We start from the raw sequence: 144,179 nt of genomic DNA on the forward strand, positions 1-144,179 counted from the left end.
CACTAATTTTGACAGCACTAGTGTTGAACTTTTTTTAAGTCTATACTGTGAACTGTTTTGGGTGCACTGATCGCAGTTTGGAGTAAAGTGTAAAATCATCATTAAAGGGGAACATTCTTTTTAAAGTTGCAGATGTTAACAAGCTTCTGGAGAAATATGTACTCTGATATGTATTGTAGAATCAAATAAATTGATTCACATTCATTTTAGTCGTTTTTTCGCTTACAGTCGTGGCCTAATGGATAGAGAGTTGGACTTGTAACCCGAAGGTCGTGGGTTCAAGTCTCAGGTCGGCAGGGATTATAGGTGGGGGAGTGAATAACCAACACTCTCTCCACCCTCAATACCACGACTGAGGTGAGACCCTTGAGCAAGGCACCGAACCCCCAACTGCTCCCCAGGTGCCGCAGCATTGGCTTCCCACTGCTCCGGGTGTATGTTCACTACTGTGTGTACACTTGGATGGGTTAAATGCGGAGCACAAATTCCGAGTATGGGTCACCATACTTGGCCACACACCACTTCCCCTTTCCTCCCCTTTTTTTATAATGCGGCAATTACTGAGATACATATTTATAAATTATGACCTTTAATTTTTAACTGTCAGTGTTGAACAGCTCTACAAATCTATTGAAACGATTTTTAGTTAAATAAAAGGACAAAAGTAGGTCAATGAGCTGTCAACAGCAAGCAGGAGATCTGGTCATCCTGTACACATAAATAATGAGTAAGAAGACAAGGAAGAGGATGATGGAAGAAGACAGAGAGTGAAGACAGCTGACTAATATCCTAATGCCGTTGTTCAGCTCACTTAGTCTTGGCAAACAACCTATTAATTTCCCGAGTGAGTGGTCTTTCTGCATGGCTGATCAGCACTGATGGCCCTAACAGATGCTGAGACTATTCGCCTCATTAATTGTCAGCTCATTTAATTAGGTCATCAAAGATGCTGTTAGCACTGCTAATACAGCGACCGGTTAAAAGTAACGCCCACCATCCACTAAAGATATTATCAGCGCTAACAAATGTGGAATTCATACCACTGAGAATCTTCTCAGCACTGGTAACGTTTAATCCCTTTCAACTACAACACCTTATGAAAGAGATTTCAGCATTAATATCAGCTAGGAAATAAGATTGTGAGATGTAGACATGGAGTGATTCACCTTAAAGAGCTGGACCCATCGTTTCTGCTGAGCTTGAATGTGCTGTTGAACCTGGCTGTTAGTTTTCACCCCGACACTGCGAAACGCTGCTACATACTCCTCTTTGTGCTCCGTCTTAGTCTCAGGATAGGCCAACTTAATGATTCCCAGACACGCGTCCCGCAAACACCGAGACAATGTCACCAACTCCACCAGAGAGAAGGGCATCATTGACGTCTGGCTCTGACCTGCCCGAGCAATGAGAAACATTTGTAACATAAAATTTTCAAAAAAAAGTTTGCAACTAGAAACAAAAATTTCAGGAGTGCTGTAGAATTAACAAGACAACAATCAAAAGAAGGTAGACAAAAATCTTGTGTGTCTTAATGTGTTCTATTAAGTACTTCAATATATTGTGATACAGTAATTTGTACATTTTTGCAGAATAGATGTTAATACCATCTGCTGAGCCAAAGAACTCGCTGTCATGCACAGAGATGAGTGAATGACCGAAGAGTGAACTGAAGAGATAGAAGAGAGGGATGATCCTGTTGGTGTCCTCCAGAGACATTGGAGAACCTCGAGACATCACCTGCAACAAGGGAACCATCGAGCTACACAAAAGAGAGGGATAACAAAGAGAGGGCCAAAGAAAAATATGTTTAATATCATTAATATTATATTCAAGAAGTACACATAAAACTTTTTTTAAAATTAGAAATCTCACCCTGTGATCATTTTAGTCTTCATAGATGTGATTAAATGCCATAGGTGTCTAAGAAAGCGAGCGTTGAAGGCTAAACTGTACAAAAGCCTGAAAAAGAGAGATAGAAAGAATAAAGCTATACCACCAAACATTATGTAGATTAATAAACACACAATACCCTTACTGAACATAACTCACCAACACTTTTAGTCAAAGCTACAACAGGACCTATGCTCATCTCTAAATGTTCAAATAACCACATCTCCTGCCCATAAAACCTAAACATCCCAAATTCCCAGCAGAACTCATAAAATAGAAAAAAATAGAAACAACCCAGTGAGCTGGAATTTCTAGTCTTTGTATGTGACCACAGGAAAGATTAAATGAGCCATTAAGCTTTATTTAGGTGAGGCACCTTCCATTAGTAAACTAGCAGTCTGCTTCAGGGTCGTAAACAGACCAGTGGTTCCTGTGGGGGCTCCATTTACGTTAATGACAGCCAGAGAGACAATGTAGCATGCCAACAATTGCCTGACCGTAGAAGCAGTGTTGCTATCACAAATTAGATACTGTGTTTAGGTCGCCCAAATCATTAAACCTAACAGCCGTCACACCGGGGTGTGAGAAATCGCTCTGGTGGTTACTTGTTTTGTGTCAAGGGGTGAAAGAATAAATAAAGCATAATTGGAAGTAATTAAAAGAGAAAATAAGATTAAAGCTGAGGTTAAGGTAAGAATGTGTACATCCACTTTACACAAAGCACTTCTGTTTAAAACTGTATAGACCTTTACCCCCAATATGCTATAAGCCAGACAGCACTTTAACGATAAAATAACAAAACAACTGCAGAACTCTCACTGAGAATTGGATGAAAAGCTGAAATAAGTAGACCAAATATTCAAAAATAAAAAATAAAAAAGACAAAGCAAAATGCTATCAGGCTCTAATCTTCTCAAAATGATTAAAAAAAAATGTACATGTGTTTGACTGAAATCTAATCAAAGCTATATGCCTACATCAAAGTCAATTTCACTGCTGTAATAACTCCATTATCTTTTATTAACAAATAATGTGAAAATGTTTTTTTTCTTTTAACTTCCTGTTCTTCGCATCTAATCACAATTTAAAATCATCTTCGTGGTGTCTTTAAATAGCCAAAACAAATACAGCAGGCTTAACATTAATGAGACCTTTCCATGGACAAGAACCAAGTGCGCTATTTACACTAACAGTTTTGATACTATAATGACCTTGTTTAGTGTGAAATACAGTCATACTCTTCACTTTAAAATATGATAATGTTTAAAAGGCAACCAAGTTTGCACGCTCACTGGGCGCTTCTTTAAAGGTTGTAAATCAGGGCCAGCTGTTATACCTCTTGTAAAACTATCCCATCCACTCCTGCAGGAATTAATCTTCCTAGGCCAGCTAATTATTTTGTACATATATCCGATAATGATAAAGTAGTGAAGGCAGGATTTATGATAAAAGCCTTCTCTTCTGGACGGAGCTGTAAAATAGAAAAAATACCTCCAAATAAAAATTTAAAAAATGGAGAAAATACAGCACGAGGATAGGATATGCAGGAAAAGATAATTGAAATTCAAGTGGTTTAATATATGAATGAAAGCAGAGCATGCAAAACATTATAAAGGAAGTCTAAGGTGTCTTACAGAAACAATTTTGAGTTACATCGACTTTGAAACATGCTTTATAGGATGTTATACTTTTCATTTATTTCAGAATACTCTATATTTTCATAGAACTATTAAAAAATATAAACATTTTATAAGTAGTGTAATAGTACAACCTGAATTCCAGAAATGTTTTTTAAATTTGAATAAAATGAAAAAACTAATAGAATTTCATATCACATAAGCCAATATTTTATTCACAATAGAACATAGATAACAAATTTTTAAACTTTATGCACAAAATGAGCTCATTTCAAATTTGATGCCTGCTACAGGTCTCAAAATAGTTGGGACAGGGGCATGTTTACCATGGTGTAGCATCTCTTCTTTTCAAAAAGATGTGTGGGCATAGAGGTTATGAGTTTCTGGACTTTTGGTGTTGGAATTTGGTCCCATTCTTGCCTGATATAGGTTTCCAGCTGCTGAAGAGTTTGTGGTTGTCTTTGACGTATTTTTCGTTTAATGATGTGCCAAATGTTCTCTATAGGTGAAAGATCTGGACTGCAGGCAGACCAATTCAGCACCCGGACTCTTCTACTACGAAGCCATGCTGTTGTAATAGCTGCAGTATGTGGTTCTGCATTGTCCTGCTGAAATATACAAGGCCTTCCCTGAAATAGATGTCTTCTGGAGGGGAGAATGTATTGATCTAAAACCTTTATATACCTTTCAACATTCATATGAAAGCTGTCCATACCGTATGCACTTATGCATCCCCATACCATCAGAGATGCTGGCTTTTGAACTGAACGCTAATAACATGCTGGAAGGTCTCCTTCCTCTTTACCCTGGAGGACACGGCGTCCGTGATTTCCAACAAGAATGTAAAATTTGGACTCGTCTGACCATAGAACACTTTTCCACTTTGAAACCTTGGCCCACAGGACACAACGGTACTTCTGGACCATGTTCACATATGGCTTAAGTTTTTGCATGATAGAGCTTTAGTTGGCATCTGCAGATGGCACGGCAGATTGTGTTTACCGACAGTGGTTTCTGGAAGTATTCCTGGGCCCATTTAGTAATGTCAATGACAGAATCATGCCGATGAGCGATGCAGTGTCGTCTGAGGGCCCGAAGACCATGGGCATCCAACAAAGGTCTTCGGCCTTGTCCCTTACGCAAGATTTCTCCAGTTTCTCTGAATCGTTTGATGATGTTATGCACTGTAGATGATGAGATTTGCAAAGCCTTTAAAATTTTACGTTGAGCAAAGTATTCCACAATCTTTTTACGCACTTTCACAGATTGGAGAGCCTCTGCCCATCTTTACTTCTGAGAGACTCTGCCTCTCTAAGACATCCCTTTTATAGCTAATAATGTTACAGACCTGATGTCAATTAGCTTAATTAGTTGCTAGATGTTCTCCCAGCTGAATATTTTCAAACTTTCTTGCTTTTTCAGCCCTTTGTTGCCCCCGTGCCAACTTTTTTGAGACCTGTAGCAGGCATCAAATTTGAAATGAGCTAATTTAGTGGATAAAACTATAAGATTTCTCCGTTTAAACATTTGTTATGTTCTCTATGTCCTATTGTGAATAAAATATTGGCTCATGTCATTTGAAAGTCTTTTTCATTTTAAAAACGTCCCAACATTTCCGGAATTCGGGTTGTACACTACAATTTATAAGTAGTATAATGAAACATTAGCTAACAGGATTTTTTGGGAAAAACTCTCTTTTAATAAATTTTCTAAATAAATTCTCCTACTAAAAAAGAAAATGTGAAAAAGTTTACCTTTTTCCAGAATATATTTTTAAAAAAAGTGGATAATTTTTTCAAAATAATATGTTTTTACTAAGATTTAAGGGGCTTGTGAATGTTACCTCCTCTACCGTGAAGACTGCTTTCTGATAAGATTTTAATACACAATACAACATTCTTAATTATCTCATATTAAGAACGTAAAAGGTATCGACTAGGGTGCACACTGCATGAGTGGAAACATTAAACTAGTTCTGATTAGTTGATTGACACCATCTTTTAGAGCTCAGTGGCTTTATGTGAGATCACTCTCTCTCCCTCATTAAACCAGACTTTCTCCTCTTCCCGGTCTTTCATACCATCTCTCTCCATCACTTTCCTCCTTTCATTCTTTCTGCTGAAATCCTGTTCTCATTTTGTCAACATTGCAGAACCAGAAGTAGATAAGCAAAGGTGATTGAGAGTAGAGCTCATTACACTAATTGATGAGTGACAGCATCTAAAAGTGATCTGGTAGTAAAAATAAAAAAAACACACAGTAAGATGAGACTTAACCGCCTCACCGCTTCATTAGCAATGTTGCTTTTTTTGTTGTTAAAAAAAAAAGAGGAAAAACAGAAGCAAAGATAAAAAAAATAAATTAAAAAAAACAATCTGCTCATAGACTTGACAGTCTGATGTTGGGGAATCTTTTTTATACACATAAAAGTGCATCCAATTCTCATCTGATTGCAGCTCTCTCTTGACCATCTTTTTAAGTTACCAACTTGTGTAATAGAGCGCAAGTGTTAACTGTGCAGTTAATCTAGTTACATTAGTTATCCTGGGTGATTCATTTTTTGGATGGGTTGATTGCATATATGATCTTACCTAACTCTGGGCACCATCATACGATGCTGCACCATCAGCGTGTGACAAATGGAGGCCATCATGGTGAAGATGTCTTCACTTGCTGAGTCTCTCCACACTAATGTTAGCAGAGCATTAGTCTGCTGCTTGGTGTCCAACTTCTGTACACACTCCTCTGTTATATAATGCACAGATATCCAACTACCATCCTTTAAAAAAAAAAAAAGACAGAATTATATTCATCAGTTTAAGATCAAAATCGCTTACTATGGAGCTCTCTGAATATTTTTGCTCAAAGACGTGGATAAGAGAGAATTTGTATGTGCCTGCGCAGCAGGATGCTGTACGGTCATTTCTTCCTCATCTTCTGAATCACTATTGATGTTAGCTCTACTGCTGCACTCCGTCACTGGCAACAATGGCAACAGAGTCTGTAGTGCGTTCAAGTACAACAGCAACCCTTCTTCGGAAAGTGAACCTATACAAACATAATGGACAAAATAATTTTATTCACTAGTCAGGCACCTCGTATTAGTGATACTGTAAAGTGCTATTAAGCACAATACTTACCCAATCCCGATTCTCCAACTGATAGCACAAAGTAAAAGAGCCAGGGAGCCTGAGCTCTGGCCTGGGCAGAGGAGGCTATGGTGGCCTGAAGAGACCAAAGGAAGTTCTGAAATGGGAAAGCTAGTTTTGGGTCTGACAAAGCTGGCATGAAGAAATGATAGATTTGTTCGGTGAAAGGCGCTGAAATGAACTCCTCAGTGAAGGCCGAAAAAACAAACTGTCTGTGAATGAAAGAACAAAAAAAAAAAGGGTTGAGAACCTATGAATTTATTATTATTTATTGTAACTGTACTGTATGTTTCAGTCTGCAGTAAGGACATTACCTAATAAATTTGTCTAAATAAATACTTCCATTTTAATACTAATAAACTTCCCAATATATACACACACATTTATACACACACTGTTATTTGTGCATCTATGAGACAACAAAATCCACAACCGTATTTTGCCAACAGGAGAGCTTTGACCTAGAAGAACCTTGTTAGTTGCCATAAAGCATACATATTTAAAATATATATATTTAAGACTTAAAAAATATTTTAAAGTCTATATACAGTGGGGGAAAAAATTATTTGATCCCCTGCTGATTTTGCCCACTGACAAAGAAATTATCAGTGAGAGACAGAATAACAACAAAAAAATCCAGAAAAACGCATTTCAAAAAAAGTTATAAATTGATTTGCATTTATGAGTCAAATAAGTAGTTGATCCCTTATCAATCAGCCAGATTTCTGGCTCTTTTATACAGGTAAGGGAGTGCTCCTAATCTCAGCTCCTTACCTGTATAAAAGACCATCTTGCTGATTGCGCGCACCCTTGCTTGTGCAGCTCAACAGTCCAGCCATGTTCAAAGACAGAAAACCTTTTTGCCTTTGCCATCAGGAGGTCATGACAGTGTGACTGCCTGAAGGACAATGACATGAAATCCATATTTTTGCGCAGATTTTAACTTTTAAGGCTATGGTCTTAACCTTTTGATGAGCTGATGAACAGCCTGTTTTAACTGTTTTAATACAGTTTTCAATAAATTGTCTATTCTCAATTTTTTTGTCTCTTGCTCCTGTTTCTTTTTTTGGCATTTTGAAGCAGTACTTACAACCTGGTTACAATCCACCAGCACGAAACACGAATACTTGTAATGTTTCCCCCGGTCTTAAGATTTTGTTCAGGTGTGTACGATCACGAGTGAAAACAATAGAAAAAGAAAAGCTTACAGCGGCATGAGTCGTGACTGTCATGTTAGCCTGTTGGGAACAAACCTCCTCTGCAAGTGATTTTCAAATGTAAGACAGTAGCCTACACAGATTTGAAGGCTACAATAAGATTTCACTTCTACTAATAACGAAATTTTGCTAAGCTGAGATGAGGTATGAGACGAAAGACAAAAAGTGTATATTTTAAATGTGATTGTTGATACATTTTACCAGTATTTACCATACATTTAAAAAAAAATAATAATTAAAATATGAAAAAAATATGCATTATGAAAATAAATTTAAGAAAAAAAATTCTTAATAAAACACAAGATTTGGTTTTCAAAAAGCTTTTTCCAAAAAGTACATCTTGAAAAAGGGGGGTCGACTTATAATCAGGGTCGTCTTATATTCGAGTCAATACGGTAACTGTCAATCTCCCTCAGATTGGGGCTCCATGCAAGATCTCCCCTCGTGGAGTTTCAATGATCATGAGAACGGTGAGGAATCAGCCCAGAACTACACGGGAGGATCTTGTCAATGATCTCAAGGCAGCTGGGACCATACTCACCAAGAAAACAATTGGTAGTACACTACGCCGTGAAGGACTGAAATCCTGCAGCGCCCGCAAGGTCCCCCTGCTCCAGAAAGAACATGTACAGGCCCATCTGAAGTTTGCCAATGATTCAGAGGAGAACTGGATGAAAGCATTGTGGTCAGATGAGACCAAAATCAAAGGGACGATGGATGGGGCCATGTTCCGTCAGGGCCAGGACATTGAAGTCAGCCAGGGCATTGAAAATGGGTCGTGGATGGTTATTCCAGCATGAAAATGACCCAAAACACACAGCCAAGGCAACAAAGGAGTGGCTCAAGAAGAAGCACATTAAGGTCTTGGAGTGGTCTAGCCAGTCTCCAGACCATAATCCCATAGAAAATCTGTGGAGGGAGCTGAAGGTTCGAGTTGCCAAACGTAACCCCCTTAATGACTTGGAGAGGATCTGCAAAGAGGAGTGGGACAAAATCCCTCCCTAGATGTGTGCAGACCTGGTGGCTAAGAAACGTCTGACCTCTGTGATTGCCACCAAGTACTAAGTCATGTTTTGCAAAGGGATCAAATAATTATTTGACTCATTAAAATTCAAATCAATTTATAACTTTTTTGAAATGCGTTTTTTTTTTTTGTTATTCTGTCTCTCACTGTTAAAATAAACCTACCATTAAAATGATAGACCGATAATTTCTTTGTCAGTGGGCAAACGTATAAAACAAGCAGAGGACCAAATAATTTTTTTCCCCACTGTATGTAGAACAGTTTTCATGTTTTAATAACTGACTAGGACTTGTATTACTTTTAGAAAATTGCGTTGTATGTTTGTTCATCATGTGGTGATGTGTATTTCTTTGTAACTTTGTCCTTTGCTGCCTATCTTGACCAGGACTCCCTGGTAGAAGAGATATTGTACCTCAACGGGACATTCCTGGTTAAATAAGTAAATAAATAAATAAATAGTTTCCCAAAATGACATCACAGTTATTCAATCATTCTAAAGTATGTATTCTACCATTGCTTTATTGACACAAAGTTAAAATAGAAGTGACACCACCACAATTTGATTTATCCATACTGGAATTAAACCTTACCAATTAACCCCTAAATCTTCTGAAGATTAATGCACATTATTAATCTAAAAAAAATGTTTAAATGTTCATTTAAATCAAAAGGTTTTGGGAGGAAAGAAGAAAAGAAAGAAAGGGCAAACAGGAGACTATGTGCACAAGCTTCTCTCTCGCGCTCCTGTCGTTCTTAAGAGAGAAAAGAAAACGGCAGTGTTCATCACTCAAAGTGTTAGAATGGAGGGTAAATGTTGTGTAAACATTACATGTTGAGTCAATGAGTCTGTCTGGATTTTACTACTCTCTGTAAATACAGCAGTGAGAAAACTACTGTCCATTGGTCCCCTAGAACGATAAAGCTAACGGTCTGCAATAAGGGGTCAGTGTGCAGCCTTTTACTGGGTGGGACCCTTGCAACACACACACACACCAAAACAAAGACATTCCTCTAACAGCTTAAACTAAATGCTCTTCTCAGCATGTGTAGCATAAAAGGCTATGAATCATTTGAATTAATTAAGACTTTTTTCCCCCAGTATGCACCTATGTGAATATGTACCTGGTATCTGGGAGGCAGGAGCTGTATGTAAAGTGCAGAGGCTTGAGTGTGTGTTCCAGCAGCGTTTGTGCCAGTGGAATGGAAGGGGCATTACTATACTCTAGACTCGACGGCAACTTGTGATTCACTAAAACATACAGAGATCTGTAGTATCCTAAAAGAGAGAAAGAAATATGATTACGATAGAAAACAGATGCAAACTTAAGCTGAATTAAAATTAGAATTTTACGTACTTTCTGAATATACTCATCTATTGCCTTAATGTACGATGAAGATAAATCTATCACATGGCAAAACTGTGTACCTTTCTCTACCATATAGTGCAATATTTGTTCAATAAGTGCAGTGACATAGTTTTCATCCTGTAGAAAGGGCAAGTAGGTTCTCTCAGACGAAAACACCTCCAGCATCCGCATCGGGACGGCCACATTCAGACCATCATCTTCACATGCTTGCAATAACCTTAAATCAACAGAGAAAATGCTTAGCAACCAACCAACAAAAAGATTTAAAGGTTTACATGTGTCTGTGACAGAAGGATGTATTTTAGGTATGCTACTACACAAAGTAGCATCTGAGGAACATCTAATTTTACCTGCAACAGTGCCCTAGTATCCTCTTGATCTGAAACAGGCAGTTCGGTCTTTCTGGCCCCGTCAGCATCTTCACGAACTGAGCATGATGCTTCACCAAACTCTGACACATCCAGATCTACACAGTTAAGACATTACATTCATAAATGCACATAAATACAATGAAGGTTCTTGGACACTGATAAAGACATTGACACCATAATAATACCAGTCAGTCCAACTTCTTTTTATTCAATCCACATTAAAATGGCAAATAATGAAACTTCACTGAGCCTCATATGGCAAAAACAGCTTTTTAAACAGGCAGTCTTTACCATTCTGTGTCTGTCTTCACTTAGTCTGTAAAAAAAGAGAAGCTGGCGAACAAGTTGGCTGAGTATGGCACTGTCTGTAAGTTGAGGGCCAGAGCCTGACTGGCACTGACACACACAGCTATCAAAGCAGCCCCTCTGAATGGCATACTAAATGAAAAAGAGAGAATAATTAGGAATTTAACAAATAGTTTATCATCTACAAGAATACACACAGGCTCTCTGTTTAAAGAAACCCTTCAAAACATGCAGAGTTTAAACCGCTGCCACATACTTGCTGTTTCCTGTCTTGGTATCCCCTTATGTATGACTGAATGATGATTGCATTTTTTAGTCTTTTCCTCTCATCCTGTGGAAAAAAACAAAGATGAGTAAAACCATATCTGAAGGACAAGACCATCATCTCCTATTTGCTCGTAACTTTAAGTTTCATATTCTCATTTTGGGCTCTAAAATAACTATGCAGAAATACTGTACTGTACACATCATGGGTACAATGGCAGCAAAAAGTATTTTTACTCTCAAGACACACTTGAAAATGTATGAATGTCACTGCATTAGATCAATTAGTCAACCCAAGCTTTTTTAGATCAAACATCACTTTTACATTTATTCATTTAGCAGACGCTTTTATCCAAGCTACTTACACATGAGGAATACAACAAGTGATTCATCATTAAGAAGCAAATAAACACAAGAAGTGTTCATAATACAAAGTTTCAGACATTATAACTTTTCTGTCCTATTTTTACAATAAAACACAGCGCTTTAAAACACCATAATGGACGATTCTCACCTCCCTTTTCCTTCTTTCTTCTTGTGTTCGATGAAGAAGTGACGCTTTTTCCTCCTGTACAAAACATATGTGAGACATGTCAAAACAGATCCAATATCAAAATGATGCAGTAATTTTTGCCAGATATGTGAAAATCCTTCACACCAAACACTCACAAATATACCGTATCATCATTTTCCAAATAATAATCATTGTAGACAAATGTAGTGACGCACAAAACTAGACACAATTGTGTGAACAAAGTAATCTGAATTTAGACACTTTGACAATTCCACCATCATCATATCATATGGAAAACTTACTTTTCTGCTAGCACCCCCAAGGGACACCTTGGGCGTTCTCCTGAAATCTCCCTCAAAACTGAACATGGTTACACTTTTTCCATTGAGCAGCTATCAATGCAAGTACCCTGTGTGCAGAGCAACAAAGTGCTGTCTGTGCCTACAAGACAGAGAAAACACAAAGCTCATGAGACTGATGTAAATCCAGTGAACTAATCATAATAAAACCACTCTCTCTCATTACAGAATTTATGTTTGGTACTAATAATAAACACTGGCCAAGAAGATGAAAATATGTGCAAGACAAGCTTAAATACATACTACTGTGAATAAAGCAAGCAGTTATAATGAAGATATTTAAAGCAACTTTATCCTTGTGGTAGATAACTGAAGAGGTGCAGTGGGACTGATTATAGCAGAAACTAACCTGGCACTCAGCAGGTCTGATCAACACGAAATGGAGACCAGATGTGTCAAAAACATTACCGATGAAATATTACTTCAACTTTAAGTCAGGAAACAAACGTTTGATTCACACAAATATCTGTGTGTATAAAAACTGCCTTGCCATGCGACCTCGTCTGAGCGAGACATGTTCTAGAAAAGGGTTGTTTCATCAGAGACAAATACATTACTTGTGTCTCCAGCCAGGCTAGTTAGCTTGCTAACCTACAGAACAAGCAAAGAACCACAATACCAGAAGTTCATCATCATTTATAAACGTGTTCTTTGATGTTTTATGTTTAAAGGAGCACTCCCGCTGTAGAAGACACCGAGCTCGGGTGTTTTTTCTTCAGTCAGATCCACTGAACTTCTCTGTTAGCCTTTTGGCTAAAGCTTCTTTGACTAGCTAGCTAATGACTCAGCAGCAGGTCAATTGTGTTTCGCCTCGACAATTCCCGATTTCCCAGTAATTTACAAGTAAACGTATATGTTATTGGGGTCTGTCAACATTTAGCAAGAATTAATGCAGTAATTTTGACCATCAATGTAGTACTCTGTTCTGACATGATAGTTCAGCTTGATACAAACTTCAGTCATATGTCGCTTCTAGAATCATCTAGTGATTTCAGTGATGTTTTACGGCTTTTTCTACTGATGAGTCGTATTAATAGATTAAATGCGAATTGTTTACCTGGTTTTATTGAATGATCAGCCGAACGATACAGTTCAGCGACTGGAAATCAGAGAAAACAAAACCGAAATCGTTGCTCTTGCTCTACCAAACAAACCCAACACAGAGAACAGCCCGCCCACCCAGCAGAACGGTGGAATGTGATTGGACAACATAACATTCTCTTCCAAACGATTGGTTTAATACGGCGTCAATAACAACTGTCACAATTACTTCCTGGATGAATCCCAGCAATGAAAGGAAAGCAGTTGCAAGGGGTGCAAGGGGTCTAATCTCCGGAAAATGTAACTAAATCATATTCTCTAGATCTTCTTAAAAAATGTGTTATAAAACGCCTTTCTTTACTGGTTTGTTTGTAAGTGATGTAAATAATTAGCAGTCTATCCAATAGGCCTGCAGTTTTTTTTTAAAACAATCTATGGCTCTGAAAAACGTATTTATTTCAAGATACTCTGTCAGAATGTAAATAATAATAATAATTATAATTATAATTATATTTTCAAAAAAAGTTTAAAATCCCTTAAGGATATTTTTATTATTATTCTAAATATATATTAGGCCTAATAAATATATATATATATATACATATATATATATATTTTTATTATTTATAGACTAAATAAAAAGAAACTTAATTTTTATTCAAAAGAATTATTCTATTGAATAAATTTTATCATAATGCAGCATATCACGAAATGTCAAACACATAGCAAAACAAAAAACAAACACTCATCCTGTAGGGGCTCTCTCTGGCAGTGGTTTTTCTCGTCATTTCTGCTGTTTGCTCGCTAAAAACTAGCTGTTCTCAGTGGCGAGCGATGGTGTTTTAAAATATTAAGGCAAAGTTCCCACAGTTGTGTTATTTATTATTATTGTTATTATTATTATTTTACATTTTTAATGTATCAGCTGTCAGAGTTTGTGCCTTTTCTGCTGTAATATATAGGTACTTTAGTTTTGGGTCCAATTCTCACTATTACCTTACTATTGACTTTTGCCTCAGTAAACTCCTTACTGTAAAGGTATAGGGTAAGATGTAGAATATGGTCATGCATAATAAGGCATTAGTATGTGCTTTATGAGTACTAAACAGCTAATATAGTAATATGCAAGCAACTAGCTAATAACTAAAGTGTTACATTAAATGCATAAAAAATTTATGTTTGTGTGCGCGCGCGCGTGTGTGTAGGCTATACAGTATTGACTAGCGGCAGCTGGGCACTCCTTATCTGTGTGTATGTTCTTTATGGGAAAATACTTATGCAATTTAGCTTATTGGGTTCATATTCTGGTCGCATCTGCTTGCTGGTATATAATATGCATCACCAAATCTTTTATTTAAAAATAAAACTTTAGTTTACAGCAGAAACAGCGACAAACGATCATGACTCCAGGCACGAACTCTGACAGCGGATACATAAATAATAATAATAATAATAATAGTAATACAATTGTGGGAACTTTGCATCGTCATTTAAAAAACACCACCGCACGCCACTGACAACAGTGCAGTTTTAACCGAGCAAACAGAAAAAACAGTGAGAAAACCGTGGCAGCTGCCGTGGCATCTGGGGACCTGCCGCTACTGTACATAAAGTTTTAAAAAGAGATAGTTCACCTTCGTTGTTGTTTTTGTTGTTGTTTTTAGGGCTGTCAGTTTAACGAGTTAACTTGATTAATTGGTTATGAAAAAATAATGCGATTAAAATATTTTAAGGCTGCATGTTAACGCACTGGCCCATAACATTTCATATAGTTGACTGTTGACAAATACGATGCAGGGCTATCTAGCTACATAAATGCAGTTATGCCCTAAAATTCAAGATATTGGGGCAAAAATGCCCCTGTATGTCTCATATCTCATATCTTTTTGTCTCATATCATAGCGATATCACACGAGCAGCAAGATCAATCGAGTGGCGCTTTTGTCCTGATTTGCACCAGTGCAAATGTGATTTTATACAACAGTTCAGTAAATAATAAGTTGATATTGTGTTATATTTTAAACAAGATATGATGTGTTTTTGCTCAATTTTGCAGAAAACAAAACTACCTTTAATAGCAGAACTGGTGTGCATCTCCAGCAACACAGCGGTGTTTAGTTATGAATGAATCCGCCTTCGATGATTCAAAGAAGTTTCATAAAAGAGCTGTTTAGCCTAATTTACTTCATTCCTGAATGAATCAGCCTTCGAATTAATGACTCATAAAGACATTTACCGCCACCTGCTGGCAGATTTCTTATTTAGAGTATCATTATAATTAAAATGTAATCATTTAATAAAAAATAAATAATAATAATAATAATAATAAAACATTAAAGGGATAGTTCACCCCCCAAAATTAAATTGTCATCATTTACTCAAACCTCAATGACTTACTTTCTTTTGTGGAACATAAAAGAAGGTATTTTGAAGACTGTTCTGGCTGTTTTGGTTACCAATGGCTTTCATTGTATGCACAAAAAATACTAAGATGTTTCCCAAATTACCTTCTTTTATGTTCCATAGTCTATACTCTATACGCCGTTGTAGCCTAAAAGTTTATATGTAATAAATTTTATGTTGAATAAAATAAAATATTTCTAAAGCTACAATGTGTAATGTCTACTTGATACTTTCTCATTTAACACAAAAATAGCTGTTTAAATAGTCTTTTGTAGGTATTTTCAGTCAAATTTATTTTGCGATTAATTGCGATTAATTAGATTAATTAATCAAATCATCATGTAATTGATTAGATTAAAAAAAATAATCGACTGACAGCCCTAGTTTTTTTGTTTGTTGCTTTTTTGCTTTTAAAAGAACATTCTGAAAACAGTGCTGTAAATATAAAGCAAGTCTGACAATAAACAAATAGATTAAGCCAAAACAAAAGCACAAACAATAAAGTTAAATTTTCATGTAATTATGTGAAGTATTGGTGTAAGATTATTATGTATATGAGTTGTACATCTCTATATCTTCGATCTCTGATTTTTAACGGCTCTGGTTGTTCCAAATCTGTATGTTTTTTTTCATCCGTGGAACAAAAGATCATTTGAGAAATGTCTGAGTGTTTTGTTTTGTTTTTGTCATATTGTCCATACAAGTCAATTAACAAAATGGTTTGGTTACCAACATTCTTGAAAGTTAAGAAAGAAAGTCATACAAGTTTAGACTTTGGAACAACATGTGGGTGAGAATTTGAGAATTTCCAATTTTGGTAGAACTATACCTTTAACTTTGAAGCCAATTGACTTTCAAATAAGTCTGCCTACACATCAGCACATCACACACACAGGCATCTTCCTAAATATTATAGAATAGCTCTCACACTCATGGCTTGGCATCTGATTCTTGTTGGACAGCAGTAGCAAGACTAGAAACCACTCTGTTTCTCATATATGTTATGGAGGGATTTATGAGTTATTGATTGATCATATCCTGCCTTTTAGACCTGAAAAGAGGATAACGAGCCACTACAGCAAGTCTTCTGGAGCTGCTTCAGAATACAAAATGGGGGTCTCATCATCTCAAAAGGTCTCTAATTTTGAAAGATGTCAAAAAGGTCACACATTTACATCAACTCCATGAGTTATATGTCTCCATAACTCCTTGCTGAGGCTGGTTAATTGCTAAACTGTTCAAGAGTCCTCTCCTCCCGTATTTTTAGGTAAACAAGTGTAGTTAGGCTACTTCTTGAATCCATACAACTATACATGATTCAAAAGAACCACTTTCCATCCTAAAGACACTTTTGCAAAATGGAAAAGTTCCATGGATGTTAAAGGTCTTAACATGTCAATAAAGATTTCTAAGGTTTTGTTTGTTTTTTGCATATAGCTTAAATTTGTTAAGGATCAATTGTTATATTTAACCATTTATTACAGAATCATGCAGCCATACATTTTTCTCAAACATAAAAAACATTCAAATATGGATTAACAAATGTGGGTTATAACAAACACTGATCACAGAGGACATCTTGCTCCAAAGAGCATTTGTCAAATTTCACAAACCAATTAAAAAATTGTATACCTAAACTTTAAATATTACGCAACCAGTCCATTAGGTGCTGGGCTTTGTGCTTTACATTTGCAGTCAGGCTATGCCATTGTTTAAATTTTAAAACTCCTTAGATACACAAACAAGTCTTACATTTTGATCTATGATCACTCATCAGTCAGTGAGTAAAATGTAAAAGCTAAGCTTGAGAAACATTAATTAGAAACAGACAACTGTTTTCATTGACTAAAAGCTGTTTAGCACTAGTAGCCTATATTGGTTGATAAATTGAAAAAGCTAGGGCCAAATACACCTCCACTCCCCTTTTTTTCTGAAAAAGTAATGAAAAGGATAGGAAGAAAATGGGAATAAGGAAAACTGACACCATCCAATTAATATGAGGTGGCCAAATGTGCTTTTCTGAAATACAATACAGCCATCATGTGTCACATTTGCCTTAAATTTAAACATGTTTGGATAGGTTAAAAAGCCATGCATTATCAGCTGACAGCTTTCTGCTTTCAAATAGAGGACTAAATGAAGATAAGTACAAAAAAAAAAAAAAAAAAAAGGAAGGCAATATTGTGGCTTTCTTTATTATTGTTTCTAAATCATGTTAAATGTGCAGATTCAAATCATTACAGGGCAAAGAAATAGCCTAATAATAATTTAAAAAACAAAAGTTAAAAGTGTTCAGAAAAGTTATCATAGTTTTAGTGACAATGACATAAATTATAAACCAAGTATGAAATGTCCAGAGTTTTCATGTTATCAGATTTTTAACAAAAATGAAATTGGTGGGGTAAAATGCCCCCCAATCTGACAAAGCAATTTGCTTTAAACATTTAGGCATACAGAAAATCAGAGTACATGCAGTTTTATCTTAAAATGTGAAAAAAAGAGAATATAATCAGTAATTATGAATTACAAAATTATAATTTGAAAAGAAAAAAAAAAAAAAAGTTAGCTGATGATAACTGCATGGCTAGCTAACTAGCTACATGATGTGGAGTTAACTTGAGGTAATTTTTCAATATAAAGTCCAAATATTTTTATTCAACCAACCAGTTAGAATTAATTTGATGGAAAAACAAAGGATTTGATGTTCAGAACAGAATAACTACAGTAACTGGCCATTGCCCCTAGGGGCATTTTACCCCACCTGGCGGGGGGCGTTTTACCCCACACACTGTTTGAGAAAAAAATGATGTCATTCTGAAAATATAATTATATTTTTATTAAATAACACGTACTCTCTATCTACAGGCCCTACTGATCTCATATCATATATAACTGTGATGTTCTACAAAACAACAAGCTTTAAAACACTTTTTTTCTTACTGTTGAAAAATAGATCATTTACTGTGAAATTCGTTTTCTCTTAAGTACCTCTACATCAGTCTTGTCAACGTAGTCCATAGTTACAATAAAAATTTATGCTGATTTTATCTCGTGGTTATTTTGGAAAAAACAGTGGGGGGAGGCGTTTCCCCCCCACGCTACCCTATTTTTCGCGTTGGGGTGCAGGTTTTTAAGTCTGCTTGTAAATGTTAAATCATAGGCTAATGGGTTGTTGTTGATTTAATTAATATATTTGTTAGAAAAGAGATGTTGCATTTAAAATATTTATTTGGTCCTCAGTCTTTCGTGGGGCACTCATTTCAATAAACAGAGAGGTCTTTGCAGGTAGCCTATATATGAAATGAATTTATTTGAATTAGCCCTGACATCTGGTGACATCGTCAATCACGGGCTCGTGTCACGGAGAGAGGGGACTTGTGGGTCATCTCGTTTAAAGCACATTTTAAATTACACCACTGACTGAATTGTGTGTATTCATCACATTAGTGTAGTCTACCAGTGCGCTCGGTTAAGTGACACCTGCTTTCAGGCTAGTTCACTGGTTTGTTTGGTCCAGTGAATCACTTAAGAGATCATCAGGCTTCTCAAAGCAAACAGATGAAAACCCTTATAGCAAAGAAGGAATTGTTCAAATATGCAGTACGTTTAAAAGGAATTATCATCACGTTCAGAGTCCCTGGGGGAAGAAATCATGCAGCTTTAAGCACTGAAATCGGATTTCTTGTAGGACTTTTGATACTGTGACCATTCATCGTAAGTAACCGTTCTCCACAAATTAAATTGATAAAAAGATTATGAGTCCCAAATGTGTTTAAAAGCAGTGCAATATACATTTCAACACACTGCCCATTTGTGCCATTACGATCGAAAATATTTATTGCAATAAAAGAGACAGTAGAGGTCCCGTTAAATTGTGTTTTCATAATGAACACATTTACCATGGATAATTAATATATAAACTATTTCGATTTGTCACTGTGATATGTGTTCCACTTAATTGTGAAAGTAATTACCGAGCGAATGAACAGCATTGAGGAGAGTCCCTGTTTCAGGCCCTTCTATCTCAGGGTGCAATAATAATTTTACTCTCTCCTGATGTGATGAAAAAGAGCTATAAATCTCTTTGATCGCTGCAGGTCCACGGCTTCATAATTCACTGCTGCTTTAATAGAAATATTCATGCAATCCCTTAATGAAATTAAAACTGAGAAGCCAAAGCGGCCTTAATGTGTAGCGGTTAAAGACACAAGAGCATTTGATTGGGAAGAATGTTGCAGACTTCAAACTAAAGAAGAATTCCATAGATTTAAATGTAACACAGACGCGCGGTAAATCAAATCACATAAAAGCATTTTCGTATTTTAGCACATCGTCAAACGTCTGGGTCACACTTTACAGGCTACCGTGCACTGTACATATGTTGTTAGCAATAACATTTGAGGCTTGGTGCTTTCTATTACAGAATTGGTCACTGTATTATTACTGCACCCTGTTATTCTTCTTATTTCGGCCCGTGACTTGTTGATTTCCCCTGAGCAAATAAAAGCATGCGACCGGTCTCTGGAGGGTGGTTAGCTGATGAATTGAAGAAAACTAATCCGCTTTATTGGTAGACAGGTTAAGGGCAACAGAGTGTCAATAATTCTCTCTCTGACCTCTTCCTCCATTAGCTTAAAGAGGCTTATAAGAGGACCAGACCCCACAACTAGACACAGATCTTCCACATCCCCATCCCTCCATGCATGTGCAGCTAAATTTCGCTCTGAAGTGCGCGAGATCCAACATTTACTGAAGACACTTGAAAGCCCTTAAGGCAGCCTGATCCTATCATTTTATCATAAGGTAGCCTAGACCTATGTCAGTATGATTATGTCAAATAAATAGGCTACTATAGGCTACATATTCGTTCTAACGGACCAACATCGTGAATTTGAAGCTGTTTTGATAATGCGATAGACTGATCGCCTGTTTTCACACTATAACATAGCCAGTATTTATTTTGGTAATATAGCCTAATGTTACAATCAAATTACGGATACAATGTTGTTAAAATATGTCAGCATCTAATAGCCCACAGATTAATTTAGTTGTTAATAGCGTAATTAAGATTGTTTTTTTGCTGTTGTTTTTTTTTTAAATAGTTCTTCCCCGCTTAATAGTTAAGCTATAAATACTGGCGCGGAAAAGTTGTCACTTGGTCTATCTCAGTATAGGCAAAGTCAAAAATTAGATAGTGAAATGTATGTTATCTGTATGTTTCAATCTCCTCTCAAATTACAATAGGCTACTTTCTGTGAATTTTATCCTCCAGAGTGAAATTTTAATATCATCATATTTGTAAAGTAAAGAAATTGCACAATAAAGTCAAATATATTCAGGCAGGGGTAAACTGGATATTTTTCATTTCATTTCAGGTCGGTGCATTTTTGGCGGTGGAGGGGGGCAAGTTGTCACATAAGTTTAGGCTATTATAAATGTATAGGCCACAATTTATTAAATGTAGGCCTATTTGTTGATCAAAACACGTTTGATAATTTTGATAAGCTATTTCACGTATTTTCATTAGGCTAATTGTTTTGTTTCATCATTATTTTACTGCTTACATTTTTTGCTGAAAAAAAAATAAGTTGTTCATAAATATTCACTGCAGTAAAATGAGGCAATTAAAGTCTCCCCTATAGGTGTCCAAGTGAGAACTATCTTTCCACAAATTTGTTTTGAATTCAAAATATTTTTAATATCAAATGCGTGCATGCCACTTATTAATTCATATTAATTAATCGCAATATAGACTAATCATCAAATAGAAAAAATGCCCATAAGCCTATAGTCTCTATTGCCAGTAAACAGTTCTTGGCGGATAATTGACTTTCTCTCAAACGAATAGCCGTTATCTTTACATGGATAAAAATATAGCCTGGTTTGGCTAAATATTCTACTACATCCGAGCGAACAGGATACTTACCAACTTTAGCCAATCAGTTAGTCGTCTTTGTTTATCTTAGTTCTATAGTTTTGCCTCGACATGTCGAAAACATTCACAAAATTATATGATTCTTATTAAGGAATTCGATCAAAATGATTCAGTCTGTTCTAGAGGACGATGCAAATCAAAGGAAGAATCTTTTTAATACACTTTTCTTCATACAATGCAGAATATCTAGGCTATAATTAGGCTATGCTTTACTTCAAATACGGACTTCTATCTGCCTAGTGTGTGTGTGTGTGTGTGTGTGTGTTGAGAGTTAACTACATTGTAACATTTATTTTATTTTTTTACTTTTATCTGTTTTTCACACACACTTATCTTCCACGAACGATACAAATCTTTATTTTTTGAGGACTATAGAAGTTGTAGCTAAGCGCAATGAACTCTGAAATCACTGTCCAATCGGATTTCCACGAGGATGACGCGAGTGGCCAATCCACACCCTCTCCAGCAGCTGTTGACAAGTGGACTTGTGGTTTGCACACCTTGGCCAAGATCATAACTTTAAGGAGAGGAACAGTGACACTCGTGACAGTCTTTTAAAACGAACTACGCGTTAATCTGTTTGTGGGGTGGGCAAGATGGAGAAATCCAAAAACTTTCGCATCGACGCGCTTCTGGCCGTCGATCCACCAAAAGTGCAGACCTCGCCGCTGGCGCTGGTCACCTCCCTGCCCACCTCTTCAATATCATCCTCCTCCGAAAGTGTCCAGGCGTCGGAGCTGAACACGAACTCCGAAGCTCTTCGAACCGAGACTCCGTCGCCCCCCAGGATATCGTCTAGCGGCTTGATTCCCAAACCGGGTTTCTTGAACTCTCCTCATTCAGGCATGCTCGGACTACACCCTCAGAACAGCTCTGGGATCCCCCCTCAGGCTCTCTACGGCCATCCAATGTACACTTATTCAGCAGCAGCAGCGCTGGGCCAGCACCCGGCTCTGTCCTACTCATATCCGCACGGCTTGCACCATCATCATCCCAGTGACCCCCTCAAACTCACCGCCAGCTCCTTCCAGCTCGATCACTGGCTGAGGGTCTCCACTGCGGGAATGATGCTGCCTAAAATGGCAGATTTCAATGGTGAGTTACATTTGAAATGCACGTGGCTAAATAAAGTACATTGTTATTAGGCTTATTATTATTATTGTCAAAATTAAGTTTATTCATTCTCATTTTTGTAGCCATGCTGCCCTGTTATAATCAACTGATTATTTAGATTATAATGCATTCTTTAATCATGAGCATTTTTGAGACTTATATTGCAGAATAACGCTGTTTATTTTCAACATGTAGCCTATAGGCTACTACTATACTGTTTTATTAATACAAAAATAATCTAATCAAATCAAATCAAATGTGTTCAGAGCAACGGATCAGAGTAGCCAGATATAACAAGCGCGTGCAGGGTCAGTAAAGCTGTTCTTTGAACGAGACTGAACGAGCACTGTCTTTCAAAGAGGGGCTAAAATGGACAGATAATGGACAGAGGGAAAGTGGCGGATGAGTGTGAAAACCACAGCCTGCCAACTGTGTACACTGCAGACACTGACTCTCTGTTCCGCTGCTCGTCTGCAGATTTTCCCAAACTAATCAGATAGGATGGAAATGTTAGCAGATGTTCTGACAATGCCGTGGCACATTGAGGCTAGGTGTGATTGGGAATTGCTTTTGAGTTTTTTTTAGAACGAGAGCTTTTATTATTTCTTGCCGTGCCATTTACACAGTGTGCGTTACATTGTGCGTACAGTGCATATATTGTAACGCAATAGGCTACTAAACAAGATCAACAATTCCGCTGTCCGTGCCACTCTCCGTTCTGTAAGCTACATTCATCAAATAACACTAAAGTTTTCTGCTTTTGTGATGGTGCTTTGGAGATTTAGAAAATGCTTGATAAATAGCCTAATGATTAAATTAGCCTGGGTTATTTAAGCATCAGTTTGTAGTTTTGGAGAAAAGGGAGAATATTTGTAGAAATGGAGAATAAAAAAATCTTTGTAGAATGTAAAAACGCATTTTGGTTCCAACTATAATTTTTATTTATTTTGGAACCTTTATTTGTATATTGTTAACATTCAGTCCTAAAAAAATAACTTTATAATTTAGACTATTTATGATGAATATCAACGCTGCGTTTTTTGTTCTGCAGGCCAGGCGCAGTCAAACTTACTCGGGAAGTGCAGAAGACCAAGAACCGCGTTCACAAGCCAGCAGCTCCTTGAACTTGAGCACCAGTTTAAGCTGAATAAATATCTATCGAGACCAAAACGGTTTGAAGTGGCCACATCGTTAATGCTAACAGAGACACAGGTAAACCATCGGCTTTTTAACATTTAAAAATGTCTATATTAAGTTGTTGAAACTCTATAATACATAATAATAATAATAATAATAATACGAATAAAATATTTTTAATAAAATCAGTAAGGTCAAATAATATTCGATTACTCGGAATTATTATAAATGAGACACACGTCATGTTCATATTTCCAGGTGAAAATCTGGTTTCAGAACAGACGCATGAAATGGAAGCGCAGTAAAAAGGCTAAAGAACAAGCCGCTCAGGAGGCCGAGAAGCAGAAGGGTAAAGGAAACCAGGACAAAATGGACGGACTGGAGAAGGACTACCAGAAGGCAGATTCAGTGAAAAGTAACAGAATACGGGACTTTAGGGACAGTGATGACGAAGAAGGAGATAATTACATGCTGAATTCATCTGATTGTTCCTCCGATGATGAACGAGCCAATGCCAGTGATATCAGTCCACAACCATGAGACTTCGTTTCCAAAAAGACACTTATGTGTGATTTGCATGTGTTATCATCTTGCAGTCATGATGGAAATGCTGAGATGGACGCCCACATGAGCTGTTTGTATAGGCTACTTACAAACACTGACTGATGCTTCTGAAGGTGAAGCCTGATGTTATGGCTGCAGAGCATGTGGTAAAAATGCATTACATCAAGCAAAATAGATTAGTAGGCCTATCAGTAGGCTAATTATTCGCATCATCAAAATGTTCCTATTCGATAACCACTGTGTTAGTTTCTGAAGTCAAGTGGGATGAAAACAAATCTGGCGTTGCTTCATATAGGCTAGGCTACACCCAGAACCATATGTGATCTGTTTATTTTTATACAATGTATTTATAACGAAATCGCTTTTAAAATGCATGTAAATTATTGTTTAGGTTTATCAGTTACACTCTGTGAATAAAATTAATTTTTTCGAATTTCGGGCTGTTTATAGCGCTCTCATATCCATGCATACTCGAATATGGAGAAACATTTCTCACCACTGCAGCAATGGGCAGCCCATAATGAACCTTCGAGACGAAGCCCATCCATCATCAGAGCACATCACAGAAGCTATTTTAGGTGTCTTTTATGTTTATGTTAAGACTTTAAGTGAGGTGAAATTAGATGACCTTTTCGCTGATTTTAGACACTTCATGTTATATCTAGTCGGAAGTCTGTTTCTGTCATGTTCACAGAGTAATGATGAAAATGAGCCTTTGGTATTAGCTAAACCAGAGAAACTTGTACTTGAGAAGGACATGAAACGAAAATGATAAAGAAAGGAGAGTATGCTGGATTACTCTACAGCGAGACTATTTTAATGGTCTTTTCTGCAATCTAATTGAGGTCTATTTCGCATAAGTGCATTTCCTCCTTTATTAATAACGACATGCTTTATTGGGTAATAAACCCAGAGATCCATCTGGTCTTTGCCAAGGAGCTTCTTCGAATCAATTAGAGGACATTTAAATATAATCACTATCCACTCCTATCAGTCCAGGGCCATGACAACTATCTACTGGGACACTGAATGTGATCTGAAATGTTCCTTGTTTTTCATTTACTAAGCCACTTTAGTCATATTCTCAGTGGAAAATAATCATTTTTATATAGTCCGAACACATTTAACATAAGATGTGGATTTTGGTGAATTAATTCTCTACAAAAAAACCTCCCCTTTTATTACTCTAAAACAGAATTTACCAGTGAAGCATGCAGAAACTAAAAACCATGGCTAATGTATTAACCTTCACTTTACTCTTGGGTTCTAAAAGACTAGTGGGGTAGCATTTTACATAGAAACAGGAATTTCCTAGAGGGGTAAAGTAACAAGATACTGTTCAAATGTTGAAATGGGTTCATAATATATAATATGATTAATGTTATGATAAATATAAACAAAAGCATCAATAATGTTGGGCAACAATAAACAATGATTTAATTCCAGAATTAATCTGGCCTTAAACAGGTAGTAGTCAAATTAGGAAACATTAGTTACTGATTTAACTAATGCCTAATTTACCCTATACCTGTACGTTTACCCAGCTGCATAAGTACAAAGAACTCAACCTTATCAGTGCTACTATCATCCTCTAACGATCCGGGAAAGAAATCACACACAAGTGAGCAGGGTGGGACACTTATGTGAAGGCCTGGATGAGACAGTGAAAGGCAAGACAAAACAAAAATTCATAAATGCATAATAAACCACACAATACAGATTTATCAATAGGGGCACCGTAAGTGATTCGTTTGACCTTCTGGCTGAGATTCCTGCACATGAAAAGTTTGAAAACGTAAAAGAACAAGCCAACAATGGTGAATTTTTAAAAAACGAACACTAAGTCCCATGGCCTTTGCACAGGAACATGCAATATCCTCACAAACAGTATTTTAACTGTGGTCTTATCAGTTCGAAGACTACTTTGCTTCCTATTACCAGTTCAAACTAGGGTCAGTATCAACCTTCCTCTGGTCTCACACAGACAGACAATAGCACACACTCTTTACAATCACCTGTGTTTATCTTAGTGGGCTGGACCCCCATTATACGCTTCTCTTCACATATGGTGACAATGTTGTCTTTGTCAAAGGGTGGAAAAGTGGGGCATTTGCAGGTAACCCTCCTTTTTCCAGCTTTGAAACTGTGAGAAAAAAACAGCCAGACTGTTGTGTCATTATTACAGGTTCTAATGTGACAGTCTGTTGCTATAAAGTTTGCAATAAAGGATGCAATAAAGTTTAATTAATCAAATATAATTAATTAAACAGTTAGCTCTTTTGTTGTAGAGCTGCGAGGGTGATGTTTCCGCTGCCTGACCCCAGATGATGGTGGCTCATGCTCTGGTCACTCCATGCTGTGGATTGATGTCAGTAATGCCGATGTTGCTAATGAATTAACAAAGGGCATCAAATGTAACGGTAACCCTCTGCTATGTTATGCTAGTCAGTCACGTGACTCATGTCCGAAGCACTGCTGCATGTGCAGTTGCTCCAGATGACTGCAATCAACCTACATTTCATGACGATTAGAGCAATGCATACTTGTGCTCTTTTCTTTTTATTGTTTATATGGAGTAAGATACTCAATTCTAAAAGTCAGAGGATGAATCTGTTACCAGAACAGACACTGAACATATGTGCATGGGAAATTAATGAGCAGCAAAAGAACGAATTATGTTATTCTTTTTCTTCTTGAGACATGTTTCTGCCTTACAAAAAAACACTAAGAATTAATATGAAGCAGGTCATTGTGATTTCCTATTTTGTATCTATACTCAAATATAGATTTTTTGTTTTTTTGCATTTTCTGCTCTTATATTTTTCAAATGAAAGATTAGTTTGTCCTTTCATTACAGCGACTCTGACTTGCCATTAAAAAAAGACACATTATAATAAAACCAAACATTTAAGCATAACACTCTTATATTTTTCTTTCTCATAAGTAGGTCTTTAAGTGAATAAAAAGTACAAAATGTCAGATATCCAAATTCCAAATCTGAAATCTGTTGACATCTTACCATAAAAATATAGAGCAGAAAAACTGACCATTGAGCATTTGTAGTATGAAATTCTTTAAAACACACTAAAATTTATTTATATACTTTACATATTTTACGTTTTATTTTTGTACAGAATGCCAGAATTAGTACAAAAATGCAGTAAAATGTCAGTGATCTGCATGTGTCGTAAGATCTGCATACAGGTTCGCATACTGTCCTCTGTAGTAATTCTCACTTTTTGAGTCTGATGCATTATACACATATTTCTGTGTGCAAGAGCTCTATAACTTAATTTTGGCATCCCGGGCCTCCATGGCTTTGGTGGCGACCTCAGCTCTATCCTTGAGTACCTTGGCTTGCTCAGTTTCTTCAGTCTGGATGTTCCGGAGCAGAAAGTGACTGATGAAAAGCTTCAAGCCTTCCCGAAGCATTCCCAGCTTGGGGATTCCAGAGATCCTGGCATACAATGGTAGACACACAGGCAGATATTGACACACCAGGCCACACACAAGCAATTTTTCCTCAGGTGTCCCACACCTGGTCTTTTTAAAAACTTGCAAATTCTTGACAAATTCAATAATGTAATATTTGTTATAACTAACAAAGTCTAATATTTCTTTATTTTTTCATTGCCATTATGAAATTTGCCTCTGAAACAACACTAATTTTGAATTAGCGTTCACACTTTTGCAAAATCGCAAACCACTGAACATTATGAGCATTTATATATATACATAATATGTACTATTATTAATTTTTGTAGTACTAAGAATACTCACCTGCCAAATATATTCACAAGATCTTCTGGCTCGGTTTCCTTAAGGAGTTTTGAGAGAACCTGCTTCAAGAATTTGACTTTGGGCTTATCCAGCTCTCCAAACTCAATAGCCTTATGAAAAGAAGAGAACATGCAGAAAATTAAGCTGCCATTCATTAACTCATCTGTAAGCGATTCATAAAGAAGATGAAGAACATTACACATATATACTACAACATATCATACAAACCACAAATGCATTATAGAATGGCTTCTTGTAGAGGGGTGGACTTTATCAAATATTACCTTAAGAATGGAAAGAGAGAGACACTTCCTGTGTAGAAGATGAGTGACCAGCTGGACCAGGTTACTGAAGCACCGACTGGAAAGGTTTGCCAGGTCTTTGAACTTGTCCCACAGACTAAACTGAAAAGTCATCTAAAATCCAGAAGAAAAGCAGAGAGGGTTAACATTTACTAAATGGATTATTATTCACCAATAGTAAACAGCTATAAGCTACTAGGGTTTAAATGCTGCAGTATTCGATGTAAATTAACTGATATACATTATCAATATTCACAGATTTGCTTATTAAAAAGCTTATAGCTGATTACAAAGTAATATTAAATCATAATATCTTATAATAAAATATAGCTAATTTAACCACTGGACCAAAGTACTGAAAAACATCTGAATGTTCTTAGCCTGGACAACAGTTTTGTGTTAACAAGTTAAACATCCAAAACACACACAGAGCAACTCCTAATGCAGTGAAACCAGTGACACAAGCACACAGTGAGAGCTAGAAGCACTGCTGTTCCACTCTACCTGGAACCGTCGGTCATGCGAGCAAAATTTCTCTGCCACAACCGCATAGAATCTATTGAACATTTTCTCTTGCAGGCAGCAGTCCATCAGAACATGAACAATTTCCCGCTCTTGCTGGTCTTTCAATCCTAACCTGAGAAGACATGAATCCACTGAACTGGGTAAATAATGGTTTATGACAAATATCACAAACATAGTACATGATGTTTGCAATACACAGAAATACACGTCTGTTAGACAGAAGAAAATTAAAGAACATTTTGCGTAATAACCTTACCTAAAATATTTGGCATCATCACACTACAATGCTTTCATTTCAGAAGATCTGAAATATTGGTTTTGCTAAAAGAAACTTTGTCCTGCTAATAAGGCAGATCTGTTAATCTGTTAATTTTTCAAATCATTTTATACAATTCTTTCACACAAGTCAGTTTCAGATTGATTCTGGCATTACATGACACTAATCAAAACCATTTACAATCAAATTTGTCAACTGCTAAGAATCCCAAAAGGGCAACACGGCAACTATCACTGAAAATCAATGAGAATAAGAAACAGAAACTGTGCTGACAAACCTTAAAATTTTCTCAAAGGCATCTAAATAGTCTTCACTTGACATAAGCACACAGAAAATGTTCCTCCTGATGTCAGTGTTCATTGTTTGTGTGCAAGCTCCAACATCTTTGCACTTTACTGCAAATTCATAAAGAGAAACAAAAAAAAAATTCAATGACAATTTCTGAATGGACCTTGACTGTCATAAAGGTCCATAAAACATGGCTAAATGGAGAGATTTCTTAAACAGAAACTACAGAACTATTTTTTTTTTTGCTTTTTCTCAGCTGAAAATAATTGTTCATCTGAGCATTTAAATTACTGATGAAAAAAAACACATTTTTTTTCTTTTTTCACTTACTTGTTCCCCTTTGGTGGATGGGGTAGTTGTCTTGTTTCCATGGTCATCGATCATGGGTGCTCCACTCCAGGAAGATCCTACAATCCACCAACGGCCAACACGCTCAGCTTCCAGAAGATTGTCTAGTGAGACTCTCAACTTCTTGTCACTTCCACCGGCACTGCTGTGAATCTGTTAAGAATATGTTTAGTGCATAAGAAACAAGGTAACTGTCTTCAAACACATTCCACCTTCCTGTAAAAATACTGTACAAAAGTCAGATCAATGAGACTACACTGAACTATGGCGTTAGTCTGACCCCTAGTGGACACGGCGAGAAGTATATGTAGCATAAAAATATCAAATATTCATTTTACTTATTACTTAGTGTTGATAATACAGATTAATATGATCTAGTTAACTGCTCTAAGCATTTTTGCATTGCAAGTCCACCTTATAATTTAACAGCGTAAATAGCATAAGTAATGCAAATTAACATTATTAATTCTCACCAAAGTCCTCTGCAGTTTCCTTAACTTCTCCAGAGGTTCAGGGTCATAATCTGGTATCTTCCTCATGTCATTGTTCTTCAGTGCCAGCATATTCTCCAACATAAACCGAATCTGACAAGCAAGCCAACAGAACAAACGTCTGCACTTGAGACCAGCTGCAGACCTCATTTATGATTCACCTCAGTTGTCCTCATTTGTAACTTGCTTTGGATTAATAAGTAAATGATAAAAAGCAAATATAACATAATAATATAATTCACCAGAAGACAGCTTCTTCACATGACAAAGGTGTCTTACCCTTGTTTGGTCTTGAAAACGCTCTCCCTCAGCGTTGGCTTTCTGCTGAGCCTCAGATATCAGCTCCTTAAGAGCTAGTGGATCATCCTTTCTCAGAGCAAACCCAATATTCTTCAGTATCAACAAAACCAGTTCTACATCCTTCGCGCTGAAACGTGTCACCAGCTTCTTCAGAATGTCAAACACCAGGAGAGCATGGACCACATGGAAGTTGTAGATGTGGGCAATTATGGACACCAAGTTGTCACATTCTTTGTCTGTAGCATCAAGCTGACTGTAGGTTTTATCAAACTGACGGACTACAATCTCCAGAAAATGAGCTCCAACCTCAGGGAAAACAAGTGAGAAAGTGAGAAATTAGACAAAAATACACACTACGACAGAGATTCTTATAACAGTATGCCACTGAATGCAACATATTGCCATGATGACAAGTTTAATGTGAGGTAAAATATTAGATACCTCCAGGCCAACACTATAATGAAGGACACTGACAAGAAGGATGTGCTCCATTAAAAGCCTGGAAGAGAGAGTGAGTGTTAATTATAATAATTTACAAGTATTTATTAGTGTGTTGTTTTTAAGGTCATATTTAATTTCTTGAGTGAGAATTTAAGTGAGCCAGGAAAAAGTAATGTTGTCAAAACAAACTTTGATGTTGACTTAAAGGGGTGGTGATTAGGATTTCACTTTTTTTAAACTTTAGTTAATGTGTGATGTTGCTGATGGAGCATAAACAACGTCTGCATAGTTACGACACTCAAAGTTCAATGCAAAGTGAGATATGTTTTGCCAAAAAAACAAAACGCTGTTTAAGGACTACAAAAAAACAAGCTCCTTACCTGGGGGCTGTTCCATAAAAGACGCTAAGAAAAGCGGGGATTAAAGTCCAAAACCTGACTTGAAATAACCTAACAAATTAATCGGGACTAAAGCGGTTTCATAAAGGACAATTCAAGTTCACGCAATCTGACTAATGCTATCCAGTAGGGGTGGGCGTATCGATCCTAATATCGATAGTATCGATACCAACGTTGGTATTGGTATCGGATCGATACTAACCTGATAAGATCGATACTTTAGGTTAATTTTTTCTCCTATACACGTTATAACATTGCTTAATACATACAACAAAGTGTGGACATGTCGGCGTTCATATGCCGCTATTTTCACATCTCTTATGCAAACATTGCTGCTCCTCCCCTGCTACGCTGTGGTTGTCATGCCATCACGTGACTCAGCGGCTCCGAGCGTGAGCGGATAGAGTGAGAAATGGAACGGAACTCCGAGCTACAAACGAAATTAAAAGGGGAGGAAGGAAATCCTTCACATAGTGCATATTATACCTGTATACCGAATTTGTCCTTTTTATACAGTATCACTGTAAGGTGTGGACTGAGTTTAGCTTTTTAAAATTATTTCTTAATGCATTAAGACACTTTAAATTTTCATTATAATGGTTTTCTATGGGAGTAAAATGCTTAACATGTTGTTTAGCATGTTTGCATATATATTCTGGTCTCAGCTGCTTGCAACATATTATATTTTATTAACAAGCTGTATACCGAATTTAGTTTTTATTTATTTATTTGGTCTTTATCACTGTCTTCCTCCATTCATTAATTGCACCATATTAAATGTTTTTATATTGCAATTAGAGAAAATCAAAATCAGCGTGTTGCATTCATGTTCTGGGTTCATCTGCTTACCTGTACATGCATGCCTATATATTTTTATAAACTATACCGAATTTGGCCTTTTCATATCACAGTTTTGTTTTATTGCGATAATAACAAACAAATATTACAGTATATGTATAAAACAAACAGAAAATACAGTACATATATAACATACTAAAATCCTTTCAATAATTAACGAGTTATGGTTTAATAGTTCTTTTTCATATCAATGTCTTCATTCAATAAGCCACTTATGTTAAACTTTTCTTTATAATGTTTTTTTATGGGAGGACAATACATAATGTGAAAACTTTGAGCGTTGCTTTCATATTCTGGGCACATCTGCTTACTTGTATATCTAGTTTGAAACATTAATAAGGTGTATACTGAGTTTTGTCTTTTAATATTACGTTTTTAATTTATTAAGCCACATTAATTATTTTTATAACTCTTTTCTTTGGGAGGAAAAGACTTAACATGAAACTGTTTATTGCTTTCATGTTCTGGGCTCCTCTGCCTGCAAAGTCCTTTTACAAAGGCAAATAATATCCACGTAGCTTTAAGGTGAATATAATATTTGTCATATCAACATTAGTATATTGTTAATTTTTTTTAATTGTTGTTGGTCATTTATATTTATGTTTTTTTACATGACAAGTATCGGAATCGGTATCGGCGATACTGGCCCTGTATTTACTTGGTATCGGATCGATACCAAAATGTGCAGTATCGCACACCCCTACTATCCAGGTTCAGTGAGTCGGGATAATGTGACATACACGCTTATTCTGAAGCAGCCCTTAATGTCGATCATGGATCAAATCGATCCACCATAGCAAACAGCGAATATTTGTGCTGTTTAACGCATTTGAAACATTGTGTTTTCCTCAGTGCATAACTGATACGTCACAGGTATATTTTTTACATCTGTAAATGTCAGAAAGCCATGCAAATATATCCATTTAGGCCCCGTCCACACGAAGACGGGTTTCTCTGTATACGCATAAATTTTTTACCGTATAGGCGTTTCGTCCACACGAAACCGGCGTTTTCGAAGAGTGAAACCGATCATTTTTGAAACCGGGTCCCAGGGTGGATAAATTTGAAAACGCCGGTTTCATGTTTTCGTGTGGACGGCGAATCCGTATATTTTCTGAAACGATGACGTCATCAGCCCACGTCTCGCCCCTAATCGGACACCGCTACGTCACATAACAGCGACAACAACAATGTCAGACTACGGCTGTGTCCAAATTCAGGGTCTGCATCCTCCTTAGGATCCTTCCTACCCGGTTGAAGGAGGAGGGATCCTCCGACGTCCGCAAAACCCGGAAGTCGGTGTTTGTGAATTTGGACAGCCTACCCTTCTTTCAGTTCCCTCCCTTACCCGTTGCTCATATCCTGTCGCCTAGCAACCGTGACAGCGCCAAGCAAGAAGCGGGAAAATGGACAAAGAGTTATTCTCCTCATTTTAATTCTTTTGGAAGAAATAAAGCAATTAATTAAATTAAATACTTTCTTTGCTCATTGTCGGAGAGTTTTTTATATCAGACTACAAGACAGTCACATCCAGGTAAGCCATTATAGCCTATTTTTATTTGTTTTTAAGTATTCTACTAATTTCTCCTACAAATTCATTGAGCCGAAGCATAAACTTTAGCTTGTTTTGTCAGAGAAACTCCTCTCCCACTCCGCTACCGCTCGCTTCGTCCGCCATTACGCTCTGCCGAAAAGAATTATGGGATAGGTAGGACGGGAAAGGATCCACCACACCCATCCTTCCAATTCGGGGAAAAGGAGGACGTATTTGTGGGCCGCATTTGAAGGATCCTACGAATTTGGACAGCCTTCGTCGCGGCGCTGTGACGTAACATCCTTCAAATGAGTACTCCGAAGGATGCAGACCCTGAATTTGGACAAAGCCTACGTGCCTGTGTTCGTGCTGCAGAACCTACTGAGCTCATTAGTTTTATTAAAGCAAAATCTTCTGCTTTGTGTGTTAGTTTATATTCAGCGCGCAAGGTTTACGCACATGGTCCAAGTCTTCTTCTCTGTTTTCTTGTGTATCTCTGTGGCAGAATTACAGCGCCACATATTGGTCTGGCATGTGTACTACATCGTTTTCAGTCGGTTTCAGTGATTCCGTGTGGACGCAGATATTTCCTGAGACGACTCCGTTTACGGAATTTGAGGCAAAAAAAAAAGTTCGGATACGGACAAACCCGTCTTCGTGTGGACGTAGCCTTAGCTGTCAGGAGTGGGCGAGGCTTATGCGAGAGAACGAGCGCTGCGGCGCGCATGCGCGCTACACAGACAGAGCAGAATAGAATACTAGCGCAAGAATTCTGAATAAAATATACATTCTACTAAAATATTTGTTGTTGGACATTAAATGTGACACATAGAATTTTAATTTACTACATATAAGTGTATTTTTATGATAGCAGCAACTGTTAATCACTAGCTCAAATGAGTTAAATGTGTGTTCCTCTTATCAGTTAAAATGTACTCTGATTTCTATTATAAATTTACATTTTTAATTCAGTGATTTTAACTTTTGATTGTGTTTTTATGCTTTAATGCTTTAAAGAGCCATTTTAGATTGCAATGTTTTAATGTTCTAATAACCATAAAAGGTACAGCTGTCATAAATTCAGAGAGAAAGGCTGCATGGCTAGAAACTGCTGATCAACTGAATGCACAAGTAGCAACTATGTTAAAATGTCATTCGCCTACATTTTGGGCACAATACATTAAATACAGTTGGTTGTAGCCTATTTTTTATTTATTTGATTATTTAAGGTGTATTTTCTGTATACTTTTATTTTTGGACCGATAATAAATTCAACTGACTGTATGTGAGAGAGTCAGTGGTAATATCGATGCGTTCCCATTGGTCAGTGTTAGAGGAGCTCAGCTTAGCCTGACAGTTAGCCTGCTCCTGACCAGGTTAGTTTGCCAGCATAAGTTGCCACAGTGACTGAGCTTGAGCTATGGTAATTTTGCTTTCAGAAACCAAATCAAGTGAAAATAAGTCAGAATTACTGAAATAAGCCTGGCTTATTTGGTAAACTTGCTTTATGGAACAGGCCCCTGGTTTGTGTCATGACTAATCTCAATGTTTACATAAATGTTTTCATATTTCTGAGGGAGGGGCTTCATAGAACCAGGTAGTCAACAGACCGTTTTGACGAGAATGGAAATAGCAGTGCAGAATAAAGGTAAAATATGTTTTTAAAACGAAGCATGAACATGTTACACTGCACTCCATAAACACAATCAAGCCTTTGAAAAAAGATGATCAACCACCCTTTTAAGAAAGCCCATCTAGAATGTTTAAAGTAGTTTAAATAGCTTGAAGTAGTAAGTAGCTTAAAACTGGGCATCACACACTAAATAAACTAAGATGACAAAATACCAAACTTTCAAGTCATTCAGAACACAACAAACTCATGCAAAAACATGTGGCTTGTTGCTAGGAGATACGTAACAAATAAAAACAATACCTATTCTAAAATTGGCTCAAAATATCAAACATGTTTGATGTTGTCTGACTAGATGCAATCATAGTCTGAAGGTAAAAAATCTGAATCTGAGCCCATCACAAACAATACTCTGTGAAACCTGTAAACTCAGACTGGCCAAACCCTGCAGACTGGCTCTGACTTTCAGCAACTAGTGTTTACGTGTCCATCGTCCAGAATGCAGATCTGGGCAAAATTTGTTCTCAACGGTTTGAAGGTCTGAGCCTAATTTGGTGGATGTGGCTTGAATGCTCTAGGGTCTTACAGCTCAGAAGAAGAATATTAAGTTAAAATAGAATATCAGCAAGTTAATTTTCTCAAATCGATATGCATTTAATACTAAAGTGATTATCAAAGAGTCAGTTATTAAATGAAGTCATTATTGAAAGGGTAACCTTTCAGGCATGAGAGCAGGTGTGACGCAGGCAGCCAGCAGAACGCCAGTGAGTGTTTCGTTCATGTCCTTCCTGCTGGTGCTCATGTACAGCTCTTCCAACTGACTGCTGATGGATGCCATGTTGGGCTGACTCAACCTGTCGAACAGAGGACAGGGTCATCAAACTGGCTGAATTTCACTTGGTTTGCCAAAGACTGTATTTATTTTTAAAAACAAAGCTTCTTCAAATTGAGCATTTATGTAGCCTATGCCTTCCATGGTACCTTACCTGTTTATCAGACCTTTCACAGTGCGCTTCAGTTTCTCCAGCTCGGCTTTGCGTTTGCGGTCCACGGCTTCTCGTAAGTGAGGGGGAACATACTTGCCTGCTGTGGCAGGATTCTATAAAAAGAAAACAAAAACAAAACACAAATATTAGTGTTTTGGAGCTGATCTAGGATTGTATTCTAAGGTGGTTCTGATTTCTCTAGCCTTCCTCTTAGTGTGTCGATTAGAACACAGGAGTGGATCAAGCGGTTAACTTCAATCAAAGGAGTTTATTGAACACTGAAGATGGATTTGGGGGGTGTATGTGGATGTGTGTATGGTGTGGTTCTACAATAAAACAGAAATATAGAAATAATCAGCATAACAATATTTGACTTCTGTATCAAAGCAAATCACATTAATGTATAGAAGGTAGTAGTGTGTAAATACAATATACAGTATCGACTTTCAGTGGTAATATACACACAATCTTGCGTTGTGCTCTTTTATGCAAACATAATTGGCACGTTAAACTGACAGTGCCCAAATACTTGCAATAAACCTCACAAGTCAGAACAATTAAGTACTCTTATATAAACTTCACCGTAATAATTACCAATGTAGCAGCATGAAACCGGATAATACTAATAGTGATAGCGTATTTGTAAACACAACTCGTGCGTGCGCTGAATGCGCTAGCATAGCCTTACATTCATTTCACACGTTCAATCGCGAACAGTGGACAAATACCAAAATGTCTCAGATATGATTATTAGAATAAACTAGAACAGTCCCTAGAGCTGAGCAGATACTCACAATTAGTCACCGACGCACACAATAACACACAAAAGGAGATTATTTCTCTCGCTCTCGCTCTATTCTGCTGCGTCCTGGCGATGATTGACAGGTGCACTAAGCCCCGCCTTTCCAACACTGCCGCCCCCAAATTTAGTTGTAAATTTGCTCCGTGGGAAAGTGATTCAGGTTTCCTGTTGTTTGTCTTTACTTCCAGGGAGCTCATCCTCCTCAGGGATTTCAGGAAGCACAATCAGCCGAGCAATAGGCCGGGTATACGTCTTGTCCTTTATCTGGATCTCCACTGTTCTGACATGTCCATCTGCTCCCGGGTAGACTTTTGTTACTCTTCCAATCTGCCACAAGGACCGAGGTAGTTGTGGGTCAACTAACATGGCGACAGTGCCAGGTTCAATGTCAGGTGAGGATCTTTGCCACTTGCCTCTTGTCTGCATTGTTGGTAGGTATTGCCTTATGAACGCAGTCCAGAATCTGTCGGCTAATACCTGGGAGTGCCTCCATCTCCGCTTTGTGAGGAGTTCAGACTCTGGGAACACCACTTGAGGTAAGGAACCATCTGGCCGCCCCATCAGTTCCTGTGCGACTGCCTCCACCAAATCTTTCCAGCTACTGTATTTCTTTCCATCGGGAATCACTGGCATGGTGATAGTTATCCCACAGAATGTTCCTCCTTTAAGTTCAGTGGTGTCTTCAGTCTCAGAAATGCGTGAGGTGGGATGAGAGGGCCACTTCTCCTGAGGTTGTAGTAGGAACTCTGGACCCTGAAGCCATCTGTTGGGGGCAATAAGATCTTGCAGGTGCTTGCCACGAGTCAGATCGTCGGCAGGGTTTCTTTCCGAATTTATGTAACGCCATTTTGCCTGGTTGGTCAACTCCTGAATCTCCGCTACCCGGGTGCCTACAAAGACCTTGTATCGGCAGGACTCGGAATGGAGCCAGTGCAGCACAATGGTGGAGTCAGTCCAAAAGGTGATTTTGTTCAAATTTAAAGTGAGCTCATTTGCAAGCTGCTTTGCCAACTGTGCACCTATCAGAGCGGCGCAGAGCTCAAGCCTCGGTATTGACTGTTGCTTTTGCGGGGCCACTCTGGATCGCGCTAGAAGAAAGGCAAGGTGGGGTTCCCCTTGGTGACCTTCTGAAAGCAGGTAAGCCACAGCCCCATATGCCTTCTCAGAGGCGTCACTGAAGATGTGGATTTCCCGTCCTATGTCAGGCTGATCCATGTATGAGGGGTTATAGCATCTGGGGAGCGTTACTTGGGGAAGATATTTAAGCTCCTCCTCCCAGGTTATCCATGCTTGCCGGAGCTCACCAGGGAGTTGTGGATCATCCCAGTCCCGGTGGGTGGCCCAAAGCTGCTGCACGATCACCTTGGCTCGGGTGGTATATGGAAGGATGACTCCAAGGGGATCGTACTGACTCGCCATCACCCGGTAAATGCTCCGCATTGTATGTGATAGGTCTTTGTTTGAACCCTAGCTGGTCTGACTCACAGTGCCAGCTCAGGCCCAAGGTTGACTCTCTGGGGTCAGCTTTATCTTGAGAGACCCACAACTCCAGCTTAGTGGACCTGGCTTCAGGAGGTAGGTGACTGACAACTTCCACGACATTACTGGCCCATTGGCGGATGTCGAAACCACCAGAGGATAAGAGGGCCCGTAACTTATCCACTAGCTGACGTGCTTCTCCTGCAGAAGGTAAAATTTGTAGACAGTTGTCCACATAGAAGCATTTATCGACTGAGAATCTCACATCCTCTTCAGGAGTACTGTGCTGAGCCACGTGTCGCTGGAGGGCGAAGGTTGCACAGCAGGGGCTGGATGTAGTCCCGAAGTGAAGGAATCGCCACTCATAGGTATCTGGTGGCTCATTTCGTCGCAGGTCACGCCATAGGAAACGTAACAGTGGTCTGTCCTCAGGTAGTAGTAGGACCTGATGAAACATCCCCCGTATATCTCCACTTATGGCTACACAATGCTCCCTGAACCGCAGGAGGATGCCCAGGAGAGAGGGGCTTAAAACTGGACCAGGTAGCAAGAAGTCATTAAGGCTCAGCCCCTCGTATTCAAAGGAACAGTTGAACACTAGGCGGTTTTTACCGTTGTGAGTGATCAAATGGTGTGGAATATACCAGTTCTCTCCTGCAGGTCCCTGTCCCTCCTCTCGCAGTTTAACGGTAGCACCAGTCAACTCCAGCTTCTTTATCTCAGACCTATACACCTCTGCCTTCGCTGGTGTCCGAGCGAGCTGACGCTCCATTCCTCTGAGATTAGGCATGACTGCTTCCTTTGGAGCACAAAAGAAGGGAAAATCCCTCCTGCGCAATAACGGTGTTGCGTAGCGGAAGATTCCGTTGACGTCGACCCGCGTAGTCTTGGCCTCCAAGAGACTGATAGCCTCTCGATCCTCCTTGGATCGGGTAGCTTGCTTCTCACAGCGGTATGGCAAGACATCGATCTGCCAAAGCCTTTCGACATCCCTCTTCAACTGTAGTTCGGAGGGGGTAAGGGACAAGAAGAGACACTGTTGTCTTGATAACTGATCTTTCAAGAGTCTTACAGGTCCCTGCAATGTCCATCCGAGCCTTGTCTGAATAGCTGCAGGTCCTCCAGCAGGGCCTAGATGAACAGGTGATATAGGGGTAATGAGGTGAGTATTGTCAGCTCCGATTAGCAGCAGTGGGCGTACTCCCTCGAAATCCTGTAGGGGTAGGTTCTTCAGGTGCTGATACTTCTCCAGGATACTCAAAGAGTAGGAATGCTCTGCAAGTCCGAGGCGTTCAGCGGTGAAGGCAGACGAAATTCCGTATAGCTTCTGTGGTTGAGTCACTGGAGAAATCTGGAAGGAGACTGAGGCTCCAGTCACAGTTTGTACATCCTGCCGGATAGTCCGCAGAGCTAGGCTTTCTTCAGGACCATCGATTCCGAGTTTAGTTGCTGCAGGGGAAAGGAGAATTGTCCTCTCCGAACCAACAATCAAGGACGGCATAGGTATCCAGGGTTTTGTCTCCGTGACGAAGCAGAATTCTAACAACCTTTAGGAGAACTTTCCTACATCCCATAGGTCTATCTAAATACTGAGTCTCGGTCGCTGAATTAACCAGACAAGAACCTTCAGTCACGGGTTTGGATAGGGATGGGTACCGAAACTCGGCATTAAATCGGTCTCGGGGCTAAATTATGAAAGACCGGAGTATCGATAAGCTCTGACGTTATCGGTACTTCTGTCGGTATTGGAGAAGTTAAGAAAACACACATACATTTATTGTTGCTCTCTCTCTCTCTCTCTCTCCATATATATATATATATATATATATAATGTCGCCAGCTGTTTTTATGTGCAATAATGTTCAAACATTTGTCTATGATGCATTTTTGCTATGCGCAATTCAGAAGCCAGATCGCGCTCACGCGGAGGAGCTTCAACACACGCAACATGAAAGTCCTGTTTAATTATGATAGAAGAGAGAACCAACTATTCAAACATCTGCTCACACTTTCCTATGGCTGTTATATTAAGCTAAGTATTTTTTTTTTTTCGATTTTGGCTTCCAAGGATTATAGCCGGATTTCTTCACAACTCCCTTCCCTTCATAGCGGCACGGATTCGTTCCTCCGAACCAAAACTTAACATCTGAATCAGCTCAATCAGTGATTGTTATAAAATGCCGTCTGTACTGTTGCTACATTGCAGGACATATTTGATAGTAAAACGTTGAAAGTACAATCTGCTGTTCCCCAGGCTGAAATGTGTGTGCGCGCGTGTGCCTGCGTGGCAGCGTGCTCCAAAACGAACAAGCAAAGTACACTTTGAGCTTCGGGCGCGTCGAAATAACACACACAAATATGCCAAAAAATACACACACAATGTGTCAAAATGGCCGGTTATGAGAGTCTTCACTTTTATGTTTTAAGTGGACGAGAACAGTTGGGAGAAAATCCGATGAGTGTCAGTATATTGTCTTAAAGTGTCAGACTGGAGCTTGAGCCATCAATGTTAATCAAAGAACAAAATGCAAAGAGAAAATCACCCACAGCTCTTAATCTGAACAACGTTATAGCTTTAATAAACATAAATCTATCAGTACATACAGTGAAAACTATGCAGTGCTCATTTACATTTGATTACTTTTGTAACTATTACTTACCTGAACATTAATATTAGTAGACCTTCATGGAAAAATGAAAGCACTGTTTATTTCATTTCGTTTGTGTGTTTGTTTTATTGTATTTGTCAGTTTGTTTTACTTTGTTTCTTTGTTCATATTCTTACAGTATCTTATCTTATGTATATACAACACTAAAAATACCTGCACACTGGTGCATTTACAAATTGATGAAGTGCAGGCATTTTTAGTGTTTTATATACATAAGATAAGATACTGTAAGAATATGAACAAAGAAACAAAGTAAAACAAAAAGTACCGATAAGAATACCGTTAAAGTTCCGGATCGATAAGCAGTATCGATAAGAGTAGTAATACCGTTAAAACCTTAACGATACCCATCCCTAGGTTTGGAGTTGACTTCATGAAGGATCTACAAATGCCGGCCTTTACAGATACTACATGGCTTCTTGAGGGTACACTTGGCTGCTTGGTGTGCACGCCCACAACGCCAGCAGCGGTGATTCGTTTGAATCCAATCTGTGATTTGCTGTTTATTGAAGGTCTTGAAAGTAGGGCATTGACTGAGGTAATGATCGGTCTTGTCACAATACGGACAGAAAGATTTGGCCTGTACTTTGAGGACCCCTGAACTGGTTAATGGGATCGGAGCTGGTCCAGATGGTGGTTTAGCAGGGCCCTCGTCTGATCCATGGAGTACAGTAGTGGAACGGCCAGCAGGGTTCCCGGCTCTACCCCAGACTGTCTTCTGCTCTACCCTCCGTTTGCGGTCTGATATCTGACTCTCAATGCTCTGACACCAGGCCTCATATTGTAACCATTCTGAGAAGTCCAGGAGGTTATACACCGCACCGGGACGACGAAACATATGTCTTCTGAACTCCGACCTCATTTCAGGAGGAAGTTTGCTTAGCAGCCTCTCCACATGCGAACCACACCTCAATTCAGCCTGACCTTCATGGCCCAAAGTCTCCAGCATACCAACCAAGGATCTGATTTGCAAGGCGAACTTGTCAAAGCCTGTTGTGTCACCTCGTCGAATGTCAGGCGCATCCATCACTTTCGCTATCCTTCTGAGGGCTAGCTTGTACGGTTGTCCAAACCGCTCAGTCAGAGCTGCCATAGTATCCCTCTAAGGGAAAGGTGAGTTAAGATAGGAGTCAGCTACTAGACGAGCTTCATCTAATCTCAAATGATCCATCAAGATCTGATAGCGGAAGAGCTCAGTAGCATCAGGAGGTAGAAGGTTCTCAAGAGCAATCTTTAGTCTGGTAAACTCACTAGGGTCCCCTGTGGTGAAGTCTGGAATGGTTGGAGTAGGTCCGCGATAAGTGCTCTCTCTCTCACCTGGATGTAAGGTAGAAGCTCTGTGCCTAGGCGTCTGATACCCAGGTCTCCTTCGCTCATCGCTTTCATGAAGGGGAGGCAGGTGGGCAGCTCTAACAGGCTCAAACTTCTGCTCCGGATACCAGCTTGGATCATGAGTATAGTTACTGTAGTCGGTAGGTGGCGGCGCTAATCGGCGGGTAGTTGGTCGGACAGAGTCATCGAGATAGTTAGCAGGAATGGAATCAGGATAATTAGGAGTAGTGCGCTTCAACGATGAAACGCGCTACAGAGAGGAAGTGGCACAGCTGGCTGAATGGTGTGGCACAAACAATCTGTCCCTCAATGTGGAGAAGACAAAGGAGGTTGTGATGGACTTCAGGAGAAACTCCGTTGACCACCCCCCACTGACCATCGACAGCTCGACTGTGGAGAGAGTCAGCAGCACTAAATTCCTGGGGGTGCACATCACAGAGGATCTCACCTGGACCACCAACACCATGCCACTCTCCAAAAAGGCACAACAGCGCCTACACTTTCTCCGCCGGCTGAAAAGAGCAAGTCTCCCTCCACCCATCCTCACCACATTCTACAGAGGCACCATTGAGAGTGTGCTGACCAGCTGCATCACTGTCTGGTACGGGAACTGCAGTGCTGCTGACCGCAAGACCCTCCAGCGGACAGTGAACACAGCTGCAAAGATCATCGGTGCCCCTCTCCCCTCCATCCTGGACATCTTCCTTACACGATGCTCCAGCAAAACCAACAGCATCGTGAAGGACTCCACCCATCCCTCCCACAGTCTCTTCCAGCTCCTACCATCAGGAAGACGATACCGGAGCATCAGAGCCCGCTCCGCCAGACTGCTCAACAGCATTTTCCCCCAGGCTGTGAGAGCCCTGAACTCAAACCACCCCGCCCCCCTCTGAAACCCCATGCAAACCCCTACCTCCTGAACATGGACCTCCCCCCACCCCAAACCTTACCACACCAAAGAAAAACTGTATGGAACTTTAATTATTTTTTTATTTATTTTATTCTTATTTTTCTTTACACTATGGACACTCTCCTCTATGTGCACTATGGACACTTACACTTTACACTATGTGCACTATGGACACTTACACTTTACACTATGTGCACTATGGACACTTACACACACTGCTGCGTGTGCACAAAAGACTCAGCAATATATGTATGTTTACATGCTCATTTACTACAAATCATCCTGCACTGTTCACCAACCAGCTGCTGACTCAAATGTCTCTCTTTGCACATGTACAGTATTTGTGAAGCATTCGTATAGTTTGTATTTTTTAGTTTGTATAGGGTAATATTTATGTGAAGCATTCGTATAGTTGTATTTTTTATCCTTTATTCTTTTAGTTTGTATAGGGTAAATACTTATATATAGTATACTTATAGTTAAATCTGTTAGTAGTGTATAGGTTTATAGTGTTTTTTTACTTCATTGTTGTATGACTGTATCTATGTAGCACCGTGGTCCTGCGAGACACGACATTTCGTTCCACTGTATGTCCCCACATGTAGCGGAATGACAATAAAGCTCAACTTGAACTTGAGGAGGCTGAACTGACTGTGTGACTTCCCGTTTGGCTGGCAGTTCCGTCTGTATGTGGTCTCTCATCACTTGCAGCTCACTGAGCATCTTACCCAGGAAATCTACCAGCACATGCTCTCTCTGCGACTCCTCAGCATTCTCCTCTGGTCGTCGGGGCAAAACAGAATGATCTCTATAGCTCACAATCTGCTTGGGGTTAGGTAATGAGCTACAATCATCTTCATGGGATGAAAGAACTGAGGTTACTGGTGCAGCGATTGTACTCAGTGGTGTAGTGGAGGGTATACGCAGGTATACGGCGTATACCCACTTCTTTATCAGTTGGCTTTGCGTATACCCACTTCTAAATCCCTTCTGATGCGCAACATTCAGTATAGTGTCCTGACTCCTGCATTAACCAAAATCATGACAGTCCACCACATGAATAGCTAATCCAGTCGCATTTGAATAAATGCTAATATGCTCTAAAAACGCCTAGTAAAGACGGTCAGGACCGTGGCGCCACGGTTTGCTTTGAAATATGGTTGCGCCCGCCCCCCGCACCCGCTCCCGAGAGAACGCCGACAGAGACAGAAATGCTGCCTGTTCATGCGCGAGAGGTCCGCAGAGTGGTAAAATAATAATTAATTATTGACTAATTTTAATCAGTACATTATAACGAAAACAATATCTTAAAATGAAAAGAAGGTTTTAACGATCAGAAATTTCTTAAACTGATGATCTCCTGTTAACGTTTCAGTCAAGGATCCAGTATACGAATGCATTCAAACAGTAAGTTCAAAACAGCTCTAATACAGAGAAAATCTACTGAAAGTAGCCTAAAACAACGCGCCAGGTGAGGCTCGCGCAGCCGGTAGGAGAGAATATTGTTGAGAAATCAAAACAAATTAACATAACTGCACAAACATGAAACATACTGCGGTAAAAAGACAGGTTTTTTTTATGTATAACATATGATGCCTAGTTAAGCAACACGAGAGTTAATTTTTCCCCCTGAAAACCAATACAATTGCAAATTTGGCATTGATTTTATGCAAGAGTTCAAATGAGTAGTTAACGTTAAGTGCTGTATAATTTAGACCAGGGTTCCTCAAATCTTACCCTGGAGGTCCAATCTGCTGCAGAGTTTAGCTCCAACCCTGATCAAACTCACCTACATTAGGAGGCCCTAGGCAAAATTCATGTTGGAGGCCCCCCACCCCCAATAAAAAGCACTTGAAACAAATGTGATTCCTAACCTTTTTATTTATACAACATTTCATTTTAAATTAGTATATTTTTACTTAGTAACAAAGTTTGAACACATTACTATTTTTAATGTTTTTGAAAGTCACTTATGATCATCAAGTCTTCATTTATTTGATCAGAAATACAGAAAGAACGATAATATTGTGAAACTTTAAATAATGGTGTTCTATTTTTGCCATTCTTTAAAATATTTATTTCTATGAGTCATAGCTGAATTTTCAGCATCATTCGTGGCCTAATGTTTAGAGAGTCTGACTCGTAACCAAAAGCTTGCGAGTTTGAGTCTTAGGTCCGGCAGGGATTATAGGTGGGGGGAGTGAATGTCCAGCGCTCTCTCCACCCTCAATACCCCGACTGAGGTGCCCTTGAGCAAGACACCGAACCCCCAACTGCTCCCCGGGCGCTGCAGCATAAATGGCTGCCCACTGCTCTGGGTGTGTGTTCACTACTGTGTGTGCACTTAGGATGGGTTAAATGCAGAGCACAAATTCCGAGTATGGGTAACCGTACTTGGCCACACATCACTTTTTCACTTTCATTTTAACACATCCTTATGAATTTCTTTGAAAAAAAAAAAATAGAAAGAAAATACTGACCCATTGAATTATTTTGATTGGTATTGTTACAACAGATTTCTATTTTAAATAAATGCTCTTATTTTTTACTTTTCTATTGCACAATATTTTATTTTTATTTATTTATTTTTTTGCTGTATTTTTTTTTATCAAATAGGCTTGATGAGCATAAGCTTATTTCAAAAACATGATAAACTGTAATGTGTCCAAACTTTTGACCAGTAGCCTACTGTATGTACATATTAATCAAACTTTATCTAAGGTAATCTTTTTTTTTGTTTGTTGAGGATGTTATTATAGCCATGATAAAATTATGATTATTTTGCAGCAAGTTTTTCTGTAATTTATTCACAGTTCCTGAATACCACTTCAGTAAATGAACATCAGTGCTTTTATATTTTTTTTACTTGCTGGGTATGGACAGGGTTTCTCCCTCCCATTTAACCAATATTAACTATGATATTGTCATATTATTAATATTAATATGATTTTAGCCTATCTATTGCATTGCCACCTTAAATAGCCTGTACATCAGCACAATTTAGAAGTTTCACATCTGAGGTACTTTTTTGAAACATTAAAAAATGTTAGTGTGTTTGCTTTTTGAATTTGAATTAGTGCTGTCAAATAATTAATCGAGATTAATCGCATTCAAAATAAAAGTTTTTGTTTACATAATATATGTGTGTGGACTGTGTATATTTATAGTGTATATATAAATACAAGCAATTATGCGATTAATCGTTTAACAGCACTAATTTGAATACAAAGTTCTTTGTTTTAACTTTTGTAGCCATTTTGCTAGTCAGCTCCCAACACGATGTCATTTACTTGCACAAATTCAAAGCTTTGTGTTTGGTAGCATCAGTGCAGCGGAGCTCACGCTCTTTTAAACTCTAAATAAATTGGTGAATGATCGGTCCAGAAAGACTGAGGCCCTAGGCAATCGCCTGCTCTGCCTATAGCTAGCACCGGCCCTGACTACCTGTGATCTTCTAATGATCTTTAAGACTCTGATTCGCATGCTCAGGTGTGTTTGATAAGAGTTAGAGCTAAACTGCAGGAATGGTCCAGATTTGAGGATCCCTGATTTAGACAGTCAATGTTGACCATTTCTACTCGATTTGGTTAGCCTAACAAAAAAAAAAATAGTTCCAAACAAAGATCACAGCAGAACAGTCGCGCATCTCAGAGCAACACACTTTACTGAATTAATCATTTGAGTCATTGATTCAATAAACCATTCATAGAGGCGCTTGCTTCATTCTTGAATTAATTAGTCATCTGATCAAATCATTTGAATAAATAACTCAATGGCTCACTTGCTGCCACCTACTGGCGGTTTACTTTCATATTTAAAAGTAGCTTACTGTATTTTCCCCAACATACTTGTATATTAAAAAAAATAATTTTAAAACACATGGCATTATTTATGCAGTTGTAATTTTGGAAAAAGCATTCATGTTACATTTCAGTATCATTAAACTGTAAATGCAAATAAATGCTATTGACTTCTGCTTCTTCCATTTTATTCATGTCATATTATATTAACTGGATTTTTTTATGAAACAAAGGTTGATGACACATTTAATAAGGTTAAGAAAAAAAAAACTGCCCTTTTTATAAAACCTTTATATATGTTGCTGATGTTTTTTGGCTAGTAGAAGTTGTTAATGGCCGGTAACTTAATGTATTTGCAAAATTGTATGGTGAGTGAAAAAGTTCATTTCAAACCCTGTTGCAGACCCCTGGTATAGTAGCATGTACAGGCAAGTCAAGGCAACAGGTTTAGTTGGCGTTTCCTTGGGGGATGGGAGAGTATACCCACTTCTTCAGGCACTACACCACTGATTGTACTGGCCAACGGCAATGCCTGACTGATGGCAGATGAATGAGGAAGTGGCATGGGAAGAGACTCGGAGCACACCAGAGATTGATTAGGCCTGTGTGAGGTATTAACGACAGTTTGTGGAGATGACTGACACCCAGTCTCTTCCCAAGGCCGGTGAAATGGTGAAGACTGAGCAGGTTGAGTAGATTGCATGGAAGCTCTAGACCAGGCAAGGCATCCTCAAATCTGGACCATTCCTGCAGAGTTTAGCTCTAACCCTAATCAAACACACCTGAGCTGCTAATCAGAGTCTTCAAGATCATTAGAGAATCACAGGTAGGTGAGTTTGATCAGGGTTGGCGCGAAACTCTGCAGCAGATTGGACCTCCAGGGAAAGATTTGAGGAACACTGCTCTAGACTGTGACGCTTGCTGTCTTTCATAAGAACGCTTGCTGTCTTTCATAAGAACGCTCTCCGTCAAAGGCAGCCAGGGGCCACTCATCGACCACTTGCCATGAATACTGACTCACCGGACTGGAAGCTCTGTCAGATGGGGAGGGAGAAATCCTGGCAGCATTTGAGGTGCCACCTCTCCATGACTCCTCTGCAGCGAGAGGCAGTGTAGGCGTACTGACTGGTCTACGACGTGTGGCTGTGAGAACGTAGTCCTCAAGGTAAACGGGAGGATGAACATGACGTTTAGGTCTGGCACCTTCAGGATTCACCCCTTCTGGTTGCATATTAGGGCTGATATCTGGATCCAAGAGCAATGACTGAGATCCGGCTCGAAGGACCAATTTTGTTTTGGAGCTGATCTAGGATTGTATTCTAAGGTGGTTCTGATTTCTCTAGCCTTCCTCTTAGTGTGTCGATTAGAACACAGGAGTGGATCAAGCGGTTAACTTCAATCAAAGGAGTTTATTGAACACTGAAGATGGATTTGGGGGGTGTATGTGGATGTGTGTATGGTGTGGTTCTACAATAAAACAGAAATATAGAAATAATCAGCATAACAATATTTGACTTCTGTATCAAAGCAAATCACATTAATGCATACAAGGTAGTAGTGTGTAAATACAATATACAGTATCGACTTTCAGTGGTAATATACACACAATCTTGCGTTGTGCTCTTTTATGCAAACATAATTGGCACGTTAAACTGACAGTGCCCAAATACTTGCAATAAACCTCACAAGTCAGAACAATTAAGTACTCTTATATAAACTTCACCGTAATAATTACCAATGTAGCAGCATGAAACCGGATAATACTAATAGTGATAGCGTATTTGTAAACACAACTCGTGCGTGCGCTGAATGCGCTAGCATAGCCTTACATTCATTTCACACGTTCAATCGCGAACAGTGGACAAATACCAAAATGTCTCAGATATGATTATTAGAATAAACAAGAACAGTCCCTAGAGCTGAGCAGATACTCACAATTAGTCACCGACGCACACAATAACACACAAAAGGAGATTATTTTTCTCGCTCTCGGGACAAGTCTCTCTCTCGCTCTATTCTGCTGCGTCCTGGCGATGATTGACAGGTGCACTAAGCCCCGCCTTCTTCTTCTTCTTCTTCTTGTGTCGTTTATTGGCGGTTGACAAGGCAACTTATGGTGTATTACCGCCACCAACTGGACTGGAGTGTGAAGCTTCGACAGGGTTTACAACAAAAAAAAAACAAAACAAAAAAAACCCACTAAATTCTTCCTTCCAATCTTGTAACTTTGAGATAATATAATATTTCTTTTTGCACTCTTGACTGTTCTGAAGCACAACTTAATAGATTTGTTAAACTGAAATTAGTTATACTTAGATCCTTCAATTTCTCAGTCAACTCGCCTCTTTCTCTATTATATGCTGTACAGTGTAGAAGTACATGTTCAATTGTCTCTGCTACACTACAGAATATACACAATCCAGTTTGATGTTTCCCTATTATGTATAATGAATGATTTAAACCAGAATGTCCTATCCGCAGTCGTGTAATAATGATATCTTCTCTTCTGTTGTTGTGGCATACTCTCCCTTTACCAACTTGTTTTTGAATGCTATATAGGTGCCTACCCTTTATTCTCCTGTCCCACATTTCTTGCCACTTTTTATTGATTTGATTTTTGATTATTCCTTTTATTTCTGCTTTACTTAGTGGAATTTGTACTTCAATAGTCATATGTTTCATCGCCTGTTTAGCCAATTTATCAACTGTTTCATTCCCCTGTACTCCTACGTGAGCAGGTACCCATATGAACCTCAGGATTATACCCATATTTTGTATTCTAAGCAGATTTATAAGTATTTCATAAATCAATTCTTGCCTTACTGTTGATGTCCCACCTGACAAACTATTTAGAGATGAAATAGAGTCTGAACAAATAACTGCCCTTGTTGGCTTAACTTCCTCTACCCACTGAATAGCCAACAAAATTGCTATCAGCTCAGTTGTAAAAACAGATGCATAATTGGTTATCCTTTTCTGAATTTTGACTTGATATCTCTGAATGTATACAGCTGCAGCCGTATGCCCAGAAGCTGGATCCTTAGACCCATCAGTGAATATATGAAGCATTGAGGAGTATGCTTGGTCCAAATACTGTTGTACTATGACCTCCTTATGTATAGTTTTTTCATTCTTAAACTTATATTGAAGATGAAAATCAACTTGAGGCATAGGAAGCAACCAAGGAGGAATATTTGGTATTACTACAGAGGGACTAACTGGAATATCAGTAATACCCAGATTCATAGCATCCTTATTTGCTGTCCAACCAAAACTTCTGATGCCATCATTTCCATATTCCCAACATTCTTTTAGTATTTCCTTAACTGGATGTGTCTCTGTATGTCCTTTTATATTAACCCAATAATTCATTGCTAATTTAAATTTACGCAATCTTATTGGCAATTCTCCTACCTCCACCTGTAATGCCGACAAAGGAGAGGATCTAAAAGCCCCACAACAAATTCTTATTGATTGTGCCTGGGCTGTTTCAACTTTCTTAATCCAGGATTCTGATGCAGATCCATAAATAATATACCCGTAATCAATTACTGATCTGATCAGAGCACAGTATATTCTTTGTAAAGATTTTCGACAAGCTCCCCATTCCATCCCTGTTAAACATCTTAATATATTATTACTTCTTTTACATTTTTCTAATACTTTCTCTATATGTGTCTTAAAAGTCAGCCTACTATCCATCCATATTCCTAAATATTTTATAACTTTAACTTGTTCCAGTATTTGTCCATAAAGTTTCACTTTAATTTCAGGGATACTATTTCTCTTTGCAAAACAGACTAGTTGAGTTTTAGCAACTGACAATCGGAAACTCCACTTATTGGCCCACTTTTCCACTTCATTAACCACTGTTTGTATAATTTTGGTTACATGTGAAACATTACGTCCTCTTTTCCATATCGCCCCATCATCAGCATAAAGAGATCTTCCAATATCTATTTTGACATTTTGAAAAATATCATTTATCATTATATTAAACAATATAGGACTGCATACGCTTCCTTGCGGAGTACCATTATCTATTTTATATACTCTAGAATATGATGATCCAACCCTTACCTGAACTGTTCTATTAAGCAAAAAATCTTTTATCCAGTTGAACATTCTACCTACAATCCCTATTTGTTCCAGCTTTATTAACAATCCCTCCTTCCAAATCATATCATACGCTTTTTCAATATCGAAAAATATACCTACTACTACCACTTCTTTATTGACTTGAGCCTTTCTTATATCGGTCTCTAAACTTAATGCAGCATCTATTGTACTGCGTCCTTTGAGAAAGCCACTCTGATGTCTTGAAATAATCCCTTTCCTTTCCAATATATTATTCATTCTGCATACAATCATACGTTCCATTATCGTACATAAATTTGACGTTAGCGCGATGGGTCTATAACTTGTAGCATCATGCTTATTCTTTGCAGGCTTTAAGACAGGGATAATAATCCCATGTTTCCACACAGAAGGAAGTCTTCCTATGCTCCATACTTTATTAAAAAGTCGTAATACACAATTCAGAGAGAAATCAGATAAATTTTTAATCATTGTATAGCAAATCTCATCCTTTCCTGGAGATGTTTGCTTAGCTTCTCCAACAGCTCTCTTTAGTTCTTGCAAAGTAAAATCCATATCTATATGATCATGGGAAGGTCTTTTCTCCATCATAATATTTGGATGTTCTTTTTTACTTTCTTCTCTATTTATTTTCATTTCTTCTGTTATATTATCATTACTATGTACCTTAACAAACACCCCTGCCAACATTTCTGCCTTCCAGGGGCGTAGATTACGCGGGGGACGCGGGGGACGTGTCCCCCCCACTTTTTATAAAAAGTAAATTCGTCCCCCGCACTTTTTCATTGGACAGTTGTGTTCCCGACATGTTGAGGTTTTAATGGAGCAATGTATATAAATGCAGAATGATTTAAAATTCAAAGAGACAAGATATACATGACGTTTACGTTTCCATGGCAATCAGTCACTCAGTTTGTGACGTCACGACATGCCCAGGCTCGCGCCCGCGGTCCCGCGCTGTATCCATCATTCATTAGAGGTCGAGATGAGTTCAAAGCGGCAAGAAACTCTTCAGTCATTTTTTACGAAGAGGTCAAGCAGCGTAAGTTGGCATGTGGGATCCGAATAGTGTTGCACAATGTTGAGTGACTCTGCCTATTGCTCTTGTTGAATAATTAGCAAGTTTGATGTTCATTATATGGAGAAAACAAAAAACTGCCTGGACAAACATGCACTTATTTATTTTCAGTGTATTTTTCCGTAACTCTTTTGCAACGTCTTTTATTTTAACACATATGTATGTTATCAGAACCCTTCAAATAAGAATAAAGATAATGTTGAACTGATTTTACAGCGTTTGCAGCATTGTGACACTCTGCCAATTCTACATGATGTATTTCAATCAAGTATGCAAGCACTGACGATCTGATATAGGACCGATCTTAATTTAGGGCTGCTCTGTCATTATTGCACTAATTTGACGTTTTTATGTGTTGTCAAGAATGAACAAGAAACAGTCAGCCTAGGTTTGTTAGGGCAGAATCAGGACGACACACAAGAAAAACAAACTTCACAGGTGAGAAGAACTGATAGAGTGTCTTTTAACACCTGGCTGTTTTTACATTGTATAAAATCTATTATACACAAGAGTTTGTAGGATTATATATGGACCAATCATAGAAAACACATAATTAGTCAAATATAGAAAAATAACATTAGTATGATGAACAACTTCTCAGCTATCATTTTTAACTACAGTATAATTAGCTTGCATATTGGTTGTTCATTAGTACTTAAGCACATATTAATTCTGTATTCTTCATGATCATATTCTGCATCCCATAATCCTAAACTTCAAAACTACAGCGACTACCTTACAAGCTATTAATAAGCAGTAAATGAAGAGTTTATTGAGGCAAAAGTCATAGTTAATAGGAATATGTGTTCCCCATAAGTGTTAAAAAAATTATTTAGTATACAAATTATTGGTTATTGTCCAGCAGTGTACTTAATGTAATGTCTGTATTTCTTCTGTATGTCACTATTCCCTGTATGTACATGTTTCAAACACTGCTTTATTTGCTATAGACATAGGGAGTGAATGAGGCAGAAGGTTTCAGTGAGGCTTCAGAGGTAAAGATTATTTACAGCATTGTCTATGATAAGATATTTCTTTTAACATAGACTAATCAGACTAATGTATAATAGAACAGAACAGAATAAAGAAGTATGTGAATGTGCAAGTATCCATTACTGTGTGCCATATACTGTACATACAACACACACAAAATACAATCTGAAATATGTAAACAATAGTACCCTTATAAGGACATCTGTGTAACTTATACTCAAAAAGGTGCACATTAGTACCTTAGAGTACCAATATATACCGTAATGTACAACTATGAAACTTTTTGGGGTAAATAAGGTACAACGATGTCCTTTTAATGGTACTGTCCCAGTGACAAGCTGTTGTATTTATTTCTTTTAAGCAAAAAGGTATGATTAAAAATAAAACCTGTCAATTAGACAAGGGTTAACTGAAAAAAACAACAACAAAAAAACAGGTATAACACTAGACATTCCGTCCCCCCCACTTTTGAAATGATGGCTACGCCCCTGCTGCCTTCTCTACATTAGTCACAGCTATTCCTTCCCCACTACTCAGAGTGGGTATACCGGGATTTCTTTTAAATCCACCCATCTTTCTGATCATACCCCATACTTCACTAACATCTACCTTCTCCCCTATAGAATCACAATAATTTCTTCAGTAGCTCTTTTTTGCAGCTCGTATTATCCTTCTCACCTTGGCTTGCTCTTTTTTATATGAAATGAAATTATCAAATATATACGTCCTCCTAACCTTTTTAAAAGCCTTATTTCGATCTTGAATTGCTTTACTACACAATTCAGTCCACCATGGAACTGATTTCTTAGTTTTTATTTCTTTATTTTTGCCAATAATTTCTTCAGCTGTATTATACAATACTTCACATAATTTTTCATTGTACATTTCTACATCCTCTGTTTCATAATTGAGAATAAACTCTTGCAGTTTTACCTCGCTTATATATTTAAATGCCTCCCAATTAGCCATTTTAAATTTCCACCTACCAATTCTATCCTCTGTAATTTCATTAACATCCATACCTATTTTACAACTAATGACATAATGATCGCTCCCTATTGTAGAATCTTCCCAAGTATCCCACATACATATATATCCCTGCTAGACCTTCTGACACCAGTGTTAAATCTACAGAAGAGCATCTACCCCTGGCTACATCAATTCTAGTGGCTCTACCATCATTCATACATATCAGACTCTTCAAATCAATCATTTCTTCTATTATCTTACCATTATGATCAGTATTATTGCTTCCCCATAAAGTATTATACGCATTAAAATCTCCACACCATATCACCTTCTGATTACCCATTCCCATTACCTTTTCTAATGCTTCCATATTTAATCTGTTACAAGGATTGTAATAATTAATTACCTTAATACTCTGTTCTTTTAAAAATACCTCTACTGTAATTGATTCATGCTCTTCACCCAGCTCTATAACCCTATATGTAACTTCATTTTTAATGAATATAGCCACTCCTCCCCCATTACCTGTCTGTCTATCCCTTCTAGTACTTGTATATCCTTGTATCACAAAATCTAAGTGAGGTTTCAACCAGGTCTCTTGTATGCATATAATATGAGGTTTATATTCCTTATCTTCTATTACTTTCTTAAACTCTTGCCCATTCGCGATCAAACTCCTTGCATTCCACTGTAATATTAATAATACCATTAAGAGCCTCCACATGTTGACTGTGAATCTACTACTTGACCTTTAAGTTTTTCATTTACTTGTTCCAGAGTAATTCCCTCAAACTGTAGATGTTTCTCTGCTGCTTTAATTATGATTTTAATCCTCTCTGTTCTGCTTACAGTTTGTGCAGTACAGTTTATTACCTCAGCTAGAAACGTCATAAATTCAACTTTTCTCACTTTGAAGAGATCTTCATTTATTGTACGTTGCGATTGCGACGATCTGTTGTGTTGATTCATTTGTACAGTTAATCCATTTCCTTGACCCTCTTCTGTCTGTTTCACCTTTTTAATTGCCTCAGCATACGAAATCCCCTCATGTATTCTAACATTCTGAATTTTCACAGCGTTTTTATGCACCACGCATCCCCCAAAGCCAGCGCTATGTTCACCTCCACAATTACAACATTTTTGTTTTGTCCCTTGTCCACATTTCCCATATTCATGATTTCCACTACACCTAGCACATCTCTGATTTCCCTTACAAACAACAGCAACATGACCATATTTTTGACACTTAAAGCATCTGACTGGGGGTGGCACATATGCTCTTACCAAATAGCTGACATATCCAATACTCTCTCTGGCATTTTTTCCTCATCAAACTGAAGCACTACAGAGAGGCTATCTACTTTCTCTTTATTTCGTACACATTTCAATCTTTTTGCTTCAGTCACCTTAGCCCCCGATGTATTACTCTTTAGCGTATCAGTTGATACCTCAATTGGAATTCCTGAAATTACCCCCTTTAACCAAGCTCTCTTGTATATTGTGCAACTTACTATCTGACCAAGCATTGATTTAACACTTTGAAGTGCTTTCTGTTGTTTTTCATTTTTACAGAAGATTAGAATATTTCCATTCCTTAAAGTTTTGGCACTTTCTATATCACCTACAGCTTTTTTTAGTGCCCTGGTAAGTTTTACTGGATTGATCCCATTGCTATTCGCAAATTTCATGAGTACCTTATTATCCTCCTTGCCTGTTTTTGCCATCATTCTTTCCTTTCCACTGTCAGTTCCTGATTCATTTATACACGTTTTCTTTATCTTGCGATTTACAATTTTGCTCCAATCATTCTTTCCAGTGTTCCCGTCACTACTTTCTCCCTCCATTTCTAAATCACTTCTGGTACTAACATCACTTCCCTCCATCGAAGACACCAACGTCCTCCCACGCCTCCTCCTAAGCCCCGCCTTTCCAACAATTAGCTTCAAATCATTCTTCTGATGAACATGCAATGTGGGGGGAAAAAAGAAAATAAATCCAATACTGACTTAATGACACTGAATAATGGAATAATGACACTATTGTCTTCTATAGAGCTGCTTTATAGTTGAATTAAGTTTCTTTCATGATGGATGAAATGAATTCCATGAACACTGAGCTAAATTGAGCTGAATAATGACACTGTTGTCTTTGGTTGAGCTGTTTCACAGCTGAAATTGAATTTATTCCATAATTGATTAATTTTGCAACATTAACACAGTTAATTTTGTTTATTACGGTGAAGCTGCTTTGAAACAATTTGTAATCGTATAAAGGGTCACATAAATAAATGTGATTTGAGCATTAGGGAGAGTTAAACTTAAATAATAATAAGATATAATATCCAGATTTAGAATGACATACAGGCTCCTGGCTTTCAGGTGTTTTTTGTTCAGAGTCAACTTCCTCCCCCTCATCATTTTCCTCTGATACATCTGTATCCTCCTCTTCTTCATCTCCTTCCACCTCGTCTTCAATCTGGTTGTCATCTTCTACATCCTCCTCTTCTTCCATCTGTGCATCATCCTCTCCATCTCCTTCCCCTTCATCAGTGTCACCTTCATCCTCGCTGTCATCATCTGTCATTTGCCCGTCGCTGTCCTCGTCCAACTCATCAAAGTCATCTTTAGCTTTGTCAATGTCCATTTCTTCATCACTCTCATACAGTCCTGTTGCAGATGCTCCAGGCTCAAGAATCCCTAAAATGTAATCGAGTCCATCGTCGGTGAACGACTGAGGTAGACTCTTTTTGTTTTTTCTTTTATTCAGCCCAAGGCGTTTCTCTAATCTCTTTATTTCTTTGTCCTCTTCGACATTGGCCTCTAATAGAGTCCGCTTTCTGCTCTCGTTCAGACTAGATTTCTTTCTCTGTTTTGGCAGATCTTCGGAGAAGTGGACTTTCCTTTTTGTCGTCTCTTCTTCATTGTCTTTAGTATTAACAAAGTCTTTATTTGTCTTCTGCTGCTTCTGAGCGGCATTTTTAAGATTTCCAGTCGCCTTCAGGGCTGGTTTCTGTGTCTTTTCCTCCTTCTCAGCAGGAGTATTTGGAGCAGGCTCCTCGCTGGGGTTCTGCAGTGACTGACCCATGCAGTGACTTTTATTTTTGGCTTTCTTTAACTTACGCTTCTCTTTGCGCAGCTCTTTTCTACTTTTCCTCTTTACGAACAATCCTATTTGGCCGCTTTCATTTTCACCGAAGCCGCCTTTGCGCTTCACAAAATGATTAACTGAATCCTTGAATTTCTGAAGTTTATCCCTGTGTGTTTGCTTTCCAGCTTTCCCTTTGCCCCTGCGTTGCACCTTTTGCCTTCATTTTCTAAGTGAAATATATCTGGCTGTGCATATTATCTTTATTTATTGTAAATTGATGCGTGTTTACAGACTGAGTATCGCAAATTATCCTATGAAAGTTCTCAGAAAAGACAACATGTAGAAACTGGAGGTCGCCATTGATGTTGCTTCTTCGTTAGACGTTATGACAGCAGAGAGAAGACAATTGAGTGGCTTTATCGCCATCTACTGAGTTGGAGCGTAAAGTTACTTGTCAAAATATCAAGTATATGTGCGTTTAATTAAACTACATATTAAAGTTTTTGTTTCTAATATATAGGCCTCTTTTCATCTTGGAGACACCAGTAGCCTAGACATTTGCTCATAACTTGATACACGCCTACAGCAGCATTATACAGCTACTTCTAAAAAAAAAAAATAGAATATCATGAAAAAGTTCATTTTTTCTTGTAACTTATTTCAAAAAGTTAAACTTTCATATATTTTATATTCATTACATGTAAAGTAAAACATTTCAAAAGTTTTGTTTGTTTTAATTTTGATGATTAGAGCTTACAGCTCATGAAAGTCAAAAATCAGTATCTCAAAATATTAGAATATTTACATTTGAGTTTCAATTAATGACCATCCCTACAGTATAAATTGTTCTTTGAAACTACAATAATGGGGAACACTGCTGACTTGACAATGATCCAGAAGACGAACACTGACGTCCTCCACAAAGAGGGTAAGTCACAGAGGGTCATTACTGAAAGGGGTGGCTGTTTACAGAGTGCTGTATCAAAGCATATTAAATGCTAAGTTGACTGGAAGGAAGAATTTGGGTAGGAAAAGGTGCACAAGCAACAGGGATGACTGCAAGCTTAAGAATACTGTCAAGCAAAGCTGATTCAAACACTTGGGAGAGCTTCACAAGGAGTGGACTGAAGCTGGAGTCAGTGCATCAAGAGTCACCACGCTCAGACGTCTTCAGGAAAAGGGTTACCAAGCCACTTCTGAACCAGAGACAAATGTCAGAAGAGTCTTACCTGGGCTGTGGAGAAAAAGAACTGGACTGTTGCTCAGTGGTCAAAAGTCCTCTTTTCAGATGAAAGTAAATTTTGCATTTCATTTGGAAATCAAGGCCCCAGAGTCTGGAGGAAGAGTGGAGAGGCACAGAATCCATGTTGCTTGAAGTCCAGTGTGAAGTTTCCACAGTCAGTGATAACTTGGGGTGCCGTGACGTCTGCTGGTGTTGGTCCACTGTGTTTTCTGAAGTCCACAGACAACGAAGCCATCTACCAGGAAATTTTAAAGCACTTCATGCTTCCTTCTGCTGACAAGCTTTATGGAGATGCTGATTTCATTTTCCAGCAGGACTTGGCACCTGCCCACACTGCCAAAGGTACCAAAAGCTGGTTCAATGACCATGGTATTACTGTACTTGATTGGCCAGCAAACTCTCCTGACCTGAACCCCATAGAGAACCTATGGGGTATTGTCAAGAGGAAGATGAGAGACACCAGACCCAACAATGCAGATGACCTGAAGGCCGCTATCACAGCAACCTGGGCCTCCATTACACCTGAGCAGTGCCACAGGCTGATTGCCTCCATGCCACGCCGCATTGATGCAGTAATTCATGCAAAAGGAGGCCCAACCAAGTTTTGAGTGCATAGAAATGAACATACTTTTCAGAAGCCTGACATTTCTGTTTAAAATAAGCTTTTTTTATTGATCTTATGTAATATTCTAATTTTCTGAGACACTGAATTTTGGGTTTTCATTATCTGTAAGCCATAATCATCAAAATTTCAAGAAATAAAGGCTTGAAATATTTCACTCTATATAATATATGGGTTTCACTTTCTGAAATGAGTGACAAAAAATATTGACCTTTTTTCACGATATTCAATTTTTTTTTTAGATGTACCTGTATTATTATTATTAGAAGAAATAGTTTTTTTTCTTTCGATTTGTTGCTTTTTTTAAAATCAATGCTTGAACAGACAGTACAAGAAGAACAGCCAAGGGATCACATACAAATCCATAAAATAATGACCAATAGTTATGAATTAAACAAATTACAAACACAAACGTAAACACATTAATAATAAAATAAAAATTGTTACAAAAAAAACATCAGATTTGAATGACATTACAAAGATATACAAATAATCACACATGAGAAAAGCATCTAAATAAGTGGATTTTCTTTAAATACTTCTGTATAATATTTCAGGAATCTTAGGGGTTTTTTTTATTCTTTATAAGATGAAGAGATTTTAGTAGTGAGTTTAATTCAATTTTAAAAAGGGGATAGGATGGGTAACTATTTGCCAATTTTTGTTTGTGAATGAAAAATTTACCATATAAAATAAAAAAGGGGTTTATTTTTAGTATTATCATAATAAAAAATAATGTCTAAAAGAATGTACAACATTGGCAGAATCAAATATATGAGAACCTAGGTCAGACCAAAATTGCTTGGATATAGGGCATTCAAAAACAGATGTGCTAATATCTCCTCTGCTTGTTTGCAAAAAGAATATGAGCTGTCAATGTCCAAATATTTAGAAACATTAAAATTAACCGGATATATTTTATGTAAAATTGTAAATTGTGTTTCCTTTGCCTTATTAAAAATACAGTATTTTCCAGGTAAAAGCCAGGATCTTTTCCAGTCTATATCATCAACCAAGCACCTCCAGTAGAACTTTCCTCTTGAAGAAATGTTCTTTTTAAACTGAAAAATTCCGCGCACATGCCTATTATTATATTTCTTATCTAACAGATCAACACCTTCCAACAGCAAAGAAGACTGAGTAACAACTGAACTCCTTGGATTAAATAAAGAGTGACATTTAACAAGGTGAATTAATCCAGGTGAAATAGCTTTAACCACTTTATTAAATTCTTTTGGAGGAGTCGAGAAACTATGGTATCTCATAAATTGCTCATAAGAAAGAATATTTCCTGAGTCATCAAATAAGCAAAGGATAGAATTAATATTATTTTGAAACAACCTGGTGAAAAATAATTATTTATTTCTGATGGTAATATCCCTGTTATTCCATAAACATGTTATGGGGTGAAAAACTGTGAACATAGCAAAGCTTCCATGCAAGGAGGTACTGCTGATGTAATTTGGACAAAGCTATAGGTAGCTTAGAGGGTAGATAGTTACATTTCAAAATGAAGGAAAGGCTACCAATTTGATCAAAAATATGGTTGGGGATAAAATACCAAATGGATTTAGGATTAGCTAGACATCTTTTAAGACAATTAATTAAAAAAATATATATATTGTGTCAGAAAAATCAAAAAAATCAATACCCCTATCTGCTCTACTATTGGAAAGCACTTCCTTTTTTAATTTATGAGGTTTATTTTTCCAAACAAATTTTAAGAAAATATTGTTAATTTCTTTGGCCACTTTATTCTCAACAAATAAAAATAGAGATGGATATACAAAATGAGAAAGACCCTCAGCCTTGGACAATAGAACTCTTCCATACAAAGATAGGTCCCGTTGTAGCCAGGAATTAAGAATATTTTTGGACTTGACGATCCTGGACGAAAAATTCAAGTGCTGTCTTGCCAGAAGATTTTTGGTGATATAAATGCCTAAATATAATTGGAATATTTTCTATGGAGTCATTATTCAAATCATGAACAGGCATTATCTCACATTTTGAAATATTCAATTTTAGACCAGAAGCACAAGAAAAATTGTATATTAAGTCTAGAGCCTTTGACCCTTGCGATTCATCCTTTAGAAACAATGTGGTGTCGTCCGCCAATTGTGAAATATTAATTTCCCTCCCTAAAACAGAAATTCCTTCTAATTCTTGATTTTGAACAATACTTAGGGATAATAGCTCTGTAAATAAAAATAAAAAAGGAGAAATTGGGCAGCCCTGCCTAACACCACACAGTATATCAAATCTATTAGAGGTATTAAAATTTATAACAACAGAGCTATTGATTCCATTATAAAACATAGCAATAGTGTCAACAAAGGCATCCCCAAATCCGAACAACTTTAGAGATTTTAAAAGAAACTGGTGCTCAATCGTGTCAAAGGCTTTGTAAAAATCGAGAAAAAGAATAAGACTATTTGAGTGCACAGAATCAGCATAATCAAGCAAATCCAAAACTAATTATTATTGGATATATGACGGCCCTTTAAAAAAACAGATTGAGTTTCAGAAATAATAGAATCAAGATTTGTTTTTAATCTATTGGCATACACCAAAGCCAGGACTTTATAATCTACAAGAGCATAATGGGATGCCAATTATCAATTGAAAGGAGATCTTTATTAGCTTTAGGGATAAGAGAAATTATCCCTTGTTTCATGGTCACTGTCATCTCTCTTTGAATGATGCATTCTTTATACATTTTTACTAAAGGGCTTTTTATAGTATCCCAAAAGTGAGTGTAAAATTCAACAAAGGACGTCGATGCCCGGAGATTTTCCTTTTTCATCGACTGAAGTGCCTTACATACTTCTTCGCATCTTAACTCAGACTCACAATATGATTTATAATCCTCATCAATAGCAAGGATACAACACTGTATTTTATCAAGAAAGCTAGCACAACTATTAATATCAAATTTAGAAGAGTAAAAGTTACTATAAAAATTTGTAATGAAATTAGAAATCTGAACTAGATCTTTACAAACTGCTCCATCAATATTAAGATGAGAGAGATTTTCTCTTTCCATTTCTCTTTTCAAGCGCAAAGAAATAGCTAGAGTTCATTTCGCCTTCTTCTAGCCATTTGGCTCTGGATCTAATAAATGCTCCTTTGGCTAACTCTAAATAAAGTTAATTTATTTGAAAATTGATCTTATCCAACTCTAAGATTAGTAGAAATAGTAGCTGTAGTAGTATTAACTGGATCGATAGTTAGTTACATTTCTGGATGGATTATTGGTAGTGGAAGCAGTAGTACTGTAGAGGATACAGGTCTTTGTGTAAGATGTACAGAGATGGTTAGATTACTTACGAATTGTGATCTGTTACTGATTCCAAATTACATGACAAAAAATTGCAGTTAGTAACATAATTACATTACATTACACATTTTAGGCAATATAGTCAGACTGCTTTTAGATTACTCTTGACCTAACTTGTTCATCACATTGATTTAAATAGGGTAATCTTACCATATTGATATAAAAATACAAAGAGAAAGAAAATATATTCCATTTGTTGTTATCAACAATATGAAGTGCATTAAGCATTATATTACATCAAGGTTTCCCAAACTGGGTTTGTGAGTTTAATGAAAAGTCAATGATGAATTAAATCATAAAAATGTAAATTTTAAAATGAATCAAATATTTATTTTAAAACCTGGGGTACTTCAAATAAAAATATATTAGGTGAAAGAGGATCAGATGACAAACTAGTTGGTGAATTAGTTTGAAAGATAAACAAAAGTAACACATAACAGAATGAGTGATAATTCAAATAAAAATGAACATGTTCATCAGTAGCTGGTGCACTTCTTAAACCTGAAATGATTTTTGTAAATCCAGTGGTCAAATGCTGTGTAGACTGATTGTGACAGTCACAGTGACTAATGTCTGACTAATGTTAGGGAGAATCAATAAATTATGGATAAATTATTCCTATTGTTTAAATATAGCCTAATCATGTAATCCATAAAAAAGTAACTGTAGTCTGATGATTACGAGTATTTTAAAATGTATTTTAATCTAAATTACGTCAATTTAATTTTTTTAGTAATCTTAAATCCCCTCTACTTATTTTTTGAAATGTGATTATTTAATCCAGATTACATGTAATCGGTTATAGGCTATATACATATTGTGGACTATGCAAACATCTTTTATGGAAAATATCTTACTCAGGACAGTACTAAATAAAAAATAACATGCATTTTGTATGACCTCACTTATTTTGTTAAAATTATTCACATTTTCATAAATTCTGCAAGGGGTTCCCAAACTTTCGCATGCAACTGTGCTTACTGTTCATGTTAATTCATACAGTTAATGTTAAAAACTGAAACCTTATTCTAAAGTGTTACTAAAGTTTTATATATTGTTCTGTGTGTGAGTGTGCATAAGCAAAAAACATATTTATAAATGTCTGTTTCTAAATTGTGCTGTTATATGCTTTCTCAGTGTAACGTTTCAGCTACGTCAGTAAACGTCAGACCTGTCCAAAACAACGCTGAACAAGTTTTGAATTGTAAATCTTACATATAATTTGACTTTATTCCCAGTGGCAGCACTCCTGTGTGCCTGAAGCCGTGTGTCGCTGAATGATGACGCAGTATATTTTGACTGTGTTTTGGTGGATTATTTGGCGTTGAGACGCGACCGCTGTCAGTCAGTCGAGCTCTACTCCGGTGGTCTGTTTATCTCACAGAAGTGCTTTCTCTTACAACGAATGGAATCGCCACAAAAATGCGTTGCTAATGAATGTGTTTCTGCAATATGAAGAATGGAAGAAGACGATGTGACGATTAGAGAGCAGAATTTCCACAGCCAAGTGCGCGAGTACATTGTGAGTAATTTACAGAGAGACTGATCAGAGTACGACACACTGACCGTGTTCCTCACTTCAGCTGCCATCTAGCCTCATTTACCTATATTTCTTTAACTGAAAAGATGAATGGGTTTGCTATAATTGATATGTGTCATAATTATTTCTCAGCAGTAGTGTATATGAGTGGGCTTCATTAGGCTAGTTAGCATGTTAGCTTGTCGTTAGTTACAGTATTGAGCTAATTAATCCCTTTCTGTGGCTATTGTGGCACATTTGATTCACTATTGTTGTATATATATTTATGCACGATGCTCTTTGACTGTTATGTTTTTGTGACATATTTTATTGAATCTCTAGTAGAATTAGAGCAGACGCAATATTCACTGACCATTATGTGGCAGTTAGACCAGTTGAGTAATCATAACGGTTCTGCACTGACAGCTTGTTTACTGTTGTTGGTGTACACATGAGCATTGCAGATTTGCAGTGTTTATTTTGGGTGTCAGGAATGTAATGTGTCTCTCCTTGGCAAACTTGTTCTTATGTGGCAGAGATGAATGGATTGCATGATTTGCAAGCGATTAAATATCACGAATTAATCTGATAGTGTTAACTGGCATGTCTGACTGAACAAATTTGGCAGCCTTTGCTTGTAAGAAAAACCAAAAAATCTTTAGTGTTGTTTATAGTGATCCCAGCTGCTGTCTCTGCATCCTAAACGAATATCAGGGTTGAACTGAATGAATTAGTGGTCAACGTTGTTCTTGATCCACATTTTAAATAACCAAGAAAGTGTCTCTGTAGTGTAGAGAGTGAAATAATGAAAAGCATTGACAAAGGAAATTCACTTTCTCTCATTGATGTAGTTTTGAAAATGAAATGTATTTTCTTATTATGATAGCAGTCATTTTAAGCAACACCTGACATTTCAGTTGAAATTTTACCACTAACTTTAGAGTGAATGTAGTGCAGTGTATTTCAGAGAGTTTAAATACTTTTTGTGTGTAGAAGTGAGATAGTTGTTATCAGCTGCATACAATGTAAGTTAGTCTAATGAAAGTCTGTGCCATGCAGAGATATCTGCTTTTCTTGCTCTTTAGCAGTGCTGTGATGGTAATGGACAAGCAGTTTCTAAACTGTCCCATTTCTGGATTATTTTAGATGAAATTGAAAAACAATAATTTTGACAAATTTGGCCCTTTACCAAACAAATAATCTTTAATTTATAACGCTTTTTTGTCTACAGTCAGAATTCAGTCAGTCACTATTCTTTGTTTATTAACCATGGTTTTCAGAGTGGTGACTGATTGTGCTTAGATCTCTGTTGCTGCTGAATAGATTCTGAGTGGTTATTAATGCAGGACGTAATAATAAGAATGGCCTAATGGCTCAGAGCCATCTAGACATTGTGAGAGTTGCAATTGTCTTGGAAAATTATAAACGAATACATAATGCTTTGAATCATTAACATTATTCCTGTGAACTTTCTAGCTGTTCAAGGAAATGGAAAAACATTTATGTATTGTAAATATAATTTATAAAAGAAGCCATGTTTAACGATAAATATAAATGTAAAAAACAAGTTAATTTTAGTATGGTATATATATTTTGGTGTGTATTTTGAGTGCCGTCTTCCAGTGGAGAACACAAAACTCTGCAAAGGGTTAAGCATATTATTTATGCTTTAATAGAAGTAATTTGTCATTTCCAAAGCAACCTGAGGTATGAATTTCTTCTGATCTGATAATCTGAAGTCCTTGTATTGACAGATACTTCACCCTGTTGTAGGTTTATTTTCATGGTGGAGCCCACAGCACAGTTGCATTTATGTAATGCAGAACTCTGTTAGTGCTCTGTAGTTCTGTGAGGTTACAAGCAAGGTGTAATATGAGCAAATGTGCAAGCATGAACGGCATGTTTACATATGCGCATTCATCAGTACGTCCTCTTAAAATACACTCCGGTCTCCTGGACACTCTCTGCGGATTCATGCCATATAGAATTGCTACAGATTACTGATCAGCATATTTTGATGATTAAAACGGAGGTACTTTGTCTTTCAGTAGGACTATTACTGCTTATAAATACAGGCAAGACATACATTTACATTTAGTCAGTTAGCAGACACTTTTGTCCAAAGCAACATACAAATGAGGACAATAGAAGCAATCAAAATCAACAAAAGAGCAATAATATAAAGTAAAATAAAAAATAAATATATAACAAGTCTCAGTTAACCTAACGCAGTACACGTAGCAAGGTTTTTTTTTCTTTAAATTATATAATAAATAAAAAGACTTGCGTTTGGAATCTTACAAAATCTTACTTGGATAAAATTTCTGGTCTACTCAGTTTCAGCTGAAATAAGATGCTGCTTTTAGTTAAAAAGGGTATAAATGAAAAAAAAAAACATTGTAGAACAGACGTGTTTGAAAACTCCATCTCGTTCATGTGTTTCTAGGTCTGTTTCCTCCTGTTTGCAGTGCTGTACATTGTGTCGTACTGCGTCATCTCACGCTACAAGAGAAAAAGCGGTAAGTAGTTCTGTTTCTGATTAAACTGTTGCACTATTTAAATGCAATAGTATTTATAATATTTACTATACTATATTAATGTAACTATATTAATGTTTAATATTGATCTATATTAATATTTACTATTTATAGCTTAATAATTCCTGTGAGCTTCTCAGATTAAGTTTAGATCAAATTCCTAGGTGACAAATGGACACTTTGATTGATAGCAAGTGTGCTTGCTTGCACACTTTTAAGGGGTTTACACCTTTTAGAACTCTAAAGCACCTTATAGTGCACTTCGTTTTGAGCATTTTCCAACTCCATAACATAAGGCACTGCCACCTCCAACCTTCCTTGCACAAACAGTTACGAGGACAAATTTAGTTCCTGATCAGGTCATGTCCTCCCATTTAAAAGTAGCATAACTAACGTCAGCTAACCCCTGTGGAGAGCTTCGATCGCAGGTGAAAGTAGGTTGTTCTTAAGCCTCCTGTCGCTATAAAAGTACAGCTGAGCTGGGCTGCTATTGTGAAGCATGAGTCTGTAAAGCTCTATGGCCTCATGTGGAGGCTTTTTCAAGGGTCTGAATATTCAGTTGCTGCAATTTTGTAATTAGCTTTCTATTCATCTCTCTCGTACCCTTTCTTTTCTTTCTTTTTTCTTTAACCTGCTTTGACTCTTGACAGCCTCCATCTGGCCGGTTGATTGTAAAGGTTTATTCACGCGTTTGTGATTTTATGATTAACCGGTATTGTTTTCCAGTAGCTTTCAGTTAAATGAAGAGAGATCATGCCTTAGACTTATTAAACCATCTGTCATGGTTCTGTGTCCTCTGTAGCTGAGGCTGTTTGTATTACAAATTCACAGTAAAGAACTTTATGCTGAATTAAAATAAAACAGCTGACAACGATTGTCAGAGCATCACAGCACTATAAACACAGAATGACTTTGAATCTCTGTCTGCTTTATTTGTTTGATTTTATATCGTTCTCTTATGCCAACAGATGACCAGGAAGATGAGGATGCCATCGTCAACAGAATATCGTGAGTTGTTTGATACTGACCATATCGGGCATGATAACAAGTACAAGTTCTTTTTAAAGTGCATTTAAAGGGTCCAGTTATATACAACTTAATATCAGAGTGTCTAACGTTTTCTTATAAAATCTTCCACTGTACCTTGAATTGTAGTCACTTTTGTTTTCTTAATGTAACACCATATTATTATATCATTACATCACAATAACTGTGAAAATAAAACTGATTAAAACTCATTAACATAATAATGTATAAAAATGACATACTTTTCACTAACTTTTTACTTTGTTTCTGTTTTTTTTTTTCTCAGTATGTACCTGTGTACATTCACACTGGCAGTGTCTGGGGGGGCTGTCCTTCTCTTACCATTTTCTATAATCAGTAATGAGATCATGCTCTCCTTACCAAAAAACTACTACATACAATGGCTCAATGGATCCCTCATTCATGGTCAGTATCACACCTTTTTATTTTGATTTTATGTTACTTAACAAGTAGTCTTACATAAGGCTTTACACTATTGTCTGTCATGCATTAGGTGACATTCACAGACTGTTGTAGAAATTAACGTTGCTTTTGTTCTGCTAACGGTTTACTTTGTTCTTCCAAATACGCTTTACGTTATTTGTCCTTACCTTGGTAATTTTAATTTAAATTAAAAAGTTTCATTTGAGTGTTTCTTGGAGATTGTTTATTAAAATGATGTACTGCATAATTTATACAGTATTTGATTTTGTTGCTGAGGCCATACTATACCATTTATAATAATTTCAATACAGCTGAAATATTTTTCTCCTTAGCTTCAGTCATGGCCACAAGGTGGTGTCATGTGTTTATTTTTTGTGTCTATGTTTCTCTGTTAAACTAACATTTTGAGAACAGTTTTTGGGTTAGAATGTTGGTTAAAAAATTTAGACTGGAGGTTTGATTCTTTTTTTTAATTTATTGGTTTTGGAGGAAAAATCTATGCAAACGATTTAAACGTGGTAAACCAACTAAAACTATTATTAAATTAGACAAAATGTTTAATGAACAAGGCGATGGGGGGATTGTTTTCCAGTTGCTGTTATTACGTAAAATTATATTAATAAGGTTATTTTTTTTTTAACTTTAAAGTTGAATAAAATGATTTATCTTTCTTCAGGCCTGTGGAACCTTGTGTCCCTTTTTTCAAATCTCTGTCTCTTTGTGCTGATGCCTTTTGCCTACTTCTTCCTGGAGTCCGAGGGCTTTGCCGGTTCGAAAAAGGTATGTGGTTATGTGTGTTTGTGTGTTTTCTGCAAGCTTGAGGCTTTGTGATTATGTTATGTATAGGACACATAAGATGCTAAAAACATTTTTACACATTTGTACAAACCAATACTCCCAGGTATGTGCACTTACTCACCCTTGCTTGGCCAAACACGCACACACACTGTTTTATGTGTGACCCTTTTGATTTCAGACACTCCCCCACCCTAAAAAGATAAAAGTTCAAAAGCAGAGAGTTCTTAATTCTACAGCTCATTCAACCTTATGTCATTAGTCACTCAAACAAGGGTTGTCACCGGTGCTCATAGAGACCGTAAACCAGCAAACACTCACAATAGAGTGTGCAGATGAAAATGAAAGGGTGGGAGGGAATGCATCAAGTTGCCCTCTGTCTTACTCTCATCACAGTTTGAAGTCGCTCCTGGTTTATGTCCCTTCTGGCAAAGCTACATAAAGATTAGTTGCTACTGTAGTTTATGGGGGCTGCACTCATTTGTACGGGAGCGAGGTGTACTGCTTCGTTTTGTCTCGTTTGAACCATGACTGTTTCTGGCCATTGATCAACCAGAAACGCAGGAGAGAGGGAAGCACTGCTTTATGTTGGCCTACACGTCTCAGAATGACCGGCGTAACGTGTGTGTGTGTGTGCGCGTTTAGCGAAAGAGAGGAAACGATCAGAAACTGCCGCTTGTATGAAAGCCCCCTGCTGATACAGGGAAGGGTTAAGTCGTCAACCGTAGAAGCCCATAAAGGCAAGATTTCATGTTTTCTTTTTAAGTATAAAGTCAAATGGCCTGCTTGTGCCAGTCTCCAGGTTAGATGGTTAAATGGGGACGTATATATGGCAAATTACATTCAGTAACTGGAGGAAATGAAACTGGGTAGTTTGTTAAAAGCTTGTGAGAGCTGTAGCTGGTGAGTTTTATGGACCAGTGTTTGTATTAGTACTTCATCAAATGTAATAAACAAAACCAAAACTGGACTGCTTTCTCTCCCTCTTTCTCGCTCTCTCTAGAATTCATTGGAATAATTACAATTTTATTATGTTTTTGAAAAAAGTTTCTTATTCTCACCAAGGCTACATTTATTTGACCAAGAATACAGTAAAACATCAATATTGTGAAATGTTTGCAATTAAAAAAAAAAAAAAAACTTCTATGTTTGAGTATATTTTATATGTTCTTGTGGCAAAGCTACCATTACTCCAGTCTTCAATGTCACAGCATCCTTCAGAAATCATTCTAATATGCTGATTTGGTGCTCAAGAATATTTCTCATTATCAATGTTGAAAGCAGTTGTGCTGCTTAATACTTTTGTGGAAACTGTGATACAGTACCATTTAAAACTTTGAAGTAAAATAAGAAAGAAAAAAAAGAGGCAAGAAATAACACTTTTATTCAAAAGAGATGCATTAAATTTATCAAAAGTGTTAGTAAAGATATTTGCAATGTTATTTTCTTTAATAGTGTATTTAGTTATTTTTAAAGCAATGTTTCTTTTGAACTTTCTATTCATTAAAGAATCCTGAAAAAAAAAAATGTTTCCACAAAAAAATTAAGCACTTTGTAACTACTGAACTGGATGCTTCAGCTTTTTTCAACATTGATAATAAAGCATATCAAATCACAAAATAGCATTAGAATGATTTCTGATGTATCATGTAATCATGTGAAGGATGTGAAAAATTGATCTTTGCCATCACAGGAATGTTTCATTTTAAAATAGATTCAAATAGAAAACTTTTTTATTGTAAAAATATTTCACAACATTACTGTTTTTACTGTATTTTTGATCAAATAAACACAGGCTTGGTGAGCATAAGTGACATTTCTTTAAAAAACATTAAAGATTTATTTATCTCATTTAGATTGCTCTTTGAATGCACACACAAAGCTTGTAAGGGTGCTCTGGATAGACAGATATGTGTGTGCAGCCTGGGCCTGTAGTTCTGATTTTATCCGACAGATGGCAGGATTATGATTTCAGCAAGAAAGAGCCTGATGCCCCAGTCAGTGTAACATTAAAAAAATCCAATGAGAAGGTCCTTATGGCCTCCTAATTCTCTACGATGTACATGGAGATAGCACTACTAAAATCTATTGGTTATTATCACAGAGTGCAAATGGACATCACCTAACTGATTCCTTAGGAATGACATGTACCTTGAACATGCTAAAAATGATCGCATCTTTCTGTGTGTGTTTGTGTGTGTGTGTGTGTGTGTGTTTGACAGTCTCTTCCTTTGTAGTCTGTCCACAATAGGGCTGATATTTATTTTTGAGATGTGATTCTGGCTCCCAGGCTTTACTTGCTAAGGCCGTGACACTGCGTATTTACTTTTCAAGCTCCCCATTCTATACCCGTTTCTATGACAACATATGAGTTTCTCTATTTTGACGGAAAAGGAGCAACACTGGATTGGATAATAGCCTCCATAGTCAAGCCTTAGAAAGCGTGAATGTTTGTTTACTTGAATGCAAATGAATGTGTGTGTGCACCGTTCAATACCATCAGCACTGCGACATACTAGAGGGACTTATTAGATTGACTGTTGCACTGGATGTGTTTTAGTACTTTTAAAAATTATTGCCTGTTTGCCTTTTCTATTTCTTTCGGAATCATTTCTTATTTTTATCACTCTTTTAAACATTTTCTTGACTTTTAACATCCTGCTGTTTGTGTTCTTGACAAACCCCAGATTAGTTCAGAAGCCGTTCTCAAAGGTCTTATTTGTTAGACACCTCATGCTAACAAGAAAAAGATGGTGACACTGTAGGAAGAGGGATAAAAAGAAAATGAAACACACCCACAAACTTCAAAAGTACTGAAGTGCCTTCCTTAAGTCATATATCCTGTGTTCTCGTCATTTTGACGGGCTTCTAATGTATTAGTCAGAATGGCACATCAATGGCTTGTGTGTGTGTGTGTGTTGATACAGAGTGATTCATGTCCCCTGTGTGTTCTGCGCTCTGTTTTGTGTCTCTGACACTGCTTTCAGTGTAGCAGGCTTAAAAAGAAGGTAATGACTACTGTTCATGCTAAGCCTTTATTGATGAGAGTCAGTTCATGGAGAGGAAATCATAGTGGACAAGTCAAATACACTGCATGTTTGTGAACTTTTCAAATTTTCAAAGATTTACATTTTGTTCAAACTCTTCCTGCAGTCAAACTCTTTGGGAAAATCTCTCTTTCTGTTTTCCTTCTTTAGACTGACATGCACTAAACATTAATAACACTTAAAAGATGTGTCTTTATTATAATCTATTTTTGCTTGTTACACAGACATTGATTTGGAGAATGAGAGAGCAGTTTGTGACCCTGACTGAGGCTGTGTAAGGTCAGGGAGAGCCCTCTTAGAGTGAATCAGACTAATAAAACTCGAATAAACGCAAACACTCACTTTTCCAACTATATCTCTCCCCTTGTCTCTCTCACACATACATACATTTCTTCAAAGTCAACATGATATTAGCAGCTGTCCGATTAGAATATACTGCAATGTGTGTGTATGTGAAAGAGTGAGAAAGAGAGAGTGTGTGTGTGTGTGTGTGTGTGAGAATGGACTAGATGCTGAATATTTTAGAGTTGCTATATTAAGCAGTGCTCACATTTAGATGGGCAAGAGAAGAAGAGCTCAAGCCATCTCTGGCTTTTCTGCCACGTCTCTCTCTTCGTCTTGGCTGTATTTGTGTTCTTGCTTCCAAATACATTGAGAGGTCTCTACTAGTTACTTTAGCAAAATACCCTTGTGACACCTTTGCATGCATTGTTTTTTTTTTGCAGATTTTCCCTGTCATTTATGGACACAGATTCTTTAAATGCACTAATTCACAGTCTAAATATCAAAGGTTCAAATCCGTTGAGGGGAGACTGATATGAGGCACATGTTGTTCATCAGGAAGTCACTTGGAGGTGCTCTAGATTCTCTTAATATCAAGAAGAACTATTAATTACTGCACATATACAAAGTGCCTAATGGATTGAGACAGACCTGTTTAAAGGAATCAGGGAATGTAGACGCTTGAAAATGCATGAAAGGGACAGTTGAAGGGAAATTATCTTCATGGTCGTGTATTTTTTTTTGGATTACATATTTATTACTTATAAATGTTGTACATGCTTGTAGTTCAGTTTGTCACTTGTATCTACTGTCATTGTGAATGATGGATATACACTGCCATTCAAATGTATGAGATTGGTAATATTTTTAAAGAAGTTGTCTCTTACGTTCATCAAAGCTGCTTTTATATGCTTAAAATACAAGAAAATATTAATATAACGTATTAGTACAATTAAAAAAACAGTTTTATATTTTAATGTATTTTAAATGTAATTTAAAATGTAATTTCAAGATGGCGCCTCTTTGTTCGGACGCCGTCCAGGTCGCTCCGCTAAGATTGTGTTTTTATCTACTTTTTTACTTAGTTTTACTTTCTGTTTTTACACATCTCACATCGGCACTGATCACCTATAACAAAGAAACACTTTTGGACATTGGAAACCGCTACACCAACCTGTTCCAGGACACTTTATCCAGGAATCCAGCATGGCCTCTGGAGATTCTTCGGAACGAAGAGATGAACAATAACCCACTGAGGCGACGGATCAAGAAGCACCGCAGGAAACGCGCTGGGATTCGAGATAGATTCAGGAAAAGGGCTCACAGTCCTCCTCTTCCGAGCATTCTTCTCGCAAATGTCCAATCCTTGGAGAATAAGATGGACGATTTTAGAGCCAGGATTAATTTCCAACGGGACATAAGGGACTGTAACATCCTTTGTTTGTCAGAAACGTGGCTTTCGTCCATGGCCCCGGACACTGCTGTTATGCCAAGTGATAACTTCTCTGTTTTTCGGACGGACAGAACAGCAGAGGCTGGTAAATCCATGGGTGGAGGAGTGTGTTTCATGATTAACAAGAAATGGTGTGATCCCAGGAATATCTCCATTCTGTCGCGTTCCTGCTCGCCTCATCTGGAACATCTTTCCATTTTATCTGCCCTGGGAGTTTTCATCGATCATTGTTACTGCTGTGTACATTCCACCACAGGCGGACACCGGCTTGGCTTTGTCTAAACTTCACGATGTGCTCAGCGGCTACATTAACAAACATCCTGACGATGCCTTTATCATCGCGGGGGACTTTAATAAAGCTAACCTCAGACGGGTCATGCCGAACTTTCACCAACATGTATCCTGTCCAACTAGAGGACCAAATACACTGGATCATTGCTACACTCAGTTCAAGAATGCCTACAGAGCCCGTTCACTTCCGACTTTTGGGAAATTGGACCATGGACCATTTGTGCTATGCTCTCTGACGTGCAGTAAGAGCCGCTAAACACAGATACAGAGAGAGAGAATTGAGTCTCATTTCCAGCTCAATGACTCTCGACAGATGTGTCAGGGACTGAGGACTATCTGTGCCTTCGGAAACGAATCCTCCGCGGAGGTGAGAGCAGATCCATTGCTGGCCGAACGAGTTAAACACCTTCTTCGGCTGCTTCGATTGCAATGGTGGCGGCGCGTCTCTGCTGTCCAGCGCGTCAGGAAGCAGCAGGCAGAGCAGCGATGATCCTGTAATCACCGTGTCGGAGGATGAGGTTCGGAGGGCGCTAAAGAAAGTGAACGTCAAGAAAGCAGCCGGACCTGATGGGATAACCGGCCGTGTTCTGAGGTCCTGCGCCGATCAGCTCGCTGGTTTGTTCACTTCTATCTTTAATGAGTCCCTTGCTACCTCCGTGGTTCCCACCTCATTTAAAAAATCTGTCATAATCCCTGTGCCTAAGAACAATAAACCCTCTTGCCTGAATGACTATCGCCCAGTTTCCCTCACATCTATAATCATAAAGGTTTTTGAGAGACTTGTAAAGAGCCACATTTGCTCCTCCATACCTGATACTTTGGACCCTCTTCAGTTTGCCTATCGCCCAAACAGATCTACGGACAATGCCATCTCTCACGTCCTCCACTCTTCCCTCACACACTTGGACAGCAACAATGGGAATTATGTAAGGCTGCTATTCATTGACTATAGCTCAGCTTTCAACACTATAGTCCCCATCAAGCTGGCATCTAAACTCACAGACCTCGGCCTAAACTCCTCACTCTGTGACTGGATTCAAGACTTCCTCACCGGCAGACCTCAAGTGGTGAAAGTTGGCCAGTTCACCTCAAACTCCATCACCCTGAAAGTAGGAGCCCCACAGAGCTGTGTCCTGAGTCCCCTGCTCTACTCTCTCTACACGCATGACTGCGTGTCCTCTCACAGCTCCACATCTATTATCAAATTCGCTGATGATACTGCCTCATTTCCAACAATGATGAGACCGCATACTTGGATGAGGTAGAGAGACTCACATCATGGTGCTAGGACAACTGTCTCTCTCTGAATGTGGGCAAAACTAAAGAGCTGATCATGGACTTTACAGGACAGCAGCAGCCCTACTCTCCTCTCAGGATCAGTGGGACCCCTGTGGAGAGGTGAGTAGCTTCAAGTACCTCGGTGTACCTCGGTGTTAAGAAAGCCAGGCAAAGACTGTACCATCTGCGACAGCTGAGGAAATTCAGGGTCTCACCAGCAATCCTGAAAACTTTCTATTCAGGGACCATAGAAAGTGTATTGACCCAGTGCATCTCAGTGTGGTATGGAAACAGCTCCAATCAGGACTGCAAAGCACTACAGAGAGTTGTGCGCTTAGCTGAGCGCATCTCAGGGTCTGCTCTCCCCTCTCTGCAGGACATCTACCTCAAACGCTGCAAAAATAGAGCTGTCAAAATCATTAAGGACTCAAATCACCCTGGTAACCATCTATTCACTTTGCTTCCATCTGGTAAGTGCTTCCGTAGCCTGATGGCAAAAACTGAGAGACTTATGAGGAGCTTCTTCCCCCAGGCCATCAGGCTCCTAAACTCTAACTCTGTGTCATAACATAACTTGACTCCATGTTAACATCACTATATCAATAAGCTATTCATATTTTTTTTCTACCGCATATTGCTGCTATTTAAATACCCTGTACAACTTTTTTGCACATTCTTTTGCACATTCCTGTTATTACTATTTATGTCAACAACATACTGACCTGCACATTTATATTTATATATATTTTTTTTATCTTTTATCTATTTTATTCTTTTTTTTTTTTTTTTCTACTTTTCTTTTTTTGTATTCTGTACAATTGCACTGTCCTTGGAGCGGACCTGACTTACATTTCACTGCTGGTTATACTCTGCATAATTGTGTATGTGACAAATAAAAATCTTGAATTAATTCCTATGATGCTGAAGCTGAATTTTTAGTGTCACATGATCCTTCAGAAATCATTCTAATATGCTGATTTGCTGTGACTTTCTTATTTTCAATATTGAAAACAAATTGTGTTCCTTCCTAATTTCATGGAAACCATGACATATTTAATGCATCATTGCCGAATAAAAGTATTAATTTCTTTCCAAAAAAACTTACTGACCCCAAACTTTGGAACTTTTGGCATTTGTGTGTTTCTTGCAGTTTACAAACACTTGCAGTCACCAACATCAATATGTGGGTTCAGGGGGAACAAGTAAATCAGGAGTGGAGTTAAATGCCACACATATGGCACTTACTGACCCAGAAAAAACTCCTAATAGTTTCCAGATGAGCCACTGGAGTTAATCTCAGACAGTAGCAGTCACCTTTTTCATTTTAGCCACAAACTCTGACCGGACATGGTAATAACTGTTCATGTAAGTGTGTGTGTGTGTCAGTGAATGAGAGAGAGGAAGGTCATTAGTTTCTTTGTGCATCTGGTGACCTATTGTGTGTGTGTTTTGTATTGGGAAGGTGGCTTGACATTGAGTCAGTGTTATAGGGAAGTCCCGGGGCTTCCAGAGCTAAATTTTCAATTAGAGCCTCATTTACACCTGCTGATCTGTGTGTGTGTGTGTTTCTGAATCACTCTTGGCTACAGCCGTAAGTAAACCCGAAAACATTAAAGCGGGTGTTTGTTTGTTTCAGGGCATAAAGGCTCGAGTGCTGGAGACGTTTGTCATGCTCTTTCTGCTGGGTCTCCTCATCCTGGGCATTGTATGGGTGGCGTCCGCTCTCATAGACAATGATGCCGCCAGCATGGAATCGCTCTACGGTTTGTCTCTTAACCCTCCTCCTGCAGATGTGGATGCATGCATGTGATGTAATCCGTTATGTATTGACCTGTGGTTTATTACGCCTGTCACGTTCTCTTGGTCTAGATTTATGGGAGTTTTATCTGCCATACCTCTACTCCTGCATCTCTCTGATGGGAGGCCTGTTGCTGCTTAGTAAGTTCACATGAAACTGTGCTGTCAGTGGACTCTATGCATGATCACTTTTGTATTTAGCTTTCAGTGGATGCTGTAACTTTCAATGCAGTGAAGAGAATGAAAATTAAGCACTGTCTTATGAAGACCTTGAAGTTGGACGGTTTTTAATATGTAACCAAAATACAACGTTAAAGGGGTGGTTGATTGCGATTTTCTCTTTTTTAACGTTAGTGTGTAATGTTGCTGTTTAAGCATAACAATATCTGTAAATTTACGACGCTGAACGTTCAATGCAAATGGAGAAATCGTCTTTTAAAATTTTGGCAGTTTAATGCCTACAAAAACGACTGGTTAGGGACTACAACGAGTTACTTCTTGGGTCCGATACGTCACGGACCCAGATAAACCCACGCCCCCAGGTACACGTAACAAAGGGGGCGAGGCCATGCTGCGCTGCTTTAAAAAAAGAGGAAGAGAAAACTAGGGGTGCACGTAAAAATCTATTCATATATGAATCGCGATTCTGTCTTGTAACGATTCTAATGGATTCACAAGTTTCAAAATCATATGTTTTAAAGCAGTGGTTCTTAATACTGTTACTCGCGTCGCCCTGCTCTGCATCTCTCTCTCTCTCTCACATTCAGATCGTCAGATCAGCTCCAACAAACCGTTCCAATTATACACTTATTTTCACATAGCAATGAGAAGCGTTATACATGGACGTGCGTGCTGTTGCTGTGCTGTATTAAGGCTTTAATTAGGATAAAACCATATATTAAAAGCTAACAGAAGCAGTAGCACTTACAAATAACAGCGTATCTAAAAGTATGAACCAACAAAAACAAAAAAAAACATACCATTAAAAGCCATGCTTGCACAGGTTCTGTCCGATCCTCTTCACTAATATCCTCTGCGTCTCATTCGGGCTCAAATTGATAAGAAATATACATGTACATTTAGAAAATTAGAATATCATGGAAAAATTGAAACTTTCGAAATGAAATTTGAAATGAAACTTTCATATATTTTAGATTCATTACATGTAAAGTAAAACATTTCAAAAGTTTTTTTTTGTTTTAATTTTGATGATTAGAGCTTATAGCTCATGAAAGTCAAAAATCAGTATCTCAAAATATTAGAATATTTACATTTGAGTTTCAATTAATGACCATCCCTACAGTATAAATTCCAGGTATCTCTTGTTCTTTGAAACCACAATAATGAGGAACACTGCTGACTTGGCAATGATCCAGAAGACGAACACTGACGTCCTCCACAAAGAGGGTAAGTCACAGAGGTCATTACTGAAAGGTGTGGCTGTTTACAGAGTGCTGTATCAAAGCATATTAAATGCAAAGTTGACTGGAAGGAAGAATTTGGATAGGAAAAGGTGCACAAGCAACAGGGATGACCGCAAGCTTGAGAATACTGTCAAGCAAAGCTGATTCAAACACTTGGGAGAGCTTCACAAGGAGTGGACTGAAGCTGGAGTCAGTGCATCAAGAGTCACCAGCTCAGACGTCTTCAGGAAAAGGGCTACCAAGCCACTTCTGAACCAGAGACAATGTCAGAAGCATCTTACCTGGGCTGTGGAGAAAAAGAACTGGACTGTTGCTTAGTGGTCCAAAGTCCTCTTTTCAGATTAAAGTAAATTTTGCATTTCATTTGGAAATCAAGGTCCCAAAGTCAGGAGGAAGAGTGGCGAGGCACCGAATCCATGTTGCTTGAAGTCCAGTGTGAAGTTTTCGAAGTCAGTGATAACTTGGGGTGCCGTGACGTCTGCTGGTGTTGGTCCACTGTGTTTTCTGAAGTCCACAGTCTACGCAGCCATCTACCAGGAAATTTTAGAGCACTTCATGCTTCCTTCTGCTGACAAGCTTTATGGAGATGCTGATTTCATTTTCCAGCAGGACTTGGCACCTGCCCACACTGCCAAAGGTACCAAAAGCTGGTTCAATGACCATGGTATTACTGTACTTGATTGGCCAGCAAACTCTCCTGACCTGAACCCCATAGAGAACCTATGGGGTATTGTCAAGAGGAAGATGAGAGACACCAGACCCAACAATGCAGATGACCTGAAGGCCGCTATCACAGCAACCTGGGCCTCCATTACACCTGAGCAGTGCCACAGGCTGATTGCCTCCATGCCACGCCGCATTGATGCAGTAAATCATGCAAAAGGAGGCCCAACCAAGTATTGAGTGCATAGAAATGAACATAATTTTCAGAAGCCTGACATTTCTGTTTAAAATATCCTTTATTTATCGATCTTATGTAATATTCAAATTTTCCGAGACAATGAATTTTGGATTTTCATTATCTGTAAGCATAATCATCAAAATTTCAAGAAATAAAGACTTGAAATATTTCACTTTGTGTAATGAATCTATATAATATATGGGTTTCACTTTCTGAAATGAGTGACAAAAAATATTGACCTTTTTCATGATATTCTAATTTTTTGAGATGTACCTGTAGATGACACCATTGTTTACAATACAACCGGATCACATGCCACGGAGCTGAGGGGTGGGATGTTCAGAAGCGCAGTAGAGGCAGTTTAGCGAATCACTAGTACACACTGGACCAGCTAACCAATCAGAGCCAATCACGTATTTCTTGAGGGAGGGGCTTCATAAAACCAGGAAATAATCGGGGCGTTTATCAGAGAAGGGACAGAGAGGTGTTTAATTAAAGGTAAATTATGTGAAAAATAATGTGTTTTTTAAAAAACTAAGCATGATCACGTTAGACTGCACCCCATAAACACAATCAAGCCTAGAAAAAAAAGTCAACCACCCCTTTAAGTCAACGCCAAATTGGTGTCAAATACTGAAGTCCACCCAATTTTAATTCTCAACCAAAATGCAACAACTATCCAACGGCAACCTGACGTGATGACCTGTGCCTGCTGGGTATAGTTAATATAGTGTAATGTAAAATTATGAAATATAAAGTGTCCATGTGGAATTTTGAAAGTTTTAATAAAAATGGAAAATCAGTTATGCTTATGTATTGTGGTATTGGTGCATGCAATTAAATTGATTAATTCCCTCTTTTGTTCATTTAGTAAAAAACAGTGTGAAAAAACATAACTAGATTGTTACTTTTGAATATTTTAATCAAGCAGGCTTAATCTCATTGGCAGCAGTATAGCTGTTTGGTTGAAATGGTTCCTCTGATTAAAATAGCTTAAATATAATTTCCAGAACAAACAGATACATATTAAGATGTGTTATTAAGACTTGTTTCAGCCACTGTTACAGTGGTTAGATAAATTTGAACTAGCTCAAAGGTTGCATTTATACTTTTGCTTTTGAAAAGCATAAATGAGCATGTGTGTATTTAAAGCAGCTTCTTGTCTCTTCTCATCAGTGTGTACTCCAGTAGGACTGTCACGCATGTTCACAGTGATGGGCCAATTACTAGTCAAACCCACAGTAAGTACTATTACACTCTGTGTGTGTGTGTGTGTGCATTTGTTAAATATCCACTCTCATTCCCCCTCACACCCTGTTCCTCTCTTTCTCTGTCTGTAAAGATTTTAGAGGATCTGGATGAGCAGATTTATTGTATACAGCTGCAGGAAGAGGCCTTGGAGCGTAGACTCAATGGTGAGTGTTTTTGTTTTTATATGATTGGCAAATGCAAGGACTATTGCATATTTGTATTATTTTCTTTATTACCTGAATAACAGTGGATTATTTGCATCTGTAAATTCTAGCAATTATTCTGCTACAAATCTGCCAAATTTCTGGTGATGTTGCAAGAAATGCAGAGTATCCCTTTTATTGGGTGCTTTCTTACTTTTTCGATAAAGCATTAATTCATCACAGTAATAAATGGTAGTGTACAAATAGTTGTGTTTGGTTTATTTTTAGTTTAAAAAAGAAGAAGAAGAGGAATCTAATAGAATTATGTCCCTTTTGAACCACCCTCTCATGTTTTCTCACTTTCTTTAACTCCCTCCCCTAACCCCCCTGTTTTTGAGAAATAATACCCATATGCCCCAGTGTTTCCTACTGGAATTTGTTTGATTTAAATCAGATAAGTAACTAGTGAAACATCATTAAAAGTATACTATAAAGTTTTCTCATACTCATACATCTTCTTTTAGCTGACTTTTATTCCCATACACAAACATCCACACAATGCAGGAAGTGTTCATGTTTAAAGCCAAACTCGACTTTTGCTTCAACTCGAGCACGCAACAGAGTGTACAGATGCCAGTCAACATAGAGCATGTGCTTTTCTATTGAATTCACGGAGGTAAGCTAGATCATCTTAACTGATAGTGCCCAGTTGCTCAAATCCCATGGATGAATTTCAATAGCCTCTCATTTGGTTGTTTGGTTCTGTAGTGTTAGCACCAAAGGCAGATTTGCTTTGAACACCTGATAAAATAATTGTAATCTGTTTTAACGATTTTCGCTTCTTTATGATTGCCGTTTGATGTGAAGCGCATTGGCAATCACTGTGATCAGGTGACAAAAGGCCACTAGGGATGTGGAATGTGATTTTGGCAAAGCTCAAAAACTCTGCGTTACAGGAAGATCTTGCTCAGGCGTTAAGGAGAGAACGATTTTACCTTATCAGGAATTTAGGGAATTTTTATTCTTTTCTTCTTTCACCCCATAAATGCAAAACCTGAGGTGAAGTTGGGGGGAAAAGAGTTCAGGAGGAAACTGTCTACTTTGCTTTACTCTCTTATCTGTGTTCTATCTAATAACAATTATTCAACTGACTGTAACTTCATTTAGATCCTACATGCCTGCACACGCTCTCTTGCAGACCCTTGATATGGGCTAATTCATAAGTGTGTTAGTTATTACATTAATGCACTGCTCTGCATCTCTACTTCATCTCATGTCATCAGTTGAGGCCATTATACAGGATAAAGTATTGAAGTATTACTCTGAATGCATTCATGTAGTTTCATGTGTGTGCATTAAAGCACTTTTTTCTGAACCGTGGCAGAGTCTTGCAACTTTGTGTTTAGGTGCATTTGTCTGAGTGTATGCTTTCATACCAGTCCGGATGCAGGCATTTGTTTGTCCTCTGTTTTGGCACTTGCTATGCTTTTCTCTGTTGCCCAGATGCGCAGTGGCAGGGTGACCTTGCAAAAACTCTCCTCGGTACCGGGTGGCTCTCTGCTTTGCATAATTACCACTGACGTAATGCAGAACTGGCTGAAGTTTCTTTAGAAAACAATGACATCATCTCCTCTTCTTCTGCCAGCATCCCTTGCTACTGAGCATCACCTTTATCACCTTAATTAAAGGGCTGTATGCAAGAATTTATTCAAGAGTTTTCTAATCTTCTTGAAATGGGGACAGCAGCAGTTCTGAAATTATTGGCCGATGCTGATGTTTTTCCCCCAACATTACTTATGTCATCAGGAAGGAGGTTTTTAAGAGAATTTGGGTAGATATTTGTTGATAGTGTCATGAATGCACTGTATAAACAAAACTACAAAAAAACTATATCTGCAAATCTGTAGATATGATAAAATGCAGTAAATGTACCTAATTAATAATAATCATTTTTCTTTAATAACAGTAACTTTTAAGCTTCTGAAAAACAAGTACTTGTAATAATTCTTCGGTTGTTGGTTGGATTTTGTAATGTTGACACGAAAAATTAATGCAAACCTGCAGTCGATTGTGGAGGTAATTACTCTGTATTATGGACACCTTAAAATAAAGTGTTACCTAAAAAACACCTGCATGTAATTACATTCATAATTACACTGTTGACCCATCCCTTACACCTTAACCCACCCTTTAAACCTATCCATAACACCAAACCGGTCCCTAACTTTACCCATATTCCACCGCAAAAGTGTTTTGCAATACAATATGAACATAGTAAGTACATTGTACTTTTTACTGGCAGACTAGATAATTAGAGACCGGTATATAACTTGTTGTTGTTTTTTAAATGAAATGTAGATAAAGTAAAATAATATCTATTTCAATTCATGCCAACTTTAAAGTGTGAAAGCATTGCTATTAATAATCACAGGAAATCAAAAGTTATTCCAGACAACACCTTTGACAAAAAGATCCAGATCCGTTCAGATGTCTTAACTGTTGTTCTTTCTTTCATTTTTCACTCGCATCTTGTTAGCCCCTCAGGGCAGCCCGGAGCCATGTTTGGCAGAACAATCCAGTCCTGATCAGCTAATAGTGACATTTCCTTTTAAATTGTTCTCACAATTTTGGTTGGAGGGTACAGATTTTCCCTAAAAAATCACCGTTACATGATCAGGAACACACCTGCTGTGTTTTTTTTTTCTTTTAATAGATTTCTTTATGAACCTGAACCTCTACCAGACAGGGCGTGGTGCACTCATCATAATAATAATCACGTTTTGATCAAAGTGATTGACTCCTCAGCCTCATGTCGGTGAAAAGATGAAAGATTGTGTTTTTATTGCACGCCAGTAACTGTGTAACACTGAACTAATTGCTGCTGATCTGCCAGTGTGTCCCCCGAGGCTCTGCAAACCAATCCTCTGCTTTGAGGAGCAAACAAACCACTGAAACGGTGAAAAAAAAAATACCAGCATGAAATGGATAAATAAGAGCTAAATGAGACAGAAGTCTGTGGTTTTCCTGGAGAATCCCTCTCTGGTTTTGCCCTCTCACTCTCACCTCCTCACACACACACACACACTCACTCAGTGTTCAGAAGAAACCTCAGTCCCCTCTTCCGTCAGAACCAGTCGCAGCATGCACACTTCTGGCCTAGACTCTGCAGTTAGAGTATACAACTAGTGTTGGGGGTAACACATTCCCAAAGTATACTTCAGTTCTGACGTAAACACTTAGTGTATGCGTGGCATTGTCCATTTGATCCACACTCGCAATCAATGGGCTGCACACATACAGTACATACCTACTGTGCTGTTGACAAAATTTAAGTCATGCCCAGATTTTTCAGTTCAATTCAATTTAAACTTTAAGTAACTCGCTTTTTTTCATATTATTTGAATTTCAACTATGCAACAAGCATTATTTTTCTTTTTAAAATTTTACTCACAAATACCACCAGAAGCCTCTCCTTTCTCTCTTTGCCTTGAGACTCGATCCTGACACACTCAAGTTTATGGCAAAATAATAAAAATAAGACATAAGCTTTTAGGTCTTGGACCAGCATATCAGACATGCACCTGTCAAAGGTGTTAATATTATTGTTCTCAGAGTATGAAGAACATATATAAGCAGTTTGAAAGGTTGCTTGTTCGGCTGAACACATACGCTGAGCTGCTTTAGACAGTGCACTAGTAGCGCTTTAACGGACAAAATCACTCACAATTATGTCAAAATATGCGTTTGGCGAGTTACCTTGTAAACGTAGTCTTAAATGAGTTATAAAGCCTTTAATGACCATAAAGAGTTTGGAGAAAGTAGGGTATGTGATAGATCTGCGTCGTGCATCAGGTTTTAAAGAGACAGCGCTGTTTTTAAAGTAAAACCTGCTGAAGTCTGTCATTGATGTAAATCAAAGAACAAATAAAAGAGAAATCACTCGACTGCTCAAGTTGATTAACTTTTGTAGCTTGAATAAAGATGATTCTGTATAGTTTATGCATATACAATTTATAGTTTATGTGAAGATTGTTTTAAAACCATTTAATATTTCATGCCTATTAAATGTTAAAAATTATGGCTTTCAATTATACTGTAAATGTTGAATGGCTAAAAAATTTAGAGAAAATGCATTTAATAGAGACACCAGTAGCAGTATTGGTATCAATACTTCATTAATAATAGGCTACTTGGTAAATAGATGCCATTAAAAGCATATTTTAAAATATACTATCTTTGCTGTTTCTACATTAATTTGGAGGTTCAATGTGAAATTAATACAATATAAATATGCGATTAATCATTATTAATTACAGAAAAATGTGTGATCAATTATTTTTTTAGTCGATTGAGAGACAGCACTAATGTTAACCTTTTATAGATTTTAGATTTCAATTAAATGTCTAATTTTATAGGTCCCCCCCAAAAAAATATTGGGACGGGGATGGCCCCCTTCAAATTTTCTGTTCGATAATCTTGCCTTCAAATGAAGCTAACCGAATAGCCCTGGTCTAATCTGTTAACATGGGTGTGGGGGAAAAAATACGCACTACATACACACTGCAAATGGAGTTTGTTAAAAAAAAGTAAATCAATAAATGTTTGTTGTTTTTTAGTAAAGTAAAGGAAAAACGTTGTAAATATGTTTAGTCATCGTAGTAGTAATAACTGCCTGTTTTTGCAAAAAGAGTTTATTGGTTTCTTCAAGCTATTTTTGATTGTAAATCTTTATTCTAAGGTGGCCTTGTTACATGTTACATGTTACATGTACTTACTATTGTAATAACAATACATTATGCATAATTACATGCAAGTAACCTTAAGTCAAACCCTAATCCTAACCATATAGTAAGTAATTGATATCATTAATATTACTCAGTACTTAAATGTATAATTAAACTGTAACAACGACACCTTCAAATAAAGTGTATGTTTTTGACAATAAGGAAAAACCTTTAGAGGCAACGCTTACCAAAATGCATCAAACATGTTAATGATTTAATGTAATTAATCCTTAATTACATTATTCATTTTTAATTTAGTTTTAGAATTTTTAGGTCCCACTTTATATTTGGTGGCCTTAACTACTATGTACTTGCATAAAAATAAGTACAATGTACTTACTATGTTCATATTGTATTGCAAAACACTTTTGCGGTGGAATATGGGTAAAGTTAGGGACCAGTTTGGTGTTATGGATAGGTTTAAAGGGTGGGTTAAGGTGTAAGGGATGGGTCAACAGTGTAATTATGAATGTAATTACATGCAGGTGTTTTTTAGGTAACACTTTATTTTAAGGTGTCCATAATACAGAGTAATTACCTAGTTAAGTACTTTGTTGTAGCCGTTGTACTTACATGAAACAAAATGTACAAACTGTACCATGTAACTAAGTTATGGAACAGCCTGTTATTACAGTTTATAATTATGTAGATGTAAATGGCAGCTACTGTTACACACATGTAACAGGCCGAGTCTGTTACACAGCTACTTATGTAACCGAAATATTGTTACATGTGTTGCACACTTTATACAACGGAATTATAAATAGAAGTACACAGACATAAGCTACTTAAAATAATAAAGTGCATCAAGATTGTACTTAAGTGTACTTCATGTGTATCTATACTGTACACCTTATCCAGCTGCACCTTAGTTTGATTTAACCCACCAGTACACAGCTTAAATACATGTAATACCTTTCTAATTACATTACAATTACATAATATTACACAGGCATTAGCTACTTAAAATAAAGTGTATCAAGATTGTACTTAAGTGTACTAGTAGCTGTGTAACAGACTCGCTCTGTTACATATGTGTAACAGTAGCTGCCTATTACATCTATATAATTATAAACTGTAATAACAGGCTGTTCCATAACTTAGTTACATGGTAAGTACATTTTGTTTCATGTAAGAACAACGGCTGCTACTAAGTACTTAATTAGGTAATTACTCTGTATTATGACACCTTAAAATAAAGTGTTACAGTTTTTTAAAATAAAATACAGTGCATGTACACAATAAATGCATTGTATCAACCTTTTTATAATATATTGTTATATAATATTTTTAAAGGACTAATGCAATAGTTTATTTTTCTAAACATTGTTTACCAGTGCTGTTAACCACATTTGACATTGCAGATGTGTGGTGCTCCATGAGATTTTCTTAATTGTTGCAGATGTTGAAAGTTGGAGAATTAGCAAAGCAAAATAGAAGGTTTAATAGAATTGTTCAGATATATAATATGGCTGAACTGTGGTGATAAACCTCCTGCAGGGCATTGAATGCATTGAACGCTTCTCAGGCATTCAGATATTTAACTGTTACCTCCACACTTTGAAAGCTGTTTTTTACTTTCAGTAAATTAATATATTTTTCTTTCTTGACAGATTTTCTGACAAATGGTGTGATTATATTAAGTAGGTACTTGAGTAACAGTTAAGATAACAACGTTCATACCACTGATTTATGTTCACATCCCTGCTGTTTCCTAGTGGTTTGATCTTTTTACAGAAGCTCTTAATAAGCCAAAGTAAACAGAATGATAGTATCTTTCTTTGTTTCAATTCTTTGCTCTCTATCTGTCTTTTTATAAAGCTACTTCTGTCTTTGCCTGTCACTCAGGTACGATGTCAAACTCTTATTTCCATGGAAACTCCCAGCACCATCTCTACAAAGAGCTGGACAACATTCGCAGTCAGAGGAACAAACTCGGTGAGAGATTTTTTTTTTTTAACAACGTTTAATTAAACCAAATTAAACTCTGATTCTGTCAGAGCTGTCAGTTTCAAATATGTGTCGGCTGCAATATCCACTCATAATATTGTTGAATTGCAAAGTGTGTGCATATTTGAATGTGAACAGTCATTTGGACTGAGGCCAAATAGGGTATGGCTGTATCATTTTTGACGTCAACCTGTGTTTTGGGATATTGTAAATGATTCCGGAGAGACGAGCAGTTGGAAGGAGAGGAGGCCACAAAGGCACTTAGGATATTGGAGTGTGATGCAAACTTTATTGTGGCTGTCTCTCCAAGTGCGGTCATTAATTTAGAGGCAGCATGGTGCATATGCAGGGAACCCTGCCAACCTCAGAGCCAGAGCAGAATCAGAGCGAGAGATGTTGAAAAGGAGAGGGTAGAGGACAGAGAGGCACAGGAGTGACAGACACTGGGATCGAGAAAAGATGTTCTAGAATTACTTCATGGGTGTAGCAGGAGAATCCCTAATATTTGTCACTCTTCTGAACTATACTGAAACCTCTGAACTGTGCTCACACAGATGTGGATTTAATTGAGTTAACCCAGAAATAACTGGTAGCTGTTATTTCCACACACTAATAAAATGCAAAGCAATTAATTTACTACAGTAAAGCTATAATTCACTAGTTCTTATTCACTACCATTCAATTTGAGATCAGTAAGATTTTGTAGATGTTTCTGAAAGAAGTCTCTTATGCTCACCAAGGCTGCATTTATTTCATCAAAAATATAGTAAAATTGTGAAATAATTTAAAATTACTGTTTTCTATTTGAATATATTTTAAAATGTTATTTATTCCTGTGATAGCAAAGCTGAATTTTCAGCAGCCATTACTCCAGTCTTCAGTGTCACAAGATCCTTCCGAAATCATTCTAATATGCTGATTTGCCGCTTAACTAATTATCAATGTTAAAAACTTTGATAATTAAAAGAAACTAACTTTTTTTTTTTTTTTTTTTAATTCTCACTTTTTTCCACATCACTTTTTTTCTCACATTTAATGCTTTACTGCTAATTATGTATGTAGGCAAGTATGTTTCTATCCAAATTTTACTGACCTAAACATTAAATCAGAAGTATAGGCCTATGTGTGATGCTTCACAATAAGTTTTATTTTTTTAACATTAGTTAATGCACTTGGTATCATAAACTGACAATGGACAATACTTGTACAGCATTTATTATTCTAGGTAAATGTTCATTTATACATCTACTTTTTATAATTTTAAGCTAATTTTATTTTATGTAATAACTTGGTCATTGCTTGTTCATGAAACTTGTAAAATGTTACACTGATGTAAATAGTGTCTTTATTTGATTGCTTTGCTAGATGAAAGATAATCTTTTCAAAATTGTCCTGAATTAAATAGATTTTTCATCTATAGTTAAGGCCCGTTCACACCAAGAACAATAACTATAAAGATAACTATATTAGCCTCCACACCAGCAGACAATATTTATTCGATGCATGCACACGTCTGCCGTTTTAAATTCGAGCTTGTTATAGTGGGATGGATTCTGATTGGTGTCAATGTTTTTGATCATTCATCAGCTGGAAAAAAAATTTTCTGAAAGTGATTCCTACACAATATCATTTATCTGTGCCTTTATCGTAATAGCTGTGGTGTGGACTCTGCTATTCTTTAATATTGAGAATGATTTTTAGAACTTTATCTTTATCGTTATCTTTATAGTTATTGTCCTTGGTGTGAACAGGCCTTTACTCTTTATCTTGGTGTGAAACTGTTTTTCTGTCAGACACTTGAGAGGAATGGACTAATTAAAGGGATTGGGGGTAATTTGCTCAACGTCAGTTCATGGTAAACATATGCACCGTTAGTCAGAAACTACAATTGTTTCTCTCACCCTCTGTCCTAGAAAGGAGAAAGAAGGCCTCGGCCTGGGAAAAGAACCTCCTTTACCCCATAGTGATGCTGATCTTGCTTGCTGGAACGGTACGTGTTTACTTAGCCTTTGCACCGTTATCACAACGGACCACAAAGCATGTGACTTGATGCAGTTTTTTTTAAGTTGGTTTGACGTTTCTTTCTACGGTTTATAATGCTTTTGTTTGTTTCCATCCGTGCTGCTGGCAGGCGATTTCTGTTCTCCTGGTTGCCCTGAACATTGTGTACTTGCTTGTTGATGAGACGGCTTTGCCAAAGGGTTCAACGGTAAGAAAAATGCAAGTCAACAAACCAGAAAATGTAAACAAATAATCAGCATTTCGTTCACTTGCTCACTGTCTCAATGCCCTGCAAAAAGCACACTTTGCGTCGGGGCACACTGAATACCAGATATGCTCAGGTGTGTGCTGTAAAAGAAAAGACACGTCGAGATGTGTATCATGTCGCTGCTGTTTGATGCTCTTTATCAGAGTTGCTCTCCCATTCGCTCTGCTTGATGTCAATTCAAAGGCACTCACTCATATGTGTGTGAAACTCACAGACCTCTTTCGTCTTAACTGGGTGTTTTGAGTCAAAGCTCTGTAATGAAACCATCATTGCACAATTTTTGACTGTGCGAAGACCGTGTCAGTTTTCTCTTTGACAAGGAAATTACAAGCTTCGGCTGATTGAATATGGGTCCAAGTCAGTTTACCACTGGACAGGTAAATAGTTTAACAGGTCCACAGGAATGGTTACATCATTTCCTGTTTTCTTTTTTTTTCTTTTTTTTTTTAAAGGTGAACATTGTTTTGTTCTCACTCTTTCTTTACCTCCATACAATGATGGTCTTATCTCACTCTACTTCACCACTCCCACCTGCTGTCCCTGCCCCATACCTTTCTTCTTTGTCTTCCCACAACAAAGGAAATTCTACATATCCTTTTGTCTGGCCATGGTTTGATAGTGTTGAGCTGCTCTATAAGAGTGCCCGCTCCCCATTCTAATTATTTTATTAGTGTCGATATTTGCCTTGGCATGACGCTTGACTGAAAATCCCCCAAATTACACTTGTCACAGTTTTCAGAGACGAAGGGCCCTCTTGACAGGCTGCTTAATGGTTTATGCGTTTGATGATCTGGACTGGTGCCATGCTTAAGATCTCATGTAACCACGACAACCCAGCAGAGGTGTCTGCCCGTTTGTTTGATGGTTTTTACGTTGGCTTGGGATGTGGCGGGGGGCAGGCCAGCATTCCGCAACATTCTTAAGAGAGATTGATGCGAGGTAAGGTAACTAGGTTAACGCCAGACCGGCAGATAAGGCAGGGCGTCGTAAATGTGGCTGTGAGGTAAGGAGATCTAATGCAATGGCACTGCTTGCATTAAGCTGTCTGATGCACTGTTGCTAATGACTGCAATAAAAGTCTTGCTGTCACTCCCCATGGATTCAGAATTATTGTCGATGCTAAAAACAGCCTCATTAATGTCCGTTTCTCATCCGAACTCGTATCTCGCGTGTCATACGGAGCAGAAGGAATGATGGAATGAGAAACGAGATGAGAGGGAACGCGAGAGAGATCATATTTCTTTTTGACCTCTGAACCTTTGACGAGAGTCAACAGATGACACTTAACCTGTCAGTAAACATCTTTCTAAAAAAAAAAAAAAGACCCGTCTAATCCACAATTAGTTTTTTGCTGCTTTTTTCCTGTTAATATCCTTCATCAGAGGTAGCTGAGGCACATTAAAACATTCAGTGTAGTTAGGACACACCTGAAGGATGGTACACACACAGATATCCTTAAACTCACTCAATCACAGGTGTTAAGCACCGCCAACAAACACTTGACACAGCTCTGAGCAAAAAAAGGGATTTGAGAGACCTGCGATACATACATACTTACACACACATATATATATATATATATATATATATATATACATATACATATATATATATATATATATATATATATATATATATATACATATACACATATACATATGTATGTATGTATGTATGTATGTATGTATGTATGTATATATATATATATATATATATATATATATGTGTGTGTATATATACATACACACACACACACACACACACACACACACACACACACACACACACACACACACATATATATATATATATATATATATATATATTTGGGTTAAATGGGTTGAGGTATTTATGTTTGATCACATTACCAGTTCTTTTCCCACTGCTACTACAACATCAACTACTGGTAACACTTTAGTATAGGGACCGATTCTCACTATTAACTAGTTGCTTATTAGCATGCCTATTATTAACATATTGGCTGTTTATTATTACTTATAAAGCACATAGTCTATTCTACATGATCATATTCTACATCCCTAATCCTACCTACTACCTGAATTTAACAACTACCTTACTATTAATAAGCAGCAAATTAGGAGTTTACTGAGGCAGAAGTCAAGGTTAATGGTTAGAGAATTGGACCTTAAAATAAAGCGTGAACCAACTACTAGCTAACATTTTTGGATGATTCACTTATATACCAGTTTGAGTGTTTGATATTTTATGAGCAGGTGTTTAGTTGAGCTTCTCTGGTTTTTGAATCGCATGTAAACTTTCTTCAGGCCTGTCATCAATAACATCAAGCAAGACTGACATAAAATCTGGTTCAGATTTGATCTAATCCGGTTAAAAAGATCATCATAAATATTTTTATATGCCCTGTTGATTTTGAATTGGTCTGCTGTCAAATACACATCATTAGAATGAGAGCGGTGATTGATTCTTTTATTTTTTTTGCTTGTCAAGTCCAGACTAAAGTTGTTTTACATTGATAAATTGTCAAATAAATATGGGCTTTTATTGTAATAATTCCAATCCAAACCTTCAGATCACGTCAATGACTTCAAAAGATATTAAAGGCCCGAGAGTGAAAAACTTTGTTTGCCAGCGCATTTGTTTTGGTTTCTTTTTTCTCCCACATTTTTCTCTTCATTTTTTGGCAGCCATTCATGCTATGTAGCCTCTTACTGTAAGAGCACCATTGCATTTTTTTTTTCTTCTTTTTTGTTTGAACACCTGCTCACATATTATGCGTGTGTGAGCGGCGGTGAATTTAAAAAGATTTCTTTCATCTGCTTCCATTCATTACTTCGCCAATTTTACTCTGTCTGTCCTCATTGGTGAGAGGGGAAACTTCGCTAATCTGAGCTTTATATGTTTTATATCTTCATAATAGCGTTCACTCAGAACAGCTCCAAATATTTGTGCCGCTTTTTTCTGCTCTCACTGCCTGAAGCACTGAGGTGTCAACACTGTAGTCTTATTTAGATTACACAGCTTCGGTTGTAACAGGAGCCTGTGCATTGGGCACGTCGCTAAAACACGTCCACTACATGCAGTTACTCCTTATGAGAGCATTGCCTCAGTCCAGAGAGAGAGATACGAAAAATGATCATATTCCGAAAGCCAATTTTATGTGGAGGAAAAAAAAAACAGTTTATGAAAATAACCATTGACAGTAACATTCACTCTTTATTTCTGCAGGAAAGAGATATTAGCAATGCCTCCCTATCCAAATTTGGAGTTGCCCAGGCGGTTATCGAAATCATTCTCATGTTGTATCCTTTGCTGTGTGTGATAATCTAATGCTGCATAAGCTCCAGTCGAGTGTTTGGTCACAGATTGTGTGCGTTTAGTGAAGGGACTCAAATCTGTTTGCTTAGGATTGTTGTGAGTGTGTTTTAGAGGGAAATGTTAGTGAATGGTTTGACAGAAACAACTGTGTTAGTCTTAACTCTTAAACAGTTATCTGATGGTCTCATCTGTGGTTGGCTTCTATAGCCTTCGCATCTTTCAGGAGCTCACACCCAGAAAGGACGACACTACCATGACAACGGTAGGATCTGCAACACTGCTTCAGTTTTAAGGCCTGTTCACTCTAGGTTGGACTAAATGTATAAAACATTGACAATTTGTTGTGGAGTCAAATTGTTTCCTATTCTGAGATGTTGAATACTTGCCATTAATACCTAAATATGTTGTTAAGCATCTAAACAATGAAAAATAAAATATTGCATTATAACATTTTGTACTTAATGTTAAGGAGTTAAAGGATATTCATTGTTTTATTTTACCTTTTTCTTAATCTATTATTTTGCAAAAAAATTGTTCATAGTGCATTCAAAAATTTTTTGCCATCAACTATGGGACCTTTTATCATATATTAAATTTGGAATGGTGGAAATGTTTTTTAGTCTTGTCTTTTCTTGTAGATCATTGGTTGCTGTGTATCCATTCTAGTGCTGAGCTCGGCCTTGCCTGTCATGTCCCGAACACTTGGTAAGGTTCCTCCTAACCTGCATATGTACATACACTCTTGTTCAAAAGTTTAGGATCAGTAAGATTTTTCATGTTTTTTATGCTGAATTTATTTGATCAAAATATAGAAAAAACAGTAATATTGTGAAATTATAATTGCAATTTCTAATATTGGTTTCCTATTTTAATATACTTTAAAATATAATGTATTTCTGTGATGCAGCACTGAATTTTCATCAGCCATTACTCCAGTCTTCAGTGTCACATGATCCTTCAGAAATAATTATAATATGCTGATTTATTATCACTGTTGAAACTGTTGTGCTGCTTAATATATTCTGGAACCTGTGATACATTTTTCTTTGATTCTTTGAGGAATAAAAAGTTAAAAAGAAACAGCATTTATTCAAAATAGAAATGTTTTCTAACAATATAAGTCTTTTACTATCACTTTTTATCCATTTAACTCATCCTTGCTGGATAAAAGTATTAATTTTTCTTTAATCCAAACTTTCTATTCTGAATAAACACTGTTCTTTTGAACTTTTTATTAATGAAAGAATCCTGAAAAAAATATCACAAATCCCAAAAAATATTAAGCAGCACAACTGTTTCCAACATTGATAATAAATCAGCATATTAGAATGATTTCTGAAGAATCATGTGACACTGAACAATGGAGTAATGATGCTGAAAATTAAGCTTTGCTTCACAGGAATATACTTTAAAGTATATTAAAATTGAAAACTGTTATTTTAAATTGCAATAGTATTTCACAAAATTGCATTTTTTTTCAATTGCATTTCATTTTTGATCAAATAGATACAGCCTAGATGAGCATTACAAACATTTTACGGATCCCAAACTTTTGAACAGCAGTGTAAGCATCTCTGTATTTCTTTGGGTTGCCATACACATTGCATTAAACATTTGTTTGTGTTTGGATACTACTGTTTTTATACCATTCTCCAGCTGCATTGATGTATCTAATACAGGCAAACTCATTTCCACTGTTAAGATTTAACAAGTTACATTCCAGCAGGATTTGCCATAGAGATTTTACACAAGAATGGAGCGAGAAAAAGGACAGACGTACAGCAGTCACAATAGCTGCAATAAACAACATGGCAAGCTAAAGACACAGCTGTTCAAATAGTATTGTGTGTATGTGCGAGTGAACTGTACAGTGACTCACTGGGAGCTTCAGAAAAATATCAACATTTCGGCTGTGCTGCACTGAACAGATGAAAGGAGAGGTTGCATGAAGTAGTTTTTATTTGACCAAAGAATTTCACCAACTTTGGTCATGGATTCTCAGACAAATTAAAACACATTTACTACCACATGGACTCACACACATCCCCCGTGTAGAAAGATGAGAGTCCTGCAGAAATACTGTGTGTGTACAAATATGTACAGGTTTGGCTATATCTGAGAGGTCCAAAATATCTTCTCTATTGAAACATGTCCTCACTAATATAGTAAAACACATGTTTGAGTCAGACATCACTAGTTAATATCATGAATAGCTGAATCATGTTTTTGTGGGGGTGATGTTTATGGTTAGGGGTCGAGTTAGGACAAATTATTATCCTTATATAAAACAATGGAGGTCTATAAGATGTCCTCACTAATAATAATGGAACAGGTTTGTGTGTGTGTGTGTGTGTGTGTGTGTGTGTGTGTGTGTGTGTGTGTGCGTGCGCGCATAACAGACTGCAGGAGCCTGTTGAAAATGTGGGAAAGGCAAACTGACTTGTGTGACAGCACAGCACTGACTTTTACACAGACAGTTAACAACTCTCACCCTAACAGTCTCCTTTTTAACGATTGATTTTTCTTTGCTTTCTGAGAAGTAGGTTTCTTTATTTCATTAAACCATTACAAGGGGTCGCCTGAGAAAGAATTAGCTAAATAAGAGATTTGATCAGTGAGAGAGTGCCATTCATCTAAAGTTTTATGCCTTTGTTTTAATTCAATATGGCTGTCAGTGACTAGCTGTTATAGGCATTGTTGTATCTGAAGGACTATAGATGTTAAGATTATATGCAATTCATTTACTTAGAATAATGGTGTAAATTTGACCACAGCCAAAAAATCAGGCATGCAGAAGAGAAACCATTTGACATTAGAATTTTGCTCAGTTTAATTGTGATTCTCTTTACAATTCCTTTTAAACGTTACAGAGTACAGAAACCGGTCATTGCCCTCATCGACTGGTCATGAAGTCTAGAAAAGCTCCTTTAATTAAACTAAATTGTTTAATTTATCCTTCTGCAGTTTTTTCTTCTTTTAGGACTGGCAGAAAAAACTTCAAGAGATTTATCAAGGTGGAAATCCTTGGGAAGAAAAATCCTAAAGTAAAATATAAATAAATAAAAAAGATAAAAAAAAAAAAAAATGATTGGAGTAACTAATGAATACATTTGAGGATTTAGGTTTGCCAGTGTACACTGTTGGTGTTTTGCTATAATTAGTGGATCCTGGACAGACAGTTTTATTTATTTTTTACCTGGCTGGTCAGTCTGAAAACTAAGCACATCTAATTTAGGATGCATTTGTTTGGCCACGGATGAAAACTTGACCCCTTTTTTTACCACTTTCAACAAACTGTATGGTGCTTGAGATTTTGAATGGAAACATTGAAGTTGTTTTAAGTTATCCTCAGGAGTAAGCTTGTTGGACCCAATGTTTTATTTAGAGGTAATGTTATTTAAAGGAGCAACCAAAAAGCATGAGAGGAGGAAAAAAAGAATCATGCCCAATAGGAAAAGCCATGATGCAAAGGGGGAAAAGGAGGCAGATTTCTCCTTTTTGAAGCTAGCTGAACTCTGATTTTACTGTGATTTTAAAAATGCTTAAATTGAAGTCAGTGTTTGAAAAGGATTATTCAAATTTCAGATTTTTATGCTGTACAAAAAACATTTATTTTAAATGTCCGCATGCACCCTATGGCCATGGATCTTTTAGTCATATAAAAATAGCAACTTGTCCGCTTTGTTTCAGAAAGAATGTATTATCTGACGACAATAAACAACCTTCATTCTTACTGAAATATGACAGCAGATGGTACATGTCAGACTTGCTTATCTAGGATGTGGGAAAAGATACTTTATTATGTTGTGTAATCTGATTAAGATGGAGCTGTAGTCCTTGAAGTGTCTTTCAGAATGGCCTTCTTTTTATCGTGTCTTCATCATTAGCCCTCACCAACCATCTCCCCCTTTCTTCCCTCTTTGTTTCTATGTATGCTTGAGACTTTGACAGGGAGTTTAAAATCGCAAATCCTTTTAAGAAACTCTCACCAACTTTACGCTAAAAAATAGTGAATCTGAGAATTGACCATTTTTCTGTCTTACTTTCTGCAGGAATAACAAGGTTTGATCTCCTGGGTGATTTTGGACGGTTTAATTGGCTTGGAAATTTTTACATCGTACTTTCGTACAATCTCCTGTTTGCTGTGGTAACCACATTGTGTCTGGTCCGAAAATTCACATCTGCTGTGCGAGAGGAACTCCTCAAAGCCCTTGGTAATGTATTCTGCCCAATTCCATTCTATTAGCACTTATATCTTAGTTTAATCTCCAAATTTCATTCTGGTCTACTATCTCGTTCTGTACTTTTTTCTCCTTTTTTTTCTTTTATCGCTTTTTATGCTCATGTCTCTGTGTCTATATATTCAGGGCACCAAGTAGTTTAGTTTTGAAATGCTATATTGTTTGTCTATAAATGCTTATCTCTTTGGTTTCAGGTCTGGATAAATTAAATCTGTCCAACAGTCCGACAGATGCAGAGTCAGGGAAACATGCTGTCAACGGCCATCAGAAAACTCTGTGAGAACAAAATCGAGCATTCTCACACAAACTCATGTTATGTGTATGCAGTTGGCTTTTTCATTTTAACAGTACAGTGGTATTTAATCAGAGAGCATCAAAAAAACTAAACAAAACAAAAAAGTTGAAGTGTTTAGACTTTGAGCAGTCATCCTACTATACAGTAGTGTACATACCACTGAACCTCACTGCAGAATGCTTCCAAGCTCTAACCAGGCTGAGATTCACAAAGATTTCATCCGGATTAGCAATGTTTATTGTTCAGCTTGTAAATGCTTTCATTTCAATTCTCTTAAATGAGAAAATGTTATTTTCTTGCTGACCTGCACACCTAAAAGGCCTCCTGACTGCAACCTTCAATGAGGGATTATTATTTTTATTACCTATAATTTTTCTCTAGTTTGATTAGGGGAAATATTAAGCTGTTTTCTAAACTGATAATTTCACATGTAATGAAGCACGCATTAGTCTCAATTAGGGCTTATAATTTTCCTCCTTAATTATTGTTTGATGACATTTTGCGCCCTTGTAGATTAAATTAAATTTAGTTAAATTTGGACCTTGTTAAAAAAAAAAACAGGTTTAGTTCCCATAAAAACAGCACACACATGACATATAAAAATTTTTGATAACGGCAAGAGAGGCACCTTTATTACACATGATATAAGTACTAATATTAGAAACTACATTCTCTGAAGAATTGCAGAGTGGTCAAATTTAACACTGACAAATAAATCATTGCAGAGTCTAACTGAACATAGATAATCTCAAGTTCAATTATAGATGCTTTAATGCCAAATTAACTGGTTCTTATGCAAATGGGGCACAATACAAAATCAGTTAAAAAAAATCTACAAGCAAAATGTGATGGCCAGTCACCAAGACAAATCCTAATTTTCAGCATTGGTCTATAGCTGTCAAATTTATTGCTTGAATTTTGATGTGTAAAGTAAGTTTTGTAATCTGAAAACTTGTTATCCTTTGTCTGCCATTGCAAATGTTTACATTCACTTTCTTTATAATGACGGTCAATTATTATTTATAAGTTGATCAATTCTAAACGAGAAAGCTTTGTGATTTTAGTTTCCTCATGCTTTACTGTGACAATTCAGGTTTGCTGGATGTGACAGAATTAAGTCATGGGAATTGATAAGGAAACTCCCCAAACATGTGCCTTACTCACAATATTGGCATATACTGGGTAGTATTGAAAAATTACAAAGAGTGAAGGAGCCTAGCTGCCAAATTTCTTCTTGCACTGCAACTGCTCGTTGTTTTCATTGGTAGGCAAGGTTCAGATGTAAACATTATGGGTTCGAGTCACTACCAACAACCAGCTTAATATGTTACTGTATTTACTTGAACTGCTTGCGGCAGATTGTGTTTTGGAATGTTGCGACCTGCCAGTCACTCTTGGCAAAATCACCTCAACGATTTAACGCGTTTAATGGAGTGTAGTGTATTGTAGTCTTGAATAAGGGAGGCGACAAAATTGAAAAAACAGCGGCGAAATGCTGCTCTATTGTCGTAGTAGTAAAATGCACCAAATATTTGGGAGAAGGTGAGGCACAATCTTGGGATATGCTTCCTGTTCCTGTACTTAAATCTGCTGCTACTTCCTTCACGACATTTGATACTATACTATGCTACATGTACTATGCAAACTGAGAGTATATAACCAATAACATACATCCTTTGAACTTGGTTATTGCTGCAGAGCTTGCAAGGATCTATATATTTGCCTTATTTCAACATCACTAGCAAAACAGCCTTCAAACATCAAGTCTGTTCCTCTGCAGCTGCTTTGCTTTTTGCAAATGGCAGATTATCCATGAAGATATTTGTATGTTTTTCCACTCACTCTCATGCTGGATTTTAAGCCAGCTCAGTCTGTTCGGTCTAATGAAATACTGGTCTACGCAGATCAAAGGCTAAACTCTTACATTATGTAGGATCTTGTATATAAAGGCTGTGAAAAGAGGACTGCAGAGCCACATCTATTAAAGCTTATTGTGCAGTGAAATGAATGTGAAGTCCGAGCGGAGTCTGTTGTCATTACGCATGTAGAACGCAGCACGACTCATTGAAGGGTCTCCTTTGTAGCTATGAAATACAGTGTCATAGAAGCTTTTTTTTTGCTTTTATTTTGTCTAAATGTTACTGATTACACCGTTAATGTACAATATGTTCAGTATAGTTTACAAACATTCACATTCTGATGACAAAACCAATAGGCTAAAAGAGCATGAAGGAATCTGTTTCGGCCATTCCTGACATTTCTCAAGTTTTTATGTAAAGCTGAACAGACATCCTGTGTTCAGTCTTCACTTTTTGTCTCTTTATCTATGGCAAGCCTCATAATAATGTAAATGATGTATATACATTATATTTCTTCTTTTTATTTTTGTAGAATGTAGATATGAAATGGCCTTTGAGCCTCATTCATACTATGCTATTTGTGGAAAAGGCCAGACAATTAGTTATTCAGCATTTGTTTATTGTACAAAAACTAAAAAATCACCTCTGATGCCTTAAACAGGCTTTCTAGGCTTTTTTCGTTTTTGTCTCCTGTTGTCCTGTATTGAGGAGGCAAGTTATGCATGTGTGAGACGTGCAAATGAGTGAAAGAGTGAGGCAGATTGTTAGTGTGTGTACCTTTTTATTGACTAATTCACTGTGAATCCCTCTTGTGATTATCAATAACATGGCATACCAAAACGACAGGGCGTATCTTTTAACTAGAACTGACCAAAGTCAAAAGAAACTATCAGGGCACTGATATTGAATATTAAAGTTTGGGCAGAAATCATTTTAAGAAACGGATCGAATTTTGTGTCTGCAGAGGTGTAGTATTCACATGAGGGACACTGAATTCAAAGCCTGTGAAAAGGTCATTTAAAAATTGACACCTCAGAGGATTCTGTGGTTCATTTTGATGCATTATTTTGTGGTTTTTATTGTCATGGATTTAAAAAAGTTACATGTAAAATATCTTTTCTTCCTGTTGATTTGCACAAAGAACATTTTGTAAGAATATATCTGGGGAATAATTGTATTATGTCAATGATTGTGTCACTGAAATAAGATTTGTAATGATTTCTTTTTCTTTTTTTTTGTGTGTATGTGTATTAAACTTTAATGTCACTTGTCTGCACAAACTTTGTAATGTGCCAGAGCATCTTATATCATTAACTATATAATACTAAGTACTTTATTAACTATATAATACTAAATTCTACTCTTTGGCTTTAATTTAATTGGTTTTTGAGGAATGTTGCTGTTGCTTTATGCAGGACAATGACTGGTGCGTCAGTTGGTGTGGTGGGTTTCTCAAAATAGAGGCATTTGCAGTGATAAACTAGAAATAACTGTGAAAGAAAAAAGCTGATTCATTCCATATTCTATAATCTGCTTGTCTGTACAACATTGGTACAAGAGCTACAAAAAATGTAGTACACCAAATATGCTGTGATATTTCAGTTTATTAGTTAGTAGTTGAACTGTTGACAGCATTTCACAAGAAAGTGTCTTGTCTACACACCAAAACAGCTTGTTTGTTCATCATAGGCTAAATGTCTGTCGGTCTCAATCGAATTCTCATCTTCAGCTCCAAGGGAAAGCTTAATTCTGTTTCCATGTTTGCCTGTTGCTTCTTTTACATGTGTGAATGTATTTTCAGAATGGTTTCTCTCTCGTATTTGTAGAGTTTAATTGCATATGTTTGTGAAGCAAAATGTTGAGTTAAAATGTCTTTAGCTTACTTTGTATTGCACTTCAGTTTACAATAAAGTTTGTGACTTTTGACAGTTTTTATGGTCCTGTTTGATGATGTAGAATCACAATGTTGGAGAAGTTTAATTAGTCTCATATAAACTAGAACATCAAGATAATCTAATAAATATACTGATCTCTAATTTGAAACCAGCATTTTAGCATAGTGTGACCGGCAGAGAGGGCATGTGGGTTTCACCTCATGGCAGAAAAGCTCAAAGGCTTGCAGACAGGGTTCATGGAAGAGATGGGAACAGGACAATAATAGGACATTCCTGTCTTCCTTAGACGAGCCATTGTGTGAGCTCAAGCGGTTCAGGCAAATGGGGCAGTCCTGAACACCACGCTGGACAGCCTGGTGGAAGCAAGAAAACAAATTTGAGTATGGACAAATAAGTAACAGTAATATCGCTAGTGAGAATTACACAATGCTTAAAATGCATCTATGCCCATCCAGTTGCTTTCAATGAGGTGATAAATGTCACCTACATGATTTATCATACAGTATCCATTTAAAATTTTTACCCATGGCCGGTTACGATCAAATGTTAATTATGCACTATCCGCAAAATGTGCTGTCAGGGACAATTCTTGACTTTTAAGAGACTATAACCATTCAAAATGCGCAATGATTAATGCTGGCAAGACACCACACTGACACCAGCAATCAGTAGTGCCACTCAATCAAATTGCTGCTCTGCGTCTGTTGATTAGACGACCATTTACATTTTTCATTCCTCACTGAAAATTCAAACTGATTATCACCATTAATTCTGTTGATTGAGATTGAACGTAACTGACTGTGCCATGCTTGGTGCTAATATGTGCTAATTTCCTCTATTTAACTGTGGTTTGCTGCTCAATTATTATCAGTTAATACTCAGTTATTAATAATGATTCTTCTTATTATCGTTATTGGAAACTGTTTTTGCGTAATACTTTTTTCTGGATTCTTTGATAAATAGAAAGTGCAACAGAACAACATTTGTAACATTATGGATGTCTTTACTGTCACTTTTGATCAATGTATCCTTGCTGAAAAAATGAATTAAAATGGTTTTCTTCAAAAAAAAAAAAAAAAAAAGAACCAATCAGCATATTAGAATAATTTCTCAAGAAAAATCCTGAAATAATAGCTGCCAAAAATTCAGCATTGCCATTTTAATATTAAAACAGTCATCTTAATTTGTAATAATATTTCACAATATTACGTTTTTACTTTACCTCTGATAAAATAAAAGCAAGTCTGGTTACAACGAAATAAAACTTCTTACAACAACATAAAAAAAATTCAATTATTTAAAAAATGTATTTTGACCGGTTGGTGTAATGTTAATTTGTATTTAATCATCAAGCTATATTATTTTCTTATGTTGATTTTATTAACAAGCATTTGCTTTCCCGGCCTGTGAAATGAAAAAAACAAGCCCGTGAACAGACGCACACCTCGTGTTTTCCTGCTCCATTATCAGGGAAAAATGATTAGCAGATTTATGACCGCTTTGTGCAGCTCGTAACACAGTTGTAGTTCAGTTGAGTCTAACAGAAGGTAGGTGTGCAGCCATAATCATTAACTGACTGTCAAGCTTCCTTTATTCAGCAAAGGTCATTCGTTTCGCACGAGAACATTTCATAATTGTTCGTTCTGTTTGTCTGGGTGGGAACGGGTTGGTTCTGACTTGAACTCTGCTAACTCTAGGTTTGAGAGTCTCAAGTTATCTGCCCGACCTCTCATCCAGAAGATAAAAAAATGAGCGTTTCCTTTTTTTAGTGGATCACTGCCATTGGCTGCCTCAACACAATAACAATGAGGCCCACTGAAATGCCAAATCTCGTCTTCAGCTCGCATGTAATGAAAGGCTAGGTGTGCATTATCCGCGCAGCTTGTGTTTTTTAGTAAACACGGTGGATTATTTCCACTCATTCATTAGCAAGGTAAACAATCATCTCTTGGAGGGTTTGATACTGTTGAATTGGAACATCTGTGCCGCCAGCGCGGCTCGAGTGCTCTGGGACAGGTGGCGGCACGTCGGGCGAAGGGCAGGACCGAGGAGCGACTGCAGAGAGGGATTAGAGGCATTGATGAGCTGCTCTTTTATAAAAGTACACTGGTATTTCAGTCTCTGTCTGCATGTGTAGGTGAAGGAGCAGCGGCATTATCGCAAACCTTCTCTTGAGCTTCCAGCCAGTCCTTATCCTCCATTTCAGAAACGCTCGTGTACTTGTCGTCGAAGCGGCGCAGGATGTCGTGGCTCGAGGCCACGGAGCGATCAATATCGGTCAGGAAGGCTTCCACGTCTATGCTGCATGACTGCACCAAGCTGTCGTTCATCTCCTGAAACTGATTAAGGAAACGAATGACATGAAAATGGGTTTCGGTTAGACATGACAAGGCAAACTGATGTTCCGTCGTAACATAGATCAATTCTGAGTCTTGCGCTGACAATGAAAAGCTGTTAACAGCCAGATCAATAACAATATGAATGGATGTATGAAGGAAAATTTCTGGACTATCCCAGAAATTTAACTGCAAGATTAAGCATGCACAAGTACGCACACACATCCTGTGGCGGCTATTGCAGCGAATGACATCAGTGGTTTCTTTATAGCTGTATTTGATCAGTAATTAAACAGACGTTAAGCGTTCCACAGAGTTCAAACGTAGACCTTCCTAAAGAAGGACAAACAACACTTGGCAGTGTGAACTCTGCCTCCTCACATTCAGGGAAAAGACAGGGCAGGTACAATCAATCTTAATGTCACCAATTAAACTTTCTAATATGTTGACTTAGTGAGGTACCTGAGGGGAAAAACGAGCGACTAGGTGATTGAAAACCTATCTAAGAGCAAAGTGATAAGCATACTGCATTCTTTCTCTCTTTGTTCCATTTTTTTTAGCTGGTTAACTGCTTCCTGGTGTGCCAAAGTTCCAGAGAAACATGCAAAAACCACACATTCAAAATGATAAGAAAAATTATCAAATGTTTACCTTGAAAGCACTGTAAGTTTCTTTAATGATAATAATAAACTTAATTTATATAAGCCCTTTTATATAATGCAAAAAGTTTTACAATAAAAAAAGCATTACAATAAGCACTTCACATGAAAACAAGTAAATACCATAATACCTACCTTACCTACTAAGGTACTAAAAATACCTACTTTAAATTGATAATAGAAGATACATCAAAACATCAATAATACATAGAATGCTTTAAAAAAAGAAATTTGTTAATTAAAACTTAAAGGGATAGTTCACCCAAAAATGAAACTTCTGTCATTAATTACTCACCCTCATGTCGTTCTAAACCCGTTAGACCTTCGTTCATCTTCGGAACACAAATTAAAATATTTTTGATGCATTCTGAGAGCTCTCTGACCCTCCTATAGACAGCAATGTAATTAACACGATCAACGTCCAGAAATGTAGCAAGGAGATCGGTAAAATAATCCACGTGACATCAGGGGTTCAACTATAATTTTGCGGATAGGTTTTCTATGTTTTTTACGCTTTGATTTGAATAAAAACAACGTATCCGCATGGTGCAGCTGACACAGAAGAGCGTACGCTGTTTACGTTCAGTGAATACTCTCTAAAATGGGGCCAGGGTGATGCGGAGGAGACAAATTGTTGAATAAAGTCATTATTTCTGTTTTCTTTGCGTACAAAAAGTATTTTCGTAGCTTCAAAAATAACGGTTGAACCCCTGATGTCACGTGGATTATTTTAACGATCTCCTTGCTACATTTCTGGACGTTGATCGTGTTAATTACATTGCTGTCTATGGGAGGGTCAGAGAGCTCTCAGAATGCATCAAAAATATTTTAATTTGTGTTCCGAAGATGAACGAAGGTCTAACGGGTTTGGAACGACATCAGGGTGAGTAATTAATGACAGAATTTTCATTTTTGGGTGAACTATCCCTTTAAGTAGTTTTTAAAAATGTTTTTATCTTTCCATTAAAATATTTAGTGATCTTTGGATAAGGTGTTTGCTAAATTAATACATTTGATGTAGATGTAGATCATTTGCCCTTTTCATTCCTGCTGCCATTATAAACTAACTTGCCTAGTAAGAGAGCTGTTGGCTATTAGTTGTTTAGCAATCACAATTGAACCATACTCCCTAGTGGCAGACAAATGAAAATAAAAAATATATTTGGCAATGCTCAACAGTGTACAATACTGTCACAGGGATCAATGTATACATCTGTATGCTTTTAAATAAGCTTTTCAAAGCAGTTTGAGAATATGGCTTGGAGTCTGGATTACTGCTATCAGTTCCAGAACAGTAACCAAGATTTGACAGTTGCTGCCTCACTAGATGGCAACCTTTGCTTTCCCTGAGCTAATGCATGGGGACTTCTGTGTGGAATAATGAGGGGGCTGCAGGGACAGACGTCTGTGTCAGCGAGGTCCCTGACCAACAGCTTCTAACCACTTACACCTGCTATCAGTATCCTGCACAATAAAGGGTCAAAGAGTGCATGAAAACTGCTATGAAAAATGACTTTTTAAAACAAACTTATTAGGCCTTCCATTTTAAACTCACAAATCTTGTACAAAATTAATTATTTTTCATTTGGGGCTTTACTCTTTTCATTTTGCAGAATAATCAATGACAAATTCCAAAATTACCAGACAAACCATATTTCTGGCAGAAAAGTTCAAAATATTATAAGTATTCTAAATATATCAAGAATACAATAATCTAATTAATGGATTAAAAATGCTATTGTATAGAAGAGACCGAAGTGTCAATTAACAGACTAAAATTGTCATAATGTCTCAATTAATGTTACCTTTTTTTCAAAGAATACTCGTCTTAATCGTTGGTCTTTCGGCGGAACATACTTCTTTATGTTGCTGTACCATTTGCGAACAAGGTAGCCACGCCAGAAAGCCTGTATTCTGAGATTTGAAAAAGAAAAACCAAACACAAGAAAACAATGACAAGATTGGGAATGGGAGCAATTTAGATGGACGTAGATTGTCCATCTGCATGAACTTCACATCTTTACCTGACAGCACACTTTTCCCGATAGAGACGAGCACCGTCATAAATCACCCTTGTCTCATACTGCTCCGTCCTGCACATCGGGCAGCTCTTCCTGCCTGAGAACTTCTCAAAAGACTTCAGACACACCTGAAATTAGTGGCACAAAGGGACTAAATCACAAACTCTGAGTGATTTTCATAAGGTGTTACCAAAGTCTCCATGCCAATGCCAATTAATGATGTCGGAAGGATCTGTAATGACTTACTTTGTGAAATACATGAGAACAGGAGAGTAGAACCTAACCAAAGACCACAAAAAACATCATTAAAGAAAATCAATAAAAATGCTGTCCTTTAATTAGCTATTCTATAAAAACATTTAGTTCACCAAATACCAAATGTAGCATGAGTGAGTTGCAGTATATTACTCAAAAATATACCATGGTAATGAACTGATCAAGGTGGCCAGTGTGTTTATGTACAAAAAGATGTGATATTCTTGATTAGTCACCAGAAACAGCAGCTGAGAGTACATGTGTACATATACTGTCTGTCTGCTGCCTATAAAACTCAGACTAACCGCCACCAGTTTGTCTGATAATCTACATGCATCCAGTCTTTGCACAAAATCAACAAATACAGGAGCCGTTGAAGCATCTAGCTAACTTCTTAACAAATACAATAGTTCCAAACTTTGTTTTAAATATTTATATTTTATTAATATTTCTCAAATCAATTTGTATTATGTAGTTAATAATATTTCAGACTTTCAATATTCAATATCTACTTGCATGCACTTTATTAATCTTCATCTCTACAAAAATTTAGTTTATGGCAATAATAATTATTTTGAGAATCATACCTCAAACTAATACATATATAAAATATTTAACAAATTATAATATATAATATTTATTAATAGAATATATAAATTAGCATTGCTGTTTAACCACAGTGTTTTACGTCTTTTTTGCCACATCTTAGTAAAATAATGTGAAACCATTACATCTGTTACACTAATATTTACATCATGTGACTAAGGCACAGCTTGCCTGTTGTTCTGAACAGCTGGTCTTTTTCCCAGCATTCTAGAGGAGACTGGCATCTTAAAAGGGAATTGGGAAGCTGTAAAAATAACTGGTTGACCTTCCATACTGACCTTCATCATTCACGATACAGTTGAGTTACAAGACATTATGGTGAATTTGTAGAGTTACAATACAATAAAAAAAGTGTGTTTGTGTAAATCTGGGAAAAAGCAAGGGCATCTGTTGTTGACTGACAGAACATTGGAGGGCACTGCAGGAACTCGTGAAGATAAAAAGAAAGAAAAGGACATATAGTAAGTTAAGTTCTCTCAGGGACAATCAAGAGTGCTTATTTCTTTCTTACTTTTGTAGGCTTTCATCCTCGGTCCCGGACACTGCTGTTATGCCAAGTGATAACTTCTCTGTTTTTCGGACGGACAGAACAGCAGAGGCCGGTAAATCCAGGGGTGGAGGAGTGTGTTTCATGATCAACAAGAAATGGTGTGATCCCAGGAATATCTCCATTCTGTCGCGTTCCTGCTCGCCTCTTCTGGAACATCTTTCCATTATTTGTCGCCCATTTTATCTGCCCCGGGAGTTTTCATCGATCATAGTTACGGCTGTTTCCATTCCACCACAGGCGGACACCGGCTTGGCTTTGTCTAAACTTCACGATGTGCTCAGAGGCTACATTAACAAACATCCTGATGCTGCCTTTATCATCGCGGGAGACTTTAACAAAGCCAACCTCAGGCAGGTCATGCCGAACTTTCATCAACATGTATCCTGTCCAACTAGAGGACCAAATACACTGGATCATTGCTACACTCAGTTCAAGAATGCCTACAAAGCCCGCTCACTCCCGGCTTTTGGCAAATCGGACCATGCCGCCATTTTCCTCACACCGGAATATAAACAAAGGCTCGTTCAGGATCCTCCGGTGCAGAGAGTAGTGATGCGCTGGTCCTCCCACTCAGAGGCTATGCTACAGTCGGCTCTTGATGATGTCGACTGGGACATGTTCCGGGCGAGTTCTTCTGATGTCAGCGAGTTCACGGATGTAGCATTAAGCTTTGCAAACACGCTAATTGAGCAAGCTACAGAAACAATAACGATAAGGACATTCTCCAACCAGAAACCGTGGGTGGACAGTACAATCCGTGCTGCGGTTAACACACGCACTGCCGCTTACAATGAGGCTCTTCTGACCGGGAATATGAGTGAGTACAAAGCATCATGCTATGCTCTCCGACATGCAGTAAGAGCCGCCAAACACAGATACAGAGAGAGAATTGAGTCTCATTTCCAGCTCAATGACTCTCGACGGATGTGGCAGGGACTGAGGGCCATCTGTGCCTTCGGAAACAAATCCTCCGCGGAGGTGAGAGCAGATCCGTTGCTGGCCGACGAGTTAAACTCCTTCTACGGCCGCTTCAATTGCAACGGCGGCGGCACGTCTCTGCCGTCCAGCGCGTCAGGAAGCAGCAGGCAGAGCAGCGATGATCCTGTAATCACCGTGTCGTAGGATGAGGTTCGGAGGGCGCTAAAGAAAGTGAACGTCAAGAAAGCAGCCGGACCTGATGGGATAACCGGCCGTGTTCTGAGGTCCTGCGCCGATCAGCTCGCTGGTTTGTTCACTTCTATCTTTAATGAGTCCCTTGCTACCTCCGTGGTTCCCACCTCATTTAAAAAATCTGTTATAACCCCTGTGCCTAAGAACAATAAACCCTCTTGCCTGAATGACTATCGCCCAGTTGCCCTCACATCTATAGTCATGAAGGTTTTTGAGAGACTTGTAAAGAACCACATTTGCTCCTCCATACTTTGGACCCTCTTCAGTTTGCCTATCGCCCAAACAAATCTACGGATGATGCCATCTCTCACGTCCTCCACTCTTCCCTCACACACTTAGACAGCAACAATGGGAATTATGTAAGGCTGCTATTCACTGACTATAGCTCAGCTTTCAACACTATAGTCCCCTTCAAGCTGGCATCTAAACTCACAGACCTCGGCCTAAACTCCTCACTCTGTGACTGGATTCAAGACTTCCTCACCGGTAGACCTCAAGTGGTGAAAGTTGGCCAGTTCACCTCAAACTCCATCACCCTGAACGTAGGAGCCCCACAGGGCTGTGTCCTGAGTCCCCTGCTCTACTCTCTCTACACGCATGACTGCGTGTCCTCTCACAGCTCCACATCTATTATCAAATTCGCTGATGATACTGTGGTTCTGGCCCTCATCTCCAACAATGATCATGAGACCGCATACTTGGATGAGGTAGAGAGACTCACATCATGGTGCCAGCACAACTGTCTCTCTCTGAATGTGAGCAAAACTAAAGAGCTGATCATGGACTTTAGGAAGAGACAGCAGCAGCCCCACACTCCTCTTATGATCAGTGGGACCCCTGTGGAGAGGACGAGTAGCTTCAAGTACCTCAGTGTAAACATCTCTGAGAACCTGACTTGGACTACACACATCCAAACACAGGTCAAGAAAGCCAGGCAAAGACTGTACCATCTGCGACAGCTGAGGAAATTCAGGGTCTCACCAGCAATCCTGAAAACTTTCTATTCAGGGACCATAGAAAGTGTATTGACTCAGTGCATCTCAGTGTGGTATGGAAACAGCTCCAATCAGGACTGCAAAGCACTACAGAGAGTTGTGCGCTTAGCTGAGCGCATCTCAGGGTCTGCTCTCCCCTCTCTGCAGGACATCTACCTCAAACGCTGCAAAAATAGAGCTGTCAAAATCATCAAGGACTCTAATCACCCTGGTAACCATCTATTCACTTTGCTTCCATCTGGTAAGTGCTTCCGTAGCCTGATGGCAAAAACTGAGAGACTTAGGAGGAGCTTCTTCCCCCAGGCCATCAGGCTCCTAAACTCTAACTCTGTGTCATAACATCACTTGACTCCATGTAAATATCAATATACCTATAAGCTTTTCATAATTTTTTCTACCTCACATTGCTGCTATTTAAATACCCTGTACAACTTTTTTTGCACATTCTTTTGCACATTCCTGTTATTACTATTTATGTCAACAACATACTGACCTGCACATTTATATTTATATTTTTTTATCTTATATTTTTTTCAAAAAAATTTTTCTTAATATTTGTATTCTATACAATTGCACTGTCCTTGGAGCGGACCTGGCTTACATTTCACTGCTGGTTATACTCTGTATAACTGTGTATGTAACGAATAAAAAATCTTGAATCTAAAACTAATAAGAAATATTATATCTTTTAGAACATTTCCATAATAGTCTTCATACTTCATACTCAAAAAAGGGCTTTCCTTCCTTAAAGATATAGTTCACCCAAAAATTGTTGTTCTAAACCTTCAGACATCTTCAAAACACAAATTAAGATATTTTTGGTGAAATCCGAGAGCTTTCTAACCCTCCCTAGACAGCAGTGTAACTACCACATTCAAGGCCCAAAAAGGTAGTAAGGAAGGACATCACTAAAACAGTCCATGTGACATCAGTGGTTCAACCGTAATGTTATGAAGCTATGTGAATACTTTTTTGTAGAAAAAGAAAACAAAAATAACGACTTTATTCACAAGAGTTGTATGACACTTACATGATGCTGCTGATGGGAGGAGCCACCGTTCTGATCTAGAACCCGAATGCGCTTTTGGCATATAAAAAGTATTCTCGTAGCTTAGAGAGTACTTCTCGTAAAAAGTAATCTCTATGCAGGGTCAGAAAGCTCTCGGATTTCATCAAAAATATCTTAGTTTGTGTTCCAAAGATGTACAAAAGTCTTACGGGTTTAGAACGACATGTAATTAATGACAGAATTTTCATTTACTTCACCCAGAAATAAAAATTCTATCATCATTTTCTCATCGTCATGTCATTATAATCCTGTAATGACTTTCTTTTGCAGAACACAAAAGATATATATATATATTTTTTTGTCCATACAATGAAAGTCAACGAGGTGCCATGTTTCTTCAATTGCAAAATAAAGAAATTCATACAGGTTTGGAACAACATGAGGCTGAGTAAATGACTGACTTCCAAAATATTAAGAATACTGATGCTATAAATCCTGCATCGATTCACACTTTAATGTATTATGTAGCTTACAGAAGCTGCACCTTATCTTTGCTTTGAAAGCATTTTGTGAAAAGGTTGTTTTCTGTAGTCCACAGTGCACGCTAGTTCAGCAAGTCAGCAATAACAATTTTCACAAAAGGATGTTATTTAAATGGATATATAATACACACACACACACACACATATATATACATCTCATCAAATGCCAACATTTTTTGGTTGTATTGTGCTGACAAATTATATTTTGTAAAATTTTGGGATTGCCCCTTGAATCACATAGGCTAAATGGCCTCCTTTTGCTCCAAAATGGTGAAATTCACCAAAAGTTGACAACTTTTGGACAATATTAATTTTGTACCAACAATAATCACTGCACTTAATTCTCAAATGTATTTAAATGCATTCATATGGCTCAAAAATGAGAGGGGACATACTGTAAGTGGGCACGATGCCTCTGAATTCAGTTACCTGTGGTTGCAGACGAAAGCCCTCCCTGCATATCACACAGGGCAGGGTTGAGTCTCCCTCCTGGATGGACCTGGTTTTGACCTCTGCCCACTCCTCTGCTGTTAGTCTTCTTGAAGGACCTGCCACCAGACCCATCCTTTGGGCTGCATCATCAGCAACAACAACTGAACATTAGCCAATGTGAGCTTTCAGGAAAACCTAAGCATGAAACACAATAATCGCAGCCTACCAAGAGTCAGAGGTGGAGGGCCACGATCCAGCACATACTCTCTCTCCTCTTGTCCTTGAGTCTGCTCAGGACATATGATACTCTGCCTTGTGTTGTGATTTCTGTGCTTCCTACTAACATGTGCAGCCCCAAGAACGCTTCGTGTGATATGGTCCTGTAGTGCTACAGCTGCTAGAGTCAGCCTCCCGCGCTCTGCTTTACAGCCGAATCCCTAAGGAACATTGAGCTGTCAAACTCAGTTAATACACTGTAAACCAGTGTAGACTACCGTCTACTGCTGCATGAGGGCAAGAAGCATGTTTCCAAATTGATGGCAATCCCAATGTAACTGTGAATTCTGACTAAACAGCCTTTTCTTCAAGGAATCTACTGAATAATTCACTGAAATTTAATTATATTAAAGTGGATGCTGTTTGTTTTTTTTTCAGTGACTAATATTTTTCAAGGGATCCTAAGAGTGTTAAATGGACTGGTATTTATTCTCTGTGTCCTGCATTTGATGAGTACTCAGTCATGACAAACATTCTTGAAACTGAGCGCTCGTGAGCAAAGATGGCAGCCTTCAGGTCACATACTTTTGTGGGGTCCTTCAACAGATGACCTAGCCGGCTTTTTGTCTTGGTTTAACTATTGATGAATGACTATGCAGCATTACCAAATTTGAATCCAATTTTTTACAAATCTTTAAACTTAAAATTGTGTTCAAGAGCAGCGCTGAATTCTGTCATATTGATATGGAGAGTCTGGTTATTTGAGACAGTGTGTCTTACAGCAAGTTCCTTTTTTATGAGAAGATTGCATGTTGTTAAATTGAACGTTGCGTCATATGCCAGTGATTTATGAGCACCATAACAATGGTAGATTATATTGTTATGATGATGATGATAATGATTATAGGATTAAATGAGCAGGACGGAATTCGTAAAGCAGAAAAGATTTTTAGTCACCAGCCTCATAAAACTGTCACGATTGTAGCATTTTAAGTAACTATTATGCAGTTTATTTTATAGCGTCAATTTATCTTACACCTGTGTCTCACAGAGATTAGCCTAGAAACAGTTTACGAGCACAGATATCTATGCTTACGAGAATTTGCGAATGTGTGGTTGATATGGCGGTCGATTGTTTACCGTGGCAACCTAAAGTTACACCTGACTGTCTCGGAATCAGAAAAGCTAGCAAGAGCGCGGAGACTAGCGGGAAAACAAGACAAACGTTATCTTAAATTATGGGGCGCAAAATAAGCAGGGACGCATTCTGATAACCTTACAAGTCACCCTCTCAAACTAGCTTAACAACGCAGAGATGATCCTCAAAAAGAGTAAAGAAAAGAAGAGCACCTCACCCGCGGCATTGCTGTCCACAGAAACACTGTTTACTTGGTCGCTATGCAACGAAGTTCCATTGAACTCATTGTGACGTTCCCACGAACTCAACTAGTTCTTCTGATTATCAATATATCTGATTACGACGAGAGATTAATTGAATAGTGGAAATACTTTTAAAATTTAAATTCAAAAATACGTTTTTAAAACTCTTTTTTACTATGAGGTCTGAAAACAATTATGTTCACTTTTTTTAATATCCAAGATAATTATTTGGCTAAATAAATTAAGAAACAATCATGTCAAGTTTATTGGATTTTGTTAAAACCACTATAATTACAACAGCACCAAGAACAATCTCCCTCAATCTAAGCACAAGCTAAATTTGCCACCACGACGGTGAACAAATGATGAAAACAGAACATTAAACACTAACTGTCCTTTTTTTCTTATCTTGTCCAAAAGAATCATAATAAAAAACATTTTAAAATTGTGCCATTTCAACATTCACTCCTCATTTCTCTCACTGGGAAAACCTTCATTTTTAAATCAGCTGCAGGGTAGAGTTTACACTTTGCTCTTAATTGGTCTGGGAGGGAACATCATGTGCAATGTAAGCTTAAAAAAATGCAATGTTTTCAATAAAGGTTCCAAAAGGAGTTTTTTTTTTCAGAAATGCCATTAAACAACCATATTTGGTACCCCAAAGAACCTTTCAGAACAGTTCTTAGAATAACCGTTTTTTTTAGCTTTAAGAACCCATTAAAGAACCTTTATTTTTAAGAATATTGGATAACTTATGTTACAACTTCTTGTTTTCTGTCCTTATTTTATATTCCAAAAAATAACTTGTTATTAGGCCTGCGCATTTCTTAACTCTAAAAGGTCTTGCCTTTTCAGATATACAAACATGGTTACAGCCTTAAATATGAACTTTAAAAGAATAAGGTTAATTAGTAGTTAAAACGCATGTACCGCCTACAATGAGCTGGAGGATCTCATCATTGAGCTTTCATCAAATGCTGAATTTCTCAATGCTTCTTTACTCAACCATGAGTTCTCAAAGAGGTCATTCTGAGATGTTAAAAAACAACTTCAGAGAAAAACACACACAGAAAACATTTCACCAGTGATCAAAATGTAATGATGTCTTATTTTATAATTCTGAATGTCCAATAAATGGCATATGTTCTGGTGCAGACACAAGGTGAGAACAACTGGCTATGTTTAGCACCCATCACTGGGTCACCCATCACATCAATAAAAGTTTGGTGTCTTCAAAAAGAACTTTGGACTTTTTTCTCAGTGTGACAGAGGAAAACCATCATGCTTTTTTCTATAGACCCATGCATTCTTGAGATTAGCGCAAGAAAAGCACAGCCTATGGCCTTTAATGCCACAGACAAAGGTGTGGAGCAATTTATTTGTGAGGAATTTATCCTCTGAGTGTTCAATCAAAACCTGTCTTCCTCAATCCCCATGACTTGAGGCTCATCATTTGTGTTTTTAAGTAAATAACCACAGTTTTCAAAAAGAAGTACAGTCAAGTCTCTCCATAAAAGCTGCTTTCTTCCAACTGTCATCGAAATGGATCTTAGTACGCGCTTTCATTTTCAACAGGGACTCTGTTTGTTTTTTTCGTCTCTATAAATACCAGTTTAAAGAGCTTATTATTTAACTTTCTTCTACGTAAACCTTTTTTCCTGTTTTGAAAAAAAAAGGGGACTCACCTTGCCGTGCAATATGTCGATGACCTAAGAAACAAGGGCTGTGGGGTCTGTTGGTGTGATGTGTTGAATAGGAAACCTTTGCTGAACTTCTGTGCAAACTTTGCAAGGCACAGACAGCTTAAAAGGGAGAAGTAATCCATCGATTTATCTCTGCTCAAAGAGAAAGGGCAGGCATATTTTGAGCAGCAACATGTTCACGTGAAAGTGGGAAAAGATCATCAAGGAGAGAGCTTGTTTTAAAAGTTTGCTATGAATAGTGGGAAATGTATTACTGAATATTTTGAAACATCAATGTAGAAATTCCCTAAGGATTGTTGATCCTTTAGCATTGGTTCTCTTTGAACAACAGAATTTGCAGCTTCCAATCAAGTCAGGTGATGTTAGGCTATTAGCCTGATGGCTCCCCTGATTGTATGACTTAGTGGCTAGAATGAATAAACGAATAGATGAATGAATAAATTAATTCATTTTTAAGAAGTGGATTTTTATTTGGCCTATAGCTGACAGTTTGAACTGACAGGATTTCTAATATAGATATTATTAAGATTAAGCTCCAGCTTACATTGAAGTTGGTACTCATATGGAGAGGGCAAGAGTTATACAATATTGCCTTGTAGTGAATAATGGAGCATATGTTACTAGTGGTAGAAATTATATGAATTATTCCAGTGGTGGAGATGACCAGCCATTGTCCAAATAATTTTCTGTGCTTCTTTCTAATAGAACCTTGATATAATGCCACTCTTATATTATACAACATACATCATCAACCAGTTGAGATGGTGGCTAATCAAAAGGTTATTGCTAATGTGTTATTTTTGTGTCATTGCTGACTAAACCTTTGACAAAGAGAAAGAAAACAGTCTTTGTCTGTAAAGACGGAAGGCAAAATAGTTTGAACATGTCCACTGAAAATGAAATACAAATCACTGTATGCTTTTGCGTCTTTTTATTTCATTTGCTAAGTGCTACATTACCTCATGCTTTGGACCTCACAAAAGATTTCCCATAAATCTCCTGGCGGCTGAGAGTAATCGATCAGGCGGTTTGATTAACCTGTCTGAAGGGTCCTCACACAGTACTACAGGTCTTGGCTGGCTCTGTGTATGGCTTGTTGGAAATGGTCATTGTCAGTTAGCCTGGCTGAGCTCAGACTGCAGAAGATAAGTTCTGGACCCGACCTCCGCTGGGGGAACATCTCTGCATTCATGTTGCCCACAAACTACAGTGACATAATTTTGGTGATGGCTTGTGGATCAATAAAATTGCAAGTGATGCTTTTACTATTTGTCTCTTTGGTCACATGGTACTTCCTGCCCATCAACACACCTCATCCACTTATATGACATATAATAATAAGTCTGATGCTTTGCACTCGCTCTCATAGTTTGTAAGGACTTGCTCTGTGTGCCAAGTGGATTTCACTTGAATGTCGCAGTGGTGCCCAGCAATCTGCAACACACTTGCGAAGCCATCTCGTCCCCATAATGGCCAATAATTGAGCAGAATCCATCACAGGGGCTGAAAATAGACTGCCATAATGGCCATAAATTGTAGCCCTGGAGAGATTAACACACGGAGCTGTGCCGACCCTGCTGTGCCTGAGAGTCTCCTGTACCTCCAGAGACGAGCTTGTCTTGTTCTCCTCTCTGTCACCTGCTGATTTCATACATGGGGCCAGTGATTAAAATTATAGCTCCTAAAGCAGGCGGCCTTGTGCTCTTGGTGGGTGGATGTGTGGGAAGAGCTAAAGCTAATGCCCTCCATACAATACACAAGTTAGTTTTTGTGGTGGCTTCTGCCTTTTCTATGAAGAATCACTCTCAAAGTCTTGGGGTTTTGATGCCAGAAAACAGACTTTATTACAAAATGAGAATAAAGCTGAGAGGTTTTCTGCAGAAAAGATCTCCAGAATGTTTTCTGTGTCCTCTTTAAATAGTTTTTCCTCCAAGTGTGTTCAATACATTTCATACATATGCGTTTTACCTTTTTTGGCTGTGTTTTCCTTATACATACAATTTGATTCCTCCCTAGAGAGAAGGGGCTCCAAGACGTGTTATAGTTAGGAAAGAGACCCCCTTTATATTTTTATAATGTTTCTTATCTCGAGGGTCTGCACTCTGCACATTCCATCTATGCAGGCCTCTGACACACATAGGCATATGTATATATATATATATATATATATATATATATATATATATATGATTATAATGGAAGAATAACTTGATACTTCTACATTTTCTGTGATGCCTCACCTGTGCGGCATGTGGTGTTTCATTCTATTGAGAATAACATTGGAATGGATAAAGGAAGCTTATAAAGAGCTGACAGTCATCTGGATAGCCTCAGGTGGTTTGATGGCTTACTTTAACCCCCTAACTGTTAAAAGCATGAAGAGTAAATCTGCATAGATAATTAGTGTTTTCACTGAGTGTGGATTTATTATCGTTATCATTAATGCTGAACCCCCTCTCACACAAACAACCAGAGAGGGTAATTAACTCATCTCATTTAAAGCAGAAGTTCAGAGCCCAAAGACTTCCTTACAAGTCCCACATTAATCATGGCTTATTTCATGTGATTGAGTGACTGAATGACTGAATGATGGAGGCTGACGTTTGCCTTGGGTTGATGGAATGTGTTTGTGGTGAAATGTCGTAAATGCAAAAGTTCTCTGAGCAAGGAATATAAATATGTCCCAAACCGCTCACTAGAATTATCACATAATTGGGGACTTTCCACATCTACCGTAGGGCAACACCCTTCCAACTCCATGTGCTGTGCCCTGAGTTTGGTTTGGTTTTATTTGTGGCTTCCGAATATTATCTCTCTATGCAAAACTGTTTGCTCGACAGAGTCAATCTGAGTGCAGGCAGCAATTCTACAAAGATCTGTTCATTTCACACAACTGTGGTTTGAGGTTTGATAAACTTAGCTACATGGTCTACCATTAAAGTACTTACATATATGTACTTTATATATATTTTAATTAGAATACAATAGTTTTGTTATTCCATACTATAGTATATGTAAATCACTGTTCGTTGCTAAATAATAAGTGCCTCAAGAATCTTAATCTTCTAGCCAATGTTATTTCAATTATGACCATTTTTGATTATGACCATGATCATTTTAGCTTGTTTCAAATGCTATTGTGACTTTTGTCTTAATTCACAGGCAGTTCTTTCCATTTGTTTGTTTTGTTTAATGTTCACTCACACTCTATATCCAAATGATTGGATAGATAAGCACAGTTCTTGAAAAAGAAAAAAGCCTAAATGACACATGTTGCCGCACTGTTCAGCAGGCGAGTCATTCAGCACACCTTTGATACTTCAAAGCGTGTTGAGGTTGTGCCAAAGGAGAGCACTACTTTAGTCTTGTGTTGTAATTTCAGGCAGTGATGACAGATAAACTATCAGTGCATATTTACTTGTTTTTCAACCTACCAAATATTCACTTTGCCTTTTCTTGCTCATATTGACATATACTTCTACTGTACATTTGTTTTTCTGTGCCCTCAGTCAATATTTTTACTATGATGTCCAAAGTATGTCGTTTATGTACTTTATATCATATTTCTAATATTTCCACTACATAATTGTAGAGATTTTTTCCATTCTGAATGTCCTGTCTAAATGTTGATTTTTCTAGGCTTTGGATGCTTCAAATATTTTCCTGAACAGGTCCAGTGGAAATCACAATCTCTTCTGTGCTTCTAAATGTAGTGATATGTGACTGACGCTTGATAATACCGTTCCGATATGGGCCGTTGAAACATCCTTCATCCATACCACAGCATCTGAAGCATCTATTTGACAGGCTGTGACGGAGAAAGCTGAAAGTTTGATATGCTCTGTTGCAGATCGTTAATGTTGAGAAAACAAAATGTCTTGCCTTGAATTGCAGTGATGTACATTCATACTAAAGAGGTGGGAAGCTTTACACTAAAAACAAAAGTAATATGTCAGTAATATGTTAATCGCGTAAAAAAGTTTTTGTTTACATGATATATGTGTGTATACGGTGTATATTTATTATGTACATATAAATACAAACACATGCACGTATATATTTAAGAAAAATATGTTGTTTATATATTAAATATATTTATATATAATATAAAATATGAATATGAATAAATGTATAAACGTAAATTTTCAAAATATATTCTGTATGTGTGTGTATTTATATATATATAATAAATATACAAAGTACACATACATATATAATGTAAATAAAAACTTTTTTGGATGCGATTAATTGTTTGACAACACAACTCTTAATATGTCATATTAAGTCAATGGAAATATAACAAATGACCACCGTTTCGATAAAAATGTTATATCATGTATTAATTAGTATGTTTATGAATAGTATTGTGAGCTGTGCTAAGACTGACTCAAGCATCTCTGATTATGGAAAAACCTATTTTACAAGTCACAATCAAAAAACGGTTAAGGGGTTATGAACCTAGGCATTTCGATGAGATTCCGTCTGTGGCGTGTTAAAATGCCACTTTTTTGTAATGACTGGTTGATAGCCTTAGGAGGTGTCAGTCCGTTGGCTGCCAGCCTGACCCTGCCATCCGTGCCGAGGTAAACAGGTGCGTCTCTCATCACTTTACACCCCCTCAGCTGTATATCTTTGGCAGCATGAATATGGAAGAAAAAAGAAAATTAAAAAAAATGTTCCATATGCCTTAAAATCACAGTTCATAGCTCACAAGTTCTTCTCGTCACCCCATTCATCCAGAGCTCTAAGGCATTAACTCTCTAATGATCTGCTCACCTTTTCCTTAATCCTGGCATCCTTCCAGATGTTTTATTGTTTTAGTTATTATGTAGGCCAATAGTAGTAAATATTACCAAAAAATACTTGACAGCCTAACAAGACCACGACCATTCAGGGAAAAAGCCTATTAGCCTTTTTATAAGAAGGTTTCCATTTGTTTAATCCCTATTCTGCATTCTCTTGTACTTGGTATACCTTTACCTGCCTTTCTGTTCTCCAAATGTCAAAAGGTGCATTATGAACAATATTGGCAGGGGGTAGAAAAATGCCTTGGGCCTTGACAGCTTCGATTGGCTGATAGTTTTGTCTCACATTACAGTGTTGAACCATCCGACCCATCCACGTGTCAGGGAAGGGAAATGGAAGATCAAGGGCAGACGAGAGTGGCGTGTTTACATTTTTCTCTGATGTTCCCCCCTCCACATCTCTCATCCAGCTCTGTGAATCAATAAAGGATGGATGAAGTGGAGGAGGAGATCCAGTTCACATAACCCTTCAGCAGGGTGAACAAGCTTTGTGAGCGTTATCACGTCAGCAGGTTTGCAGATTTTTCTCCTGTTGGGGAATTACAATGAATCACTCAACTCAATTTGGAAATATGGAAAGAAAGACCTAGAGATAGATACTTCCGCTTGTGTGATATTTTGTGCAATATCATATACTTTGATATTAGCTTACACTTGTCCTCAGTTTACTCAGACATTTATAAAGGAAGCTACTGTAACACGCTGGAATTACAACAAAATAATTAAAAATAATAATAAATATGATGCTAAAGGGATAGTTCACCCAAAAATGAAAATGTTGTCATTAATTACTCACCCTCATGTCGTTCCAAACCCGTAAGACCTACGTTCATCTTCAGAACACAATTTAAGACATTTTTGATGAAGTCTGAGAGCTCTCTGACCCTCCCATAGACAGCAATGTAACTGAAATGTTCCCAGACCCAGAAACGTAGTAAGGACATCGGTAAAACAGTCCATGTGACATCAGTGGCTCAACTTCAATTTTGTGAAGCTCCGAGAATACTTTTTGTGTGCAAAGAAAACTAAAATAACAGATAAAAAATATAACGCTGATTACGCTCAGGGGAAAGGGCACGCATGCGTCACCAAAATCTCCAAAATGGTGGAAGACTTTTCTTACTATTCTCGTAGCTTTACGGGTTTGGAACAACATAAGGATGAGTACTAAATGACAGAATTTTCATTTTTGGGGTGAACTATCCCTTTAATGGTTCAATGAATGATACTTTTAGTAGCCTTCTTTCAAAGAATAAATGTTTGGTGGAGATAAAACTAACAAAACAAATGCAGTTGAATTGCTACATGACAAGGCAATTTCAGTAATAGTGGGCCTATAAAAGTTTTACAGTCTGTCAAACCTGCATAAATGCAACCGAATAACTGGCCTTAACTAGACAATTTATAAATCAACATTAGGCCTACTAAACAAAAAATAAAAATGTGGTAAGATATTTAATTAATTTATGCATTAGTCAAATTAATTAACGAACAGCAGATTTTACCTGAATGGAGACCACAAAACTGACAGAAATAGCTCTGGTCACGACTCGATTGAAACCGTCAGGATGCCACACAGCTCCTATCTAATCTCTGTAATTTATGAAACCACACACAAAACATGCAACGCTCAATAGAGATGCGCGTGAGTCCAGCATGACCTGAGGGGTCATACGGTTCCGTTCATACAGCTGGTGTGAGCCAAAATGAACGATCAGCTCGCGGTAAGAACATTCAGTCATTAACCGAAGTGTGTGTGTGTGAAATGTGTGTTAAGGGCGGCTTCACTGCGGGCTATGTGTTTGATTCTCTATCAACCGACTCACTAGAATCGTTTGAGAAATGGACTACGCTTGTTGCGTTATATCTCTGCGTCCTAATGTGCATACTATCCACCCTATCTGCCCTAAATAGTATTGAAAATTATTAATATTGCATAGAATTTAGGATGGATAGTGTGCACATTGGGACGCAGACTATTGATTCAGTAAAATGAACCGGTTCAAGAGTAATTCTTTCGGGAATGGCACTAAAGTTACCCCGTTCGCGCTCAAGATTCATTACAGAGTATTATGGATATGTGCCCTTCAGGTTAACGTAACAATCGTAATTACGAGTTTTAAGCACACGAATGTAGAGAGATAGTGAGCCAAGCAGTTTTATAGCGAATAGTGTAAAGTTAATCAGATCGCTTTAACGCAAAATGGCCTCTATTGCAAAACTTCTCTCATACCGTTTTACATCAAAAGGAGTGGATGAGGTAAGGACGAAACCTAAAAGCTAGACTAAGACACATCAAGCTTTGCGTGCCCTTTAATGCTTAATTATACCTGTTAGGGTGATGAGAGACTTATCCCACAAGCCTCGTGATTAATAAACAAGCCATCAAGGACCCAACAAGTTCCTGCTCATCCTGCTCGACACATACATTCAGTAAGCGGCTACATATCAAAGCCCACGCTGTACATCTCGCATAAACTGGCCCACACCAGACCAGCTTGGTCTACTCTCTGACCTGTTTATTTCTTTCTCACTCCGTATCCTTTTGTCTCTCTTTTGCACACCTGTATGAGTGACAGACGATGAGAATGCGGCGAGCTTGTAGCTTGGATGCGGTGAGTGACAGCATCAGTCATGCTTTCATCTTTCAGCATTTCACTTCAGTTTTGTAGCAGGCCAGCCAGGGTAAGGGTTGCGTTTGGCCCGTTTAGTAAATAGACACACCTCTCTGGGAAAAAAGATGGCTCAGGATGGAGTTACTAACTGCTGGAGCTAAAAAACATACAAGAGTGACCTCATGCCGAGGTCTAGTAAAGACGTCTCTTTTGATAGACTTACATGTGCAAAGAAATCCAATATAGGATTTTCCATATACATAGACGTCCTGTATACGAAGATCAAACACTATTCTCAACTGCCGCAGTAATCTGGGATAAACTGCAAGTTTACACAAGTTTAATTTGTGAACTAAGCTGCTGTCTAATGTTAAGTAAAAGGGTGTCTTATAGAAATTTTAGAGATGTCTTAAACCAGATATGGTGCCTAGTTTTCCTGAATATATAATAACATTATTATTACTTTAAAGAATTAAACTACTTTGTTTAATGTTTTTGGTTTTCAAATGCACATGGATTATTGATCAATTCAGCCAGGTGAATGATTTTTCTGCCAAACATTAGACATATGCTGTGGCTTCTGTAAACATACATTATAAGTGTTTGTGTGCTGTCATCATAATAATAAATTATTATTATCATCATCATTATCATTCCTGATAAAGAGGAGTAAACCACAGTGGTTTATTCAAGTATAGCATTGGGCTGGATATTTTTAGCTGTGAGGCTCTGTGATTATTAGTATTTCATTATGTTCAGATAACATAGGGTTTTTTGTGTAAGTTTAATGTGTTAATGAGAAAATGTTTTTGTAGCATCCAATACCAATTTACTCTGCAGAGCTATGAACTGTGAAATAGCTATTTTGGGAAAGTATAGAAAAGTCTTAACCCTGAGGGATGATGAAAACTTTTCTCATTTACTTTTTTACTACTTTGAGAAATAATTGGATAGAACTTCCTACATAGGCTGACTTACTAACACTGGTATTTCATTGGTTGCCTCTGTCTAGACAACCTCACACCACTTCTTCAGCTATATAATCAGTCTGGAGGTCTTGGAAGCTGAAATTGGTTCTGTCCATCAGCTTGCGCGTTGCAGAAATTGACCTGCCTCTAGCCTTCGTGTTTCATCTCAAACTATAGCCTGCAACAAGAAAGGGCAAAATGTCTCTCCGCTTGGCGCAATACCTTTCTATTTAGTCTCTTGCTCAATTTACTCAATATGAAAGTGAAAAAGGTTTTATGGACCCCACACTAGTTGTAAATTGAACATAGGAAGCTTTTTACTTTTGCTATGAAATGGTTTTAGTTCACTAATAACTTGTTGACAGAAGAAGGAAACGCCATTTTCCCTTAAGGTGAAACTGAATGAACACTTCAGTCACACGTTTTATATGTGATGCATGGGGTCTCATAATAAAACAGATAGTTGCAGATTATGCTTCAGATTAGTTGATACAGCTTTCCAGCTGTGCTAAAGTCAAGTCAAGTCACCTTTATTTATATAGCGCTTTTAACAATACAGATTGTGTCAAAGCACTTAAGAGTATCAAATTGGAGGATAGAGTGTCAGTAATGTATAAAAATAAGATTAAATACTCAATTTTCAGTAAGGCATTTCATTATTGAGTTCAGAGATGTCATTGTCTAGATCAGTTTAGTTTAAATAGTATCTGCTAAATCAAATTGACGATAATCACTAGAAATTAAGTGTCCCCAACTGAGTAAGCCAGAGGCGACAGCGGAAAGGAACCAAAACTCAAATTTTGAGAAAATCGCCTTTAAAGTTGTCCAAATAAAGTTCTTAGCAATGCATATTACAAATAAAAGTTTTGATATATTTATGGTAGGAAATTTACAAAATATCTTCATGGAACATGATCTTTACTTAATATCCTAATGATTTTTGGCATAAAATAAAAATCGATCATATTGACCCATACAATGTATTGTTGGCTATTACTACAAATAAACCTGTCATACTTAGGACTGGTTTTGTGGTCCAGGGTCACATATTTCCATGGTGAAAGAAACATCTAAACATTTTGACCAGTGTGGCTCACACAATGGCAAAAGTGCTTTTTATTGTGGTGGCACTGGCCAAGTCACTGACAAAACAACTAGGTTTTGAAGCATGAATTAAAGGTTTTAGGTGAGTTACTACCTTTTGCAGACATGCAATAGGGTTCTGATGTTTCAGCTAACAGTTTTGACAATTGCACTTACAGTTTAGAGATTAAGACTCTTTCGAAAAATGTGCCAAAGCAATTGTGAAAAATTGTAACAGCTACGATGTGAAACACCTGTTCACTACATCACTGCGCAGCATCCACATTTTTGTTGTACAGCAATGTTCTGTTATCTTGTGGCAAAAGGATATAAATTAATACCTTGCTAATTAAAATAATGTTTTAATTCATAATTTTGTTTCTTACAAATTGTGTATATTAATTATTGTATTAAATATTATATTTTGTAATGTAACTGTTTTTAAATGTAATGCCAATTGTTGCCATTCAGCCATGACTATTTCCACAACATATTCACTACATATATCATGTAGTTTAAATATTTACGTCATTATGTTATGTTGTATTCCTCAGTTTGATTAAAGTCTGCTGCTCTGTTACTTGTGTGAAAAGAAGCTCACTAAACTTTGTCTATTTGACCTTTCTTGACACCCCTCTCTCCCTCTGCTCTCTGAGAGACAGCTGTTCCTGTCTTGGAGTGTTTGGACACTGCTAATGAGGGGATGCTTTGTGGTGTCCCTCTGTCCAGAATGGTCTCTTTAGTTGTCTCTCTGTCTAGTGGTAGGTCTAAACCTTTCTTTGACCAGCTTCTCATCAGAAGCAGAATCCCCATTAAGGACAGACTGTTGTCAGTTGAATGAGAATAGAGCATAGTATGTGTGTGTGTTTGAGTGTGTGCATCAGGGAAACAGCAAAGTCTTTTCCACTGTGCTCTTACTCAGGGTATAAAGCACATCATTGTAATTGCAAAGGATTCCAGCTTTGAGCATCTGTGGCCACTCTAAGCCCATCTCTGCAGATGCATGTCCTGTGCAGATTATGTCAGCTTGCTGTCCACAGGACTCTCACTCTATTCAGTGAGATCCGGAGGAGCTGTCAATGTGATAGAACTATTGTGTCCTGCCCTACTCAGGGAGGAGGGAAACTCAGCAAACACTATAGCAATTACAATGTATATACCATTGTTAAAGTTTACTCAAATGGTTATGGAGAGAAGGAATTTGTAATGTAAAAAATGAAAACTGGATTCAAAGAATGTCAGGTAAACAGGCATTCATGTAGGGCATGCTGAAATATTTCACATTTCTTGTCAATTTTGGCTAATTCACATCCTGTTTATTTACAGTTTTAAAATATTTTTTATGAGTTTTATTTATTAGTTATTTAATAAGGCTTATAAAAATTTATATTGTTCGTAGAATATATTTTTGAAAAATAATATTGTATTTGATTATTTTATTTTACATGAACTTGTAGTGTGTGTAATTTAAACTATACTAAATCTTATATGGATTAGACTAAATAGTTTAATTCCTAAAAGATGTCAGTTTATTTTCATTACTTTTTGAGTTTGCGAATTCACATCCTGTTTATTTACAATTTTAAAATATATTTTTTTAATTAGTTTTATTTATTTTAGTAAAAAATATTTTAGAAAAATAATATTATTGTATTTTATTATTTTATTTTATATGAACATGTAGCATGTATGATTGAATTAATTGGTAAGATAAAGAATTTAAACTATACTAAATCTTATATGGATTAGACTAAATAGTTTAATTCCTAAAAGATGTCAGTTTATTTTCCTTACTTTTTGAGTTTGCTAATTCACATCCTATTTATTTACAGTTTTAAAATATTTTTTTAATCAAATAAAATATTGTCTCTTAGTAATATTATAATGCTTCTGCACAACCTGCAGTAAATTCTCAAATCATATGTACAGACACCAGAAAGCTCTTCTCAACCAATCTAGTACTGACTTTTTTAGGTGATCCTACTAGGTAGATTGTACGGGTCAATGCAAGTACGAGCTGTTGTCTTAACCTATTCAACTGTTTTGACTATCAGCCAAACACAGACATTTAAGGAGGCCACATTCAATTCTGGACAAACTGCCCAGTGCATGCACCGAAATTGATGAGATCGTTTTAAATTAATTTGCCTGTCCTCATGCATTAGAGAGTCTACATAATGAGTCATTAGTCCAAATTGTTTTGCCATAGCATTTGTCACTGAAGATCAAAGCAATATTGCATGAGTGGTGTACAAACGTCTGATACAAACTCACAGCAATGCTTTGACAGGCCTCGCAACTTGCAGCATGTCATTATAAGAGAGATGCTGATAGACTAGTGATGAAATTAAAGGCAGAAAGAGAGGAGGGTGGCTTGTTGGTAGCTAGAAAAGTGTGGTTAGAAAAGAAAAGATCATACCTTATCATTGATTTTACTAATGATGAGTGCCCCCAGTGCAACAATAGTAATTTTGCCATAAAACTGTCAGCAGTTCATCAATCTCTGGAGGCCTTTCCTCCCTCAGAGGAAGATTTATTAAATGCTTACAGTCATGAGCCTGGACTTGCCTGGTCTGTCTGTAGCATACAACAGAGCTAGCCTTTGAGATGTTCACACTGTTACACAGTGAACGCCGCTTTCTCTCTCTGTATTATTCTTCAACTCTCTGTATGTCTTTACATGTTACAGAAGTCCATTTGGTTTTCCACGAAGAACAAATTATTCACAAGAGGATATCCTCTAGTTCAGTGGTTTACAATTCCAACCCTTCTGATTGTTTTTGTCTTTTATCTCTTTTGAGCTTGTGTATTTTGTCTGTGTTCTTGAGGTAGTCGTGTGCAGCCAAGACATGCACTTTAAATGCCTGAGGACTGAGGCCTGTCTGCCAACAATAGGAATTTCCCTGGTTTACACAGGATAGATTAAGCTCATCCCTTTTTTTCCTTTCCCAAGAGCACATTATGTTTCTACTTAAACCGTTTTGTGCATGTAATTCTACGCTTCACAGGTATGAATACCACAGTTCATGGTATTGGATACTTAGTCGGATATGTTCAAGTTCTCATTTTGTTTGAGGATAAAGTGCAGCCTCTACTGTCTGAACATTAAAACATGAACCTCAAATTAACATGAGCAGAATTATGTTCAGTTGACAGGTTTGGAGTTGCTGTGACTTTTCCATTTTTTGTGTTTTTTTTTCTTTGTTAATACAAACAGACCCAAACAAACAAAATATAGTTGAAAACTTGGCATCCGGTCTCAACAGATGTAATACAGTAATATAATGTTATGCTTCTGAACAACACCATGTTGTGAGATTGCCAGCCGACTCATGACTCATCAGCAAACCTGTATGTTTATGACTTTAAAAATCTCTCTTACATATTAGACACAAATGCATTTACACACTAAGGCCATTTGGGGAAGTCGTGGCCTAATTGTTAGAGAGTCGGACTCGTAATCCGAAGGTTGCGGGTTCGAGTCTCCGGCCGGCAGGAATTGTAGGTGGGGGGAGTGAATGTCCAGCGCTCTCTCCACCCTCAATACCACGACTGAGGTGCCCTTGAGCAAGGCACCGAACCCCCAACTGCTCCCCGGGCGCTGCAGCATAAAATGGCTGCCCACTGCTCCGGGTGTGTGTTCACGGTGTGTGTGTGTTCACGGTGTGTGTGTGTTCACGGTGTGTGTTCACTGCTGTGTGTGTGCACGTTGGATGGGTTAAATGCAGAGCACGAATTCCGAGTATGGGTCACCATACTTGGCTGAATGTCACTTCACTTATTTGTCATGTGGCTTATGTTTTGAACACCTGGGTATCCGTATACAAAGTGATTGGCAGAAACTCAAAGGTGAGTTAATTAAATTAAAGATTTAATTAACAGCTTGGAGATGAACCTGTAAGCTGCAGGCGGTGTGAGCGATCAGCGTCTGCAGATAGTTTAGAGATAAACGGACGCATCATGTTTAGATGTTAATCGAGGGGAAGCTGAGGGTTCCACCCACATGACACCGCAATCATCCTAACCCTTTATTACACAGAGTAAACATCATAAAAAGCCACTTTAAAGATGATGAGAGAAATCCGAATTTTGCTTAATATTTATAATGATGCGATTAAATTATTGTTTTTGCTGTCAGAGCTTGCTCCTGCTGCTCTTCCATTGCTCCTTTGAAGTCAGTTTTAAGTTGTGTTTCATGTGGTCATGGAGTCTGCTCGTATTGCTTTCCAAACGGCACACAGTCTTACTTAAATACACACTGAGCACTGTAATTTTTTTACAAGTGAAGGTGCAATTTGCTGTAAATGCAGTATCAGTGTTTCAAACCCCACAGAAGGCCATTTCATTTAAACTCTTAATATTTAGGAGAGGGGAAAAATGAATGAAAACCTAAACAAGAGCTGCATCCTATAATTAAAAGTCATAATCATATAGCGTTGAAAGTGAATTGCTACACCTTTTGAGGCTGCTTCACATGCATAATCATTTTCAGACTTACAGACACTCATTTCTAGATCAATGCTAAATCAAATCTAGTCTTTCTAGATAGTCTTTGGTATGCCTAACAGAATGTATGATAGCACTTTAGTAAAGGGACCAGTTCTCACTATGAACTAGTTGCTTATTAGCATTCCTATTATTAACATAAGGACTGTTTATTAGTACTTATAAAGCACACATTCTGCATGACCATATTCTACATCCCTAATCAATACCTAAACTTAACAACTAACAACTATTAATAAGCATCAAATTAGGAGTTTATTGAGGCAAAAGTCGGAGTTAATGGTTTGTTAATAGTGAGAATTGAACCTTAAAATAAAGTGTGGTCGAGTGTATGTATTAAATCACTTGAGCTTTTTCACTGTCCTTAAATGCACAGTTCACTCAACAATGAAAATCCTCCAGTCTTTTATTCACTCTCATGTCTTACTTTCGCTGGTGGGACACAAAAGAAGATATTTTGAAGAACACAGAGTTCCAAACAACATTGGACCTTCATTGTATGGACTAAAATTAAGCCATTTTTCAAAACATCTTTTTTTGTATTGCACGGAATGCAAACAAAATTATTACAGGTTCGGAATGACATGACGGTAATTAAGTCTGGACAGAATTGTAATTTTCAGGTGAACTATCTCAGGCTAACATCCTGTGTATTCTTATAATGTCAGATGCTTATTTAAATTAGCTGATTAGGTCACAAGTTGCAAAATGTCAAGATTAGCATATTTCGCTGCTTTGAGAATAACATTCTAGAAGATGTATGGTGACTATGCTCTCTTTTTTAGAGTTATGCAACTTTAATTTATAAAAACACTCCTCGACCACATCCTGTCTTAATTGCATCTTATCTTATCTTGATGTTCATTGTGACACTCTGAGTCATAATTCAATTCTAAAAAGTCTCAGAAAAACACTGATACCATTTCATCAAGTGATATGTGGTGTTTAAATTGTTTAACACAGTTTGGCCATAAAGCTGCTTCAGAGCTGCTCCATGATGTGAATATATGGCTATCAGGATGACACAGATGATACATAAATCACATTTCAAAGCTGGTTCTTTTCCATCAGTTCACAGGAGGCGAACAATGTGTGTCTTTCAGTATGAGGACACAGCTGGTCTGGTGCTGCATATTAAGTATTATAAACAAGCGTTGCACCTATTTTATTTGGGAGATTATCATCTTCTAGGCTTATTAGGAGGACATTTCCCATAATATTCTGAAGATGGGTTTACGCATGAATCCCCATGACTTTGCATTTTGTTATAGACTAGTTCTTGTATTGTGATACTATGCCATTGAGTAACTTTTGTCTCATATTACCCACATTGCTACAAAGATTGTCAGAGACTTTGTTGAACATCACCAGACAAGAATTCCCTTCCACCACAAACTGGAAAACATAAAGGTGTGATCATGAAGGTTGTACAATTTATCTGGAAGTTTTGGATTATGTTACTTGTTTTCCTGCTAATAAATAATGATTCATGTGATGTTTTATTCAGTTCCTTATGAAACTGGTGACTGGATAAAATATTGTCTATTGGACTAAAAAACTACTCAAACATGCAAACATAAATATGTGCTGTTGACAAGACCGAGTTCCTGGTGTCTTAATTAATGTATTGTAGATTTACAATTTGACATTTTTGCCAATGAAAAATAGAGCTGCCATGTCTTTATGAAGTTGTATGTCACTCAAGAGAGAGGCAAAAAAATCATTTGTCCTCCGAGGACAATCCCCTTCACCTAAATTGTTTTTCTTTTGCAGGTTGAGAATATTTTTTACAAGCTTCTCCAGCCTACCAGAGACAAGACCCAACATAGAGAGGTGGTGATAACCATGCTTCAGATAACTGAGTAAAAATGTCATGTGGTTACAGAACTATGTGTGGAAATCATGTCAAGATATGTGTTTCGTACTCACTGGATTGGAGTGAAACAGCAAATAATTATTTGTGACAATATTTGTGTAGTCCCTGATTGTATTCTCTAAATTCTCTGTGATGTCAGATTGGACCACAACATTTTTCCTCAGTAAGTTTAGTAATATCAACATATCCTTCAAGTTATTCTTCTGCTATAATGACAAAAGAGCATTCCAAAATATATTAATCATTTCATATTAATCAATAAAAAGTTAATTTTTGTAGAGAAAAATGGTTGCTACAATGGCCGCTGTTCAAATATGTTGAGCCAAAACAACTGACCAAAAGATTTTCATAAAAATCTTTAAATATTTTTTAAAGACTTTATTTTTGCATAACTTACATGTAATAGCACATGTAATGGCATTGAAATGTAACATCTCAAGGAGATGTTAACAGCATGTACAGTATTGTGACATATTTGTTGTAGCTTTACATTAGCTGAACATTTGAAAAAATGACTCAGCATCTTCCCTCTGTCTTGTTCCATGATGGTGACTGTCTCTAAATTTGCACAGCTAAGCTGCACAGACCAGCAAGCCCATGTTACCCCAGAGTCCCCTTAACCCTCCCTCTCCATCCAGTTCTTCATCCTTCCTATTTTTAGAGAATATATCTTTTCCTGATGAAATACAGTAAAATGCACTCAGGGGCACATGTCTGCCTCCCTCTGCTGAGCTCATACACAGTGCATATTTTTAAAGTTCTTAACTGCTGACTGGCTCGCTTACCTTCCTTCATTTTATATAATGCATGAAATATTAATTCCAAAAATAAATATAGACTTTTCTTCCAAGTTCTACCAAGGTCTGAGCAAATGACCTTTTTAGATTTTCCAGATTCATTTTAAAGTAGAAAATTTTTCTTTCTTCATTTTACTTTCAATATACTTATTGTTGCACCGTAGTCATAATAGGTAAAGATTTGATGTGGAGAGATGGAGAGAGAGAGTGAGACTTTCTGGAGAGGTGACTGTGCACAACCTTGATTTCTTTTTTTAATGTTCACCAAATATTCTTACAATTTAAAATAACTATTTTCTATTTTAAAATATTTCATGTAATTTATTCCTGTGACAGTAAATCATTACTCCAGTCTTTAGTGTCACATGATCCTTCAGAAATCATTCTAATATGCTGATTTAGCGCTCAAGAAACATTTTTATCATCAGTGTTTAAAGTTGAAAGTTTCGTTGGTTAAGATTTTTGTGGAAACGGTCATTTTCTTTCAGGGTTGAATTGAACAGAACTTTTTGTTTTGAATGGAAATCTTCTGAAAGATTATAAATGTCTTTACTTTTTTGATCAATCACTTTGAATCAATTTAATGCATGCTGAATAAAAATATTAATTTCTAAAAAAGAAAATCACACTGACCCTCAATATACAGTATCTCAATGTTGTGCACAGTCATCAAATAATATGTAACTACTGGAGGACATCTGTTAATGTAAAGAACCACTGCTGCTCACCACAATTTTCCTGTGTATTTTTGAACACTCTTTCATTCACTTTTGTGCTCAGCTATTTACTTTTTCTTCACCCTAAACTTCCCCTTCTTTCTTAAAAAATCTCAATTAATTTTCCTGAATTTCCCATATAACGCTAGCATATTTGTAATTTATCAATATGCTATGCAGTGTGTAATGGTGAGGTGCATGGAAGAGATCTCAGTTTTAGGTCTATAATTTCTTCTGACAAATCATATGTCTGCATCACTTACACAAGCATACTGTATCTTAAAGACCTAATATCATAGTTTAGTACCAGGTATCAGTATACAAAAGGATTTAAATCAGAATTCAGAGTAAAAGCCAAATGTTTTCTTTACTTTATTGGGTCCAATACAAAATGAAAAAGCTTTGCGCTAATTTCAAAACTGTAGTCCTGTTTATGCTGTTATGAATGTGTACAATTCTTTGGCTGGACTATTCTGTGAAAACTGTATTCGTACTAACCAGCATTAGTTTGCTTAGTACAATTTGTCACGCATTACCTGTTTTGACGTTTCCCACACACATTACTTAACTTGTTGCTGAACCTCTTTTTAATTGTTTCTATAGGAGGAAATAGATTTTTTTTTGGTTTACATGATGCATGGTGATAAGGAATAGGACGCCTCCCCCTCCAGGTCGCTGAAGTAACACTACAGCAAAACCATCCCACTTGATGTGGCAGGATGTGCAGGTAACAACAGCAAATAAGTGTTTCAATAGCAATTATTAGCTGGAAGTGAGGTATGTGTGCGTGTGTGCGTCTGGGACAGTTCTTGGGCTTTAGAGTGTGGGTGTGCTCCGAGAAGAGCAGCCACTCAAAGCTTTTCATTAGTTTTGCCTTGTTTCTCCTCCTTCCCTCTCGAGTGTGTAATGTGTGTTGGGACACAATGGGAGGATCTGCAGAATTGTGGTGAGAGGCTGTAGACTGTGTTTGCTGGCGCTGTAAAGAGCCTCTTCACCAGGCTTTGGCCACAAAGGCCTTTGGGATGTGTCCATGGCTTACTTTGTTCACTGGAAGCATTTCACACGCACCCAGGGCAACAGACAGGCAGGGCTGAGGCCTCAACACTCGGCAGAGTTATTGAAAACTTTTTGTGCTTTTTTTTTTGTCCACCTATCCCCCCTCCCTACCACACCTCCTTTTTACCACAAATCCTTTCTCATCCTTGTCGTTCAAATACCACTGTTGGGCAAACAGAACACTCTTCTTTTTCTCTCTTTCTTGATCTCACCTTCTATAATATCTGACTGTAATTGTTATAAGTTCTACATCAGTAAAATGTTTGCCACCTCACTTTAGTCCTTTTGACAATGGACATTATTTGTGTTTATTAGAAAATGTGAAGTGAAGTAAAAGAGCGAGTTAAATTATCACCTTCATTTTTATTGCATATGTTTGGACTGGCTTCTCTTTCAGTCAGTATTTGGCTGGATTTATTTTACCATTGTTCAGCAACAGAAATAATTTCATTAGGTTATGACTTTAGGCCTTTGCCGTAGAAGTCATGATGTAGTATTCTACGCCTTGGCATTGATTCCCTTCTGGAGTTCTTATATTTATGAATCACACATTTGCTGTAGGTCAACTTGCATTGCTTATGAATATTTACAATATGTATGTCATATTTGAAATATGTGTGCACACATTCGAGAGAAATAACATTTTGTATCCCTAACAATCTTTTATCCCAGTGAACACAATAATGCAGATTTTCTGATATGCCTAGAAACCTCCATCTCCACAGCAGCTTAAGTGTCACATGAAAAAATTATGTGTCAGGGTTGGGGCCTGATAAAATATTGATGATGGTCAGTGGCCCAGAGCTACTGTATAGTGTAAATTTCTGCTCTGGATGAAAAGAAGTGGTGATTGGCCTCATCCAGAATCAGTGCACATTATTTATGCTATAACATCTGTCAAATGTTCAGGATCATGTTCATTGCTTAAAGGACTCCAGTACTAAGACTGTGAACCATTGATGCACAGAATTGACCTGCATTGGTAAATTTTAGGGGCATATCAAAAAGTCCTCATAGAAACAATTACATTTATAAAACCGCTATTAAAATAATGTAGTTTATATATCATATAATAATATAATTATTATTATAAATGTTTCTTTTTAAGATCCGGCAGATGTTGGGAACAGATCAGAAATTTTACGGCTACATATTTTAACACTGGGATGAACTTTATTTGTGCTCTAAAAGACATTTAGTGTTAGGCCATGACAAATCGTGAGACGTAATTTTCATAAAACATGTATGGCTACAAAACTGTTTAAATTAATGTTTGAATACCAACTAATGCAAATCAATTATTTTAGGCCAAGCTTGGTGTGAATGTGTGAAAACTTAGTTCTGTCAGACCCAGCGAGCTTGTTTGATTAGGACGAAGTTGCATCTCTGTCTATTTTCATGGGTTATAAAGATGAAATGAATAAAACATGGCTTCGTCTTTGGAGCACTTTGCTAAGATGTTGTATCACTGAAAACACCAGCACTCTGTCAGATCAGATTGAGAACAGTGCAGTGACACACCTCTGCCGAGGAGATGATAAAATGTACAAACCGTAGCAAGGGCATCTGTGCATGTCTCTCTTTATAGAGAATTTGTTCCCCCATATAGTGCTGACACACACATGTGCAAACACTTCCTATTCGTTATGTTTTTCATATTAATCTGTTAGTGTTCATTTTCCCAGTAACACAAATTCTGACATTCTGCTCAGTGTGATTTGTGATAATTGGATATATAGCAATAGAGACTATACAGACTGCAGGACTAAATGTCCTTTTGTTGTCTACTCAGCCACTTCACCTGAAAATATTATGTGCATTTGGAATAATGTCCTATTGGGATGCTTTTTAGATGTTAATCCATCATAAGAACATGGTAAAGTGTCATTTGAGGTCTTTAGATCTGCCTTGTCAATTATTGCTTGTGTCTCTGAGACCAAAGGAGAGTTAATTATTATTTGCCACTGCAGTCTGAGGAGTCCAATCCTTTTATGACTGGTTTCTTGTGCTGGAGACAAGGGAGTACTCCCAATCAGTGATGCCCATCTAACCATTAGAAGAGATTCCCATTCCTACTGTCATCTTTAAATTGCAGTGCACATGCATCCTTACACTGTAGTTGAAAAGAAGAGGGATAGTTATGGTAATGCAAAGGAGTATGTGTGATTCTAGTCTTTTATTATTTTTACAGCAAACAGAGACACAAGCTGAATACTAGTATTTCACATCAGTGTGAAAGCATTTTTCCTGCCTTGTGTCTGCTTACATTTTGAATATTACTTGGAAGGTATTGGTGATAAACAGTGTATGAGTGAGAAATATAATAATATAATACATGATACAAATATTTATAAGTTAGAATATAATTTCTATAAGACTGTTCTATTAGAATATAAGACTGATTTTACATTGTAGATTATTATTATTATTATTTAGTCATTTAGCAGATTCTTTTATCCAAAGCGACTTACAAATGAGGACAACAGAAGCAATCAATTGTAGTATTAAAACAACTAAAAACAGATCCAAAACTAAAAGCTAAAACTTTATAAATACTACCTATACACATTTTTAAAAATAAAGAAATTAAATAAAAATGACAAATGCATACAACAAAATTTCAAACCTTAACATTTAAATGAAAAAAAAAGCTAAAAACAATTCACAATATTAAAGAACAAAAGGTATAAGAGTATAATAATGATTCTAACATAACACTAAGCCTATATATAACATAACACTAACAACTATATATATGTATGTACAACCACACACACATACATACATAAATACATATGTATACATACACATTTATAAATTCTATATATATATATATACATATACAGTGGTGTGAAAAAGTGTTGGCCCCCTTCCTGATTTTTTTATTTTATTGCATGTTTGACACACTTTAATGTTTCAGATCATCAAACAAATTTAAATATTAATCAAAGATAACGTACTCAGTTACTAACGTATCCTCGGTTCCCTGAGATATGGGAACGAGTACTGCGTCGTAAGACGCTGTATGGAAAAACTCCTTTTTTCCTCTTCATTGAAGCCTTTTCAATCACGCAGTGAAACTGCACGTCCATTGGTTCGTGCAGTGCGATTAAAAACGAACCAGTGGCACGGCGGCGGCGATACGCGAGCCTATGGCTATGCAGCCTGCCAAAATGGGGGGGCTTCTGGCTATATAAGCGGCCGCTTCGCCGCCGCAACTCAGATTTCTTCGAAAGAAGCAACTGAGGCGTGCAGCTCATAGCACGGCCAGGAACGCAGTACTCGCTCCCATATCACAGGAAACCGAGGTTACGTTAGTAACCGAGTACGTTCCCTGTCGATATTTCACTCGTACTGCGTCGTAAGACGCTGTATGGGAACCAATACAATCCCGCCGTGCTATGATGGGGAACGACTCAAACATGACTCCCATGGGAGGGCCCAGGGGAGTTAAAATTACACCAAGCACAGGCTGAGCCACCGGGTCAACCATGGCCTGGGTGTCGTCCCGAAGTAGACACTTAGTGCCCATAATATGGACCTTCCAAGAGAAGGAGGGTCTTGAGCAGAGATGGTCAAGGAATCCCAGAGATAGCTTATCTAGCCGTAACGGCGAATTTTAAACGGAAAGGACCCTGGCCTGCAAGGTGGGGACGTCCAGGTTGTAAAACCTCATAAATGTGGATGGCGAGGACCAGCCGGCCGCCTCACAAATTTCTGAAATGGACATCCCGCTGGACCATGCCCAGGAATAGGCGATGCCTCTGGTGGAATGGGCTCTGACTCCAATGTGGCACTGCAAGCCCATGGAGGAGTATGCGAGGGTGATAGCATCCACTATCCACCTGGAGATACTTTGCTTCGTAACAGGGCCACCTTTAGTGCGGTTACCGAAGCTGACAAAAAGCTGTTCTGATCTCCTGAACGAGGCAGAACGCTCGATGTATACCCTTAGGGCCCTGAAGGGGCAGAGCAGGAACAATTCCTGGTCGTCCATCGAGGGGGGAAGCACGGAAAGCGCTATGACCTGGGCTCTGAACGTGGAGAGCACCTTAGGTACATAACCCAGCCTCTCAAGGCCCTCAGCACGGTTGGTAAGTCCCAAATGGAACTGTACGAGGGCGAGGAGGGTTCAATCTCCTGGCGCCTTGTATAAATTGGACCACCGCACTAGTTCTGCCCACCGAACAACCAGCAATAGGGGCATGAAAAGCTGCTATGGCTGAAGCGTAAACTTTGATGGTGGATGGGGAACGCTGTTTGTCCAGCAGCTCCTGCAGAAACGAAAGAACCACTGGAATCTCAGAGGTGACCAGATCCAAATCGCGGTCTTGACACAAAGCCAAGAAAATAGACCATTTCAGAGCATAGAGGCGTCTAGTAGACGGGGCTCTAGCTTCTGCCATAGTGCTGCCATAGTGCTCTGGGAGGACAAAAGGCTCCCGTTGAGCGGCCACACATGCAGGGCCCATAACTCGGGCCGTAGATGCCACAGCGTGCCGTTCGCTTGAGAGAGGAGGTCCCATCTCAAGGGAATGGGCCACGGGGCTACTTCCAGCAGCTGGAAAAGTTCCGACACCCACGGCTGGTTCCTCCAGAAGGGGGCTATTAGGAGAAGCCTGTGCCCTTGTTCCCTGACTCGTCTGAGTACCTGAAGTAGCAGAGTGATTGGAGGGAACGCGTAGAGCGGAAGACTGGGCCACTAGTGGGCCAGGGCATCCGTGCTCCTTGTAAAATAGATTGGGCAGTGAGAGTTGTCTTCAGAGGCAAAGAGATCTACTCGAGCTCTTCCAAAGATGTCCCAAATTTTCTGAACCGTGAGCGGGTGGAGCGTCCATTCCTCTGAGGAGACATTGTTCCTTGACAACATGTCTGCTCCTAGGTTCATTTTGCCTGGCACGTGCATCACCTTCAGTGAGCGCAGATTGGTCTGAGCCCAAACAAGAAGGCCTTTCGCCAGCGTGCAGAGGCGCTTCGAGACGAGGCCGCACTGGTGATTTATGTATGACACCACAGACCTGCTGTCTGAGCGTACTAGGACGTGGTGTCCCCTTATGTCCCGCAGGAAGAATTGACAGGCACGGTACACTGCTAGCATTTCTAGGCAGTTGATGTGCAGACCCGCTTCCTCCTCGGACCAAAGACCGAAGGTCAGTTTGCCCTCACACAGCGCTCCCCAACCATTGTTGGAAGCGTCTGTCATGACAACTTTCTGTGTGCCGTGTCTAAGATCACACCTCGCTTCAGCCAGAAGGGGTCCCTCCAACGGCTCAGGGCTGATACACAGGCCCAAGTCACCGTTATGCGATGGCGACCGTGACGCCAAGCTGCAAACGAAGCACTGGTGAAGCCGCTGCCATAAGGCCCAGTATTCTCTGGAAAGCCTTGAGCGAGTGGACGGATCCTTCCTTGAAGGAGGCCGCACGGCGCTGAATAGTCATGGCTCGTTCCGCTGAGACAGTTGCTGTCATCTTCACCGAGTCTATCACTGTTCCCAGGAATGAAACTCGTTGGCTGGGCAACAGTGCGCTCTTGGCAAAGTTGACCTGGAGTCCCAGACAATCTAAGTGGCTGAGAAGGAGGGTCTTGTGCGCCTCTGACTGGGCCAGGATGAGCCAGTCATCGAGGTAGTTGAGGATGCGGATTCCCATCTGCCGTAGAGGGGAGAGAGCCGCATCCATGCATTGCGTAAAAGTGCGGGGAGCCAGGGATAACCCAAACGGGAGGACCTTGTATTAGTATGCCACCCCCTCGAATGCGAATCTCAAGAATCGTCTGTGATGGGGGGCTACCTGGATGTGAAAGTATGCAAAATACTCTTTCAAATCCAGCGACATGAACCAGTCCCCTGGGCATATTTGCGAGAGGATCTGTTTCAAAGTGATCATCCTGAACGACCTTTTTACCAGGGCGTAATTCAGGAGTCTGAGATCTAGAATAGGTCGCAGGCCGCTGTCTTTTTTGGGGACGAGGAAGTAGCGGCTGTAGAAGCCTGACTCGCTCTGAGATGGAGGAACGATTTCTATGGCTCCTTTTACCAGCAGATTCATCACCTCCGTGCGCAGGACTTGAGTGTCCTTGCTGCGTACCATGGTGGCGACCACCCCGCGGAAACGAAGTGGTCTTCAAACGAATTGGAGTGAATAACCTCGTTTTATAGTAGCCATCAACCACTCTGACACACCGGGTATGGCCATTTATTTTATTTTGTCCGCTATCACAGCGGTCGGACGCACGGGCGCTAGAGCGGGCCCGTGTGGAACCGAAAACACACTTCCCTCCGCACCCAGCACTGAGCGGGGTGGCAAGAGACACATTAGAGGCTGTTTGCGGGGAGGTCCAGCAGTAGCGAGACTCGAGTCCCTCCTCTTTCTGCCTAGCTGCTCAGGATGACTTCTGAGGTGCCGGATCCAAGGCGATCTTAGGCCGGGGTCCTTGGCGCTTCGGGAAGGGGTAGCGTTTCACCGAGCGGGAACGTCCTCTATCCTGCCGGTCCTTCGGGGGCAGAGGCTCAGGAGTGGCTGGAGCTGTCTTGGCGGGCTGCTGAGTCGGCGCAGGCTTGGGGCGACCAGCAGCAGCAGACGAGCTGGAGCGTTTCAGGAGGAAGTGCCGCATCGCCTGAGACGACTTCTGAGTCTCCGTAAATCGCTCTGTAAAGCCCTCCATAGCCGGCCCAAACAGGCTGTTGGCTGAAACTGGAGCATCGATGAAGTGGACCTTAACCACCTCCTTCATCTCCGTCAGCGTGAGCCACAGATGACGTTCCAATACTACCATGCTGGACATAGACCGCCCGATGGCCAGATCCGTTGCGCTCCTCAGGTCCCTGAGTGAAGCTGCATCCAGACCTGCCTCCTCGCTGGCGAGCATCTTGGCCTGAAAGACCTGGAGAACCGCCATCGAGTGCAGTGCCGAAGCCGCTTGTCCAGCCGCTGAGTAGGCGCGTCCAGCGAGTGCAGATGTAGCTCTGCACGGCTTGGACGGATGGTCTGCCCTCGCCTTCCATCCGATGGCCGAGGGCGGGCAGAGATGCACGGCCACGGACTCATCCAGAGGGGGCAGGTGCTCGTATCCCTTCTCTTCGGCGCTGTCAACGGAGGTGAGGGCAGAGGAAGCAGAAGATCTTATGCTTGACGAGTAGGGGGCGCACCACGATTTAGTGAGCTTGTCGTGGACTTCTGGAAAGAAGGGGGATGAGCGTTGGCAGGGGACCTGCTGGCGCCCCGGGAGGAACCACTCATCCAGCCTGCTGCGAGATGGCTCCTCAGGCCCGAGCTCACTGACAGCCTTGGTAATGATACGGATGAGCTCCTCATCCGATCTGGGTCTGGCGCTGCGAGAAGAGGACGGCGGTAAGAGGGCGGGGTCAGACATTGAGCCCAAAAACTCCTCCGCGCCCGAAGCCGCCAGGGAAAGGCTTCATGTGGGTTTGGATTTTGTTTTCCCTTCATAATAAAAAACTTCATTCAAAAACTGCATGTTGTGTTTACTTGTGTTATCTTTGATTAATATTTAAATTTGTTTGATGATCTGAAACATTAAAGTGTGACAAACATGGCAAAAAAATTACAAATCAGGAAGGGGGCCAACACTTTTTCACACCACTGTATATATAATTTCCATTTAGTTTGTTGAAGTATTAAAATAACTTAAAACTAAAATAAAAAAGACCTATAATAAATTCAAACATTATTTAACTAAAATTAAAATAGATAACAAATACAAATCACGACAGTATAGTTTATCAGTAATCCTAAGAAATAACATTGCCAAACACACATGCTAAAAACAACAACTTACTTACACATAGTAAGAAATGGTTAAAAACTGAAACAGAAGTGAAACAAGTAGTAGAAAAGAGGAGAAATAAAAAGTGATACTTATAGATGTAACAAATTTGTTTATAACAGGAAAGACCAGGGTTAGTTGTCACACTTCTTACACCTCAAATCTCATTTCTTTTTGAAAAACAATTTCTGCAGAGGCACATTAGTTTTAGCTACAACAACAACAAACAGCAATCCATCACTATCAGCTATCACTGCCTATTGAACACATGTTGACCTTTTGTGACAATATGCCAAGGGGCAAGTGAAATATAGTTATATATTTCTGGTGGAATAGTTGGGGGTTCGGTGCCTTGCTCAAGGGTCTCACCTCAGTCATGATATTGAAGGTGGAGAGAGCGCTGGTTATTCACTCCCCCCACTGACAATTCCTGCCGGATCTGAGACTCAAACCCGCGACCTTCGGGTTACAAGTCTGACTCTCTATCAAAGAACTAGATCTCCCCGACGGGGAATCAAACCCCGGTCTTCCGTGACAGGCGGAGAAACTGTCCACTATACTAACGAGGAGTTGAGTCACAATTTTTAAGATTATGATGGAAATCCCAAACTTAATCAGTGTTACAAAGATCACCATTTCTGATCACATGACTTTTGCTTAGCATGGGCAAGTTTTGCTACTCTCAGTTAAGCTGATGATGATTTAGCTGTGGGTGTCAATAGCTTGCAACTCACATTTTTAAACTCGACTTGTGTCTCTTCTCAAAGCAGAAACACTTTTGAAGAGATGAATGTCATAACAAAGCAGGCTGATAGATGGGGGTCAACACTTATAATTCTACTTGTAGAATAAAATGCACTTCATTATCTCAGGATTCCTGAAATTCCTTAAATCACTTACATTTTAAACTTTCACAACGGCAATAGCAAAGCTTTTAATCTGTATGGAAAACATTAAGACAAAATATTTTGACTGCCAAAAATGCTGTGGATTAATGGAAAATGTAATGAAATTAAGCGGAGTGATTTATCGCCATGCAGTACAGAGATTTACCATAGGAGGGGTGTTAATCCTCATGCTAACTTTTTTAAAAGCTTGCTCCTGTTTGTGCTTGTACTGCATAACAAAGCGGCACAAAAATGACTCAGGAGTGGAATCATTTTATTCACCAATAATCATTTATAGGTATATATTTTTTTTTTATCTATAAGTTACATGCAAGTGTTCTTTTTTATTTAGATTATTCAAACACTTTTTGTTTTGATTCAGTGTGAATCTTTTCTGTGCCTGCTGCCACTATCCACTATTTTTGTCACTATTTTAATAGCCTATATATAATCTTTGAAAGAGGGATAGTTTGAATGAAAGGTTAGTATTGGTAATATATTTGAACTAAGCATATACTGTACAATTTTACATAGTTTTACACAGTAACATTAAGCAGTACTTTAGCACTATTACTTAAGTGATTTGCATGTCAGGTTTTATTGTGCATATTTTAGAACAATTTGGTTTATCAAATACTTATGTTAGTATTACATTGTTCCACAACCTTTCACTTGCATGCTTTTTACACCAAAATATTACAAACTATGCACAATATTTGTGACATAATGAACAAATATTTTGCAACTATATAAAAAAAACAAGCAGCAACAGGGGGTGTAGTTTCCCCTTTTTCCACAGGTGTTGTCTAGTGACTCGGGTTCAAGAAACTAAATAATTGGTGAATATAGATGTTAAGAATTCAGGCAAATTCACAGAAAACCCTAAATCTATGGCAGCCATTCAGAGGATTTGTGGGGATTTCACAAATAAGTAAAATCCTGTTACTGCAGCTTTAGGGGGTAATAAAGACACTGATTAGTCCAAACATATTAATAACGATGTTAAGAATCCCATTGCTCTGCTGGTGGCAGATTTAGATAACACGGAGATGATATCAGGCTGATGGGACAATGAATGAATGAGCATGCCCTCATTGTCCCCAGCGGTCATGTCACATTGCACTCATAGCTGGATTACTGGCTGACTTAAACAGCTTAGAGTTTCTTTTCTACATGCACAGCAGTCCGAGTGCTGTGCTTCATCTTTGCAGCTGAAAAGTGAAAGCCTTCACACAGTGCTAGTCTACGTGGTCTCTCAAGGTTTTCTTTCCGTGTAGCTGGCCTTTGACAGAAAACAATCAGTCTCTGCGATTTCAATGCATGTGTTGCCATGGAAATGTCTCTGAAGCTCATTCTCTGATGTGCTTAGCTGATTTATGTTCAACTCAGTGTCACAGTCAGCAGCTAACATATTGGTGCTCATATCACATGCAGAAGCTCTCTTGATAATTTAAGAAGGGTGTGATCACACTTGACACTGATGATTATTGGAAAAGCACTTTTTTTTGCAGATGCATGTCTGATACAGCCATTATGATTATTATTATTGTACATTTACT

General features: G+C 37.9%; 5 protein-coding genes across 6 annotated transcripts in view; 2 read left to right on the forward strand and 3 right to left on the reverse strand.

Moving 5' to 3' along the window:
- LOC306871682 (ubiquitin-protein ligase E3C-like) overlaps positions 1-13,259 on the reverse strand; it is a 33,886-nt gene extending 20,627 nt beyond the window's left edge. Inside the window, exons 1-14 of one of the 2 annotated variants that reach the window (XM_079419777.1) lie at positions 13,156-13,259; positions 12,042-12,180; positions 11,740-11,793; positions 11,218-11,292; positions 10,947-11,093; positions 10,635-10,750; positions 10,344-10,501; positions 10,040-10,193; positions 6,668-6,888; positions 6,424-6,575; positions 6,119-6,306; positions 1,873-1,959; positions 1,605-1,759; positions 1,167-1,393 (exon numbers count right to left, since the gene is read on the reverse strand). In XM_079419777.1, the coding sequence (XP_079275903.1) occupies positions 1,167-1,393; positions 1,605-1,759; positions 1,873-1,959; positions 6,119-6,306; positions 6,424-6,575; positions 6,668-6,888; positions 10,040-10,193; positions 10,344-10,501; positions 10,635-10,750; positions 10,947-11,093; positions 11,218-11,292; positions 11,740-11,793; positions 12,042-12,107 (1,800 nt within the window). In that variant the 5' untranslated portion in view covers positions 12,108-12,180; positions 13,156-13,259. Of the gene's footprint in view, positions 1-1,166; positions 1,394-1,604; positions 1,760-1,872; positions 1,960-6,118; positions 6,307-6,423; positions 6,576-6,667; positions 6,889-10,039; positions 10,502-10,634; positions 10,751-10,946; positions 11,094-11,217; positions 11,293-11,739; positions 11,794-12,041; positions 12,181-13,155 lie in introns of both variants that reach the window. The other variant, XM_079419776.1, reaches the window with a different exon arrangement.
- An 8,814-nt stretch (positions 13,260-22,073) lies between these two features.
- Positions 22,074-24,267, forward strand: LOC306865480 (motor neuron and pancreas homeobox protein 1-like; the record flags this gene model as incomplete). Its single annotated transcript, XM_079410098.1, has 3 exons — positions 22,074-22,572; positions 23,642-23,802; positions 23,986-24,267. 3 exons carry the CDS (start codon positions 22,074-22,076, stop codon positions 24,265-24,267), a joined length of 942 nt encoding a protein of 313 aa, XP_079266224.1.
- Positions 24,268-27,350: 3,083 nt separating this feature from the next.
- Positions 27,351-59,426, reverse strand: LOC306870129 (nucleolar MIF4G domain-containing protein 1-like; the record flags this gene model as incomplete). Its single annotated transcript, XM_079417211.1, has 13 exons — positions 27,351-27,748; positions 28,072-28,181; positions 28,356-28,487; positions 28,878-29,010; positions 29,453-29,549; positions 29,769-29,964; positions 30,285-30,395; positions 30,582-30,908; positions 31,044-31,101; positions 36,180-36,317; positions 36,450-36,562; positions 56,941-57,865; positions 59,392-59,426. 13 exons carry the CDS (start codon positions 59,424-59,426, stop codon positions 27,574-27,576), a joined length of 2,550 nt encoding a protein of 849 aa, XP_079273337.1. The 3' UTR covers positions 27,351-27,573.
- Positions 59,427-64,168: 4,742 nt separating this feature from the next.
- On the forward strand, positions 64,169-101,685 carry LOC306876294 (limb region 1 protein homolog). The gene is made up of 17 exons (XM_079427362.1): positions 64,169-64,393; positions 66,837-66,909; positions 67,896-67,935; positions 68,240-68,379; positions 69,074-69,177; positions 77,180-77,306; positions 77,413-77,481; positions 80,842-80,906; positions 81,008-81,080; positions 87,692-87,781; positions 89,707-89,783; positions 89,925-90,002; positions 93,270-93,343; positions 93,531-93,621; positions 93,998-94,064; positions 97,412-97,573; positions 97,795-101,685. The coding sequence occupies exons 1-17, from the start codon at positions 64,331-64,333 to the stop codon at positions 97,878-97,880; spliced, it is 1,479 nt and encodes a 492-aa protein (XP_079283488.1). The 5' UTR covers positions 64,169-64,330; the 3' UTR covers positions 97,881-101,685.
- On the reverse strand, positions 101,342-113,821 carry LOC306876300 (RING finger protein 32-like). The gene is made up of 7 exons (XM_079427374.1): positions 113,796-113,821; positions 112,451-112,661; positions 112,222-112,364; positions 106,912-106,944; positions 106,669-106,793; positions 106,450-106,558; positions 101,342-103,988 (listed from the first exon to the last, which is right to left on the reverse strand). The coding sequence occupies exons 1-7, from the start codon at positions 113,802-113,804 to the stop codon at positions 103,764-103,766; spliced, it is 855 nt and encodes a 284-aa protein (XP_079283500.1). The 5' UTR covers positions 113,805-113,821; the 3' UTR covers positions 101,342-103,763.
- Between the last annotated feature and the right edge of the window lie 30,358 nt (positions 113,822-144,179).

Source organism: Barbus barbus (genome assembly GCF_936440315.1).
Source record: "Barbus barbus genome assembly, chromosome: 1".
Taxonomy (NCBI): Eukaryota; Metazoa; Chordata; class Actinopteri; order Cypriniformes; family Cyprinidae; genus Barbus; species Barbus barbus.

Coding starts and splice junctions, on each gene's coding strand:
- LOC306876294 (XM_079427362.1), top strand. CDS start 64,331: ATGGAAGAAGACGATGTGACGATTAGAGAGCAGAATTTCCACAGCCAA. Junction 81,081..87,691: donor CTTGGAGCGTAGACTCAATG/GTGAGTGTTTTT, acceptor CCTGTCACTCAG/GTACGATGTCAAACTCTTAT. Junction 89,784..89,924: donor TGATCTTGCTTGCTGGAACG/GTACGTGTTTAC, acceptor TGCTGCTGGCAG/GCGATTTCTGTTCTCCTGGT.
- LOC306876300 (XM_079427374.1), bottom strand. Junction 112,365..112,450: donor CCCTCCACCTCTGACTCTTG/GTAGGCTGCGAT, acceptor CTGATGATGCAG/CCCAAAGGATGGGTCTGGTG. Junction 106,559..106,668: donor CGGGAAAAGTGTGCTGTCAG/GTAAAGATGTGA, acceptor TTCAAATCTCAG/AATACAGGCTTTCTGGCGTG.